Raw genomic sequence first — 133,522 nt, 5'->3', positions numbered from 1 at the left:
TCTTAAATTATACATGCTGTCCAAGAACTGGCCATCCACCCATTTCCAGAATAGCTGGGATTACCGGAGATCCCTGCCACACCCAATATGGTTACTAATTTTTTTCTTTTCCTTTTTGCCCCTTTCCTTCCAGCCCAGAAAGATGGCCCCAAGCCACGGGTCTCACGCTACACAGCTCTGGAGGGATGTTCATTCCTTCTACCTCCTGTCTCCACTGATGGGCTTCCTCAGCAAGGCCTGGAGCCGGCTGAGGCGCCCAGGATCATCAGAGCCGTGGCAAGTACGAGTAGTAGCAGGAGCAGATGAGGTAGAAGCCGGTCTGCAGGTAGATGCCTCAGCTGCTGTGGCATCCCCCCAGTGGGGCAGACACCCTCAAGAGGAGGCAAATGGTAGTGAAGCCCCTGAAGATGGAGAAAAAGCAGCCTGGATGCCCCCTGTTGACCTAGAATCCAGTCATAGCTCCCCTCCTGAAACCTGGGGACTTTCAGATGGGAACGATAAAGAAAACGTCCAGAAAGAAGGAAGCAGGGTCCCTGGAGATGAAGAAAGGAAATCTATGGATGGCCAGCCTGCACCCTGGTCCCCTGGCCTATTGATAAGGGGCCTGCAAGGTTCTGATAGCAAGTGTGGGGAGGAGGCAGCTGAAGAGGAGGGAGGGACTGAACTCTCTTATCCTTCATCACACTGGGATGATTGTCCAGCCGTGGAGGACAACAACGATGGAGAAGCTGTTGAAGAAGCTCCTGGAGCTACTTCCCCAGTATCTCCACAAGCCAAGCCTAGCACTTGGGTGCATTGCCCGGGAGAGGAAGAGGATCGAACCACGGAGGAGGAAAAAAGAACAGAAGTCAGGGAGACTTCCATTTCTCCCACATCTTCCTACCCCAAGTCCTGGGAGTGTTGCCCAGGTGAGGCACCAGAGGAGACTGGAGAAGCTAAGCCAGAACTAGCTCCAGCTCCGAGACAGCTGCTTAGGGGCTGGGAGTGTCCCTCTAATGACTCAGAGGAAGAGGAGGAGGAAGAAGAGGACACTGCTTTAGGAGCAGCATCCATCCTTCTCTTGGGGGCCTCTGTGGGGACCTGGGTGTGTTTGCCAGGAGAAGACACAGAAGATGAAGACAGCGAGCTGGAGTCAGCTGAGGAGGGGGGAGACACTGAGGCTTCCTCACTCACCCCCCCTACCAGTGCTTTCTTGAAAGCCTGGGTATATCGGCCTGGGGAGGACACAGAGGAGGAAGAGGAGGAAGACAATGAGGACAGTGAGTTGGAATCAGCTGCGGAGGAGGGAGAAGCTGAGGCTTCCTCATCCAAACTCCCTACAAATGTCTTCTTGAAGACCTGGGTATATCGGCCTGGGGAGGACACAGAGGAGGAGGAGGAAGAGGAGGAGGAGGATCAATTTGATGATTCAGAAGCTGCTGAGGGAGGAGAAGCTGCTGAGTCAAGCCCTAGATCCACCCAGATCAGAAGCTGGGCCTGTCAGCCCAAAGAGACTGAAGAAGAGAAAGCACCTGAGCCCCGCCCCTTCCAAGTGGCCATCTATTTACCTGGAGAGAGGCCGCCAGCCCCCTGGGCTGCTCCCCAGCTGCCCATCCGACTCCAAAAGCGACTTAGGTTGAAAGAAACTCCCACCCAGGAGCCGAACGATGAGATTCCTCTAAACACCAGAAAGGTGAGCCCTTGGCACCTAGGACTCTTGATTCCATATGTAGGTCGCTGAGCTTGAAGTCTGAGGCAGGGAGGGGTTGGGGGAAGACATGGGCCAGACGCCAGGCTCCTGTGTCCCTGTGTTACAGAAGATTGCACGTGCACTCTACTGGGAAGATTGTGTACACTGTCACACAATCCTCTGAAACAGAGACCGAGTCCCCGTGGGAGGGGTGGCTCATGATAGCTCCTGGAAACTCTGTTGTCATGAGTCACAAGGGCCTTTCCCGTGGTAGGCAGGTGACCAGCTTAATAGGCAGCATGCATGTGTAGCTAATTCTTCCATTCTCTTCCCCTGCCTTCTCTGAATACCTCTAGCCCTGTGCCTTTAGTGTCTAAATTCCGGTGTGTGTGTCTGTCCATCCCCAGGTGCGGTTTTCTGAGAAGGTCACTGTCCATTTCTTGGTTGTCTGGGCGGGAGCTGCTCAGGCTGCCCGCCGAGGCCCTTGGGAACAATTTGCCCGCGATCGAAGCCGCTTTGCCCGCCGCATCGCCCAGGCCCAGGAGGAGCTGGGCCCCTGCCTCACCCCCAGCTGGCGGGCCAGAGCCTGGGCACGACTGGGGAACCCACTCCCATTTCTGGCCCCCATACCTGCCCCTACCCAGACCTTGCCTTCCTCCCTCTCTTCTGAGGTCCCAGCCCAGGCCACGCCCCTTCCCTCTTCCCCCCTTCTGTGAAACTCCAGCTCCTGGCCTGTGTATGTCAGAAACAAGGTAGGGGGAATTGGTGGCTTATGCCCATAATCAAGAGGCTGGGATCTGGGATTCGTGGTTTGAAGCCAGCCTGGGCTGGAAACTCCACGAGACTCTTTATCTCCAATAAACCACTCAGAAAAAAGCCAGAAGTGGAGCTGTGGTTCAAGTGGTAAAGTGCTAGCCTTGAGCACAAAGAGGCTTGGGGACAGCACTCAGGCCCTGAATTCAAGCCCCAGGATCGGCAAAAAAAAAAAAAAAAAAAAAAAAAAAAATTATTTATTACAGTGTTGGTTTACATGTGAAATAAAACCTTTTGTAAGTGAACAACTTTTCTGTGTGTATCCTGTTTGTTTCCTATATTTGAGAGGATTACACAAAGGTTAAGGCCTGAGTAGATTTCTCATCAACTCTCCAATTAAGGCTGTTTTTTTCTTCTGTTATCTGCTTAAATCTAAATTTTATTTTCTGAAGTGGGGGTTGGAATTCTCACTCATCCCTAAAGAGAGAATTAAGGCTGGGCACTGGTAGCTCACTCCTGTAATCCTAGTTATTCACAAGGTTGAGATCTGAAGATCTTGGTTTGAAGCCAGCCTAGGCAGACAAATCCAAGAGTCAAATCCAGTTAATCAGCGAAAAGTCTGAGCTGGAGGCAATACTCAAGTGGGTGGAGTACTTTTTTTTTTTTTTTGGTCAGTCTTGGGGCTTGAACTCTGGGCTTAGGCAGTGCCCCTCAGCTCTTCAGCTTGAGCCACAGCGCCATTTCCCGTTTTCAAGTGGTTTATTGGAGATGAGTGGTTTATTGGAGATGAGAGTCTCACGGACTTTCCTGCCCAGGCTGGCTTTGAACCACTAGGATTCAAAGTAGCTAGGATTACAGGTGTGAGCCACTGGTGCCCTGCTTATGGAGTAGCAGTCTTGAGTGGAAAAAGCTAAGTTCAAGCTCAGTACCCAGCTAGTGCCTTAGGCCTGTGGACCTAGCTACATGAGAAGCATGAGGTCCTGAGTTCAGGCCCCAACATTGTCTCACAATTTTATGTTCCCCAGTTTCACTTTTTTTTTTTTCTCTAGTTCTGGGGCTGAACATAGGGCCTGGGCACTGTCCCTGAGCTTTTGCTAAAGCTATAGCACTGAAAAACTTCTTTTTCTGTCTATGTAGTAGAGTTGAACCCAGGGCTTCATGCACGCTAGGCAAGGCCCACTGAGCCCAGTTTCACATGTCACATGTTTAAACCCTACACCCATATTCAAGTTCACAGGGAAAAGTTAACAATCTTCTGAGCTCAGCATCCATCCAGTTCAAAGTGAGCCTCATACCTTGTCTGTCTCCACTGGATAGCTAGATTCCTGCCATGCTACCTCTTCATTTCCCCAAGCTCACCTCTGGTACTGGAGTTCTGTCTCACTCTTGCTCAGCTGGTACTTTTCTTTTTTTTTGGGGGGGGGGTCCAGTCGTGGGGCCTGAACTCTGGGCCTGGGCGCTGTCCCTCAGCTCTTCAGCTCAAGGCTAGCACTCTACCACTTGAGCCACAGTGCCACTTCCGGCTTTTTGCTTATGTAGTGCTGAGGAATCGAACCCAGGGCCTCATGCATGCAAGGCAAGCACTCTACCACTGAACCACCTTCCCAGCCCCGCAGCTGGTACTTTTCCACTTGAGCCATGCCTCAAACCTGATTTGAATTCAGGTCCTGGACTTTTTTTTTTTTTTTTGGGGGGGGGGTCCGGTCATGGGGCCTGAACTCGGCCTGGGCGCTGTCCCTCAGCTCTTCAGCTCAAGGCTAGCACTTTACCACTTGAGCCACAGCGCCACTTCCAGCTTTTTTTTTTTTTTTTCTGCTTATGTGGTGCTGAGGAATCGAACCCAGGGCCTCAAGCATGCAAGGCAAGCACTCTACCACTGAGCCACCTTCCCAGCCCAAGGGCCTGGCTTTTTGTGCTTAAGGCTAGCACTCTACCACTTGAGCCACCGTTCCACTTCCCACTTTTTGGTAGTTCACTGGAGATAAGTCACAGACTTTCCTGATTGGACTGGCTTTGAATTTCCACCCTTAGATCTCAACCTCCTGAGTAACTGGGATTACAGGTGTGAACCACTGATGACGAGCCAACCTGGCTTTTTGTTATTTTGAAGATGAATCTCTCAGACTTTTCCTGCCCTGGGCTGGCTTTGAGCATCCGTTTTCCAGATCTGTCTCCCGAATAGCTGGGATTATAATTTAAGCCACTAGGGCTCCAACTCTCTTCACATACAGTATGATACATTTTTAGACTTACACTGCTTTGACCTAACAGACAACCTGTGTGCTTTTCCAAATGTTTTGTCTACAGTGCCTGTGAGCTCCATGACACCCAGCACAGGACTACTGTACATGCACGTGACATAATAAGTGTTGGTGATTAGTAATCACCAAGTAGTGCAAAAGAAGGGAGTTGGTGAGCTATGGTGGTTTATTGAATTACTCACAAGCCAGCTTCCCATCGAAACTGGATAAGCAGATAGCAAAAGCTTGGAGGGGGCAAAGTGGGTAGCGGAAATCCATAGTGAATGTGTCTGAGGCCACACGGCCAAACTGGAGCACCAGGTAGTCCGCTGAGGAGGAAATCAGAACTACGCATTAGCCAGACCCTATTCAAGGGCCCTAAGTAGCTGCCAGCCCCAGCTAGGAAAGACTTTAAGGGTTGTATAAACTACATTTCCCAAGAGGCTTTGCAACAGCAAGGTGCCTTGCAGCCTTGGAAAATGCTCAAGGGCTGATGGGAAATGTAGTTTTATATACTCAACTCCTTTTCCCCTCCCCAACCCCCGGTAGGCCCAGGTAAACGGGTGGGTTCCCAGGAGCTCACGGTCATTCGGAAGTATGATTTGGAAGTTCTTTATGGAAGCCTGAGTAACCCGACCATGAAAATCGAGCACGTAGGCACCATCATTTTCGTTCCACATAGGGGGTTTGTTTTGCAGCAGAATCAGCCCTTCGTTGTCCCCCTGTTGCACGCGACTCAGGAGAGTCTCTTGTTCCTGGAAAAGTTCAGTAGATGGCATAGCTTGCTAGCTGCCCCCGCCCCCTGTTTTTTCCAGATGCATGTTTTTTGTTTTTGTTTTGGCTGGTCGTGGGGCTTGAACTCTGGGCCTGGGCGCTATCCCTCAGCTCTTCAGCTCAAGGTGAGCACTCTACCGCTTGAGCCACAGCGCCACTTCTGGTTTTCAAGTGGTTTATTGGAGATAAGAGTCTCACAGAGTTTCCTGCCTGGGCTGGCTTTGAACCGTGATCCTCAGATCTCAGCTTCCTGAGTAGCTAGGATTATAGGTGTGAGCCACTGGTGCCCGGCCAGATACATCACTTTTTGGTCTCTAATCTTTACCTCCTGAAAACCAGAGTATACTAAAGTCCTGTAAGCTTTACTTGGCCTCCTCCCCTGGGAGTCTCCCCAACTCCTCTTCCTGCCTTGGCCCAGGAATCCCAGCTCCCCAGCCTTGAAGACTCACATTTTGTGGCTGGACCTTAATTCTCTGGTTCCGCCTGTCTATTCCTGGGAGGATTACTGCCATTTTCCGAGGCCCTCGGAATCCCAAGACGTTGGTCTCCTTGGAAGAATCATAATCGACATTTCCTGTCTCTTCCTACCATCTGGCCCCATATTCATTGTCTCCTTCCGCCCCCCCCCCCCAAGCCCTCAGTATCCCTCTACGATGGGGCTTACATAACACACAGCCCCCAGCTCCTCTCTAATCTGTGACATTGAGGGGATAAAATGCTTCCGGTCCGGATTCACTCCATTGTTAAAGATGGTGAACTTAGTACCCAAGACATTAGATCTGCAGGAGGGCAGTAGAGACAATGACAGTAGAAGTCACAGTGTAGTAGTTGTTACTCTAGCTGTACTTTAAGTGCTTTCTCTAAAAAATCAATCATATATGTATAAAGAATTGTTGTCTGTACCCATGGTCCCAGGCTTTCTCTTAGATGAGCCATGATAGTTTTGATTTCTTTTTCTTTTTCCAGTTCTGGGGCTTGAACTCAGGGCCTAGGCACTATCCCTCAGCTTCTCTGGCTTATGGCTAGCACTCTACCACTTGAGCCACAGTGCCAATTCTGGCTTTTTCTGTTTATGTGGCACTCAGAATCAAATCCAGGTCTTTATGCATGCAAGGCAAGCACTCTACCACTAAGCCACATGCCCAGTCCTGATAGTTTTGATTTCTATTTGGCCCCATTTTCCTTCCCTCTAGACACAAGAATAAACATAAAGCAGACCTTTTGTCCCACTGGAACTTAGAAATATCAGTCCCTAGCCTCTGAAGAAGTCACCTATCTTAAATCACAGCCAAAAGCTTTTACCTTTTCTCTTCCCCAATTTCTTTGATAAAGAACCAGCAGAACTACAAACCTATCATTTAATACAGCCTGCAGAACTACAAATCCCATCAGTCATTACAACCTACAGAACTACAAAACCCATCAATCATCTAGGACCATCAGAAGGAACCTGTGTTCTGTGGCCCCTTGGGAAATGTAGTCCATTTGTCACTTTTCTAGGTTTTCACCTGTGATTCATTATACATACTTTGGCTGTGCCTTACCTGACTTTGCCCACAAAGTTGACCCCATCTCGGGACATGTCAGTGGGGTCCATGGAGATGAGATAATTCGAAGTTTTACTCCTTTTCCTCTTTCTCCCAGCCAAGAGGAAGCGCTGTCATGGAAGGAACAGTTTGTGAAAATGAATTTCAGGTATTTGGCTAGAGCTGGAAGAGTCTAAGGACAAATGTCATGTCTTAGGACAGAGGAGATGGCAGAATGGCTTGAGTCACCAAATTTACTGGGTGATTGATCTATCTATCTATACATACATATATATATATATATATATATATATATATATATATATATATATTTTTTTTTTTTTTTTTTTTTTTTTTTTTTTTTTTTTTTTGGTCGTGGGGCCTGAACTCTGGGCATGAGTGCTGTCCCTCAGCTCTTCAACTCAAGGCTAGTGCTCTACCACTGAAGCCACAGCGCCTCTTCCAGCTTTTTCTGCTGGGTGATATTCTTACAGAAGGAAACTATCAGTTTGAGTCCTGAAGGGGAGGCTTTAAGTCCTAATGTTGCCCCCTTTCCTTCTGCCCATGGGTCCCAGAACTGGTCATGGCCCAGGCAGTGCCCTGCTGCAGAGAATGAAGAACCTTGCTTGGAACATTACAAGGGTCTCTGGTAGACATTTCATCCAAGCAAACTGGGTCTGATCCCAAGTAGGGAAAGAAGCCTCTCTAGGAGAGGGAGACTACCCAGAGAGAAGACTACCACACTGGAAGGGGATTACCCAGCTGGAGAAAGGCATGGCTTGCCCCAGGATTAGGGAGGATCTGACACCCAAGGCTCAAGGAGGGACTAATGCATCTCTAAAGAGACATGGTGGGGCTAGGCACCTATGGCTCACACCTGTAATCCTAGCTACTCAGGAGGCTGAGATCTGAAGATCCAGGTTCAAAGCCAGACCGGGCAGGAAAGTCTGTGAGACTCTTATCTCCAATAAACCACCAGAATACTGGAAGTGATACAGTGGCTCAAGTGGTAGAGCACTAGCCTTGAGCTGAAGGGCTGAGGGACAGCGCCCAGGTCCAGAGTTCAAGCCCCAAAACAAAAACAAACAAGACCAAAAACAAACAAGAGAGGGGAGAAGGGCTGGGAATGTGGCTCAGTCAGTGGTAGAGTGCTTGCCTTGCATGCATGAGGCCCTGGGTTTGATTCCTCAGCACCACATAAGCAGAAAAAAGTCGGAAGTGGCACTGTGGCTCAAGTGGTAGGGTGCTAGCATTGAGCCCAGAGTACAGCCTCCACAACAGACAAAAAAAAAAAAAAAAAAAAAAAAAAAACAAAGAGAGGGAAGGGGGGGGGAACAAGGCCTGATTTTTAAAGGTGGAGTCCAACCCTGGGAAGGACATAACTTGATTATGGGAAGGGAAGGCCTATGCCACTGGGCTGTATAAGTAAGACTCCTGGGATGGGACTGGGGCTTAGTGGTGGAGTGCTTGCCTAGCATACATGAAGCACTGGGTCGAACGCCAGAAATGGCGGGGTGGCTCAAATGCTACAGTGCTAACCTTGAGCTGAAGAAGCTCAGGGACAGTGCCTAGGCCCATGAGTTCAAGCCCTAGAACTGGGACAAAAACCTAAGTGTGGAAGTTGACAAGACCTAGATATAAGCCAAGCCAGGCCTGTATTTGTCAATTGGCTTGACTTTGTCCTCTGGGAGCCATACACCCCAAGGAGCTGCATCGCACCTTGCCGCCATCAGCCGCCTCCAGGTACACCTGGTAGGTGGGGTATAAGGTCTTGTCCATGCCATGCTTGTTGCGATGGATGAGACACTGCACGATGTGACCGACCATGGCCGGCCGAAGGACATATGCCATCATGTCCTCTCCCAGCTGAGGGCCAGGGGCACAGGGTGGCAGGTCTTTGGTGCTGCCCAGGTTGAAACCGTCCTTGCCATCCTCGACTTTGGGGGCGCTGGGCTCCTCTTTGTTGATGGTTTCTGGGAAGTTTGTCTCTGCAGGCTCAAATTCGTTCTCTTCCAGGTTTTCTCCCTAGTGCATAGGCCAAATCCAAAGTTGGAAGACTGTCAGGGACAGCTCTACCATCTGATTGGACATTTTCCCTTTTATTACCATGCCTTCTGCTTATTGGTCAAGTATCTCAATCAACCCACCCAGCTGAATCCTGACCAGACATCAGTTGATTGGCTTCTTCCCTGTAACCTGGGTTCTCTCCACCAACTGATTGGATACTCTGGTTTGAGAGCCTTATTCTACTAAAACCAATGTTTATCTAGATAATAAAACAGCCCAGTTCTACTCAAGTGAGATCGTTAATTACGTCTTACAACGGTCCATGTGTCTGCTGCCTTACTCTCACCAACCTCGCTGCCTTTCCATGGCTGCAGTTTTTTGTTTTGTTTTGTTTTAGAGAGGGTCTCACTGTGTAGCTGGTTCTGGCTTCTAACTCACAATCCTCCTGTCTCAGCCTCTCGAGTTCTGGGATTACAAGTGGGCACCCCCATATACCCAGCCATAGGCTGCGTCTTCATGGCCATACACTCATTCACATTTTGATAAATTACATACACACACACCACATGTTAGCAAAATGAGTCTCTTGCCATAGCTTAGTTCACTCCTTCCCTTCTCCACAGCTTAGCATATACCAGGTCCATGTAGTAAAGGCAGTAATTAATCAACTTCCAGCCCCCTTTACCTTGGGATGGTACTTCTCTGGGGCAGCTACCACTATAGAAGGCAACAAGAGCCCCTTAGAGTGACCTTCAGGTCTGGGCAGCTGCAGGGGCCCTTATCTACTACTTGAACAGCAGCCATAAGTCCTAGTCAGCCATGTGAAGCCCCTGGCACACATCCATACTGGGGTCTCTGCTTCCTAGCCCCTTGTAGCCCCTCCTAAACCCCCTAGGTTATATAGGTCACCCCAGACAATAGGCAGTGCTTCTTCTCACTTCTCCCTTGTGAGGAGGAGTCTTTGCCAGCCCCCTTTCCTGGCAATAAACCTTTCTTTGTTCTCTGTACCTGGATGTCTGCGTGGTTCTCTGGCAAAGTCTAAGCTTATTTAAGCTAAGACCACACACACACGCACACACACACACACACACACACACACACACACACACACACACACACACACACACACACACACACAGCCTCCATTACCCTATTACCATAGACTTGTGGATACTTTGGTCTATTAGGGTCAACACTGACAAAGGCTCTGATTAGGCAGCAGGATTTTAGCTGATGTCAGAGGTTAGCCTTTTGTTATTGCTTGGTGGTGGCTGTGTCTTCTCTCACCTGGCAGAATGACATGTCTCCTTGTCCTCCATCTGTATCCATTCCAAGGGCTGGTTTCAGACTGGGCACCTTGGATTCATCTCCAATATCCTGGGATTCACTCTCCTCTTCGCTGACTCCTAATGGATAGAAGCAGCCGGGGACAAAGTTCAGCAGAGCTAGTTAAGAATGGAACCCCTTTGGGGCTGGGAAGGTGGCTCAGTGATAGAGCGCTCGCCTTGCATGCCTGAGGCCCTGGGTTCGATTCCTCAGCACCACATAAGCAAAAAGAAAAATGCTGGAAGTGGCGTTGTGGCTCTAGTGGTAGAGTGCTAGCCTTGAGCTGAAGAGCTGAGGGACAGCGCCCAGGCCCAGGTTCAGGCCCCATGACTAGACCCCCCCCACCCAAAAAAAAGAATGGAACCCCTGGGGTTCTCAGCCCTTTTAGTGCTGGTCCTGGGCCTTGAACTCAGGGCCTGAGTCTTATATCTTGGAGCTTTGTTGCTCTAGGCTAGCACTCTGCCACTTGAGCCCACAGCTGCACTTCTGGTCTTCTGGAGGCTAACTGGAAATAAGAGTCTCAGAGGCGGGGCTGGGAAGGTGGCTCAGTGGTAGAGCGCTTGCCTTGCATGCATGAGGCCCTGGGTTCGATTCCTCAGCACCACATAAGCAAAAAGGAAAAAAAAAAGCAGGAAGTGGCGCTGTGGCTCAAGTGGTAGAGCGCTAGCCCTGAGCTGAAGAGCTGAGGGACAGTGCCCAGGCCCAGAGTTCAGGCCCCACAACCGGACCCCAAGAGTCTCAGAGGCTGTCCTGCCTGGGTTGGCTTTGAACTGTGATCCTTAGATTTCAGTCTCCTGAGTGGTTAAGATGACAGTGTGCCCAGCTATGAGCCCCCTACTAGTGACTCTCATTTATTGCCTCGTCTGTCCCCCCAATGAACAGGGGAATCCTCAGTCCTCTCTTTTGTCCCAGAGAAAACAACAAAGACTATGTGGTGGTGATGTATTTGGGGGTTCCAGTTAGTGTGTTCTTGTCATTGAAATTATTGCCTTGGTAATTAGAATAAAAGAAATGAAGTGTTGGGCTGGGAAGGTGGCTCAGTGGTAGAGTGCTTGCCTTGCATGCATAAGGCCCTGGGTTCGATTCCTCAGCACCACATATGCAAAAAGAAAAAATCCAGAAGTGGTGCTGTGGCTCAAGTGGTAGAGCGCTAGCCTTGAGCTGAAGAGCTGAGGGACAGTGCCCAGGCCCAGAGTTCAGGCCCCACAACCGGACCCAAAAAAATATAAATAAATAAAAATAAATAAATAAAAAAAAAGAAAAAGAAATGAAGTGTTTTGAATGTTTTTTTCTTTTTTTCCTTCTGCTTATGTGGTGCTGAAGAATCGAATCCAGGGCCTCATGCATGCAAGGCAAGCACTCTACCTCTGGGCTACCTTCCCAGCCCTGTCTTTTTTTTTTTTTATTTTAGTCAATCATGGGGCTTGAACTCAGGGCCTGCACATTTCTGTTTCCCAGTGGTTAATTAGAGATAAGAGTCTCATGGACTTTCCTGCCCAGGCTGGCTTCAAACCTTGATCCTTAGACTGCAGCCTCCTGAGTAGCTAGGATTACAGGCATGAGACACCAGCAGCAGACTTGGATGTTTTTTCTTTGTTGGGTATGGTACTTAGGTTTGAAATTAGGACTTCACACTTGCTGGGCTGGCACTCAACCACTTGAGCCACTTTTCCCAGCCCCCAAACAAAGTTTTGGTAGTGTTCTAACATGGATGGTTGATCAGAAGCTAGGCGTTGTTCTACTATAATCCCTGTGGGAAAGGTAAGGCAATTAAGTTTGAGGCCAACTTGAACTAGAAGGAGACCCTATCTCAAAAACAAACCACTATGAACAAACACGCTAAAATAGGCATATTAACACCTGCCTGGAGTCCCAGTTGCTCCAGAGTCTAAGATGAGAGGATCACTCGAGCCAAGAAATTCGAGATCATCCTGGTCAACATAGTGAGAACCTGTCTCAAAAACAAAGTAATTCAAAAAGAGAGCTTGCTAAGTGAAAGAAACCAGACACAAAGACCACATATTTTATTATTCTATTTACATTAAACAGACACAATGTTCAAATCTAAAGAGGGGTTACTTAGGGGGGTAAAAGAGGGTGACTGCTTCAAGATTTCTTTTTTTCAGGGCAAGTGTGAGCATGTGCACTTGTGCGAGCACATCCTTGGCCTTGAACTTTTTTATTTTTGTGCCGGTCCTGGGCCTTGAACTTAGGGCCTGGTCTCTGTCCCTGAGCCTCTCTATGCTCAAGACTAGAGCTCTACCAATTGAGCCACAGCACCACTTCTGGCTTTTTTCTGTGTATGTGGTACTGAGGAATCCAACTCAGGGCTTCATGCTAGGCAAGCACTCTACCACTAAGCCACATTCCCAGCCTTGGCCTTGAACTCTTGTCTGTTTCCTTTTTATTTTTTATTTTTTGTTGGTCGTGGGGCTTGAACTCTGGGCCTAGGCGCCATCCTTCAGCTCCTCAGCTCAAGGCAAGGACTCTACCACTTGAGGCACAGCACCACTTTCGGTTTTCTGAGTGGTTTATTGGAGATAAGAGTCTCATGGATTTTCCTGCCCTAGCTGGCTTTGAACCATGATTCTCAGATCTCAGCCCCCTGAGTAGCTAGGATTACAGGCGTGAGCCACCAGTGCCCAGCCTAGCTTATTCCTTCAAGTCTGGCACTCTCACAGAAAAAGTGAGTGCCCAAGCCCTGAGTTCAAACCCCAGGACTGGCAAAAAGAACAAAAACCCTTTGCGGCTGGTTCAAAGCCAGCCTGGGCAGGAAAGTCCACGAGACTCTTACCTCCAATGAACCACTCAAAAACCAGAAGTGGCACTATGGTTCAAAATAGTAGAGCAGTAGCCTTTAGCAAAAGAGCTCAGGGACAGCTCCAGGCTCTGAGTTCAAGCCCCACAACTGAAAAAAAATAATAATAATAAAAAAAAGGTCTATGGACTCTCCTGCCTGGGCTGGCTTCAAACCTCAATTCTCAGATCTCAGCCTCCTGAGTAGCTAGGATTACAGGTGTGAGCTACCAGTGCTTGACCTCAACTCTGAATATTCTAATTCTAACTTGACAGAGGTGAACTGTTTTGTTTATAAAGCAAACCAGGGGGTCAATTTGCCATATGGCGCGTGCGCGCGCACACACACACACACACACACACACACACAAACACACACACACACACCCCTCTCCCTCATGAGTGTGCGAATATTACCACGTCGTTGGCGGGCTAGCCAGCCCCTTCGGCGAGTTCTGGGTGGTTGCTTATAAGGCAGGGGGAACACAGGAATGTCCTCCACGTAGACTTCCTCCAGCTCGGAATCTGTACTGTCTGGGAGCCAGAACATGGAGGAATGGAAAGAGGCCTTTGGAGTGCCCCTGGGGAAAGAAAGACTGGAGACTGGAATTACTGGGAGAGGTGGGGATTCAGGATCTAAACTCCTTGGTGTTAGAGAGGAAGAGCTGGGATCCTCAACTCCTGAGTCCTCTGGAGAGCAAGGATCTGGGGCTCTGCCTCCTGGGTTCAAAAGGCCCAGGATCTCGAGGTTACCTGTATGTGTCTGGGATGCCAGAAGGCCACCATCTCCGCTGCAATCTCCACCACCACTCACGGTGCCAGGGGCACGGTGGGCACCAGAGGCCAGATGCGCCTCTGGCACGCTCTCCTGAAGAAAAGGGTTTCCAAAACCTGGGAGATGGTGTGGCAAAACCCATTAAAATGATCTCCAGGTTGGAGCACCACTCCCTCCCCCTTCACCGCAGCCCAAAGAACTCTATCCTAATGCTCAAATCGGCACAGTTTGGCTGCTACCCTGCTGAGAATCCCCTGTCTGCAGGACCCTGAGATCTCATGCCAGGGCTAGGAATGGAGCTCAGCAGAAGAGCATGCTTAAGGCCCCGGGTTCACTCCCCAGCACTGCATATAATCCCAGGGCGGGTTCTTGTGGTCGGTCACTCTAGGACTTCATCTCTTAAATTACTAAAGGTGGAAATCTTGTTACCTAACTGCCAGGGGGACTAGCCTGCTTACTTTCAGGGCTCTCAAGGCTCTCCCAGGCTCCGCCCTCTTGCCCGTGGAGCCCAATCACCAGATGCCTTTGCCCTTGTTACAAACCATGTCCCCCCCCATGCCCTGGGAGTCTACACATCTCACATGCCTGGCTTTTTTTTTTTTTTTTTTTTTTTGGCCAATCCTGGGGCTTGAACTCAGGGCCTGGGCGCTGTCCCTGAGCTAGTGCTATGCCACTTGAGCCACAGCGCCACGTCAGGCTTTTTCTGAATAGTTTATTGGAGATAAGAGTCTCTAGGCCTTTTGTGCCCGGGCTGGCTCCTCAGATCTCAGCCTCCAGAGTAGCTAGCATTACAGGCTGAGCCACTTGCCCTCACAGTTTGTAGTAGTAGTTGTTGTTTTTGTCAGTGCTGCCTGGGGCTTGAACTCAGGGCCTGGGCGCTGTCCCTGTGCCTCTCTGTGCTCAAGGCTAGTACTCTACCACTTAAGTCACAGAGCCACTTCTGGCTTTTTCTGTGTATGTGGTAACTGAGGAATTGAACTCAGGGCTTTATGCACTCTACCACTAAGCCACATTCCCAGTCCTGTTTTTTGGTTTTGTTTTTAATCTTTTCTCTTTTTTTTGTACTGGGGACGGAACCCAGGAGGCTGCACTTGCTAGACAAGCGCTTTGCCGCAGACAGCTCTCAGTCCTTGTCTCAGACCCTGCCCCATCCTCTATGGACTCCATCAGGCCCCACCCCCTTCCACTCCGCTAGGCCCCGCCCCATCATTTACAAGACCCCGCCCAGGCTCCACCAGACCCCGCCCCTACCCCATAAGACCCCGCCCTCGTCCCGCCAGGCCCCACCCCCCTCGACTCCAGTAGGTCCCGCCCCCGGCTGGTCCAAATCCCCCAGGCTGGGAGATTTTCCACACCGCTGTCACCCTGGAAACGCTCCTCCCATCGCCGCAGCCGCGGGTGCCGCAGCAAAGAATCAGGATTGGCCTGAACCATGAGAGGTTCCTGGCGCTTCCGTCGTCGCTTCTTCTCAAATAGAAGCCGCTGTAGGAGCAGGAAAGGGAGTGTGTGGGGGCCAGGAACCGGAGGGGAAGACAGGGGTGAAGTGGGAGAGTCCGTGAGGCCCTTTTTCACCGAGTCCCCGCTGGTGCTTAGGCCCTCGTGTCCTTCTCCTGCCTCAGACCCATGAGCCCTAGAGCCCAGCCACCTGCTCCCCCAGAAACTAAGGTCCTACCCAGTTCTAAGGATTCCCCATTCATTAAAATTTTGAGGGTCTCATCATGAGGATTTCTCCTTAATAGCTCAAATTCCTGTTGGTCATCTCTGCGTTTGAGAACTTGAAGTCCAGAGAGAAGAAACAACAGCACTGGAGACCCTGCGCCAGTCCTGGGGATGGGTTTTCTGGGTAGGTTTGAAAGATATGAAAGGATCGGGAAGGCAAGATTCCTGGGCATGGTACCTACCTGCTGTTCTAGCTTCTGTAGCCTCATGGCAGCGATCTCATCGCCCAAGGTCCTGGGACAAAGACAGGCCGGTAGTGACAGCAAGAAGGACATCTTGCTAGCCCAAGAGCTTTCTCCTCCCCTCCTGTCTCTGCCCAACTTGGTTTCTTAGACCAAGTGAGGTCACAGAGGGGAAGAACCCTCTCTGGTTTTGATGTCACTGCCCCAACACTGGCCATTCTAGAATCTAAGTAGAGGTCGGTGGGGCAGTGGTTCATGCCTGTAGTTTCAAACACAGAGATTGGAGATTAGGAAAATTAAGATTGGGGGCCAGGCTGGACAAAAATTGATCAAGGCCTCATCTTAATAAACATGCCCAGCATGGTAGGGTGTGTACCAGTCATCCCAATAGAGTGGGAGGCATAAGTAGGAGGATCAAATTCTAAGGTTGGCTGTGAGCAAAACGCCATGACTGTACCTGAAAAAAAAAATACCTAAAGCAAAAAGGGATGGAAATAGAGCTCAAGTGGTAGAAACTGTCTAGCAAGCAGGAGACCTTGAATTCAAACCTCAGTACTGACAAAAGAAAAAAGGAATCCAAGTAGAGATCACAGGTCCTTGTCTGACAGCCAGTCACCAATCAAACACCCCTCCCTGTAGGGTCCAGAAGTTGGGGTCCCCCAGCATTTTCCTGCAAAGCTGAAGTTGCTGAGCCTATAAGCGTTCATGATATCAATGCTAAGTGTAGCCAGGCCCTGGTGGCTCACACCTGTAATCCTAGCTATTCGGGAGGCTGAGAACTGAGGATCGTGTTTCACAACCAACCTTGGCAGGAAAGTCTGTGAGGACTCATCTCCAATTAACCACTAAAATCCCATAAGTGGAGGTGTGGTTTAAATGGTAGAGCAGGCCCTGAGTTCAAGCTCCAAGACCAGCACACACACACACACACACACACACACACACACACACACACACACACACACACAGAGCTAAGGGGTCATAACACCATCAAGTTTTAAGTTCTCCCAATCCTCCCCCCTGCCACTGCCCATTTGACTTTCCCACTCACTCTTTCTTCAATGCGTCATTCTCCTGAGACATTCTGGAAAACCAAGAGAGTAGTCAGGATCCAGACCTAATGTCCCCATTACAGCTGCCCTCCAACACCGAATCCCAAATATTCATTGTTCCCCTGCACCAAAGCAGCCCAAACACTCTGCCCACTTTCTGGATTTTATCACTAGTAGTAAGGCCAGAAATGTCCACCCTAACCAAGTCCCTGTATCTCTCCTGCATCCATACTGAAACTCAGGGCTCTTGGCTCCAAACCCCAGACCCCCTCCCCGCATCCTCCTGCCTGGGATCCTGGAGATGCCCTTCCCTCCCCTTGAAGGGTTACTAATGCTCAACCCTCTGTGGCCAAACTCTAAACATACCTGACCCTCTCTTCTGGACCTGAGGACCAAATCTCTGGGTCTGAAAAGTAGGCTGGAAAAGATAAGGGCTGGGAGAGAAGTGGGAGTCCCACTAGGGGCTTGCCCTAGTCCAGGCCCTACTGGCCTTTCAAGATTCCTCTTCCAGCAAACAATGCTGGCCACCAAGGCGAGGTGGCCTGGCAACAGCTTCCCAGGGGTTCCAAATTGGAATTGGAAATGCCTGTGGATGTTTCTTAAAGGGACCCACAAGAGGGCAGCTGGGTATTTGTGACTATCTACATTTTTATTTATTTATTTATTTTTGTCAGTCTGGGGCTTGAACTCTGGGCTTGGGTGCTGTTCCTGCACTCTTCAGCTCAAGGCGAGCGCTCTACCATTTGAGCCACAGCGCCACTTCTGGTTTTCTAATGGTTTATTGCAGATAAGAGTCTCATGGAGTTTCCTGCCTGGGCTGGCTTTTTTTTTTTTTTTTAATCTCCTACATGCTTTATTGGACTTCAAAGGGTCTTATGAAATAACACGGAAAAACCCAAGTGAGGGTGTCCAGTGGGCACAAGGCAGTCTGCAGCCTGGCACGCTCCTAAGACCAGTCCCAGTTGTACCCACAATAGGGTTCAGCATGGCAGAGTGGGGCAGAGGAAAAATACCTTTACAGCCATAGCAAAAATAGGTAAAGGAGAGAGTTGTCTAGAAGATGAGAAGGGTAGAGGGAAGTGGTCATACAGCAGCTTTCATATATACCATCTTCCTTCACCACCTCTTTTCCAAACCAGTTGTGTCCTTTTTGAGCCTCTGGCCCAGACTACGTGTACACGAAAATCAGCGGAATCTGACAAGGGGAGTACACTGTGCAGGCACTTGGGAAATTCAGGAGATTTCCTTTTGTTCACGTTTAAGCTTGTATCTTTTGGTTCAAATACAACAACATTCTTGCCAAACGACTCCAGGGTTTCACAAGAGCCCTGAGTCATGACTGGTGGCTCACACAGCCAGGGGAGCCAATTGTCCTGAGCCTGGGCTGGTTTTGAACCATGATCCTCAGATCTCAGCCTCCTGGGTAGCTAGGATTACAGGCCTGAGTCACCAGTGCCCAACTACATTTTGGGAGGGGGAGGGGGGGTTAGGAGGTGGGTCCTGAACTATGGCCTGGGTGCTGTCCCTTAGCTCTTCAGCTTAAGGCTAGCCTTCTACCACTTCAGCCACAGCACCACTTCCAGCTTTTTCTGCTTATGTGATATTGAGGAATAGAACCCAGGGCCTCATGCATGCAAGGTAAGCACTCTACCACTGAGCCACCTTGCCACCCCACCCCCTTTTTTTTGTCAGTTGTGGGGCTTGAACTCTAGGCCTGGGCGCTATCTCTCAACTCTTCATCAAAGCTAGCCCTCATCCACTTGAGCCACAGTGCCACTTCTGGTTTTCTGGTGGTTAATTGAAGATAAGAGTCTTACAGACTTTCCAGCCTGGGATGACTTCAAACTGCAATCCTCAGATCTCAGCCTCTTGAGTAGTTAGGATTACAAGCATGAGCCACCGGCGCCTGGTGCTGTCTACATTTCGCTTAGAAGAAATTTATAAGGAATCACCCTTGTACAGTTAAGATATGCTAATAAAAAGATTTGAATTTAAAAAAGAAAGATGTGGCTGGGAATGTGGCTTGCCTTGCATGCATGAAGCTCTGGGTTCAATTCCTCAGTACCACATACACAGAAAAAGTCAAAAGTGGTGCTGTGGCTCAAATGGTAGAGCACTAGCCTTGAGCACTGAGAGTGCCCAAGGCAAGAGCCCAGGACAGGCAAAAAAGAAAAAGAAAAAAAAAGAAAAGAAAAGAAAAAGAAGGCTAGGTGACAGTGGCTCACACAACAATCCTACTTACTCAAGGAGGTTGAAATCTGAGATCACCGTTCAAAGCCAGCCCTGGCAGGAAAGTCCATGAGGGTCTTATCTCCAATTAACCACCAAAAAGCCAGAAGTGGAAGTGGTAGGACACTAGCCCTGGGGAGGGGGGGGGAGAAGGCAAATAAATAAAAATCTCAAGGACAACACTCAGGCCCTGAGTTCAAGCCAGACAGGCACAAAACAAAAAAAAAAGAGACACACAGACACACAGACACACAGACACACACACACACACACACACACACACACACACACACACACACACACACGATGGGCAATGTCTATTGGGCAATTAGTCACTTTAAGGTTTAGTTGCACGAAAATGAATGGGAAAACTACATCTCCCAGAGGGCAAAGGGGCCAAGAGGTTGGGGTGGAACGGGGGAAGTTTGCTGTTTTAGAGTTAGGGTGTGTTTTTTTAAAATTTTCGCCCCCCTTCCCCTATCTGCAGGGACCATGCTCTGTTTTGGCCTATGACACAGGAAATACTGCAATGAGGCGTGATCTCTGAGAAAGGAGGCGGGAGGGATGGAGGAAGAAGGGAACAGAGGCCTGGGAAAACAGGCAAGCGCCTATTTGTAACGCGCGCAGCCGCTGGCCCGTCCCGCGGAGCCCGGCGCCATCGTGGACCAATCAGGCTCTCGGGGCGTGGTCTGTCCGGGAAGTAGGCGTGGCCTGGGAGGGAACTCACCAGAAACTGGCCCGGAGATCCTTGCCCGGGAAAACGCCCACTGCGGTGCTGGGGGGGGAAAGGTGAGGGGCTCAGGGTCCCAGGCTTGGGGTGCTTGGTGTGTGTGGGTGGAGGGGAGGGGGTTGTATGGAGAGCTGAGAAGTGGGGGTACACTCTTGGGGAGGGGGCGGTCAGGACTTTGTGGGCATGGGGAAAGAGGAGGTTGGGGGCCTGGATTGTTGGGTCCGGGCCAGGACAGGGCAGGCGGGGGGGTCCGCGTTCCGGAGCCTCAGCAGAGACCCGAGATGGCTGGCCAGGAAGAAGCCAGGACCGTGAATCCGGGGGCCGGGGTACCTGTCAGGGCAAGGGAAGGCTAAAAAGGCCTGCAATTCTGGGTCCCAGGTAACGAAATGCCTTGGGGTTTTAGCCCTGATCAGTGGGGATGGCCCTGGGAACCCCAGATTTGTAGCTTCCAGGGGGACAGAGACTTGGCACCAACAACCATCATCCACCTCCCTGACTGCCCTAGGCCACGCCGCCATGCCTGGCTCCGGGCCCCACCGAGCCCTCTTCCTGTTGCTGCTGCTGCCGGCTGCACTGGCCGTTCCCCTGGAGCGTGGGGCGCCCAGGAAGGAGGAGAACCCCGCCACCGAGAGCCCGGTGAGTAGCCCTGGGCAGGTGTTCGCATGGTGTCTCCTGGGTAGGCCCTTCCATGGACTCCCTGCCTGGCGATCGTGACTTGTCCTTTACCTGACACTCTTTGGCAGTACCAGGGAATGGGACTTCGTATCAAACGGTGGTGGCGGAGAGGATGTCTCTGCTTCTAAGATATGGAAAATCGAGTCAGATTTTAAGTGGGAAGGTTTGCATTACTCTCCCAGGAAAACTTCTCTGTTCTTTTCACATTGCTCTTGATCCGGTGTTGGTGATGCATGCCTGTTAATCCTAGTTACTTGGTAGGTGGGAAATCTAAGGATCTGAGTTCAAGACCAGCCTGAGTAAAAAATGATTGAGCCAGGTGCAGGTAGCTCACACTATCAAGGAAGCATAGCTAGAAGGATTTCTGTCAAAGGCCAGCCCAGGGCCAAAAAAAAAAAAAAGGATCTACCCTGAAAAATAAAGCAAACTGGGCCTAACTCAAGTGGTAGAATACCTAGCACGCATGAGACCTTGAGTTCAATCCCCAACACATAAACATAAAAAGATGAGGTAGCTCAGGCTGGTAATCCTAGTTACTCAGAAGGCTGAGATCTGAGGATCATGGTTCAAAGCTAGAAAGCTAGACTGGCCAGGAAAGTCCGTGAGATATTTTTTTTTTGGGGGGGGGGGTAGTGGGGCCTGAACTCTGGGCCTGGTGCTGTCTGTCACTCAGCTCTTCAGCTCAAGGCTAGTGCTCTACCACTGAAGCAAAGCGCCACTTCTGGCTTTTTCTGCTTATGTGGTGCTGAGGAATTGAACCCAGGGCCTCATGCATGCAAGCAAGCACTTTAGCACTGAGCCACCTTCCCAGCCCAAGTATTTTCTTTCTTTCTTTCTTTTTTTGTTGGTTGTGGGGCTTGAACTCTGGGCCTGGGCGCTGTCCCTCAGCTCTTCAGCTCAAGGCTAGCATTCTTCCACTTGAGCCACAGCGCCACTTCCGGCTTTTTCTGTTTATGTGGTGCTGAGGAATCGAACCCAGGACCTCAATCATGTGAGGCAAGCAATCTACCACTGAGCCACATTCCCAGCCAGGAAAGATCTTTTTTTTTTTCTTTTTCTGGGTCCGGTTGTGGGGCTTGAACTCTGGGCCTGGGTGCTGTCCCTCAGCTCTTCAGCTCAAGGCTAGCGCTCTACCACTTGAGCCACAGAGCCACTTCCAGCTTTTTTCTTTTTGCTTATGTGGTGCTGAGGAATTGAACCCAGAGACTCATGCATGCAAGGCAAGCGCTCTACCACTGAGCCACCTTCCCAGCCCAGGAAGGATCTTTTAAGCCACAGTAGAAATTGTTCCTTCTTCTCTCTCTCTGTCTCAGCACAGGGATGGAACTCAGAGCCTTATACTTGCTGGGATCATGCTCCAAGCCTGAAAATGCATTTTTTCATTACAAAGCTAATAAAATGAACAGAAACTTACCAACCTCACTAATGTGGAGTAGAGCATAGCTCAGTGGTAGAACTTGTGTAGTATGCTAGAGGCCCTGGCTTCCATCCCCATCATCATCATCATCATCATCATCATTATCATCATCATCATAAGTAACAGCAATTACACATACAGGAGGATTTGCATGCATTAAATGCAAACATGATGCTGCTTTCTACAGGAGACTTGAACACTGTGGTGTCTCTAGGGTAACTAGGAGCAGTCCCCTGTGCATGGCAAGTGACAGTGTATCTATTATCCATTTTACAGACAGGAAGACTGAGGTCCAGGACTAAGACAGGAGGATCTTGGTGATATTGCTTGCTTGACCCCTGTAGGGCTCTGTGGATACTTGTTGGAAATTGAATGGGTGGACAGAAGATGATGTGTTTTACTGCTTCCCAATCAGCTGTGGGGTTGGGCCAGGTGCACATCCATATGATATTTTTTTCTTGGTCGTACTAAAATTTGAACTCAGGACCTTGTGTTTGCTAGACAGGTGCTCTACTAATTGAATAAGGCCTGCTCAGGGGGAGGGAGTGCTCCCCTCCCCAGTCATGTGTGTGTGTGTGTGTGTGTGTGTGTGTGTGTGTGGTGTGTGTGTTTGTGTGTGTGTGGTGTGTGTGGTGCTTTTGCCCTGGGAATCAAACCCAGGGTCTTTGGATGGGAGGCTACAATACTTCCTAGCTCTGTCCCTAGTCCTTGTGGCTGTTGTTATTATTATTGTACAAAGTTTGAACTCACCGTCTTAACTCTCAAGGTAAGCATTCTACTGCTTGAACCACACCTTGCAGCAGCTCTTAATTTGTGTTGTTTTGTTTTATTTATTTATTTTGGTTGGTCGTGGGGCTTGAACTCTGGGCCTGGGCACTGTCCCTCAGCTCTTCAGCTCAAGGTGAGCGCTCTACCACTTAAGCCACAGCACCACTTCCTGCTTTTTCTGCTTATGTGGTGCTAAGGAATGGAACCCAGGGCCTCATGAATGCAAGGCAAGCACTCTACTACTGAACCACCTTCCCAGCCCTATTTTATTTTATTTATTTGGTCAGTTGTGGGGCTTGAACTCTGGACCTGGGCGCTGTCCCTACGCTCTTCAGCTCAAGGCAAGCGCTCTACCGCTTGAGCCACAGCACCACTTCCTGCCCAGGCTGGCTTTGAACTGCGATCCTCAGATCTCAGCCTCCTAAGTAGCTAGGATTACAGGCGTAAGCCACCAGCGCCTGGCTCTTATTTATTTATTTATTATCTCAGTCTCACTGTGTAGCTGGCATAGAACTGGTGTAGCCAGGCTATATTCTACAACCTGAAATCCTCCTGCCTCAACTTCCAGAGTGCTGGGATTACAGGCCTGCCCACCATGCCTAGTGCCTCTGTATGATTTTCACAGACAAAAAAAAAAATGGGGGGCTGGGAAGGTGGCTCAGTGGTAGAGCGCTTGCCTTGCATGCCTGAGGCCCTGAGTTCGATTCCTCAGCAACACGTAAGCAAAAAGAAAAAAGCCAGAAGTGGCGCTGTGGCTCAAGTGGTAGAGTGCTAGCCTTGAGCTGAAGAGCTGAGGGACAACACCCAGGCCCAGAGTTCAGGGCCCACGACCGGACCCAAAAAAAAAAAAAAAAAAATGGGAACTGTGGCAGAGGCCCACGTGACTCTCCTGGGCTTACACACCAGGTGGGGTTGGAACCTGGGTCCGCTGGCTTGGTCTCTTTGTCCTGTTGAAGCAGGCCTGTGGGACATGAGGCTCTGGGTGGTGCCAGGATCTGGCCACAGGAGGGTGAGGCAGAGCTGCTATATTGACCCTTGACCCTCAGGACACGGGCCTGTACTACCACCGCTACCTCCAAGAGGTCATCAACGTGCTGGAGACGGATGGGCACTTCCGGGAGAAGCTGCAGGCAGCCAATGCTGAGGACATCAAGGTAAGGCTGCAATGCAGAGTCAGGGTGCCAGCACTGCCAGGCTGTGAACTCTAAAGTGAGAATCAGGGAGGTGGGAGGGCGGGCGGGGAACCCAGGTTATCCAGTTAATCATGGAGGCAGATGGACAGGCCTGAGAGAAAATGACAGAAGACTAGGAAGGGCAGAGACTACCTAATATCCTCTCCCTCCAGGCGCCCCCCCCTTCCTACTCCCTCTCTCCCAGCCTGATCACTGTTCCCTCATCCTCCTGGCAGAGTGGTAAGCTGAGCCGAGAGCTGGACTTTGTCAGCCACCATGTCCGCACCAAGCTGGACGAACTGAAGCGACAGGAGGTGTCCCGGCTGCGCATGCTGCTGAAGGCCAAGATGGACGCAGAGCAGGAGCCCAGTGAGCCTGGGCAGGGGAAGCCTGGAGTCTGGGCTTCTGGGTGGTTTGTGGAATCCCACTATCCCCTGGGAAGGTCCTGCCACAGAGTTCTACTGCTTTGTGGATGGAGGTGTGCATTGTCTGTTCCTTTTGGCTACCGTGAGTCATCTTTTTTCATCAGTCTGAGCTATGGTGTGAGATCCCATCTCAAAAGAGTCAAAGCCAGGTGCAGTGACTCATGCCTGTAACCCTAACTGCTCAGCAGCCTGAGATCGGAGGATCACAGTTTGAAGCCAGCCTGGGCAGGAAAGTCCAAGAGACTTTTTTTTTTTTTGGGGGGGGGGTGAGGGGTCCGGTTGTGGGGCCTGAACTCTGGGCCTGGGCGCTGTCCCTCAGCTCTTCAGCTCAAGGCTAGCGCTCTACCACTTGAGCCACAGCGCCACTTAAGGCTTTTTTTCTTTTTGCTTATGTGGTGCTGAGGAATCAAACCCAGGTCCTCATGCACGCAAGGCAAGCGCTCTACCACTGAGCCACCTTCCCAGCCCTGTCCATGAGACTTTCTAATCTCCAATAAACTAGTCAGAAAAAGCCAGAAGTGGCAATATGGCTCAAGTGGTAGAGTGCTAGCCTTGAGCAAAAGCAGCTCAAGGACAGCGCCCAGGCCCTGAGTTCAAGCCCCAGGAGGGACCTGCACAAAAAAGAAAACATAAAGCCAAACCCCAACCCGTCTTGCTTGCTTTCTTTTTCAAGTAGAGTGTCAGCTTTTACTCTAGCTGGCCCAGATCATGATTCTGTAATTTCTGTTTCCCTTCAGTAGCTAAGATGACTGCCATATACTATCACACCTAGCTTTTTGTTGGTTGAGATGAATCTCATGGGCTTATCACTCAAGCTGGTTTAAAACTCCCATCCTTCTCCAGATTGTAGCTTATGAAATAGCTTGGATTATAGGTATTAGCCACCATTGCCCACCTCATTGTTATTATTATTACTATTATTATTATTATTATTATTTTGCCAGTCCTGGAGCTTGTACTCGGACCTGGGCACTGTCCCTGAGTCTCTCTGTGCTCAAGGCTAGCGCTCTACCACTTGAGCCACAGCGTCACTGGCTTTTTCTATATATGTGGTACTGAGGAATAGACCCCAGGGCTTCATGCATGCTAGGCGAGCACTCTACCACTAAACCACATTCCCAGCCCCTTATTGTTATTATTTCAAACATCAGACTCACTGGTGGAAGACTGGGACTCTAAAAGAAGGAAAGAAAGAATGCCCCATGCATAGTTTGATTTGACCCTCCCCTCATCCAGATGTGCAGTTGGATCACTTGAATCTCCTGAAGCAGTTTGAACACCTGGACCCCCAGAACCAACACACGTTTGAGGCCCGCGACCTGGAGCTGCTGATCCAGACGGTAAGGAGGGGGTCCCAACTGTAGGGGACCCAGGACTCTTTATTTTTTTTGGGGGGGTCCAGTTGTGGGGCCTGTTCTGTGGGCCTGGGCGCTGTCCCTCAGCTCTTCAGCTCAAGGCTAGTGTTCTACCACTTGGGCCACAGCATCACTTCTGGCTTTTTTCTTTTTGCTTATGTGGTGCTGAGGAATCGAACCCAGGGCCTCATGCATGCAAGGCAAGCGCTCTACCACTGAGCCACCTTCCCAGCCTGACCCAGGACTCTTGACAGAGGGTGGAAGAAGAGCCAAGTTTTACATGGAAACCTCTTGCCTTTTGTGGGCAAAGCTGGCAGAGGGCAGGTTTTTCCAAAAGTCCTTCCAGGTCTGGGAAGGTGGCTTAGTGGTAGAGCGCTTGCCTTGCATGCATGAGGCCTTGGGTTCAATTCCTCAGCACCTCATAAGCAGAAAAAAAAAGGCCGGAAGTGGCGCTGTGGCTCAAGTGGTAGAGCGCTCGCCTTGAGCTAAAAAGCTGAGGGATAGTGCCCAGGCCCAGAGTTCAGGCCCCACAACCGGACCAAAAAAAAACTAAAAACAAAAACAAAAGTCCTTCCAGACCTGGGGTCCGTCAGCCTATACCTAGAACCATAGCTACTAGGTAGTTATGATTGGGTATGGCAGCTCAAGGCCAGTCCAGACAGAAAAGCTGATGAGACCCCCTTCTCAACTCCTACCTGGACATAATGGCATACACCTGCCATTCTCCCTCAGTAAGAAACACAAATAGCCCAGGTCACAATCCAGGAAAATGCCCAGGAAGGAAATGAGAACCTATCTGAAAATAACCAGTATAGCTGGGTGCCAGAGACTCACCTCTGTAATCCTAGCTACTCAGGAGGCTGAGATCTGAGAATCTTAAGACATCATCTTAACTAGCCTTTCCATAGGCAACCAGGGACCTCGCACAGTATGATGCTGCCCACCACGAGGAGTTCAAACGCTATGAGATGCTCAAAGAGCACGAGAGGCGCCGTTACTTGGAGTCACTGGGAGAAGAGCAGAGGAAGGAGGCTGAGAGGAAGTTGGAAGAGCAGCAGCGCCGGCACAGGGAGCACCCCAAAGTTAATGTGCCTGTGAGGATCCCCATTTGTCCAACTCCCAAAGTGCCAGACTGAAGTAGTTGAAGAATTACAATTCCCAGCAGCCTCTTAGGCAGTAATTCCTTGATACTAAAAAATATGTCTGCCCCAGTAGCTGATGGGAATTGTAGTTTTCTGGTTTCTTGCTTGACAAGTGTGAAGTTTCTTGGATGGAGGCAAAGGGTTAATCCCAAGGCACACAGATATCTTGCTCATGAGCTCCTGTCTCTCCATAGGGCAGCCAAGCCCAGTTAAAGGAGGTCTGGGAAGAGCTGGATGGATTGGATCCCAACAGATTTAACCCCAAGACATTCTTCATATTGCATGGTAAGATGGGATGGGTGTCCCAGACCTGGACAGAACTTGGAAGCTCTGATCATTATGCAGCCCAAATGTCAACAGGAATCACCTTATCCTCACCATAAAATACCTAAACCTATTTCCCCTGCGCAGTCTTCTTGGTAGGCTTAGGATCCATTGCAAGTTGGGTACAATTGAAAAATAACCATTAGGTCTGGGAAGGTAGCTCAGTGGTAGAGTGCTTGCCTTGCATGCATGAAGCCCTGGGTTCGATTCCTCAGTACCACATACACAGAAAAAGCCAGAAATGGTGGTGTGGCTCAAGTGGTAGAGTGCTAGCCTTAAGCAAAAGAAGCCCAGGGACAGTAGTCTGGCCCTGAGTTCAAACCCCAGGACTTCATATAAAAAATTAAATAAAAATAACTTGCTTTTGCAAGATCAAGGTTCTGGCTACCAGGACACAAACAAGGTGGGTACTTTCTTAGGGTATTTACTCACTTAGAAGTAAGCAGAGGGCCAGGCGCCAGTGGCTCACACCTGTAAGCCTAGCTACTCAGGAGGCTGAGATCTGAGGGTTGCAGTTCAAAACCAGCACGGGAAGGAAAGTCCATCAGACTTTTTTTTTTTGGGGGGGAAGGGTCCAGTCATGGGGCCTGAACTCTGGGCCTGCGCACTGTCCCTCAGCTCTTCAGCTCAAGGCTAGTGCTCTACCATTTGAGCCACAGCACCACTTCCGGCTTTTTTCTTTTTGCTTATGTGGTGCTGAGGAATCAAATCCAGGGCCTCATGCACGCAAGGCAAGTGCTCTACCACTGAGCCACCTTCCCAGCCCTCCATCAGACTCTTATCTCCAGTTAGCCACAAGAAAACTAGAAGTGGCACTATGGCTCAAGTGGTAGAACGCTTGCTTTGAGCTGAAGTGCTGAGAGACAGCGCCCAGGCCCAGAGTTCAAGCCCTATGACTGACAAGAGAAAAAAAAAGTAAGTAGAGGTAGGGGAGAGCTTCTGAGACAAGGGGGTCTAGAGCACTGCAACTATGCCAGTTCCCCAAGCAAGTGGAGTTGGCACTGGCCTGGTTATCTGGGAGGCAGAGGTCCCAATACCCCTGTATCCTAGGAAGATCCTGGTGATCCAGGTACCAGGCACAGAGATAGTCCCACATGACAGTCCACTTCATCTGCCGCTCTTCTCAGCACCCTGGTTGCTAGGGAACGGTCCATCCTGGCAATGGCTGAGCATTTAGTTGATGTAGGCCTCAAACCTTAGCCTTACCTGTCTACTGATATAGACCCTTCCCCCCAATACACACACACACACACACACAAAGGCTTAAAATTCCTTCACCAGCTGATCCCTTGGGGTTGGGACTCACACAATCTTCAGAGATAGCTTGTGGTTTCCCCTTGTTTCAGATATCAACAGTGATGGTATCCTGGATGAGCAGGAGCTGGAGGCCCTCTTCACCAAGGAGGTGAGTATCTTAGAAGCCATGGGAACAGGGCACTCTCAAATCAGCTACCTGTACCCTCAGGGATTCAACCGGTCCCCTTCAGTAACCCCTAAGTGAAGGTTCAGCACAAACTACAATTCCCAGAAGCTCCTGGGGCAGAAAGCAAATGATAGTGGCTGCAAGCCCCAAGGCCTGCTGGGAGTTGAAGTCCAGTGTGTTTTTTCAGACCTAAGTAAGGCTACTATCCTGGATCTCTCACTCCTTTCCCACTTCTCTCTTGATCCTGCAGCTGGAAAAGGTGTATGACCCTAAGAATGAGGAAGATGACATGCGGGAGATGGAGGAGGAGCGGCTGCGCATGCGGGAGCACGTGATGAAGAATGTAAGAAGTGAACTGGGCATGGGAAGGGCCCTGGCCTCTGCTCTGTCTCTTACCCTCATCTGGCTCTCCAGGTGGACACAAACCAGGACCGTCTTGTGACTCTGGAGGAGTTCCTTGCATCCACACAGAGGAAGGAGTTTGGGGACACCGGGGAGGGTTGGGAGGTAAGGACATGAGCAATCCCCAGGCCGCAGTCTCTATCTTCCAGTTATTCCTGGCTTTCAGGGTCCTTTTCTATCTGTTCTCTTTCTGACTCTGGTTCCCACTCTCTCTGAGTGTCTATTCCCCTTCCCTTCTACTTGAGTCTCTATCTCCTTCTTTCTGGGTCTGATCTGTCCTATATAGGTCTCTCTGTCTGTCTCTATCCCTGAGCTTCTGTCCTATTACTGATTCTCTGACCCGCCCCCCCCCTCATTGGTTGTGGGGCTTGAACTCTGGGCTTGGGCACTGCCCCTGAGCTCTTCACCTCAAGGTGAGTGCTCTACCACTTGAGCCACAGCGCCACTTCCGGTTTTCTGGTAGTTGATTGGTGATACAAGTCTCCTGGACTTTCATGCTCAGGCTGGCTTTAAGCCGTAATCCTCAGATCTCAGCCTTCTGAGTAACTAGGATTATAGGCATGAGCCACCAGTGCCCAGCTCCCCTTTCTCTCTGGGGGTCTCTGGCCCCCCTCCCTCATTTCTTTTTTTTTGGGGGGGTCTGCTCGTGGGGCCTGAACCCTGGGCCTGGGCGCTGTCCCTCAGCTCTTCAGCTCAAGGCTAGCGCTCTACCACTTGAGCCACAGCGCCACTTCCGGCTTTTTTTTCTTTTTGCTTATGTGGTGCTGGGTAATTGAACCCAGGGCCTCAGGCATGCAAGGCAGGCGCTCTACCACTGAGCCACCTTCCCAGCCCCCCCCCTCATTTCTGTCCCCCTTTCTCTGAGTCTCTTTCTCCTCCCTCTCTCAGTTCTCTTCTCTCTCCCTTTTTTCCATTCACTTCTCTGGATCTTTGTCCCCTTTTCGCTGTCTCTATTTCCTGTCTGGGTCTATTTCCTCCTAGCCCTGTGTCAGCTCACTGTCCTTAAGCCCTCTTTAAGCCCTCTTAGCCTCCAGCACAGGGGGAAGTGGGAAGCATGGCTACCCATGATGTCCCAACTGATTGCCATGTTCCTGGGCCCTGCAGACAGTGGAGATGCACCCAGCTTATACAGAGGAGGAGCTGAGGCGGTTTGAAGAGGAGCTGGCTGCCCGCGAGGCAGAACTGAATGCTAAGGCCCAGCGCCTCAGCTTGGAGACCGAGGCCCTCGGGCGATCCCAGGACCGCCTGGAGGCCCAGAGGAGAGAGCTGCAGCAGGTGACCAACCAGGGAAGCGGAGGTCCATCCCTGCATCTCTGAGGACCTTTGCTCTTGTCCACATGCGTGTCTAAATTAGTCTCTGGTAGATCTTCTGGTGGTTGGCGCCATCTTGAGTAAGGGCAGGGGTTTTTCCTTGGATCACAGCAGCCATGTTTGATGAGGGCAGTACGTGGTGATGGAAGGACTCAGTGAGGGCATTTTGGTTCTATAACCTCTTGCCACCTCTCATGCAGGCTGTCTTACATATGGAACAGAGGAAGCAGCAGCAGCAGCAGCAGGAAGGTCATAACGCTCCACCCGCCAACCCTGAGGGACAGCTCAAGTTCCACTCCGACACAGGTGCTGATCCTGGGCCCAGGGAGAAAGGCTAGGTTCCTTCCTCCTCCTTTCGAGGGAGGAGATATGGGGGTCTGGACTCCTGGGTTTGAAGGAGACCAGATGGTTCCTCCATCATTTCCAGATGATGTTCCTGTCCCAGCTCCGGCCGGTGACCAGAAGGGTGTAGAGGCTGCAGAACAGAAGGTTCCAGAGCAGTCCCCGGAGCTGCCCCAGCTGGATTCCCAGCATCCATGATCCTTTGGAGCTGAGGGGCCATGAGTTCCCACTGACAACAGCCGATGGCACATCACAAGGCTTCTCTGTGGACCAGCCCGGGGAGGGGACCCGAGGCATTTCAGGCATCGCTGCTTAGGCCCAGTGTCTGTCTTTATCTGCTAGCAGCTTTTATATCTTCAAGTCTGCGGTCCCTTCTTTCTGTCCCTCTCCAAGGGACCTGCCTCTTCTTGTGTCCAGTCAGGGATTTGCTGTACCAGATGGGATTCAGGACCCTTCTCCCCCCACACACCCGTAAACCCCAGGGAGCATGAACTATAGGTCTGTCCTTCCCTGCTGGTTGGCACTCAGCTTCCCAGCCTGGGGGCTCATCCTGTACCAGTCACAGGCTGCTGGGCCCGGTTCCTGGAGCCTTATGGTCCCTCCAGGCCTCCTCTGTGGGCCCAGAGAAGTCTCTATCTTGTGCAGAGGGATGCTAAGAGACACTACGCAACCTCAGCAGAACCACAATGCTGCTTTCCAAGGCCATACTCTCCCTGGGACCTTCACTTCCAGTTACCTCAGCTTCAGCCTCCTCCCTGACTTCCTGGCCCTGTTTGGCCCTGTCCCAGGTTCGGCTCCTAGGCTAGGAGTCAGGTCTGTCCACCTTTCTGTCTGCCTCTCCTTGCTGTTAGCTGCTATGTTCTATTCCATCCAAATACACAATTCAGAACAAATGTGTGCTCCTGTGTCTGTGTATACACACACAGTCCTGTTCTATTGCTTTGACCATGCTAAGCAAGTACTCTCACCATGAGCTGTAGTCCAGCCTCTTCTGCCCAAGTGGAAATTTGGCAAGCTCCACAGTGAAGTATATACTAGATCCAGGCATGATAGCTCAGACCTCTAATCTTAGCTACTTAGGAGGCTAAGATCTGAGGATTACGGTTCGAAGCCAGCTCAGAAAGGAAAGTTCCTGTGAGACTCATCTCTGGTAAGCTACTCAGAAAAAGCTGGAAGTGCTGCTGTGGCTCAAGCAGTAGAGCTGTAGTCTTGAGCACAAAGAGACTCAGCAATAGCACCCAGGCCCTGAGTTCAAGCCCCAGGACCAGCAAAAAAATAAAATCACTAACAACACTAAAAAGCTGGAGGGGCTGGGAAGGTGGCTCAGTGGTAGAGCGCTTGCCTTGCATGCTCGAGGCCCTGGGTTCGATTCCTCAGCACCACATAAGCAAAAAGAAAAAAGCCAGAAGTGGCGCTGTGGCTCAAGTGGTAGAGCACTAGCCTTGAGTTGAAGAGCTGAGGGACAGCGCCCAGGCCCAGAGTTCAGGCCCCACGACCGGACCCAAAAAAATAAAAATAAATAAATAAAAAGCTGGAAGCAGTGTTGTGGCTCTAGTGGTAGAACACAAGTCTTTAGCTGAAAAGCTCAGGGACAGTGTTCAGGCTTTCAGTTCAAGCCCCAGGACTAGCACACACACACACACAATGGAGCTGTGGCTCAAATGGTAGAGTACCAGCCTTGAGGAGGGAAAAGCTAAGAGCATGGAGGCTCTGAGTTCAAGTGGCAATACTGTCACAAAAACAAAAATACTAGGCCTGGGTTGGAGGTGTGCTTAAGGAAGACATAGCTCCTGTATAGCAGGCCGAGTTCAAACCCCAGAACTACCAAAAGTAAACCGTGGCCCTGGATCTTCACTGTCCTATGGTAACACTGGTTCATGCCTGCTTTCAAGAGACAGTTGATCTTTACAAGCTGTTAAGTCTGGTACCAAAGGCAACAAAAACTGGCACTTGAGTTTTATTGAGCCAATCTGTCAAACTCATAAAATGGCAGCAGTTCCTGGAATGCATCTGATAAGACTGCATAGGAGTCGGGCACCGGTTGCTCTTCCTTGTAATCCTAGCTACTCCGGAGGCTGAGGTCTGAGGATCATGGTTCAAAGCCAGCCGGAGCATGAGACTTACCTCCAATGAACCACCAGAAAACTGGAAGTGGCGATGTGGCTCAAGTGGTAGAGCACTTGCCTTGAGATCAGGGACAGCACCAAGGCCCAGAGTTCAAGCCCCACAACGGACAAAAAAAAATAGTAAGGATGTGGCTTCTGTCCTTAAGCTTGAGTCACCCAGCAGCAGTCATTGGTATTTGAGAACTTTGGCTTAGAGGTCTCAGGTGTGACCATTCCTGACCTTTATCTAAGGTACCAGAAAATAAAACCTGCCAGGTGCTGGTGACTCATGCCTATAGTCCTAGCAACTCAGGAGGCTGAGATCTGAGGATGGAGGTTCTAAACCAGCCTGGGCAAAAAAGTTCCCATGAGACTCCTGTCTCCACTGAACCACTCAAAAACTGGACAAGTGGTACTGTGGCTCAAGTGGTAGAGCACCTAGCCTTGAGAGCACAAAAGGCTCAGAGACAGCACCCAGGCCCTGAGTTCAAGCCCCACAATCAACCAAAAAATAAAAATAAAACTTACAGCCGGGCGCTGGTGGCTCACGCCTGTAATCCTAGCTACTCAGGAGGCTGAGATCTGAGGATCGCGGTTCAAAGCCAGCCCAGGCAGGAGAGACCGTGAGACTTCTATCTCCAATAAACCACCAGAAAACCGGAAGTGGCACTGTAGCTCAAGTGGTAGAGCGCTCGCCTTGAGCTGAAGAGCTGAGGGACAGTGCCCAGGCCCAGAGTTCAAGCCCCATGACCGACAAAAATAAATAAATAAATAAATAAAATAAAACTTACAATTTAAATTTCCCTTTCTGAAATAAGTAGAATAATGGCTTTCCATTTCTTTCTTTTTTTTTTTTTTTTTTTTGGGGGGGGGGTCTGTTGTAGGCCGTAAACTCTGGGCCTGGGAGCTGTCCCTCAACTCTTCAGCTCAAGGCTACCACTCTACCACTTGCGCCACAGTGCCACTTCTGGTTCTCTGGTGGTTTATTGGAGATAAGAATCTCACAGACTTTCCTGCCCAGGCTGGCTTTGAACCGTGATTCTCAGATCTCAGCCTCCTGAGTAGCTAGAATTACAGGCATGAGCGACCAGCACCTGGTTCCATTTTGTTTTGTTTCGTTCTGGGCCTGGGTATTGTCCCTGAGCTCTTAACAGCTCAAAGGTAGTACTCTACCACTTTGAACCACAGCACTACTTCGAGTTTAATTGGAGATAAGAGTCTCACAGACTTTACTGCCCAGGCTGGCTTTGAATCCCTCAATCCTCAGATCTCAGCCTCCTGAGTAGCTAGGATTACCTACGCCTGGCTGCACACTCTCTTTCTGATTGTATAAATGGGCTCCTCAGCTAGCTTTGTGTTTTGTTTTGTTTTTTGACAATCCTGAGCTAGAACTCGGGGCCTAGGCACTGTCCCTGAGCTTCTATTTTTGCGCAAAGCTAGCACTCTACCACTTAAGCTACAGCTTTTTCTGTGTATGTGGTACTGAGGAATCAAACACAGTGCTTCATGAATGCTAGGCAAGCACTCTACCACTAAGCCACATTCCCAGTCCCAGCTTTGTGATTTTTTTTTTTTTTTGGGTCCAGTTGTGGGGCCTGAACTCTGGCCCTGAGTGCTGCCCCTCAGCTCTTCAGCTCTACTACTTGAGCCACAGCGCCACTTTTTCTTTTTGCTTATGTGGTGCTGAGGAATCGAACCCAGGACCTCAGGCATGCAAGGCAAGCGCTCTACCACTGAGCCAACTTCCCAGCCCCCAGCTTTGTGATTTTTGCAGCTATTAGTGTTCGAACTGGGAGCCTAACAAGGGCAATCCTCTAGCTTTCTTGCTTATAGGTGATGCTCTACCACTTGAGCCAAGATTTTTTTCTGCCATTTGGCATTGAACTGTGTGATCTTCTGCATCATAAATTCCTGAGTAATTGAGATTGACCATCTGCTTTTCTTTTTTTTTTTTTTTTTTTTTTGGGTCCGGTCATGGGGCCTGAACTCTGGGCCTGGGCACTATCCCTCAGCTCTTCAGCTCAAGGCTAGCGCTCTACCACTTGAGCCACAGTGCCACTTCCGGCTGTTTTCTTTTTGCTTATGTGGTGCTGAGGAATCGAACCCAGGGCCTTGAGCATGCAAGGCAAGCGCTCTACCACTGAGCCACCTTCCCAGCCCCCCCCCATCTGCTTTTCTTAATTGGGTAAAAAAAAAAATGGTTTTTTTGCCCAGTTTGATTGTAATCATTAGGAGTGGCAGTGAGATTAAACTCCTGGTAATGCCCACCACTATCTACCAAGGTTGGCTTTCAACCATAATCTCAGGATTGTTGCCTCTGCCCTTCTATTTCCCTGCAACATTTTTGGGGCTGGGAGATACAGTGTGAGTGCTACAGTGCCTATCTAAGTGAATGTGAAACCTTGAGTTCAAATCCCAATACTGCCAAAAGGAAAACTTTTGGTTTCTCTTTTTTTTTGGTGGGGGTGGGGGGTCGGTCATGGGGCTTTTGCTCTGGGCTTGGGCACTGTCCCTGTGCTCTTCAGCTCAAGGCGAGTGCTCTACCGCTTGAGCCACAGCGCCACTTCTGGTTTTCTAGTGGTTTATTGGAGTTAAGAGTTCCACAGACTTTGCTGCCTGGGCTGGCTTTGAACCGCAATCCTCAGATCTCAGACTCTTGAGTAGCTAGGATTACAGGGATGAGCCACCGGCACCCAGCTTTTTGGTCTCTCTTTCTTCCCGGCAGTGATGCTGTGTTCTAAAGATCATTTCCCTGTTCCTCCTGTGTGAACCTGGGAGCGATGACTCCCAGGATGACACCAAGGTGACACCAGGGTCTTAATTAAATGTCTGCAAGTTAAAGGAAATTGACTACTGATCTGTTGTGGGTGAATTTGGCCAGCCAGATGATAATTATAGTTTCTTATATTTTGCGTAATAGACCCCAGGGTGCTGACACAAGAAGATTAAGAGTTGCAAAACAGAGTTAAGAACTGGTAGTTCAGCCGGGTGCTGGTGGTTCAGGCCTGTAATCCTAGCAACTCAGGAGGCTGAAATCTGAGGATCTTGGTTCAAAGCCAGCCCAGGCAGGAAAGACCATGAGACTCTTATCTCCAATAAACCAACAGAAAACCGAAAGTGGTGTTGTTACTCAAATGGTAGAGTACTGGCCTTGAACTGAAAAGCTCAAGGACAGGGTCCAGGCCCAGAGTTCAAGACCCATGACTGAGAGGTTGGGGGGAGAGAAAGAAACAAAAAGAAAAGAAAAAGTAAAAAAGGACCCGGGCTGTCAGATCTGTTACACCTTTTTTAGAAATTAGGAAAAGTGGGGCTGGGAAGATGGCTCAGTGATAGAGCGCTTGCCTTACATGCCTGAGGCCCTGGGTTCGATTCCTCAGCACCACATAAGCAAAAGGAAAAAAGCTGGAAGTGGCGCTGTGGCTCAAGTGGTAGAGTGCTAGCATTGAGCTGAAGAGCTGAGGGACAGCGCCCAGGCCCAGAGTTCAGGCCCTACCACCGGACCCCCCCCCCCCAAAAAAAAAAAAAAAGAAAAAAGAAAAAAATTAGGAAAAGTCAAGCCCTTAACTGGAAGCATTGTTACAGCAGACCCTCTATAAATATTAGTAATTATTATTATTTTTTGTTGGTTGTGGGGTCTGAACTGTTGACCTGGGCTATCCCTCAGGTCTTCAGCTCAATGTGAGCACTCTACCACTTGAGCTACAGTGTCCCTTCCGGCTTTTTCTGCTTATGAGGTGCTGAGGAATCCAACCCAGGACCTCCAGCATGCAAGTCAAGCACTCTACCACTGAGCCACCTTCCCAGCCTTTAATAATTATTTCTTTTTTTTTTGTGTGTGTGTGTGGGGTCCGGTTGTGGGGCCTGAACTCTGGGCCTGGGCGCTGTCCCTCAGCTCTTCAGCTCAAGACTAGGGCTCTACCACTTGAGCCACAGCGCCACTTCTAGCTTTTTCTGTTTATGTTGTGCTGAGGATTCAAACCTAGGGCTTCATGCATGCAAGGCAAGCACTCTTCCACAGAGCCACCTTCCCAGCCCTTAATAATTATTTCAATCATTTTTGGTATTTCTTCTTCCTTTCTCCTAAGGCTGTGATTAACCTCCTTCCCCAACGTTAGTAGAGCCGTACTCTCCGCCCTTTGGACTTGTTTTGTTTTTTTAAGATAAGCCTCACTGCGCCCAGTGGCCTTCCTCTAACTGATAAATAGTAATCTGTAACTTTGCTGTTAATGCTTCTGTCTTCAGCGGACAGCGCCAAGTCCCGTCGTTCTCACTCGGGTGGATGGAGTTGATAAACAAGACAACCACGCCCACAGCAGGCGGGACCAAGTAGCGTGTTTATCCAATGGGACACTGGACCCCAATTTCGTCCCTTTGCTTTCAGCCAATGAGAAGCGTCTATGGAGTCCTAGGGGGCGTGGCCTTTCGCGTCCAAGTACCCTCCCACCATGGCGCTGCGCTGGGGCATCGTGTCAGCCGGCCTCATCGCCAGCGATTTCACCACCGTGCTGGGCACGCTTCCTCGCTCCGACCACCAGGTCCGCCATCCAAGCCCTTGTCTCCTGGGGGGGAGCCCGAGGTCGGGGCGACCTCCAGGGACTGATGAGGGAGGAGAGGAGGAGAGGACCCCTAAGGTTTCCCTGCCGGCTTCTCTACCTCTGTCTTGTGAGATCTGGGGCCTTAAAAGTTGGGAGGGTCAGGGGGGCGCTGGTGGTTCATTCTGTAATCCCAGCTACTCAGGAGGATGAGATCTGAAGAAAGTCCCTGAGACTTTTATCTCTAACCAACAAAAAGCTGGAAGTGGAGCTGTGGCACAAGTGGTAGAACCCCAGCCTTGAGAAAGAAAGAAAGAAAGAAAGAAAGAAAGAGAGAGTAAGAAAGAAAGAAAGAAAGAAAGAAAGAAAGAAAGAAAGAAAGAAAGAAAGAGAGAGAAGAAAGAAAGAGAGAAAGAGAGAAGAAAGAAAGAGAAGAAAAGAAAGGTAAGGGACAGTGCGAAAGAAAGAAAGAAAGAAAGAAAGAAAAGAAAGGTAAGGGACAGTGCCAAAGAAAGAAAGAAAGAAGCCGGGCGCTGGTGGCTCACGCCTGTAATCCTAGCTTACTCAGGAGGCTGAGATCTGAGGATCGAGGTTCAAAGCCAGCCCGGGCAGGAAAGTCCGTGAGACTCTTATCTCCAATAAACCACCTGAAAACTGGAAGTGGTGCTGTGGCTTAAGGGGGTAGAGCACTTGCCTTGAGCTGAAGAGTGCAGGGACAGTGCCCAAGCCCAGAGTTCAAGCCCCACGACCGACCAAAAAAAAAAAAAAAAAAAAGAAAGAAAGAAAGAAAGAAAGAAAGGAAGGAAGGAAGGAAGGAAGAAGCAAGCAAGCTAAGGGACAGTGCCCAGGCCCTGAGTTCAAACCCCAGGAACAGCACACAAAACATAAATTGATCAGGGGAGGGTCTTGGTTTAAGTGCTAAGGTGACAAGAAAAACCATCCTAGAGAGCTTAGGGGATTTAGGCCATCTTTCCCAGGCCACTCCCCTGAGCCAAGTATCCAGGGGAAACGTCCCCCATAGCTGCACCCTCTCACCTTGAAGGTCCTCACTCCTGGGCCTCCCCTCTCACCTGCCTCCCACCCATTTGTCTTCTGCACCTGCCCGAGCTTCTGAGTCTGACCCTGGTTTCCCTCCAGGTGGTGGCAGTGGCCGCGCGTGATCTGAGCCGGGCAAAGGAGTTTGCCAGAAAACACGACATCCCCAAAGCCTACGGCTCCTATGCGGAACTGGCCAAGGACCCCAACGTGGGTGAGCGGGGAACTCATATGTACGCTGAGCAGACCTCAAGAGAGGCCTTAGATTTTCCATTGCCAGGATTACAAGTATGAACTGTCATACCTGTCTGAAGTAATAACATTAGCTTAGTCTTTCCACTCTTTTTCTTTTTGGCAAAGGGTCTCACTATATAGTAATCAAGTTGGCTTTGACTGGTTCTCTTCCTGTGAAAGTCTAGGGATGCTGGAGCAAGACCCCTAATGACTTGGGTCCTGTGCAGGGTCTTTGGTGGAGAGGGCTGCTGACCTCCAGACTTCCTTCCATTCTAGAGGTAGTCTACGTTGGTACTCAGCACCCCCAGCACAAGGATACTGTGCTACTTTGCCTGGCAGCCGGCAAGGCTGTCCTGTGTGAGAAGCCCATGGGTGTGACTGCGGCAGAAGTCCGGGAGATGGTTGCCGAGGCTCGATCCCGAGGCCTCTTCCTTATGGAGGTGAGGTTGGAAGGCCCTACTTAATGCCTAGCACAACACTGCTTGCCATTACTAAAGATTATTGCCACTGATCATTTCTTTGGAGGAATGCAGGAATTTGCCAATGGTTAAGATAGCTGCAGACACCAAGCCAGGTCAGCATGTTTGACCGGATGTAGCCTAATCTCCTTGGCAGCATGTATTGAAAGTTGGGCCCCAAATCCCTTCCTCTCCACTTGGAGCAGACCATTGGCTTCAGGATGAATTGTTTGGCAAGGAAAAAGCTTTGGAAAGTTGGCGAACCTAAGAAGACAGGGACAATTGCCAACAAGACCTAAGGGTTTTGGGCTGGGAAGTTGGCTCAGTGGTTAGAGCGCATGCCTTGCATGCCTGAGGCCCTGGGTTCAATTCCTCAGCACCACATAAACAAAAAGAAAAAAAGCCAGAAGTGGCGCTGTGGCTCAAGTGGTAGAGCACTAGCCTTGAGCTGAAGAGTTGAGGGACAGCGCTCAGGCCCAGAGTTCAGGCCCCACAATCGGACCCCCCCCCAAAAAAAAAAAAGACCTAAGGGTTTCAGGAAAAAAGACTTAAAAAAAATAAATGTTGGGGCTGGGAAGGTGGCTCAGTGGTAGAGCACTTGCCTTGCATGCCTGAGGCCCTGGGTCTGATTCCTCAGCACCACATAAGAAAAAAGCCGGAAGTGGCGCTGTGGCTCAAGTGGTAGAGCACTAGCCTTGAGCTGAAGAGTTGAGGGACAGCGCTCAGGCCCAGAGTTCAGGCCCCATGACCGGACCAAAAAAAAATAAAAAATAAAAAATAAATGTTAGTACTGGAGTTTGAACTCAGGGTTCAAATGGGACCTACCAGGCTCTGGAAGAAAGGAGGACCCCTTTTGGAGTTTGGGGAGTAGTGAGTACCCCACCAAGACTTGGACCCCAGTTGGGCACTGGTTGCTCATATCTGGAATCCTGGCGGCTCAAGAGGCTGAGATCTGAGGTTCATGGTTCCAAGCCAGCCTGGACAGCAAGGTCCACAAGTCTCTTTTCTCCAATGAACTCCTAAACAAGCCAGAAGTGGAACTGTGGTTCAAGCGCTAGCTAGCCTTAAGCAAAAGTAGTAGCTCAGGGGTAGTCTCTAGGCCCTGAGTTCAAGCCTCAGGACTGCCATGTATGCATGTGCACATGCACGCACGTGCATGCGTGCATGCTCACACACACACACACACACACACACACACACACACACACACACAAGACTGAGACCCTAGCGAGGTGGACTGCTTAATTAATCTGAGTCTTTTTTGTTGGTTGTGGGGCTTGAACTCTGGGCCTGGGCACTGTCTCTCAGCTCTTCAGCTCAAGGCTAGTGCTCTACCATTTGAGTCACAGCACCACTCTCAGTTTTCTGAGTGGTTTATTGGAGATAAGAATCTCTTGTGGCTCAGTGGTAGATCGTTTGCCTTGCATGCCTGAGGCCCTGGGTTTGATTCCTCAGCACCACAAAAGGAAAAAGCCGGAGCCGGGCGCTGGTGGCTCACGCCTGTAATCCTAGCTACTCAGGAGGCTGAGATCTGAGGATCGCGGTTCAAAGCAAGCCCGGGCAAGAAAGACCATGAGACTCCTATCTCCAATAAACCACCAGAAAACCGGAAGTGGCGCTGTAGCTCAAGTGGTAGAGCGCTCGCCTTGAGCTGAAGAGCTGAGGGACAGCGCCCAGGCCCAGAGTTCAGGCCCCACGAACGGACCAAAAAAAAAAAAAAGAAGAATCTCATGGACTTTCCTGCTCAAGCTAGCTTTGAATCATGATCCTCAGATCTCAGACTCCTGAGTAGCTAGGATGACAGGTGTGAGCCACCAGTGCCCAGCTCATCTGAGTCTTTTTTTTTTTGCTGGTCGTGGGGCCTGAACTCTGGGCCTGGGCACTGTCCCTCAGGTCTTCAGCTCCAGGCTAGCACTCTACCACTTGAGCCACAGTGCCACTTCCGGCTTTTTCTGATTATGTGGTGCTGAGGAATTGAACCCAGGGCCTCATGCATACAAGGCAAGCACTCTACCACTGAGCCACCTTCCCAGACTCATCTGAGTCTTGACCCTTTCCCTGTCCTTTCTTCTTCCCTCTATGGTCTGCAGGCCATTTGGACCCGATTCTTTCCTGCTGTGGATGCTCTGAAGTCTGCTTTGGCCCAGGGAATTGTGGGAGACCTTCGAGTGGCTCGGGCAGAATTTGGGTTTAATCTAACCCATGTACCTCGGGCCATAGATGCAGCCCAGGCTGGTGGCAGCCTGCTGGACCTGGGTATCTACTGTGTCCAGTTTATCTCCATGGTCTTCAATGGGCAGAAGCCTGAGAAGATTTCAGCTGTGGGACGGTTGTATGAGACAGGTACCATTGGTACTGGACTATTTGATGGAGGGAATGTAGACATGAACTTCTCTTTGAGATTCCCAAGGCAGAAACAATTCTCCCCCCCTCCCATCTAAAAACATCAGATTAGTAGGTATTTTCTTTTTTCTTTTTTCTTTTTTTTTTTTGGTCGGCCGTGGGGCTTGAACTCTGGGCCTGGGCTCTGTCCTTCAGCTCTTCAGCTCAAGGCGAGCACTCTACCACTTGAGCTACAGCGCCACTTCCGGTTTTCTGGTGGTTTATTGGAGATAGGAGTCTCACGGTCTCTCCTGCCTGGGCTGGCTTTGAACCTCGATCCTCAGATCTCAGCCTCCTGAGTAGCTAGGATTACAGGCATGAGCCACCAGTGCCCGGCTCTCTTTTTTTTTTTTTTTTAACTGTATTTTTTTTTTTTTTTGTCTTTTCTTTTTTGGTACTGGGGATCGAACCCAGGATGTTGCACTTGCTAGGCAAGCGCTTTGCCACTGAGCTACATCCCAGCCCAAGATTAGTAGGTATTTTCAAAAGCCTTTCTCATGGTGTTTTTTTTTGTCAGTCATAGGGCTTGAACTCTGAGCCTGCGCTCTACTACTTGAGCCACAGCACCACTTCTGGTTTTTTGATGGTTAATTGGAGATACGAGTCTAATGGACTTTCCTGCTCAGGCTGGCTTTGAACTGCAATCCTCAGATCTCAGCCTCCTGAGTGGCTAAGATTACAGGCGTGAGCCATCAGTGCCCAGCAATTGTGGCCTTTTATTCTTTTTCATTTCCACTTAAGAGGTGTAGTTTCCAGCCCAAAGTTCCACAGGTAAGATTTGAGGCCTGGATGGCATACCCTTAGCAAGCCAACCCTGCCCTATTGGCGACTTCCTTCCACTTAGGTGTGGATGACACTGTCAGTGTGCTGCTTCAGTACCCAGGAGGGGTCCACGCTAGCTTCACCTGTAGCATCACTGCTGAGCTCTCCAACACAGCATCCGTGAGCGGGACCAAGGGCATGGCTCAGGTGAGGCACCACAGGTAATATTGTGGGGCATCGTGGAGGAAGATCAATCAGAGAGTGATTATGGCTACTGGAGTTGGATATGAGCTGAAGCTGTCAGTTTTCAACCCATGGCTATAGATTCTATGTTTGTTTGTTTGTTTTATGGGGGGGGTCCAGTCGTGGGGGCTGAACTCTGGGCCTGGGCGCTGTCCCTCAGCTCTTCATCTCAAGGCTAGTGTGTTCTACCACTTGAGCCACAGCACCACTCCCGGCTTTTTCTGCTTATGTGGTGCTGAGGAATTGAACCCAGGGCCTCATGCATGCGAGGCAAGCACTCTACTACTGAGCCACCTTCCCAGCCCAGATTCTGTTTTTGACAGCTGTGATGTTCATACTTGGGAGGGGGGATTGCCTGAGCATTAATGTATTGGTAGATCAAGTATCCTTAGGCCTGAGAATAAACTGCTGTGTCTGTGTATGCATGTGCATGCCAGTCCTGAGGCTTGAACTCGACTAGGGTGAAGCTTTTGCATTCAAGGCTGGCGCTCTACCACCTGAGCCACAGCTCCACTTCTTGCTTTTTTGGTAGCTTATTGGAGATAAGAGTCTGTGAGGGGGCTGGGAAGGTGGCTCAGTGGTAGAGCACTTGCCTTGCATGCATGAGGCCCTGGGTTCGATTCCTCAGCACCACATAAGCAAAAAGAAAAAAGCCGGAAGTGGTGCTGTGGCTTAAGTGGTAGAGTGCTAGCCTTGAGCTGAAGAGCTCAGAGACAGCGCCCAGGCCCAGAGTTCAGGCCCCATGACTGGACCCCCAAAAAAAAAAAAAAAAGAGTCTGTGACTTTCCTGCCTGGGCAGGTTTCAAACCATGATCCTTAGATCTGAGTGTCTTGAGTCGCTAGGATTACAGGCATGAGCCCCTGGCACAAGGCAGCAGAGCTATGTCTTAATCCTTCCAGATTCAGAAAAGCTGGTGCCCAACAGAGCTGGTGTTGAATGGTGTGCGTAAGGAGTTCCCACTGCCAGAGGTCCCAAACAAGGTGTACAACTTTATAAATGGGACAGGCATGACTTATGAGGCGGAACATATCCGAGAGTGTCTGCGCAAGGGTAAGGATCTGGTGGATATCATTGGAGGGCGGGAAGAGCAAGCATAGCCAGATGACGTTGGGTCCCACCCAAGTCCCCTAAATACTCCCAGTTCCCCTAGCTATGTAGAACTACATCTCCCACAATGCCACAGGACAACCATCTACCTAAACCCTAGTGTATGCCTATGCCACGGGGCTCTGGGAATCCAGAATCCCACAGTTCTTTTGGTCTCAATGTATGGTTAGGAGCATTCCCTAATCTCTCTCTCCCCTCCCACTCTCTGTCTCTGTTTCTTTTTTTTTTTTTTTTTTTTTGTCGGTTGTGGGGCTTGAACTCTGGGCTTGGGCGCTGTCCCACAGTTCTTCCGCTCAAGGCCAGCGCTCTACTGCTTGAGCCACAGCACCACTTCCCGTTTTCTGAGTGGTTTATTGGAGATAAGAGTTTCATGGACTTTCCTGCTTGGGCTGGCTTTGAATTGCAATCCTCAGTTCTCAGCCTCCTGAGTAGCTAGGATTACAGGCATGAGCCACCAGGGCTAGCTTCTGTTTTTTTCTTCTCAGTCCTCTTGCTCTCTCTTTCCTGCCTCTAGGTCTGAAGGAAAGTCCTGTGATTCCTCTAGCAGAAAGTGAGCTGCTGGCTGACATCCTTGAAGAGGTGAGAAAGGCCATTGGAATCACTTTCCCCCAAGACAAATACTGAGACATGCCCTCCATAAATAAAAACATGGTTTCTGTAGAGATTGTCTATGTTGGTGGTGTTTGGGGAGGAGCTTACTTTTTTTCAAATGATGTTGGAAGAGAAGAGAGGGGTGAGGACAACCCTCCTGCAGACACCTGCAGGAGACAAAGGACTGCAAAGCCTTGAGTTCAAGCCATTTACTGACATACACACACAAAATAGACCCCTTCTCAACATGTAGTTGTGTGCAGTTGTGTGCAGTTGCTATAATAGGAAGCCTAAAATAAGTGGATCAGTGTCCAGGCACTCAATACAGGTAGGAAGTGAGACCCTGGTACACATTAGAGCCCTGCATGCTGATCTAAGGCTTGATTTTATTGTATTTTTTAAAGGTTGTGCAAAACTTGTATTTACAAAAATGGCACAAAAGTGAATGCAACACAGTCATTGCACATGCATGCTTCATTCACATCTTCCACCATGAAAGGGTTGTAATGTAAGGCTTGATTTTAACATCAGTACTGACAAAAGCAAGGAAGCAAGCCAACAAAAGCCAAACAGGAAACACAATTTCTTTCCTTGGCTTGCTTTCTTCTTCACTGAGAAACTTTCTTCTCTCAAATCATAAATTGTTGGAAATTCTATCCATACAAATGAAACATTTCAGCTGGGCGCTGGTGGCTCATGCCTGTCATCCTTGCTACTCAGGAGGCTGAGATCTGAGGATCATGGTTGGAATCCAGCCCAGGCAGGATATTCCATGAGACTATTTTTTGGTTGTGGAGCCTAAAGTCTGGGCCTGGGTGGTGTCCCTCAGCTCTTCAGCTCAAAGTTAGCACTCTACCACTTGAGCCACAGCGCCACTTCCGGCTTTTTCTGCTTATGTGGGGCTGAGGAATCGAACCCAGGGCCTCATGCATGCGAGGCAAGCACTCTACCACTGAGCCACCTTCCCAGCTCCATCATGAGACTCTTATCTCCAATAAACTATCCAGAAAAAGTGAGAAGTGGCACTATGGCTCAGGTGATAGGGTGCTGGCCTTGAGAGGCTCAGGGACAGCCCCCAGGCCTTTAGTTCAAGCCCCAAGACTGGAAAAAAAACAAAAACACATATCCTTGTTGCCCTAAGGCTGGAAATCACTTAATACCTCCATTGTTTTCCCACAAAAGCATAGAACATCACATAACAGTACACACACAAACACACACACAGTAATTTCAGTAAACTTCCCATTTTATGTGTACCGCTGAATGAATTTTACACATTTGTACACCCAAACCACCATAGTTTAAGACTTTCCTTCCCCAGGCTGGCGTTAAACTGCAATCCTCTTTTCTCAGCCTCTTGAGTAGGTAAGCTTATTGAGTAGCTAGCCATAGGTACCCACCTTCCCCCACAACCTTCAGTTTTCTTTTTGAGGCAAGGGCTTGCTGGGTTGTCCATGCTGGATGAAAACTCACTATATAGCCCACGTTAGTCTGGAATTCACAGCCCTCTTGATACTGGGATTGCAGGAGTGAACCACCACTCCTGAGCTAGTTCTACACCTTTTGCTCTACATTTTCTGTTCATTTTGCTGCTAACACATAGAACCACTCAGAAGTTTCTTGTGATTGTCTTGGCTGAATGCTGAGTGTCCCAGCTGTGGCACACGCTTGTACAGATTGTGAACAAACACATGCATGAGTTAACGAAGGAATGAAGGACTGACCGGGTCAGTGAAAGCCTGAGTCCAGATAAAGGGGCAATTGACAGTAAAGGGTGGGAGTCGATGGGCGGAGCCCGGCATGGGTAACGCCCAGCTTTCCTATGGAAGGCGTTGATTGGACAGTGCAGTGACAGCGGCCACACCCCCTCCCGAGGGCCGGCCGGCTGACGCGGTCACGTGACCCCCGCTCTACTGGGCAGCGGCCATTTTGCGGGGCGCCCACGTGTGGGGCGCACGTTCAGCGGGTCGTCACGTGACCGGGGCGCGCTGCAGCCGCCCGGGCGGACCCGGCGAGAGGCGGTGGCGGCAGTGGCGGTGATGGACGGATCCGGGGAGCAGCCCAGAGGAGGCGGTGAGGCGGGAGGCGGGAGGTGCAGGGCGGGGGTGGGGCGGGGGGCCGGGGGGCGGGGGCAGGGCGAGGCCCGTCGCCAGCCATCGCTGGAACCCCCGGCTGTGGGGTCGGGGGCCGTGCGATCCCCCCCAGATCTCCGGGACAGAAACTCTCTGACCGCGTTCTGCCCGCCTCCCGGGCCCTCCCTCCTTCGCTTCCTCCTTCACCGGCCTCCGGCGCCCCTACCCTTTTCTGCCTGGAGCCCCCGGGTCCCCAGCCAGCTGGGGATCCCACGATCCAGGCCCACCCCGGGCAGGCCCGGGCTTGTCGCCGGCACTTCCTGCCTGTGGCCCTGGTGGGAGGGGCTGGTCTCACCTCTGCCCCTCTGCTAAGTGTCCCCTAGCTTCATCCCCTGGAAGAATCTAGGATACTGGCCTAGGCTCCCGCCCCGGACCCCATCCATCAGGGACTCACTAGCCTGGGTTCCCAGGCCCCACAGCCTGTCCTCCTCCAGGAACCATGAGTCGTCCCCCTCCTTCCCCGCACCCCCTTGCCCCAGGACCCCCGAGTCCAGCCACCTCTTCTCCTTTCTCCTCTAGGGCCCACCAGCTCTGAGCAGATCATGAAGACAGGGGCCCATTTGCTTCAGGGGTGAGTTTGAGGTGTGATTCTTGGGCAGATTTCCGGGGTGACTCCCTATTCTGATTCCCCCTCCCCTTCCCATCCCCCGACTCCATTCCCAACCTAGTTTCATCCAGGATCGAGCAGGGCGGATGGGTGGGGAGACACCGGAGCTGGCCTTGGAGCAGGTGCCTCAAGATGCGTCCACCAAGAAGCTAAGCGAGTGTCTCAAGCGCATCGGGGACGAACTGGACAGTAACATGGAACTACAGAGGTGTGGATCCCCAGCCTCTGGAACCCAGGGTCCCCTCCCACTTCAGAACCCAAGAACCCCGCCCCAACATCCTTGTCTTGCCGCAAGAGCTAGGAGTCTAGGCCCCACCAGTCAACTCATTCTGGACTCAGTTCTTCCCTCCCTTAGGGGCTGTGGTTGATTGTGTGCCTAGCACTAAGAGTGCTGCTCATTAGCTTTTTTCCCTATGAGGCTGGTAGCTGTACCACTTGAGCCACATCTCCACTTCTAGTTTTTTTGCTTCTTGGCTCTGAGCTGCCATCTTCGGATCTCAGCATCCTGTGAGCCATCCTGAATTGATGGGGTTTTTGTTCTGTTGTGGTTGTTTTTGGTCGATTGTGGAGCTTGAACTCTGGGCCTGGGCGCCGTGTCTCAGCCCTTCAGCTCAAGGCAAGCGCTCTACCACTTGAGCCACAGCGCCACTTCTGGCTTTTTCTGCTTATGTGGTGCTGAGGAATCGAACCCAGGGCCTCATGCATGCAAGGCAAGCACTCTACCACTGACCCACCTTCCCAGCCCCTCTCTGCTTTTTTTTGTTGTTGTTGTTGTTGGTAATGAGGCTTGAACTCTGGGCCTGGGCGCTGCCCCTCAGCTCTCAGCTCAAGGCAATCGCTCTACCACTTGAGCCACAGTGCCACTTCCAGTCTTCTGGTGGTTAATTGGAGATAAGAGGCTCACAGACTTTCCTGTTCTGGCTGGCTTTGAACTATGATCCTCAGATCTCAGCCTCCTGAGTAGCTAGGCTTACAGGCATGAGCCACCAGCACCCAGCATGTCCCAGAGCTTCTTTTGCCAAGGCTAGTACTATACCACTTGAGCCACAGTGCTACTTCTGGCCTTTTCTGTGTATGTGGTACTGAGGAATCAAACCCAGGCTTTGTGCATGCTAGGCAAGCACTCTATCACTAAGCCACATTCCCAACCCTCTCTACTTTTCTAAAGGTCCCATTGGCAGAGTCTGGGTCCTACCTCAGTTTCCTTCACTATTTTTTTTTTTTTTTTTTTTTTTTGGGTCCGGTCGTGGGGCCTGAACTCTGGGCCTGGGCGCTGTCCCTCAGCTCTTCAGCTCAAGGCTAGCGCTCTACCATTTGAGCCACAGCGCCACTTCCGGCTTTTTTCTTTTTACTTATGTGGTGCTGAGGAATTGAACCCAGGGCCTCAGGCGTGCAAGGCAAGCGCTCTACCACTGAGCCACCTTCCCAGCCCTTCACTATTTTTTTTTTTTGCCAGTCCTGGGGCTTGAACTCGGGACTGGGCACTGTCCCTGAGTTTCTTTTTGCTCAAGGCTAGCACTCTGCCACTTGAACCATGGCGCCACTTCCATCTTTCTGTTTATGTGGTACTGAGGAATCGAACCCAGGGATTTGTGCATGCTAGGCAAGCACTCTACCATTAAGCCACATTCCTAGTCCTTCCTTCACTTATGAATAGAGAGGATGCTGGAAGTCCTACCCCACACCTGACCCACCCTTCCCCAGCATCCATCCTCTTTCCTGCAGGATGATTGCCGCTGTGGACACAGACTCCCCCCGCGAAGTCTTTTTCCGAGTTGCAGCTGAAATGTTTGCTGATGGCAACTTCAACTGGGGCCGAGTTGTCGCTCTTTTCTACTTTGCCAGCAAACTGGTGCTCAAGGTGGGCAGTGGGCTCAGGGGTGCCCTCCTCAGACCCTGGGGTCACCTCTTACTGCAGCCAGTGACCTTGAAGGGAATGGAGACACCACTGTGGACTGTTTGGCTTCGCTTATTCATTCTGTGCTGGGCAAACTGTGTGGGCCTGTACTTGGCACCAGATACAACACAGAACCATGAAGTGTGGGTCCCTTATCACTTGGAGCTCAGATCCTAAGATAGGGGATGAGGTGAAGTAACACAGACTGAGGTGATAGAGTAAACTGGTCAGAAAAGATTTCTTTTTTTTTTTTTTTGGATCTGGTCGTGGGGCCTGAACTCTGGGCCTGGGTGCTGTCCCTGCACTCTTCAGCTCAAGGTGAATGCTCTACCATTTGAGCCACAACGCCACTTCCGGTTTTCTGAGTGGTTCGTTGGAGATAACAGTCTCACAGAGTGTCTTGCCTGGGCTGGCTTTGAACCTTGATTCTCAGATCTCAGCCTCCTGAGTAGTAGGATTACAGGCGTGAGCCACCAGCACCTAGCTTCAGAAAAGATTTCTAAGAATGGGTGACATGAAAACTGGTGGAAACAGCAAGAAGGATGCTCTGAGGTGCGGGCATCAGGAAGAAAAGGCATCTGGTGAAGGAAAGGACCACATCTGGAGTGTTATAGAGGAAGCCATCGAGGTTAGCGTGCAGTTGAGGAGAATGGTGGATTGAGCAGGGGCAGGTTGTAAGGTGTTGGGTCACTATAAAGGCCTTAATTTTATTGAGAGTGAGTTAGGAATGATTGTTGGGTTTTTAATTTTTGGAGTGCTCGAACTCAGGGCCTGGACTCTGTTTTTTAATCAAGGCTGGTGCTCTACCACATGGGCCACATCCGTACTTTTAGCTTTTTGCTAGTTAAGTGGTAATCAGACCCTTAAGGACTTTTCTGTCCGGGCTGTCTTCTGATTACCTAGCTCTTTTTTTTTTTTTTGGTTGGTTGGTTGGTTGTGGGGCTTAAACTCTGGGCCTGGGCGCTGTTTCTCAGCTCTTCAGCTCAAGGCTAGTGCTCTACCACTTGAGCCACAGCAACACTTCCGGCTTTTTCTGCTTATGTGGTGCTGAGGAATCAAACCCAAGGCCTTATGCATGCAAGGCAAGCACTCTGCCACTGAGCTACCTTCCCAGCCCCCTGAATGCCTAGTTGTAAATAAAGGAATGAAGTGACTATATTTAAGAGATTAGTCTGGCAGTGGTGGCTATTATACCAGCTATTCTGGAGACTGAGATCTGAGGATGAGGGTTCCTAGCAGAGACTTTTCTTCTCTTAAGCAGCAAAAAGCCTGGAGTGGGTATAGTATAGAGGGCCGAAGTCAACTGTCCCCGATGCACACCCAATAAATTCTACTTTTTTTTGTACTTTTTCTTTTGGTCGGTCGTGGGACTTGAACTCTGGGCGTGGGCATTGTCCCTCAGCTCTTCAGCTCAAGACTAGTACTCTACTATTTTGAGCCACAGTACTTGTGGTTTTCTGGTCATTAATTGGAGATAAGTGTCTCATGGACTTTCCTGCCTGGGCTGGCTTTGAACTGTGATCCTCAGATCTCAGCCTCCTGAGTAGGTAGGATGATAGTCGTGAGCCACCGGGGCTCAGCTTTTTTATTTTTATTTTTGGCAGGTCCTGGGGTTTGAACTCAGGGCCTGGACACAGTCTCTGAGCCTGACTGTGCTCAAGGCTAGTGGTCTACCACTTGAGCCACAGCACCACTTCCACTTTTTTTCTGTTTATGTGGTACTGAGGAATCGAACCTAGGGCTTCATATATGTTAGGCAGGCACTCTACCACTGAGCCACATTCCCAGCCTAAAAATTATTTTTGCTGGTCCTGGGGCCTGAACTCATGTCCTGGGCATTGTCCCTGAGCTTTTTTTTTTTTTTTTTTTGGTCCAGTTGTGGGGCCTGAACTCTGGGCCTGGCCACTGTCCCTCAGCTCTTCAGCTCAAGGATAGCGCTCTACCACTTGAGCCACAGCGCCACTTCCGGCTTTTTTTTTCTTTTTGCTTATGTGGTGCTGAGGAATCGAACCCAGGGCCTCATGCATGCAAGGCAAGCGCTCTACCACTGAGCCACCTTCCCAGCCCTGTTCCTGAGCTTTTGTGCACAAGGTCAGCATTCTACTTTGATCCACAGCTCTTCTGGTTTGGGGGTGGTTAATTGAAGATAAAGAGTCTCACAGATTTTTCTGCCTGGCTGGCTTTGAACTGTGATCTTCAGATCTCAGTCTTCTGAATAGCTAGAATTATGCCTAAAAAAACCACCAGTCGGGCTGGGAAGGTGGCTCAGTGGTAGAGCGCTTGCCTTGCATGCCTGAGGCCCTGGGTCCGATTCCTCAGTACCACATAAACAAAAAAGAAAAGAAAAGCTGGAAGTGGCGCTGTGGCTCAAGTGGTAGAGCACTAGCCTTGAGCTGAAGAGCTGAGGGACAGCGCCCAGGCCCAGAGTTCAGGCCCCACAACCGGACCAAAAAAAACCCAAAAACCACCAGTCCCCCGACCTTGCTTTTGATTTTTTTTTTTTATCAGTCGTGGGGCTTGAACTCGGCCTGGGTGCTGTCCCTCAGCTATTCAGCTCAAGGCGAGTGCTCTACCGCTTGAGCCACAGCGCCACTTCTGGTTTTCTAGTGGTTTTATTGGAGATAAGAGTCTCACTGACTTTTCTACTGAGGCTGGCTTTGAACTGTGTTCCTCAGATGTCAGCCTCCTGAGTAGCTAGGATTTACAGGAGTGAGCCACCAGTACCTGGCTTGCTTTTGATTTTGAGAGAAGATCTTACCCTGTAACTCAGCAGCCAGGACAGAAGTCTTCAAGATTCTATATGCAACTAACCAGCAAAAGAAATGAAAATAAATAAGCTGGAATGCAGGTGTAGTTCAAGTGACAGCATACCATCCTTGAAATTGGGGGGAGGTGTGAGGGGCAGTAGCACCCAGAATAGTCTCATCATGTGTGAGGCCCTGGAATCGACCTAGCAAAATACAAAATATTCTACTAAGTACAGCAAAAATGGTAATTGTAGAGTCTTGGTTACAAATATCTGGCTAGTCTCTGGAATTCTTTTATTAGCTTTTCTCTGTGCTGGTTTGTATAGTAAAATATTGGCCCAACCAATTACCCTGGCCATTATGGGTCCAGAAAGGAATTATGAGCCAGGTGTGGTGGTACATGCATGCCTATAATCTACTTGGGAGGTGGAGGCAGAAGGATCCAGAGTTCAAGGCCAGGTAGGGTCTCAAAAACAAACTAAACAGATGAGTTGGGAGCATAGTTCAAGTGGTAAGCACTTGCCTAGAATGCTGAGGGCCCTGAGTTCCATCCCAGCACGGTGTGTGTGTGTGTGCGTGTGTGTGTGTGTGTGTGTGTGTGTGTGTGTGTGTGTGTGTGTGCTGAGGGCCCTGAGTTCCATCCCAGCACGGGGTGTGTGTGTGTGTGTGTGTGTGTGTGTGTGTGTGTGTGTGTGTGTGTGTGTGTGTGTGTGTGTGTGTGTGTGTGTGTGTGTGTGTGTGTGTGTGTGTGTGTGTGTGTGTGTGTGTGTGTGTGTAAACATTTATGCTTAGTTTGTTCAGGAGGGCCCTGAGTTCCATCCCAGCACTGTGTGTGTGTGTGTGTGTGTGTGTGTGTGTGTAAACATTTACGCTTAGTTTGTTCAGGACCCTGGATTTGATCTCCAGCATTGAGGGGGGGAAAAGCAGAATCAGTCACTAATGGCTCACGCCTGTAGTCCTAGCTACTTAGAAGGCTGAGTTTTGAGGATTAGGATACGAAACCAGCCCAGACAGAAAAGTGTGAGACTCTTATTTCCACTAATCTACCAGCAAGAAAAAACATAACAGAGCAGAAGACTGGCTAGGCAGCATAACTGTATTCCTTGATGTGTTTTATGTAGTTTTTTGTTGGTTGTGGGGCTTGAACTCAGTTCTGTGTGCTGTTCCTAGGCTCTTTTGCTCAAGGCTAGCTAAGTGCTTGACCACTTTGAGCCATAGCACCACTTCCTGTTTTCTGGTGGTTATTTGAAAATAAAGAGTCTTTGAACCATGATCTCAGCCTCTGAGTAGCTAGGATTCCCAGCGCCTGGCCCTTGTCTTTAAGAACTGTGACAGCCAGGTGCCAGTGGCTCACACCTGTCATCCTACCTACTCAGGAGACTGAGATCTGAGGATCATGGTTCAAAGCCAGCCCGGGCAGAAAAGTCTGTGAGACTCTGATTTCCAGTGAACCACCAGAAAACCAGAAGTGGCACTGTAGCTCAAGTGGTAGAGCACATGCTGAGGGACAGCGCCCAGGCCCAGAGTTCAAGCCCCCAGGACTGGCCAAAAAAAAAAAAAAAAAAAGCTGTGACAGGGTTTGGATATTGGAGGGAGGTGAAGGATCCAGGTTCACCATGGCTGTGGGATTGCATACAGAACTGGGGACTCGGGAGAAAGCAAGCAAATAAGCACTTGAGGGAGGAATTCTGGTGATTGAGAGTACATAGTCCAGAAAATCTCTGGGAAAGTGACATTTTACCTGAGGGTTTGGGGGGTGAGGGGAGGGGGGTCTTGGGACTAGAATTTCCTGAGCTTCCTTTACTCCAAGGCTAGAGCCATTTGAGACCCAGCTCCATGTCTGGCTTTTTCCTGGTTAATCCGATATAAAAAGTCTCCTGGATTTACTACCTAGGCTGACTTCAAACCTTTATCTTCAGATCTCAGCCCACTGAGTAGGCATCTACTTAGGATTACCAGTGCCTGGCTAGACCAAAGATTTGATGACTGAGAGGATGGGCTTGTTCGAAGCCTGTTTACAAGGATCAGCATGTACAAAGGTCCCCAGTCAAGGAAGAGTGATAGAATGAGGTTAAAAAAACAAAAAACAATGGACCATCAAGCCTGGTTGTATACAGTTGTAGTCCCAGCTTTCCTGGACACTGAAGATTGGTTGGAAGATGAGTTAGAGTCAAAATGAAGACACAGGAAGCAAGCTGAAAACCAGAAATAGGGAAATAGATCAAATCAACTAGTGCTTCAAGGTCAAGGCCTTGTGGGCTGGGCTGTCCCTTTGAGTTTATGTCCTGAGGCCACTGAGGAGCTGAGGAATGCTCTTAAGTCAGTCTAGTGACCAGGAAGTGTTTACAACTTCTGAAGCCTAGTTGCTGAGGCTTGAAGAAACAGCCAGCTCGGAGCCAGGAAACCGAAGGCTTGGCATGACTCTGTCCAAGCAGTGGGATCCAGGCTCAGTCAACACCTAACCCACTCCACTCCCTGCAGGCCCTGTGCACAAAGGTGCCTGAACTTATCAGAACCATCATGGGCTGGACACTGGAGTTCCTCCGAGATCGGCTGCTGGGCTGGATCCAAGAACAGGGTGGTTGGGTGAGACCCCTGCCCCCCACACCCCTGGGACCCCTTGGCTCCAGACATTTACCATTTTCAGATGCTCGGCTCTGTTCCACAGTGCTTGCATCATGCTGGTTCATCTGATCCCCACTGACCTTGATTAGTGCCATCTACCCCTCCCTGAGCTCTTCTTCCTTTGTACCCCAAGTTAATTGATTATTTTATTTTATTTTTTGGCCAGTCCTGGGACTTGAACTCAGTGCCTGGGCGCTGTCCCTGAGCTTCTTTTGCTCAAGGCTAGCGCTCTACCACTTGAGCCACAGCGCCACTTCTGACTTTTTCTGTGTATGTGGTGTTGAGGAATCGAACCCAGGGGGCTTCATGCATGCAAGGCAAGCACTCTACCACTGAGCCACCTTCCCAACCCTTGATATGTTTTGTTTTTAAAAACCCCACATTCACCCTAGGCCTCACTCCTACCCTCTCCCACTTGCTGGCCTACTGGCTGACACCTGCTGACTTGCTGAAGTGACCTCTCTGTCCCCAGGATGACCTCCTCTCCTACTTTGGGACCCCCACGTGGCAGACAGTGACCATCTTTGTGGCTGGGGTGCTTACCGCCTCGCTCACCATCTGGAAGAAGATGGGCTGAGGCCCCCAGCTGCCTTGTGGACTGTGTCTTTTCTGCATAAATTATGGCTTTTTTCTGGGTGGAATGGGGGGTGGGGGAAAATGGGCATTTTTCTTACTTTTGTAATTATTGGGGAGGGGAAACAATGGCCTGTGGGGAGGGTAATAAACCTTTGGTCTACATTTTGGAGTCTGAGTCTCTGGTCCCATGTCCTATACACACTAGCATCAGGAGAGCGAGGGAAGGGGGGGGCTCCCCGCTTCATTGCTTCCCCCATTCTCGCCCAGTGTCTGCAGCTCTGAGCTTGGAGGGCTTTGCTCATTTTTCTTTTTTTGGATTAGGGATGAGTCAGCCCCCAGCCCTGCCCTCCCAGGAGCCCACAATCCATTAGGAATGAAGGGTACCTGGGCCAGGTGTGAGCCCACAGAGGCCTTGAACGCAAACCTGGGGCTGTGGGGGTGTGAGCCTCCCACACCACACCCACGGGGGCCAGGACCTGGGAGCTCCAGTTGGGGTCCTGTCCAGACCTTTGAGTGTCCTGGAAGGGTGGATGGGAACAGATGAGGCCTAGGAAAATTACTGGGTGCTGGGGGACAAGAAGGTTCTCCAGGAGAGAGGACCAGACCTGAAGCAGGGCTGAGTGGACTGCAGCCCCAGTGACCTGGGTAGGCACCCCAGAACCCTCTGAAATCTAGACAGGAAAAGCAAGTGGATCCTAATTTTTACATATTTTGGGGCAGGGTACTGGCTGCAAAACCCACGTTCTCCAGCCACACCTCAGCCCTTTCGTATTTTGCATTTGAGGGCTCCCCAAAACTGCCCCGGCTGGCCAACTCCAAGATCTCCTGTGTAAGTGGGGTACCAAGGGTGCACCCCAGCGCCTGGGTCCCTGTCCCCTGCCTCCCTGGCCAGGCTTTCCTCCCTGGGCCCTCGAGGCCTCTGGTCCTCCCACCTGTAGGGCCCCAGGGAGTTCTCCCCAGCCCTGGGCTGCTGGAGGATAAAGGTCGGAAGGCAGTCAATGAGTAACTCCCTCCCCGCGGTCCACAGAGCTCCCCGCAGACAGACACCAGGTCAGGGAAAGGATCAGGGCGCAGACAGCCGCCACCCACAGAGACAGGCCCGTGCGCCCACAAACAGGAGCCCCGGGGAACCAGAAAATAAACAAGGTTGTGGGAGATGGAAGCCGCCCACCACCACCACTCGCGCCCTGCCCGCGGCCGCACACCGCCCAGGAGAAATCAGACTTGGGGTCACGAAGGGGGGGGGGTCCCAGCCGCCATCATCCCCCAGGGGGTGAGGTCAGCGGGCAGCTCCGCCCCCGTCTGGCGCTGAGCTCACCGTGACTCAGCACCGAGCCGCCTGGCTAGGCGCCCAGACACCCCCTAGGACCCCCAGATACGCTGGGGAGGGTGCGGGAGGGGGCACACATCCGGGAACCTGCCAGCCAGCACCTGGGCTGCTTCCATTGGCTCCTGGGCCGAGCGGCCTCAACTGCTCACCCAGTGGGGGGGGGAGAGGGGAGGCTTCTTTGGCCAGGCTGCCTCGGCTAGGGTACAGAAAGTGGGAGTAAAGCCTTGCCCCCCCCTCACCCTGGCCTTTGTCCTCCTTCCTGCCAAGATCTTGGGGTCCAAGAAGCTCAAGATCCAGCACAGGGCCAGCCTGGCCTCCCAGACAGAGCCATGGACCTGGCACCCTTAAATTGTCTGCCTGATCCATGACGGATCGGTCCCCGGGCCTGGTTCCCCCAGCAGGATCAGAGCCTCGTGGCATGACTGTAGGAGGTGTCCTGTTTGGGGATGGGATAGGGGGGGATTGATTCAGGGTCCAGGAGAGCCTGTTACCTTCAAAAAGCCCCTAGAAAATGCAGCCCCAGGGAGGCACCCCCGAATTGCAAGTCCTGTCCTTGCTCCTTCCCTCCCGACTCTCAGAAAAGCCCACGTTCTCTAGACAGCTCGAGGAAAACCCCCAAAGTTTTTCCCAGGGCTCCAAAAGGGCTGCCCAGAATTCCACATACCTGCCCCCTACCTCTAAAAATGTTCAAGCTCGGCTTCCAAGGGTGTGCACACCCACGAACCCCAAAGCTCCAGGGCAACGCTTTTCTATCTTGAAGATTCCTGAAGAGGCTGAAAGACCTCTCCTGGAAGCTTCCACACAAATCTGGAACTTCCCTTGGTGACACCCCATACACAACATCCCCAGACCTGGAGCTCCAGGACGCCTCCTCCCACCTTTCCCCAGAGCTCTCCAAAAGTCTCAAGGGCCCTTATCATCCAGGGCAAACCCCAGACAACTGGTAATACTCTTGGTTCCCTTGAAGCACCCCCTCGTCCAGACCCTGGACACCTTTGAGAAAAGTCCAGGTCCTCAAAACTCAGCCCAGAAGCCTACGAGTTGTTTGTTTTGCCAGTCCTGGGGCTCAACTCAGGGCCTGGGCACTGTCCCTGAGCTTCTTTTGCTTAAGGCGAGCCCTCTTCCACTTGAGCCACAGCACCACTTATGGCTTTTTCTGTGTTTGTGGTGTGGAGGAATCGAACCCAGGGCTTCGTGCACGCTAGGCAAAGCACTCTCACCACTGAGCCACCTTCCCAGCCCCCCATGGGCTTCCTTGAGGGCCTCAGGATCCATATATCTCTCAGCTCCCAAAGAGACCCCCCCCAAGAATCCTAAGACATTGCAGAGCCAGCTCCAAAACCCCAACCACCGCCCCCCCACCTAACGCCCCACACCCCAATTCTTTTCACATTTTCACAATCGCTAGAGGCGCGTGATTTCCTACGTAGAGGAGGAGTGTACGCTGAGACGCCTATCGGCAACGGATTGGTCCGGCATAGGTTTCAGTCCCGCCTCTCTTCAGCGCTGATTGGCTGAAGGCGTTTTTTCTGAACGGCCCGCCTTCGGCGAGCAGCGCACTATAAAAGGAGCGGCCCGGGCCACCCCCTCCAGCAGAAGCACGCGCCAGTCCCGCGGATCTGTGTCTTGCTTCAACAGTGTTTGGACGGAGCAGACCCGGGGACTCCTCCTTTCCACCACCAACTGCCTCTCCACTCACCACCTCTGACCCTTATCTTCTCGCCCGTCGCCTGCTTCCAGGACCAACCAACGCCGGTTTTTTTTTCTGTGGTTAGCTCTGTATTGACGACCAGCCATGACCTCCCAGATTCGTCAGAATTATTCCACCGAGGTGGAGGCTGCCGTCAACCGCCTGGTCAACTTGCACCTGCGGGCCTCCTACACCTACCTCTCTCTGGTAAGTCCCCCCCCCCCCCCCCCCCGTCCCCGTCCCTGCAACTGGGCCCAGTTTCCCCGTGGCGCTCTGCGGCTCTGTGCGCATGCGCGGGCCTTCTTTGTTTGGCGGGGTAATCCGAGGGTGGAGTCGACACGCCCGGCTTCTCCCTCCGGCTAACCTTTGTTGCCTCCATTTCTTTCCTCAGGGCTACTATTTCGATCGCGACGATGTGGCTCTGGAGGGCGTGGGCCATTTCTTCCGCGAGTTGGCGGAGGAGAAGCGTGAGGGCGCCCAGCGCCTCCTGAAGATGCAGAACCAGCGCGGCGGCCGCGCGCTGTTCCAGGATGTGCAGGTAAGGGCGGCTGGGTAGCTTGGGCCATATTTCCCAGCGAGCCTTGCACGCGGGGCAACATGTTTTTAAAACCGTCGAGGTGCTGCGTGGGCTTCTGGGAATTGTAGTTTTTTTGGGGGGGGGTCCTTTGAGGACGGACTGCCCGGTTCTGAGCCACTTTTCTGCCTTTTGTTTAGAAACCTTCTCAGGATGAGTGGGGTAAAACCGTGGAAGCCATGGAAGCTGCCCTGGCCCTGGAGAAGAACCTGAACCAAGCCATTTTGGATCTTCATGCCTTGGGTTCTGCTCGCACAGACCCCCATGTAAGTGCCCTGTCTGCCCGCGCAATTCTACAGCTTCATCTACTTCTATTCTTTGTTGGCAAGACATAGCTGTTGTTAGCACCTTTCCCAGGGATTGTATTCCTAATTTCTGCTCTCTACCCTTTCAGCTCTGTGACTTCCTAGAGAACCACTTCCTGGATGAAGAGGTGAAGCTCATCAAGAAGATGGGCGACCACTTAACCAACCTTCGCAGGCTGGGGGCGGCCCCTCAGGCCCAGCTGGGCGAGTATCTTTTCGAACGCCTCACCCTCAAACACGACTAGGAAATTCCAGAGTCCAGCAGCCTTTGAGGGGCCATCTCTGCCTCACCAGATATCAGGGTTTCCGCCCGAGCTTCTGCCTCTAGCCATTGGGAAACTTCCTAACTAACCATCCTGGAGCCCTTCCCAAGCCTTGGACCAAATGAAAATAAAGCTTTTTGCAGCAGCTGGTGGTTCTGTGTTTGTTTGGGGTGCAGGATTGAAAGTGGAGCCCCCTGGGGCGGAAGGGTTGCAGATGGTGACAGGGAGAGGCAATTTGGTCCTACTCCTATTTTCTTGCCTGTTCTACAGGAGGCTCCTATTGTGAGGTGTGTTGCTGAGATTTCTCTGCTTGCCTGCTGGCTGTTAATTGCCCCTCCAAATTGGTAGACCCCAGTTGGGGTGCAGAGTCCGAATATAGCCAGACCTGAGTGGTGGCAGCAGTCTGCTAGATGTAAGGAACCCTGAAATGCCTGAAGGGCATAGGAACTTGGCTCCAATGGTAAGAGTGCCTATCACCAGATAAGCTCAAAACCTACTGCTGCCAAAAAAAAAAAAAAAGGGTTAGGTGCTGGTGGTGTCTTTAGTCTGCAGTCCTAGCTACTGTGTTGCTGAGATTTCTCTGCTTGCCTGCTGGCTGTTAATTGCCCCTCCAAATTGGTAGACCCCAGTTGGGGTGCAGAGTCCGAATATAGCCAGACCTGAGTGGTGGCAGCAGTCTGCTAGATGTAAGGAACCCTGAAATGCCTGAAGGGCATAGGAACTTGGCTCCAATGGTAAGAGTGCCTATCACCAGATAAGCTCAAAACCTACTGCTGCCAAAAAAAAAAAAAAAGGGTTAGGTGCTGGTGGTGTCTTTAGTCTGCAGTCCTAGCTACTCAGGAGGCTGAGATCTGAGGATCCCACTTCCAAGCCAGTTTGGGCAGGAAAGTATTTGAGACTCATCATATGCAGCTAACCATCAAAAAGCCAGAATTGGAGTTGTGGTTTTAAGTGGTAGAGCACTCACTAGCCTTGAGCAAAAATACAAACACAAAACCTGTCAGGGATGTTTCCAGGCCCAAAGTAAGTTCTGGGGACTGAACTTTGTGGGCTTGAACCCACTTAGCTACACCATCCAATCCCTGAAATAGCCCTGCTCAAATAATTATGAGGTCTTTAAGTACTAGGCCAAGCAGACAAGACAAATAGAACCCCTTTGAGCAAAGGTAGGATAAACTTTGTGGCAACTAGCTTTCATACCTGCCTGCAATTCATTCCAAAAACTGGTTATGTTGGGCTAGAAAGATACAAGCCCAAACCAGTGCAATTCCAGTGCTAGAAACGCCATACATTGCCATGTGGATCTGAGCCGCCAGGGTCACAGGATGCCTATGCCTGGGAGGGGGCTAAGCTGGATCCCGGAGTCCAGCACAGAACAAGGATGTGAAACTTGGGGCCAAATTCTCCAAACAGGAACTGGACACACCCACAGGGCCATAGAGGGCCTCCTTAGGTCCAAACTACAAAAAAACTGCTGTGTCACTTTTGACCCTTCTGCCCACTTTATGGTAGAAGACAACTTTTTTGTTTGCATGTGGTCAGTTATTACCAAGGACCTGCATTTACCTATTTAAATAACTACCCAGGGCATGTGACTGCCCTGTCAAACATCACTTAACTTTCTGACTCTTGCAAACAAGTCCCAACTAAGGGATGAGACCTGTCTTCAATGACCCTGGAATCTTGCAGCAGAAATCCAAACTTTCCGGATGACAACAGATAAAAAAAGACCAGGGAGGAAACCAGGGTATTGGAGGAACCAGAAGTAATGCCCACCAAGTGTTCCCGTCCAACCACACTTGGCATTCTTATAGATGTATTTTTTTTTCCATCTCTGGACACAACTCGAATTATACGGATCTGCCTTTCCCCCCTCCCAATAGCAAACCAAGCATTTCTTCAGATAGCACAGCACACATGAGGGGCCCCTCCCTTCCATGGAAGCTGGGGGATGGAAAAGATTTGAGGTAATTGTGGGGTTTCACCAACCCAGTAGACTCAGTTCAAGGTCAGGGGAAAGGGAACCGGCGGGTGCACAGTGGTAAGGTTCTAGATCCAACCGCAGGAAGTGAGGATCCAGTGGTTTCATGGTGGGTTGAGGGGTCTGAGGTGGGGCCAGGCAGCCACCTCTGTCCTCAGCAGGAGTCTCTGGTGGGTACAAGAAGACTCTCAAGACACAAGAGAGCTCAGACTCAGAGTAGAATCTGGCCCAGAAAACGCCAGAAAAAATGTCTACACCGAGACTGTGTGCTCTACAGAAGGGAGTGTGTGTGTGTGTGTGTGTGTGTGTGTGTGTGTGTGTGTGTGTGTGTGTGTGCGTGTGTGTGTGTGTGTGTGTGTGTGTGTGTGTGTGTGTGTGTGTCCACATGGTTTGGCCACCCCCCCCCCAGCTTAGATAAAATGTTGGGGAGAAGAGCAAGACTTGGGAGTCTTCCAGAAAGACTTGGACCCCCAGGAAGGCCAGCCTATGGGATCCTGAGTTCTGAGTTGAAATGGAAGACCACCTGCATTCCCTTCAGTCCCTGAAATAGTCCTAGCTCTGGAGTTAGCTGTTCCAGGAAAGGATGGTTTCCAACTCCTGGTGGTCCCCAGGCCTGAGCCCTGCATATTCTGTATGCTGTGGAGTTTGCGAGTCCCCAAAGGGCTCTAGGACCCTCCAACCTGGAAAGCAACAGGTCAGGGGTACTAAGCACTCTGGCTCCAGGCAGAATGGCAGATTCCTGGCGAGGCGACTAGGATCCAGGCCAAGCCTGGCAGGGGGGACTCCAGGGCACAGGTAATGAATGCATTCTGAAGTCCAAGAAAGGCACAGCGTTGTGGACTGTGGAGTTGGGGGGAGGGAGGGGACTGGAGTGTATGGCAGAAGGGACTGGGCTGTGTGTGGCCCTACACAAATGAGGGTCCCCTACTCTGGATTTGGAGTGGGGTTCACCACGCATGCGCCCCCTGAAGACGAAGGGATGTGGTGGGAGCAGGTGGGGAGAGCGGGGCAGAGGGCTTAGTTGCGCTCCTCGCCCAGGGAGCTGGCGGGGCTCAGGGGTTCACTGGGCGTGCTGACCAAACTGGAGGGCGCCGTGTCCACGGAGTTACTGCGCTTGCTCGCACCCGTGGACGAGGCGCAGGAGCTGCGGCGCGGCCACTCCGGCGCGCGGATGTTCCGCCGGTCCTTGGCGGCCTCCTCCTCTTCATCATAACGCTCACCATCTTCCAGTAGCCCATCCCGAGGCTCTTCCTCATCCTCACTCTGGTGCGGGCTCGAGTGTCGTGACAGCGAGGGCGATGGAGGCACTGAGGCCGGCCGTGGGTAGCGGTACCCCTGGGTCTGCATCCCCATGGGGGGGGGGGGCACAAACCACAGAACAGTGAACCGAGGTGCCTGAAATCCTGAGAGCTGTATCCAGCCCCCCTTACGGCAGCCCGGGAGAGCCCCAAATTCCTGCCCAGCCCTTTAGGTCCTGCTCCAGCAGAGATCTCGGGTGCACTCACCGCTTCGGCCTCGTGGGGCTCATACGTGAAGTGATCCGGAAAAGCCTTGGCCAGCGCCATATGACGCGCAGACATGTAGTACTGAGGGGGAACGGAAGGGGGAGGAGTCAAGACTTGCCAGGCCCTGCACCCTGTCCAATCAAAGATGGGAGATCCTGGCCACACCTCCTAATGCAAATGAGCACATTCAGCCACATCTTCCCAATCTCCCCTATTCAAATATCCATCTTCGTGGCTCCACCTCTTATGAAGATAAGTCAAGCTGTGACTGGACAATTCCCCATGCCACACCTCCCTAATAAGGACCCTTCTTCAGTCAGGTCCGGCTTTAGCCATACACTTAGGCAAATGAGATCAAACAGACCCAAGTTCTCCCTGGAGAGGGAGAGAGGGAGAGAGAAGGAGAGAGAGGGAGAGAGAGGAAGAGAGAGACAGAGAGAGAGAGAGAAAGCGAGTATGAGTGTGAGTGTGAGTGTGTGTGTGTGTGTGTGTGTGATGAGCTCAGGGTCAGGGCACTGCCCCTTAGTGTTTTTGCTCAAGGCTGGAGTTCTACCATTGCATCACTTCCTGCTTCTTCATGGTTAATTGGAGTTACTTTCCTGCCTGGGCTGACTTTGAACCAGGATCTTCAGATCTCAGCCTCCACAGTAGCTAGGATTACAGGTGTGAGCCATCACCAGCTTGGTTTTGAAACAGAGTCTCCCTAATGCAGCTCAGGCTGGCCTTAAACTCTTCTTTCTCCTGCCTTGGTCCTCCTAATAGCTGGGGTTACAGAAGTGCACCATCCCTCTTGGCAGAGATGAATTTCTGAAAAGCACAAGCCACTGTTCTTTGAAGATCCTGCCACATGCCCCTGCCTCCTGAGGCTACAAAACCAGAGCTAGAGGTAGCTGAGAGAGGGTCATACCCGGCCTAGATATTTCCAATCCAAAAGGTCGGAGAGGCGCTCCGTGCGGTTCCGCTGGATGATGCGCTGTCGCCTGCTCTGCTGGCAGAAGCTGTAGAGAAAGGACGTGAGCTGCGAGCAAGAATCATCCAGGCTGCGGAAACGCCGGTCCAGGATATAGATGCCTGCAAGAGGCCAGGACCAAGGACAGGGGTGAGGGGGTCAGAAATAGGTCTGGAGAGACCTTCATCCTTCCAGACCTTCTGCACCAGGACTCCTTATTTAGCTCCCATCCAGCAACTCAAGAGGCCACATTCCTCCTGGCTCAGGATCCTGGTGTACCAGATCTTTGGGAACCCCAGGCCACTGACCGTAAGCTGAGGGGTCTGCAATATGCTCTTCCATGAAACAGCCGAAACCGGAGAGGTTGGTGGAGATGCTGGGGATCCCCATAACAGTGCATTCAGCTGTGGGAAGGCCAGAGAAAGGCCAGTTTAGCATTCATTCATTCATTCATTCCCTGCTTTAGTATGCCTGCTTCCAAACTGGTGACAAAGCCTCAACAGTGCCACCTACTGGCCAGACAACCAACCAGTCACTGAGCTGGCACAAAACCCTGCCAGGACTTTGGCTACATACATTCTATTTCACAAAGTAGAATGGAAATTTTGTCAGAAAAAGCAACTTACCTGCCTTTCCCACTTTTTCATGGTTAATTGGAGTTACTTTCCTGCCTGGGCTGGCTTTGAACCAGGATCTTCAGATCTCAGCTTCCACAGTAGCTTACTTTTACTTAGCTCTCATAATCTCATGGTATTTTATGTTTGTTTGTTTGTGTTTTGATGCCTGTACTGGGGCCTACGCTCAGGGCCTCATGTTATCACTTGTTTGTTTGTTTGTTTGTTTTTTGGGTCCAGTCATGGGGCCTGAACTCTGGGCCTGGGCACTGTCCCTCAGCATTTCAGCTCAAGGATAGCGCTCTACCACTTGAGCCACAGCGCCACTTCCGGCTTTTTTCTTTTTGTTTATGTGGTGCTGAGGAATCGAACCCAGGGCCTCAGGCATGCAAGGCAAGTGCTCTACCACTGAGCCACCTTCTCAGCCCTGTTTGGTTTTTTTTCTCAAGGCTGGTGCTCTACCACTTGAGCCATACTTTCACTTAAAGATTTTGGGTAGTTTTTTGTTTTGTTTTGTCGGTGGTGGGGCCTGTATTCTGGGCCTGGGTGCTGTCCCTCAGCTCTTCAGCTCAATGGTAGTGCTCTACCACTTGAGCCACAGCGCCACTTCCAGCTTTTTCTGCTTATGTGGTGCTGAGGAATCTAACACTCAGGGCCTTATGCATGCAAGGCAAGCACTCTACCACTGAACCACCTTCCCATCTCCTGATTTGGGGTAGTAAATTGGAGATAAATCTCACAGACTTTTCTGCCTGCACTGTTTTCAAACCATGGTCCACAGATCTCAGCCTCCTAAGTAGCTAGGATTACAGATATAAGCCATCCGCACTTGGCTTTATTATATATTTTTGGTGGTACAAGGGGTTGAACTCCAGGCCTTGTGATTACTAGAAAAACACTCTACCACTAAACTACATTCTCGGCTAAGACCTAGATTTGATCCCCAGCATCCCCCTCAAAACAGAAAACAATAAAGCAGCTTGATTAAAAACAGCATGAAGAAGAGATATGTTTGTGGGTGAGAAAGATCACAGCAAAGTATTCTCAAAATGAGGGAGGACTATAAATAAGCACTTCCAACTCAGACCATGGGGCTAAAGTGTACTACAAGGCAGGCATGATGATGCCCACCTGTAATCCCAGCTACTTGAGGGACAGAGGCAGGAGGAACATAGGTTCCAAGCTAGTTTTGGCAAAGTTAGCAAGAGCCTTTTTTTTTGGGGGGGGGGTGGCGAGGGGGTGGTCATGGGGCTTGAACTATGGTTCTGGGCACTGTCCCTGAGCTCTTCAGCTCAAGGCAAATGATCTACCACTTGAGCCACAGCGCCACTTCCAGTTTTCTGGTGGTTCATTGGAGATGTCTACTGACTTTCTTTTTGGGTTGGCTTTGAACTGTGATCCTCAGATCTCAGCCTCCTGAGTAGCTAGCATTACAGGCATGAGCCACTGGCACCCAGCAGCAAGATCCTGTCTTAAAAACAAAACAACAACAACAAAAAAGAGCTCAGGCTGTAGCTGAGGTGGTAAAGCGCTTGCTTAGCATGCACTAGGCCTGGTGTTTCATTCTAGCAGGGAAGCAAAAGAAAAACAAAACAGCCATTAAGAGGCAGGTGCAAGTGGCTCATGTCTATGAGAATCCTAGCTACTCAGGAGGCTGAGATCTGAAAATCATGGTTCAAAGCTAGCCCAGGTAGGAAAGTCCATGAGATTCTTACCTCCAATTAAGCACCAGAAAACCCGGAAGTGGTGCTGTGGCTCAAAGTGGAAGAGCATTAGCTTTGACCAAAAGAGCTTAGGCACAATGCCCAGGCCCTGAGTTCAAGCCCCATGACTGATTTAAAAAAATAATAAACTATTAAAAAAAAAAAAGAAGAAGGAAAGGTCGAAGGGTCGACCCCCAGATGCTCTACTTACCTGGTGTGTAACCCCAAGGTTCATAGTAGGATGGGAAAACCCCAAGGTGGCAGCCACGGACAAACTCCTCATAGTCCACAGGGAGCAGTGGGCTGGTGGAGGAGAGGAACTCAGGGTGGAAAATTACCTGGTAGTGAAAAAGCAGAGCTTACTTCATCCAAACACTTTATTTATTTTTGGTCAGTCATGGGGCTTGAATTCTGGGCTTAGGCGCTGTCCCTGTGCTCTACAGATCAAAGTGAGCGCTCTACCACTTGAGCCACAGTGCCACTTCCAGTTTTCTAGTGGTTTATTGGAGATATGAGTCTCACGGACTTTCCTGCCTGGGCTGGCTTTGAACCGTGATCCTCAGATCTCAGCCTCTGGAGTAGCTAGGATTACAGGCGTGAGCCACCGGTATCGGGCCCAAGCACCTTATTGTAGCCATATCCTGAGAGACCAGAGTGGCCCAAGAGGGTGAACCACTTAACTAAAGTCAAACCACATAGGAGTGGAGTGACAAGAGAAAGATACAACTCAATTCTGTTTGACTCAGAAGCCAGAAGGCTTTCTAAATACAGGAATGCCTTTGATAGACTAGAAGCCTGGGGAGTATTGACAACCAGGTATGACCTCCGCCCCCTGCTGGCCAGGCCCCTCACCTTCACCCTGTCAGCACTACTGTTGAAGAGGCCGATCCGGCGGATGGTGGTCAGGATGGGGTCCGAGGAGTCGTCCAGCATATTGTGGGTGCACACAGGGGGGAAAGACTGCCGCTGTAGAGGCCACAAGTGGGGTTGGGATCATCAGGGAAGGGACAGGGGACTTCCTGCTTCCCCCATGGGGCCATGCTAACCCAAGGATCCAAGAAAAGCGTAATTCCCACCAGGCTACAGAGAAGGGTACCAGGAGTTGTAAGGCCTTACTAGGCCACATCATTAAAAGTTGCCCCACCCATCATGATCCTAAAAGAATTACAATTCTCAGCTATCTTTGAGGCAAAGTCCATGATGACATATCCCATGATATTTTGGGAAGTATCACTACGTTGTCCATTACTCTTGACTTTGGTATTAAAAGAACTCCAAAGAATCTAAATTACCTAGTCAATAGAGGTAGACATTGCCCACATGATAGACAGCTCCAGGGGCTGCTGGGAATTATAGTTTTCTTATGACCCAGCCTTCCTATCTCTCCCAGCCCAAAGAAACTACAATTCCAGAAGTCACAATAGCAAGACAAAAACTAAAGCGACAGGAAGCCACACAGGCTGCTAGAAGGGATAGTTCAGAAACTATCATTGCTCATTAAATACTCTTGTAACATTCGGTGGGCTAATACAGAAGCCTAAGAAACTACAGTTCCCAGAACCCTAGGTTTGCATAGATCATGAGTAAAGCCTTAGTGACTTTGAAAATGATTGTCTGGCCAAAATGGACTTCTTTGTGTACTTTAGTGACTAAATTGTCGTCCTTCAGGCTCACTGACTCCAATCACAGGTACCAAATTCTCCAGATCCTCCCAAAGAATGAGGAACACCAATTCCCAGAAGCCTTTGTGGAAAGGGAAACCCAAAGAAGGCTGAAGGGGCTGCTGGGAGTTGTAGTTCTATTTTGTAGCTACCATTCTGTTTGCTAGCCCTGTAATTTCATCAACCTGAGGAATCAAGCTGTAACTTCCAAGAATATTGAGTAAGGTACAGGCAATGGGATAAGAAACTGGTTTCTGAGTTTTCAATGCTTACCAGGGAATGCTAAGTATGTTAGCTCACTTGGCTTCATCCCCCAAAGAGGCTCAAGAAAACTACCATTCCCACAAGTCCCTGGGAGCAGAGGCAGATCCAGTACTAGGCAAAGCCCAAGGCAGATCTGATCATTGAAATTCTCTAAGTATGTTGACTCAATACTCCTTTGAATCTTTGTCCATCCACAGGCTACTCAGGGGAACTACAACTCCCAGTAGAACTTGCAACTTTTTTTTGGGGGGGGGGGTGTCCAGTCGTGGGGCCTGAACTCTGGTTCTGGACGCTGTCCCTCAGCTCTTCAGCTCAAGGCTAGCACCTTACCACTTGAGCCACAGCGCCACTTACGGCTTTTTTCTTTTTGCTTATGTGGTACTGAGGAATCGAACCCAGGGCCTCATGCATGCAAGGCAAGCGCTCTACCACTGAGCCACCTTCCCAGCCCCATGACCTTGCAACTTTTAAGTCACACACAAAAAAATGATCCTGCCATAAGATAGTTTTCTTGGGTATTAAAGTTGAAAAGTATCACTCTAGGAAAAACTCCCAGCAGTCTCTGGGGCTAGCATGGCCGGCATCTCTGAGATTGGTAACTGCCACCTCTTTGCTAAGGGATCTAAACCATACCTGTGTGGCAAAGATGGCCCTCTTCATGATAGTGAAGTCTTCTTTGTCCAGCATTTTATTCATGTCTGGGAGGCTCCCCCTGGAAGGAGGGTGGGAGCAGGTGTGTGGGAATGGGGTGCTGAGAGGAGCTAGGGTCCATCAGGGTACAGAGCTGGGGTGGGTACTCACACCAGTAGTGATTCATAGAGTTTCCTCCCGAATTTCTCCTTCACTGTGTTGGCGGTATCCCTGGAAAGAGCATACGAGTGTCACATACAGCTGCCATTTACTGACACATTTAGCAGGGAAACTGAGGTGTGAGCAGAGTAGCCAAGGCTCTGGAAGGCTTGGTGTTCTGGTACTGTGCATCAGTGGGAAGCCAAGGACAGACAGACAGCCTTTCCTCTGGATTTGAGTGAGTCATTCACCACAGGAGAATAAAAATAGAACCAAGCTCAGGGACTTGTGGTGAGAACTCAGGAAAGCCACGAGAGAACCTGGCACAGGGCAAGCCTTCCAGAAATGTCAGTTATTATTAGGCCTGGAGTGGCTGTGGAGATGGCCATACTAAGATCCATTTGATTAAACAAGAAGATGGAGTCTGAGAAAGGACAATTTGGGACCAGGGGAGGGGGGGGTAGTTCACACCTGTAATCTTAGCTACTTAGGAGGCTGACCTGAGGATCACAGTTTGCAGCCAGCCGAGGCAGGAAAGTCCATAAGACTCTTATCTCCAATTAACCAGAAAAAAGCTGGAAGTGAAGCTGTGGCTCAAGTGGCAGAGCACCAGCCTTGAGTGTAAAAGCCCAAAGAGAGTAGGAGGCCCAGAATTCAAGCTTCAGGACCAGCACAGACATTCATACTCTCTTTCTCTCTTTCTCTCTCTCTCCCCCTCTCCCTTTTTCTCTCCCTCCCTCCCCTTTCTCATTGCCCTACAACCCCACTGCTAACAATCTTTGCATGGCTCTGGTCTCATTTTCTACCCCACTCCCCTTGGATAGGCTACTTTAGACACGGTGGGATGCGATGTCATTCCTCAAAAATACCTCAGGACCTTTGCACTTGCTGTTACTTATGCTTGAAATCACACACACACACACACACATACACACACACACACACACACACACACACACACGCGCACGGAGAGAAACAGACAGGGGTTTGCCAGTTGCTGGCACGAGGTTGGAGATCAGAGCTCTGGTCATGTGGTCACCTTTCTCTAGGCCATGACTCCACCTTGCCCGAGGTGGAGGTGTGCTAAGCCAATGACATCACTGGGAACCGGTGGGGTAGGGCAGTTGTGTTGCAAGGGACCACTGAGACTCTGGGAGAAACATTAAGTGCCCATTTTGGAAAGATGCCTGCGGGAGAACCAGATGTGTGCTACTGACCAAAGCTGCTTGCGCACCGCTTGACCCTTCAGGGTCTCCACGTTGAAATTGTTGGTCCGAGCCGGCATGATGAAGAAGGCCACCACTGTCTGTTCACTGCCGTTCACCTGGAACCAGGAAAAGGGGAAGGTGAGGCAAAGGGAGTGGAGTCTCTGGACCCTTTTGCTATTCTAGGACCAGTAGGACACAGCCATCCCCCTTTCTGCCAAGAGGAATTGTGGGATCAATTGCCACCCCTCTAAACCTCTGACCTTTCTTTTCTTTCTTTGCCTGTTTGGCTGGTGTTCTACCACTTGAGTCATAACTCTAGCCTGCCCGTTTTTTTTTGTTTTAGGTCAGAGACCAGGATTCAAACTGGGTTATCTGCTGCTTTTTCACGCTGGCTAGCATTCTACCAACTTGAGCCAGACCTCCAACATCCAGCCTGGCTTTTTGTTGGTTATTCTATTTTTATTTTAGGGGCTTGGGTGATAAGCCTGAGCTTTTTCACTCAAGGCTAGTGCTCTACCACTTTGGGTCCCAGCTCCAATTCTGGTTTTCAGGTGATAAAAATCTCAAGGACTTTGCTGCTGGGCCTGGTTTTGCTGTGATCCTCAAATCTCAAGCCTTCTGAGTAGCTAGATCACAGGTGCCAATCAGGCACACAGCTTGTTGATTATTTTAGAGATGGAGTTTCATAAAGTTTTCTATCTAGACTTGCTTCAAACCTCAATCCTCTGGATCTCAGCCTACTGAGTAGTTAGGATTGGTGACATGAACCCCCAATACCAGGCTATCATTTTTTCAAGACACAGCATCACTAGCTACTCAAGAGGCTGAGATCTGAGGATCAAGATTCAAACAGCCCAGGCAGGAATGTCTGTGAGACTCTAATCTCTAATAAAACCCCCAGAAAAGTGGAAGTGGTGATATGGCTCAAGTGATAGACCACTTGCCTTGAACTGAAGAGCTGAGGGACAGTGCCCAGGCCCAGAGTTTAAGCGAAAGAAAGAAAGAAAGAGAGAAAGAAAGAGAGAAAGAAAGAGAGAAAGAAAGAGAGAAAGAAAGAGAGAAAGAAAGAGAGAAAGAAAGAGAGAGAGAAAGAAAGAGAGAAAGAAAGAAAGAAAGAAAGAAAGAAAGAAAGAAAGAAAGAGAAAGAAAGAAAGAGAAAGAAAGAAAGAGAAAGAAAGGAAGGAAGGAAGGAAGGAAGAAAGGAAGGAAGGAAGGAAGGAAAGGGCTGGGAAGGTGGCTCAGTGGTAGAGCGCTTGCCTTGCATGCCTGAGGCCCTGGGTTCAATTCCCCAGCACCACATAAGCAAAAAGAAAAAAAGCCAGAAGTGGCGCTGTGGCTCAAGTGATAGAGCACTAGCCTTGAGCTGAAGAGCTGAGGGACAGTGCCCAGGCCCAGAGTTCAGGCCCCATGACTGGACCCCCCCCCCCCCAAAAAAAAAAAAGCAAGCAAGCAAGCAAGCAAGCAAGCAAGACAGGCCAGTGCTGGTGGCTCACGTCTGTAATCCTAGCTACTCAGGAGGCTGAGATTTGAGGATCACAGTTCTAAGCAAGCCCTAGCAGGAAAGTCCAAGAGACTCTTATCTTCAATAAATCACAGAAAAAGCCCAAAATAGTGCAGTAGCCAAAGCGGTAGAGTATTAGGCTTGAGCAAAAGCTTAGGGGCAGTGCCCAGGCCTAGAGTTCAAGCCCTAGAACCAGAAGAACAAAATTGAGAAGAGGATCTCCCTCTATAGCACTAGCTGGCCTCAAACTCCCAACCTTCTTGCTTTTTAGCCTTCTAAGAGGCTGGGTGACTGGTGTGTTGGACTACATCTGGCCTCTGCCCCACTTTCTGGGACAATACAACCTGCACCAAACCCTGGGGTTTCCTAACTTCACATCCCAAGTTCTCTTTCTCCCCAGGGCTCTTGACTGCCCTTTGCCCCTGACCACCCTTGCCCCAGGCCTCACTCTGAGCAGATAGTTGAGCCGAGCCAAGGCCTCCAGGAAGACGTCAGCCCCCTTGTTGGAGAACTCATAGCGGCCAGCAATGAAGAAATACAAGGTCTTGTCCAAGTTGAAATCAAGGTGCCTAAAGAAGCCACATGGCATGGTGAAGCCCAACACCTTCACACTCTACTGTTGTGCTCAAAACTACAAATCCCAGAAGCTACAGGGACAGAGTGTTTCAGACAATGCAAAGCATCATGGGGCCTCCTGGAAGTTATGGGCTCTTTTCTCCTCTGATGGAAGGCTGCTTTATCAGCCAGTCCATTGTTTCAGGAGATGAACGCCTAGGTGTCCCAGGATTCAAACACAGGAGCCCAGACCCCACTCTTCCTCCCTTAGATTCAGGAGTCCAGACCCCAGCCTCCTCCCTCCAGATCCCAGTCTAGGCTCCAATCCTCCTCCCTCAGACCCAAGAGTCTGAGCTCTGCTCTTCTCTTTCAGACCTAGGTGCTTAATCCACATACCCATAAAAGTGGCCCCGCACAAACTCCTGGATCCTAGCTTTGCTCTGTGCATGGAGGTTCTGGAACTCATGCATAGCAGAGAACTTCTTCACGTTCAGTCCATTGGGGGTCACAATGTCTGGGAGGGTGAACAAGGTCTCATGTCACTCAGATGCATGTGGTAGAATGACTACATGAAAGGGAGACTCCTGGACTTCTACAACTTTTGTTTCAATGGCTCTTCTGTGAGCTTGCTAGTGACTCATGTACCTGCCACCCAGATGTCTTACTTGCTTATGTTGGAAAGCAGTCAGGTCTCCCCAACTCCTGGAAAAGACTGACCAGACAGGACTTTCTTTCTTTTTTTTTTATGATTAAATATCCCCAACATATCCCCTGCTTCTCCTAAGACATACTCTAGCCCTTCAGTCCTCCTTCAGGAACTTGATTGTTTCCTTTTCTCATAGAAATTAAAGGCTGTCAATGAAAAACTACAATTCCCATCAGCTCCTAGGGCAATGAGCTGAGACCACAGGTATTCGGGTGCCCAAGGCCTTCTGGGAGTTTGGATTTTCACCTTATGTTCACTGAAAATGGTGGGAGACTCAATTCCAACCTGATTTGTTTTTTCCTCAGCCAAGTCTAATCTACTTGCATTCCTTTTTTTTTGGTCCAGTCGTGGGGCCTGAACTCTGGGCCTGGGCGTTGTCCCTCAGCTCTTCAGCTCAAGACTAGCGCTCTACCACTTGAGCCACAGTGCCACTTCCAGCTTTTTTTCTTTTTGCTTATGTGGTACTGAAGAATCGAACCCAGGGCCTCAGGCATGCAAGGCAAGCGCTCTACAACTGAGCCACCTTCCTAGCCCTTGCATTCCTTTCAAAAGACCACATTAGCTTTAGTATTTTACCATTTCTAAAAGTAAAACCTAGGAAACTACAACTCCCATCAGCCTTGAGCAGCCAGGCTCTGGAATGCAAGTCTCATTTATAAGGTTACCACCAAGGCCTTCTGGGAGTTGTAGTTCTTTGCTGTCTAGAGTTAAACAGACTTGGTATTGGCCTTGGCATACACAGTTGCCCCCCACCCACCTGGTTTCCTCTTGAGCAGGTGTTGAGCCTCAATGGCAGTGATCTGGGAGACGGTAGTGAAGACATGAGCACAGTGGGCTGCTGCTCGCTCCATGCAGTAGCGATGATAGATTTGCCTCTCACCTGCTTCCTTGTCCACGTTGAACTGGGCAGGAATGTGGAGGGCAGCCAAGTTAGGAGGATGGGAGAGAAGACAGGAAGTCTAGACTCCAGGGTGCTGGGAAGGTTAAGACTGGGGTCTGACTTCTGGGAGAGTTTGGTTTCCACAGCCTCGGGCTATCCTGCCCTGGTCACTCACGTTCTCCAGGTTGTTGTAGAAGTCCACGGCTCCGGCACATAAGTACCTCCCCAGCAGTGTAGCGTGAGTGGTAAAGATGGTGGCCACGGGCAGCCGCCGGGCACGGCAAAGACACAGCCCGATGCCTGCCAGCCACTCGTGGAAGTGGGCGACCACATGGGGCTTGTCTTCGCTCTGGGCCAGGAACTATGGGGCAACAGGCACGGGGTCATTGTGTCTCCAGTGTGTGCTGGGAAAGGAATCAGGAACCTGCCACGTGGACAGGGAAGCAGGGGAGAGGTGATACCACCAGCACCACAGCACCATCACTGCACACACACAGGTACCAGTTCTGTGAGATGGGGGGCGGGGGGGGGAGGGAGGGGTTCCCCACTGGGCCTTACCTCGCCCAGAAACCAGGTGGTGAGGAAGCCAAACAGGACGGCATCGTTGGCCTCCCGGTCATACCAGGGCACCCCAATATTACAGGTGTCCCAGAGCTCTCCTTTCCAGCGCTCCAGGGCCCACGCAGAGGCACCCACATCCAGGAGTACCACCAGGGGGCCCCCTTCGATCAGCCAGCGCCCAAAATACACCTAGGAAGAGGGGTACAGACAAAGCTCAGAGCTGGCACTGTTCTGGGGACTCAGGACTTGAAGTCTAGTGCTCACTGCAGGACCTTAGTTTCCTGCTGCCTTATTTGCCAACCTGGGAAATCATTTCTCCCGTCCGCCACTGCCTCATTGCTGAATCTGCTATCAGACTTCTCTTTGCTGTTACTTGATTACACTGGGAACTCCGTCTATCTGTCTGTCTGTCTGTTTGGTAAAGGTCTTGTTATTTAGCCCAGCTGGCCTCAAACTCTCAATCCTCCTGCCTTAACCTCCCAAGTGCTAGGACTGACTATAGGTGTGCACCACCTTACCTGGCTAAGAAATCAGTTCCTGGCCAGGCACCAGTGGCTCACACCTATAACCCTAGCTACTCAGGAGGCTGAGATCTGAGGACCACGGTTCAAAGCCAGCCTGGCAGAAAAGTCCATGAGAATCTTTTTTTTTTTTTTTTTTGTCGGTCGTGGGGCTTGAACTCTGGGCCTGGGCGCTGTCCCTCAGCTCTTCAGCTCAAGGCGAGCACTCTACCACTTGAGCTACAGCGCCACTTCCAGTTTTCTGGTGGTTTATTGGAGATAGGAGTCTCATGGTCTTTCCTGCCCGGGCTGGCTTTGAACCGGGATCCTCAGATCTCAGCCTCCTGAGTAGCTAGGATTACAGGCGTGAGCCACCAGCGCCCGGCTCATGAGAATCTTATCTAGAATAAACCACTAGAAAACCAGAAGTGGCACTGTGGCTCAAGCGGTAGAGTGCTGGCCTTGAGCTAAACAGTGCAAGGACTGCACCCAAGCCCAGAGTTCAAGCCCCATGACTGACAAATAAATAAATAAATAAATAAATAAAATCAGTTCCTTTCTTCCCCCTCTCCTCCCAGTGTCCCTTTCACTATATAGTTATCACCTGCTACCCCTACCCCTTTGCCTATGTTATGTGATATGATTTTTTTGCTGTTGTTTGAATTCAGGGCCTGGGTTCTGTCCCTGAGCTTCTTTTGCTCAAAGCTAGTGCTCTACCACTTGAGCCACAGCGCCACTTTGAGTTCTTTTGAGTTGTTTATTGGAGATAAGCGTCATATGGACTTTCCTACCTGGTCTGGCTTTGAACTACCATCCTCAGATCTGTCTCCTGAGTAGCTAGGATTACAGGTGTGCGCCCAGCCTGTGGTATGATTTTTAACCCTCACCCCCATCCTCTTTCTATGCCTTAGGTATTCATTTTTCTGTCCAGCACCATGTTCCTAAGACTTGCTGTCTCATTTTGGTCCCCACCACATTTCTCCACTGGCCACTTTTCTCCTAAGACTAAGGCCTTGGTTCTGGGCTGACTGCCACAGCTCTAACCAGCTCTAGCATCCTCTACCCCAACCTAGCGTTCCCCAGCCAGAACCTCACTTAATCCTCCTCCCCCTCCCAGCTGTTGTCTGCCCTTTAGCTGGGGGGCTATTCTTAGGAGCAGCTGTCATGAGGGAGGGACGAAGCTGCTCTGGGGTCTCTTCGGGACAAAGTCCCACCTGACTAGACTCCCAGGACACCCCCTCACCCTGAAACTGAGGCTAAGAATGAATGATATCAGCTTGTACCTTTTATCTTCAGCCTTGGGCTGCAATCAGCAGCCAATTACCCACCCCTGTTTAAGCCTCCACCTTGAGGCCCAGACTCTCCCCTCCTGTCTTTAGTCTTGTCTCCCGGCTTTGTGCCTTCCTCTCTCCCACTCCTTTCATCAATAGTCTTTCTTTCTCCTTCTAGGTCTTTCTCTCTGGGGCATTTGGAGCCTCTGTGCTGTATCTAAAAGAGGTACATTCCATTCCTTTGACGAGTGGGCCTCCTCGCTCCAGGCTACACTGTTTATAGTAATGATGATGGGGGGGAAATGACAATAACACACCTCATAGCAATAACTGCATGCACAAACTGTGCCACAGGATTCTGATTCTTAACTACGTCACCCCCACCCCAATAACAAGCACACCAACACAGTGGACGCCAAGGGTGTGTTTGTGAGCCAAGCTTACGAAGCAGCAGGCAGAGAGAGGCTGAGTTTGAACTTCAGACTCCCTGAGTCCTGATCCCATCTGCCTGGCTCAGTCTGGCACAATCGCTTCACATCTTGTTTGTTCTTTTCTTTTTGTGCATGTGGGGTGGGGGAAGCAAGGCTGGGATTTGAACCCAGGGCTTTGTGCTGGCTCCGTAGGTGCTCTCATCACTCAAGCCATGTCTCCAGCCCTTTTCTGCTTTAGTTATTTCTCCATTTTTTTCCCTTACTTTGGCCAGCTGGGATCTTCCTATCTACGGTCTTCTGTGTAACTGAGATGACACACGCCTAGTTTGTTAGTTGAGATGAGGGCTACGTTTTTGCCTGGGCTGGCCTCAAACTGAGATTTTCCTGATCTCGACCTCTCAAGTAGCTGGGATTACAGGTATGCACTACTGTGCCAGCTCTGTGTTTCTCTCTGTGTCTGTGGATCTTGATACATTTCTTAGTCATTAACAACGGCTCGTGTCATGGGAGGGAGTTGGGGGGGCACCTACATGGGTCTGCCTGGGACAGTGTCACCTGTGATTGTCCATGCCATGCTGTCCTTTGGGCTGGCCACCCTCACCTTGCAGCCTTTGCTATTCATGGAGTCCAGCGTCCTCTTCAGGGCGGGGGTCGGGGGTTCAATCAGCTCCACCTGTGTCCTCACACCCTGCTCCGTGTACGGTCCCACCAGATAGTAGTTGTCGCCCCACTCATCTCCTGTCACCTTTGCCTTCGTCTGCAGCACCGTGTAGATGCCACCCACTGCGAGACCAAGTGCATGAGGACAGGCCCCAGCCACGGTTCATAGGCCAGGGACCTGGGAGGAGGGGGGTGGAGGGGGGTGTGGTGGTGAGGGGTGCTGGGGGGCATGGGAGAAGGCCTGGGAACCCATGAATCAAAGGGGGGGGTCAGGGGCTGGGAGCTGGGGAGGGAAAGAGGATGGCAGACATTGCAGATTATTGGATTCCAGGTTCTGAACTTCTCAGCTGTAGGGAGCTGGGTTTTTAATGAGCAGTCAGGATCCACCTAAATTGTTATTTCCTGCTCACCTTCCCTCCCCCACTTCCAACATCCTAATGACTCTGCCAGCCTGTTTCCTAGTTTCCTCTCCCCAATTGCGGCCACGGGCCTATAAGGCCTCTGTCCTGGTGGCAAAGCCCAAATCATACTGAGAAACCCAGTAAAGCGAACCCTAAGATCTCAGCTCTTCTGAAGATGGAGACTGAGACAGCCCAGCTCCTCCCAGACAAGAAGCTCAGGCTCCCAGAGGCCTGGCCCACAGAAATGCAGCCCTGCCAGCCACTCCCATAGCAGGGCCCAGCCCCTGCCCAACTTAGGACTTCCCAACCTGCTCCATTCCAATCTACCCTGCATATAACAGAGGCCACAGACTCCTCTGTTCTTAGGAATTCATGGTTCAGGCTTTGAGTTCCTTCAAAATGAGCCACTTGGGCCCCCAAGGCTCTTCTATACTAGGATCTAAGAAAAAAGTCTCCAGTGCCCTTCAGTTTTTAACTTTCAAAGGGAGCAGTTCCTCAGAAGTGCCCATCCCCACCTATGCATCCCACCCCCAACTACTCTGTCCCCCACAAGCCAGGGGAACACCCAGGGACCAAGGTCTGAAACACTAGCCACTCCCCCAGATTTGTGGCATCAGCCCTCACCTCCCCCTACCTCCACTCCAGCTCCTTCCCAGTCAGGACCTAAATCTCTGGTCTCTCTCTCTCTCTCTCTCTCTCTCTCTCTCTCTCTCTCTCTCTCTCTCTCTCCCTCTCCCTCTCCCTCTCCCTCTCCCTCTCCCTCTCCCTCTCCCTCTCCCTCTCCCTCTCTCTCTGTCTCTCTGTCTCTCTGTCTCTCTGTCTCTCTGTCTCTCTGTCTCTCTGTCTCTTTCTCTCTTTCTCTCTCTCTCTCTCTCTCTCTCTCTCTCTCTCTCTCTCTCTCTCTCTCTCTCTCTCTCTCTCTCTCTCTCTCTCTCTCTCTCTCTCTCTCTCTCTCTCTCTCTCTCTCTCTCTCTCTCTCTCTCTCTCTCTCTCTCTCTCTCTCTCTCTCGGCCTGGGGCTTGAACTCAGGGCCTGAGCACTACCCCTGAGCTTCTTTTGCTCAAGGCTAGCACTATACAACTTGAGCCACAGAGCTACTTCCAGCTTTTTCTGTGTCTGTGGCGCTGAGGAATCGAACCCAGGGCTTCATGCATGCTAGGCAAGCCCTCCACCACTACGCCACCTTCCCAGCCTCTCTGGTCTCTTGAAAGCCCCCTTCCCAGGACCTAGACATCTTTCAGCGTAGTATTGTTTCCCTAGGGGTACAGGGCCTGGGAACCTCCTTCCATCTTAAGTCTAGCCTCTCCCTTCCCTCCAAGGCCTAGGACATGTTCTCCAACCCCTCCTGAAGGACACAGAAGTCACAGGCGTCTTGCCCAAGACCCAAGATTCCCTCGGGTAGCTCGGTGTCCCTGCGTGTCAGAGTTCCGGACCCCCACCCCTCCCCCCTCCCGACCGTCCTCCTCCCCTCGCGGTTCCCCGCTCACCCTTGTTGGCCACCTCCCAGGCCACCTCGAAGAGCACCGCGTTCTCCAAGTCGAATTCATCCTCCCAGTCATCCAGCCCCGGCAGGGAGGACATGGACAGAGTGCGGCTTAAAGGCATGACTGGTGTGGGAAGGGGACTCCAAGGACCACAGGCGGCGACCCCAGAGGTGTTCGGGGAGGGCACCGGGCGGGGTGAGCGGTCGAGTAGCGGCTGTCGGAAGCGTGCAATCCGCTCCGCTTCCGATTGCACGACCGCACCCCCGCCAGGAGCGTTCAGACCTGGGCAGGAGGCGGCCCCGGGCGTCACTGAGCGTGTCGGTGCCCCTGCAATGGAACCCGGCGGCCGCCAGGAGGCGGTGCCCGACCTCGGCCGCCGTCCATTGGTCAGCGCTCGGGGGGCGGAGTCTTCTGCGTCTTCTCATTGGTGGAGAGGATCGAGTTCGCTGGGTCCCGCACTGCCCGAGCGACGGACGCTAGCTCTAGGGGGCGGGGCTTGCGGCTGCGCCGAAAGGAACGGATTGCTTTTTAGATCTGTCAATCTTGAAGCTAGAGGCCCTAAAGTGGGGAGGGAAAAAATGGGTGGGGCAAAGAGGAAAGGGAGCGTGGAGGACGTGTGGTTGTTGAAACAAGTGTCAAGAGTTTTGCAATCGGTCTCGGCAAAGGTGGGGGCGGGGTTAGAGGGAGGAGGAGCCTGGAGGCAGGGTCAGGTGGGCGTGGCCTTGGCGGTCCGCCGCGCCCCCTAGATGTGATTTGCATATTCATGAACCAACGAGAATGTGGATGACCTGAGAGCCTAGAGGGACCAAAGGCCCCACTGAAGCACATTTCCGGTTCCGCTAGGACCTGGGCGGTTGGTGAGCATCATGGCAACCGTGGTAAGTGTCGGCGCGTGGAATCAGCCCGCACTATCAGATCTGAGGGCGGAGGGCTGCAGTCGGGACCCTTAGGTCTGAGGGAGGAGGAGGAGAATGGGCCTGGAGCCCTGCGTGTGAGGAGGAGGCTGGATCCCTGGGTCTGAGGGAGGAGGCTGGGGTCTGGACTCTTGGGTCTGAGGGAGGAGGGAACTGGACACCATCTGTCGTGGGTCTGAAGGAGCAGTGATTGCAGAGATATCTCTCTAGGGTCCCTTCTACTGGATACCACGGTGGCCTCTCCTTTTGCCCTTTCCTGCTCTCGTTCCTCGAGGGGCTTGAACTCGGGGCCTTGCCCTCTCGTGCAGCCTTTTCCCATTTGAGCACTTGAGACTTGCCTTGGTGATAGCGTCTAGCAGTCTTCCCCACCCGGCTTCAAACCATGATCCTCAGATCTTAACCTCTTGAGGATCTAATATAGATTACAAGTGTGAAACACCACTGGTTTAGTTTTTTGTTGTTTTGTTTTGCTTCCTTCATAGCCTGGGCTAACCTGGAACTCTAGATCTTTCAGCATCAGGTTCCCAAGTTCTGGGATTATAGGTGTCCACGTGCCACGTTTAGCTTCACTAATCTACATTATGTTTGTGGATTTGCTTTGTCTGGACATTTCATATAAATGAAATCATACAACATGTGTGTGTTTGTGTGGGTGGGCTTTTTTTTTTTAATAGGTGGTGGGGCTTGAACTCAGGGCCTGGGCGCTGTTCCTGGGCCTCTTTGTGCTCAAGGCTAGCACTCTGCCACTTGAGCCACAGCTCCACTTCTGGTTTTTGAGTGGTTAATTTGGAGATAAAGTCTCACCAGGACTTTGGTGGGGGCTGGCTTCAAACCGCAATCCTCAGATCTCAGCCTCCTGAGTAGCTAAGATTACCGGTGTGAGCCACTGGCACCTGGCTTGGATGGTTTTTGTTTAGCATGATCTGGTTCATTCACATAGTAGCAAGGCATCAGAACTTTTTTCCTTATTGATGGCTGAATAGTGCCCTAATGTCTGTATAAACCACATTTATTCACTCACCACTTTGTAGACATTTGGTTGTTCCTATCTCTTTGCTGATGTGAATAGTAACTATAAGCAATGATATATACTTTTTTTTTTTTTTTGGTACTAGGGTTTGGAGTCAGGACCTCATGTTTGCTAGCTAGGCAGGTGCTTTACTACTAAGTCATGCTTCCAACCCTTTTTTGTTGGTCATGGATCTTGAACTCTGGGCCTGGGCATTGTCCCTGAGTTCTTTAGCTCAAGGCTAGTGCTATACCACTTGAGCCACTTCCGGTTTTCTGGTGGTTTATTAGAGCTAAGCGTCTCATGGATTGTCCTGCCTGGGCTGGCTTTGACCCATGATCCTCAGATCTCAGCCTCCTGAGCAGCTAGGATTACAGGCAAGAGCCACCAGTGCCCTGCCCAGCCCTTTGTTGCACTGGTTCTTTGCCTGCTTCTTGCTATTGCTAGGATGACAGGTGCATACCACCAGACCAACTTCCTCCTTGGAAACAGGGGAGGAGGGTGCAGGGGTGTTTCCTGGTGAACTTTTTACTCATGCTGGCCTCAAAATGCAATCCTTTCAGTCTCATCCTCCTGAATAACTAGGATTACAGGCATGAACCACCCCACCTGGCTAAGTACTTGTTTTTCTGCAGAGCTCTAGGGGCTCTTGAATTGCCCCCAGGGTTGTTTGCTCGGGTCCCTCCCCATAAGAGAAGGGATGCTGTTGGCTACTCCTTAGGGAACTGGAGACAGGAAGCCTTGATCAATACCTGTCCCATGAGCTTGACCCTTCAGTCCAAAACATGAGGTCCCAAGGAGAGTGACAGAAGGCTATGCCCTTCATGAGACACACATTTATTAGGGCCTAGAACAAAAATCTCCTTGGTGAATGAGATTGCACAGTGAGATTGGTTTTCCAAGGAAATCCCTTCATCTCTCTGACCACCCCAAGTCCCTTGAACCAGCCTGTCAGGGACTGTGGTCAGGGCAGGCCTCCTTTAGAGGGTGATGTTTGATCTAATTTGGTGGGAGGCTGGGCCCAGTGGCTTCACATCTATAATTGTAGTTAGGAGACCTGAGGATCATGATTTGAAGCCAGCCCCCAGCAAAATCCCAGTGAGACTTTATTGCCAGTTAACCACTCAAAAACAGGAAGTGGCGCTGTGGCTCCAGTGGTAGAGCACTAGCCTTGAGCACAAACAGGGACAGTGCCCAGGCCGAAGGGCAGAGGGGGAAAGCTAATTTTGTGGGAGGTGAGGGGAAGAGAGCAGGTTGGACTGAGGATTGTATAAGGCCTTCAGACAGAGGGCTGGGGCAGTGTGGAGCAAAGGATGCTGGAATGTCAGCAGGGGTAGGCCGGGCCCAGTCTGCCCGCTCTGCGTCGCGCATAACCTTAACTCACAGAGATCGGAGATGGTTTGCCATATGGCACCTGGCCCTAGACTCTCTGCTAGGCCCTTAGGATGCAGCTGTGATATATCGTCCTTGTGTTCCTGGGCCTCAAAGTGTGGTAGTATCCGTCACACAGCCATAAGTGAAAACTAGGGTGGTGCAAGGGACAGGGACTTGATGTGTTGTCCACCTGAGGGGAAAGAAGGTGTTTGTCCTGGGAGGGGCAGGGACTGAAAGCTGGGACCACAAGGACCCCTCTTAACACATCTTCCTGCACCTCCAGACGGCCACGACCAAAGTCCCTGAGGTCCGTGATGTCACGAGGATCGAGCGAATTGGTGAGTGAACAGGAACAGGCTTCAGAGCTGAGCCCTGACAACCCAAGGCTGGCCACGCCCCCTGGGGCCAGCACACCCATGAGTGCCATAGCACCAAGTTCTTGGTTGGGCCGTTTTTTTTCTCCCTCTTGAGACAAGGTCCTTTCTATGTAGCCTAAGTTAGCTTTGAACTTGAGGTCCTTCTGCCTCAGACTCTGGGATGGCAGGTGTGCATTGCACCCAGCTGTCTCAGGCCAGGTGTGTGGTTCAGCAGCTGGCCAGTTTGCATTGCATCCTTGGATGGGCTCTGGTGTCCTCTCAGAGGTGCTGATTGGGGCCCTTTCTTGGCAGCTGAGATAACCCGGGCTTCCAGGGGAAGCCCTCCCCTTGGCCACGCACCGCCCTGAGCCAGCCAATAATCATTTCCCTCTCCAACAGGTGCACACTCCCACATCCGGGGCCTGGGCCTGGACGATGCCTTGGAGCCGAGACAGGTAGAGCCTCAGCCCGGGTAGCAGGGCCCTGGGGAGCGTGGGGACTGAACCCATCTTTCTATCCTCTGAAGACATATTCAGAACACAACCACACATGGGCTTTTCATTGGCATTTTTTTTTTTTAATGGGAGTGTGGCTTAGTGGAAGAGTGCTTGCCTAGCATGCAGGAAGCCCTGGGTTCGGTTGCTCAGGACCACATACACAGAAAAAGCCGGAAGTGGTGCTGTGGCCCAAGTGGTAGAGTGCTAGCCTTGAGCAAAAGAAGTTCAATGACAGTGCCCAGGCCCTGAGTTCAAATCCCAAGACTAGAAAAAGCATATATATATATATATATATATATATATATATATATATATATACACTTATGTATACATATATATATACACTTATGTATATATATATATGTATACATACACATACACTCACGCACATACACACGAAGTGAAACAAAGTCAAAGTCCCAGGCTACATTTGCCAGCTGTCCCGTGGGACGGTGGGAGGAAGTCACCTCACGACCTCTCGCCCTCCACCCTCCAGGCATCCCAGGGCATGGTAGGGCAGCTGGCAGCCCGGCGGGCAGCTGGGGTGGTGCTGGAGATGATCCGAGAAGGGAAGATTGCAGGGCGGGCGGTCCTCATCGCTGGTCAGCCGGGCACCGGGAAAACAGCCATCGCCATGGGTAAGAGGCTTCCCAGAACTGGGGTTCTCATCACTGCCAGATAATGTCTTCTGTGTAAATCAGAGTTGGGTTCAGCTCCATTTAATGTACAACCCGAAATGGCCATGATAAACACAGGCATCTCCCATTTAGGGCTCATTCAGAAGTTCCACAAAGTGTACTACTTTTCTGCCTCAACATCTTTTGTACTTGCATGTCAAGATGACCTTATGTTCCAAGAGGCTGCCTAAGCTCCAGCCTTCCCACCCACACTCCAGGTAGCAGGAAGACAGAGGAATGACAGTGAGAGTATAGCTTTGGTAGTCTGCTCCCTTGAAGTGCCTGACTTAGAAGTCCCACATACTTATGCACTTGCTTCTCATTTTGGCCAGAAATTGATCATGTGATTTCCCTGTGCTAGAGAGGACCCTAAGACATGAAAGAGTTGTTTTTTGTTTTTTTGGGTCCGGTTGTGGGGCCTGAACTCTGGGCCTGGGCACTGTCCCTCAGCTCTTCAGCTCAAGGCTAGTGCTCTACCACTTGAGCCACAGCGCCACTTCCTGCTTTTTCCTTTTTGCTTATGTGGTGCTGAGGAATCAAACCCAGGGCCTCGAGCATGCAAGGCAAGCGCTTTACCACTGAGCCATCTTCCCAGCCCCAAAAGAGTTATTTTTTGTTTTTTGTTTGTTAACATTTTAACCTCCATCAGCATCTCTCTCTCTGTGAGGCTTTCTCTAACCTGTTTCTTCCCAGTTACTCTCCCCTCTGCTTGAGGGCCAGGCAGTGAAAATCAAAGTTTAATGACTGGGTTTTCAGTTAAACAAAAGTCTTGGCCTGGACCCTGAAAACCAACTCAGTTGGACTGGCACCCCGACTTCAAGCAGCACCCAGTCTTGGGGAGGGAATCCTGGCCATGATACTTTGCAAGGACAGAAAGGGGTGGCTAACTCTAGCGGGATGAGAGGCAGGGCAGCGGCAGGGATGGCCATCTACTGCAAGGTGGTGTTGGGGACCTGGGACCAGAACCTGCCATCCTTCCTATACCCTTAGGCATGGCTCAGGCGCTGGGCCCCGATACCCCATTCACAGCCATCGCTGGCAGTGAGATCTTCTCCCTGGAGATGAGCAAGACAGAGGCACTGACCCAGGCCTTCCGCCGCTCCATCGGTGTCCGCATCAAGTGAGCACTGGGCAGGCTGGGGACCACCCTGGCCAGCAGCCCCTGAGGGCTCATGGGAGCGGCAGGGGGTGGGGCTGACCCTCCACTCTCTCTGGCCAGGGAGGAGACAGAGATCATCGAGGGCGAGGTGGTGGAGATCCAGATAGACCGGCCAGCCACGGGGACGGTGAGTGTATACCTGCACCTGGCCAGGCCAAGGGCAGAGTTCCAGAGGGAGTTCCAGCTGCAGATCACAGCCATTTGCATGCCTGTCTAGGGGAGGGTCAGCTTTGTGGTTGACCCTTCGTGTGGACAGAGTGATGAAGACCCGGACGGTGGGTGATGAGGAAGGTCTGGAAGTTTCTTCCAGCTCCATCCCACCTGTGAGGCTTCAGACCTGTTCTGCGGGATTTAGACAGCTCGAGGCCCAGGGCACCAACCCGGGGCTCACGGCTGCTGCTGTGGTCAGTACAGTTTGATTCGCTCCCTTCCCTCTCACCCAAAGGTTTTATGACCCTTTTTATTGTGAAATAAAACACTTGGGGGGCTGGGAAGGTGGCTCAGTGGTAGAGTGCTTGCCTTGCATGCCTGAGGCCCTGGGTTCGATTCCTCAGCACCACATAAGCAAAAAAAGAAAAAAAGCCGGAGGTGGCGCTGTGGCTCAAGTGGTAGAGCGCCAGCCTTGAGCTGAAGAGCTGAGGGACAGCGCCCAGGCCCAGAGTTCAGGCCCCACAACCGGACCCAAAAAAAAAAAAAAACACTTGGAAAGCAAGTGTATATTCTAATAAATTATAACAAAATGCATGCCCTCGTAGCCACCCTAAGAACTTGTTCTGGGGATTGAACTCAGGGCCTGGGTGCTCAGGTCCCTGAGCTTCTTTTTTTTTTTTTTTTTTTTTTTTTTTTTGGGTCCGGTCATGGGGCCTGAACTCTGGGCCTGGGCGCTCTCCCTCAGCTCTTCAGCTCAAGGCTGGCACTCTACCACTTGAGCCACAGCACCACTTCTGGCTTTTTTCTTTTTGCTTATGTGGTGCTGAATCGAACCCAGGGCCTCATGCATGCAAGGCAAGCGCTCTACCACTGAGCCACCTTCCCAGCCCGCTGAGCTTCTTTTTGCTTAAGGCTAACCCTCTACCACTTGAGCCACAGCTCTGCTTCTGGCTTTTTTTTGTGATTGATTATAGAGATGAGAGTCTCACGGATGTTGTGCCCTAACTGGCTTTGAAACTCTAGCCTCAGATCTCAGCCTCTTTTTTTTTTTTTTTTAATTAAATTTAATTTTTTTTTTAAACCAGTCCTGGGGCTTGAACTCAGGGCCTGGGCACTGTCCCTGAGCTTCTTTTGCTCAAGGCTAACACTCTACTTCTTCTTTTTTTTTTTGCCAGTCATGGGGCCAGAACTCGGACTGGGTGCTTTCCCTGAGCTCTTCAGCTTCAGGCTAGCGCTCTACCACTTGAGCCACAGCGCCACTTCCGGTTTTCTCTGCTTATGTGGTGCTGAGGAATCGAACCTAGGGCCTCATGCATGCAAGGCAAGCACTCTACCACTGAGCCACCTTCCCAGCCTAACACTCTACTTCTTGAGTCACAGCGCCACTTCCAACTTTTTCTGTGTATGTGGTACTGAGGAATCAAACCCAAGGCTTCATGTATGCTAGGCAAACACTCTACCACTAAGCCACCTTCCCAGCCCAGATCTCAGCCTCCTGAGTAGCTAGGATTACAGGTGTGAGCCACTGGTGCCCAGCTTGCACACTGTCTTCTAAGAGCAGCCTGGGGGGGAGGGAGAGGGTGGATAGCAAAGCAAGGCATCAATCTCAAAAATATAAACAAAGCACCTTTTATTTGGATATACAAAAGGAATGCCCCTCCCAAGCCATTTTGTGGGGCCCCTGTGTTCCTGTTTTAGCTGACTTAGTTGGGATGCATGTGTTTACTGTGGGTAAACAGCTTTATTGGGCTGTGATTGCCATTCAGAAGACCCTGGGAGCATCTGCGCATATGCCCCCACCAAGCCACCCCAGGTGGAGTTGTGGATACTGCTTTCCCCCAGCATTTCCAAACAGGCTGACACAGGGCTGGAGGCTTACAGGAGAGCTTCAGGATGACACTGGGGCTCTCTGAGTCCCTTCCCTACCGTGTCATCCTCCCAGGGCTCCAAGGTGGGCAAGCTGACCCTCAAGACCACAGAGATGGAGACCATCTATGACCTGGGCACGAAGATGATCGAGTCCCTGACCAAGGACAAGGTGCAGGCCGGGTGAGCAACTGGGCACCAGGCGGGCGGGGAGGGGGGAGGCAGTCAGGACCCCTCCTTTCCTCATGTGCCCTCCCTCCTTGAGCAGGGATGTGATCACCATCGACAAGGCCACTGGCAAGATCTCCAAGTTGGGGCGCTCCTTTACTCGGGCTCGTGACTACGATGCCATGGGCTCCCAGGTGTGTACAGGGCTTGGGGTCCCCTTAGCCCCAGGAGATGTTTCCCTCTCTCCGAGCCCATGGGGTCTGGGGTCCTTCTGTCGTCTCACATCTGTGTTCCCATGGTGCCCCTGGCTCTTCCTTGAAGCCCTGGGGCAGCTGGGGACCCTACCCCACCCCCAAACCTGGTACTGTAATTCTACATTATCCCTGCAGACTATGGTTTCTGGGCTCAGTCCATGTTCTGGGGACCCTATAGAACCCCCACTTAGCCTCTTAGCTCCATTCTAAGCAGCTCCTAGAGCCCCCGGGCAGAACTCTTGCTCCGTGCGCCTTCAGCCCTTCTCTGCCCTCACTCTCCACCCCTGGCCCTGCAGACCAAGTTCGTGCAGTGCCCAGATGGAGAGCTCCAGAAACGCAAGGAGGTGGTGCACACGGTGTCCCTGCATGAGATCGACGTCATCAACTCGCGCACCCAGGGCTTCCTGGCTCTCTTCTCAGGTGAGGCTGCCGTGCCGGGCGTCTGCCTGCTCCACCCTCTAGCTTGGTGTTCCCACCCCTGGGCCTTTTCTCTCCCTGATCTCTTGAGATAGGTTCCTCCCTCCTCTCAGGTGACAGTCGGGGTAGCGTCCTGCCTCTGTTCCTCTTCTCTGGGGCCTTTTCAGGTTCCCCAGCCCTCCTGTTGCTTTGCTTCCTGGTTTTAGTGTCTTTGCCTTTTCTCTGACCCTCGACTGCTGAATCCCGCAATGCCACCAACCCCACAGGTGACACAGGGGAGATCAAGTCAGAGGTCCGGGAGCAGATCAATGCCAAGGTGGCTGAGTGGCGTGAAGAGGGCAAGGCGGAGATCATCCCTGGGGTGAGTGTCTGGAGTAGGTGGCTGGGGGAGGAGTAGGCGGGGGAGGGAGGGGCAGGGGTGAGTGTGGCATGTGTCCCAATGGCTCCCAGGTGCTCTTCATCGATGAGGTTCACATGCTGGACATCGAGAGCTTCTCCTTCCTCAATCGGGCCCTGGAGAGTGACATGGCGCCTGTCCTCATCATGGCTACCAACCGCGGCATCACACGGTGAGGGCCGGCGGGGGAGAGGGGTGCTCGGGACAGCAGGGTGGGACAGACGCTCAGTACTGCAGGGGCTCAGGCAGGCGGGCCGGCAGCTGTGCCCCCAGTGAAGCTCCTTGTCCTCCATCATGTGGACTGCAGATCCCAAGCTATGCTAAGACATTCTAGGCTGTGCAAGGATGCTCTTTTAATTTTGAGAGAAGCACAATAAACTGCTCAGCATAATCATCAGATGGCTTAAAGATGCCGTGGAAAGATTCCTCAGACATAAAGGGTACTGTGTTTGATAAAGCATGGATTCCTCTGCCAGGTATGGTAGTTCACATCTGTAATCCAGCACTCAGGAAGCTGAGGCAGGAAGATTGAGAGCTAAAGACAAAGGGGTAAAAATGTAGCTCAGTGCTACAGTATGTGCCCAAATGGGTAAGGTCCTGGATCCAATCCCCAGCACTGCGACCTTCCCCCCCAAAATGTATAAGACAGAGAGTTACTCAACCCCATTGTACAGGCCAGCGATGCCTGAGGGCTTGTGTCTAGCCATTGGCAGAACTGTAGCAGCTGCAGACCAGGGTGTGGGCACTGCCCAGCTTACCTCCTAAATCTGCAGTGTGAGACTCCACGTTATCATCTGCCTGCCCTATGCCATTCATTTATAATCCTAGATCAGTATTTGGACTTTTTTTTTTCTGGTCTTGGAGCTTGAACTCTGTCCCTAAGCCTTGTTGTGCTTAAGGCTAGCGTTCTACCACTTGAGCCACAGCACCACTTCTGGGTTTTTCTGTGTAGTTTATTGGAGATAAGAGTCTCATGGACTTTTCTGACGGGGCTGGCTTTGAACCGCGATCATCAGATCTTAGCCTCCTGAGTAGCTAGGATTACAGGTGTGAGCCTCCAGCGCCCGGCTTGGACATTTTTTACTTTTGCTCACAGACATGGATGATGCAGATGTTGAAATTCCTCAAGGTCTACATTCCCAGCTCAGGTTAACCGGGCTCCGCCCTGCCTGCATGCTCAGCTCCTGCCTGTGCACAAGAGTTACTTTCCTGCTCAATTTTGTGCTTTTTCTTTTTTTTCCCTGGTGGCTCATGCCTATACTCCTAGCTACTCAGGAGGCTGAGAGCTTGAGGATCATGGTTCAAAGCCAGCCTGGGCAGAAAAGTCCATGAGACTTATCTCTAGTAAACCACCAGAAAACCAGAGGTGGTGCTGTGGCTCAAAGTAGTAGAACTGGATCCAGCCTTGATCAAAAGAGCTCAGTGATAGCCCCCAGGCTCTGAGTTCAAGCCCTACAACCAACCAAAAAAAAAACAAAAAAACAAAAAAAACTGTCTTGTGGGCTGGGAAGGTGGCTCTGTGGTAGAGTGCTTGCCTCGCATGCATGAGGCTGTGGGTTCGATTCCTCAGCACCACATAAGAAAAAAAGAAAAAAACTGGATGTGGTGCTGTGGCTCAAGTGGTAGAGCGCTAGCCTTGAGCTGAAGAGCTGAGGGACAGCGCCCAGGCCCAGAATTCAGGCCCCACGACCAGATCAAAACAAAAAAACTGTCTTGTGTCCCTAAGCAGAAAGGCTGAGCTAGAAATTGTAGCATAAGATGTTTCCTCCAGGGATGAACTGCAGGGCCACTGCCCCCTGTTCAGAGTGGGGTCAGTAAGGAGTCTCTGTGAAGCAAGCTGTTGCCATAGGAACCAGGGTGATGGATTAGTTGTCTGAGGCAGGCCTGCAGGAACCTATGCCTGTTTCCTCCATGTTTGCTATATTGAGTGTTCCTGGTGAGTGGAATGCAGCAGAGATGATGGCTCCCTGAGCCAGGCCTGGGCTTGCTTAGGGGCAGGCAGAGAACAGGACAGGCACTTGGTGTACCGCTGGGGGTGGGACCTTGAGCCAGTAAAAAAAAAAAAACACCTAGCTGACACCAGCCCTGATACCTTCAGGGCTTGGGGCACTGGGGAGGCGACCCAGAGGTGATGGGGGTGGGAGCTGAAGCTTGAGTGGGCTGCAGTAATGCTGGGAATGCAGAGCTGCATTCTGGGGCCATTGCCCTGATCAGCCCTGCACACCTCTATTCCCCAGCATCCGGGGCACCAGCTACAAGAGCCCCCACGGCATTCCCATTGACCTGCTGGACCGGCTGCTCATCGTCTCCACGTCTCCCTACAGCGAGAAGGACACAAAGCAGATCCTCCGCATCCGGTGCGGGCAGGCTGAGGCTGTGTGCCGAGGGGGGCTGGGGTCCCCCCGACTGACAAGTGGGGTCAGGGGTGACCTACCCCACCAGGAGCAGGGAAGGTTGGAACCACTGACCCCAGTGAGCCCAGAACCTCAGATGGGAGGAGAGGGGGACATCAGTAGGCCCAGGTCTGGGGATCTGCCCTGGCCTGTGCCCCAGTGGCTCCTCTAGCCTCAGCATCCTGTGGTTATGAAAGGCAGGTGGTCTCCCACACCAGGGGTGGGGTGGGGGACAGGGAGGGCCTGCAGCTTCAGCTGCTGTGGTCAGAGGTGCTTTGGCTGAGGCCCCACTCTTCCCCCCCCCCCCCCAGGTGTGAAGAGGAAGATGTAGAGATGAGTGAGGACGCCTACACAGTGCTGACCCGCATCGGGCTGGAGACATCCCTGCGCTATGCCATCCAGCTGATCACCGCTGCCAGCCTGGTGTGCCGGAAACGCAAGGTCAGCCCACTGAGCCAGCCCGAGGGGGCGGGGGGGGGTAGTGGGGTGGTACGAGGCGGGCAGCTTGAGGGTAAAGGGGCCTCCTCAAGTTCTGCGTGGGGTGCTCCTCGTTCCTTATATAGGTGAGGAAACACCGAAGTGAGATAGGAACCTAGATGTGGCCACAGTCGCCTCCCTTACCTGCCCCACCTGGGGTGGGAGGTGGCAGGAGCTGGGGTCTGCACCTGGGGTTCACTCTGAGGACTCGCCTGTCCCCCCACCAGGGCACCGAGGTGCAGGTGGATGACATCAAGCGGGTCTACTCACTCTTTCTGGATGAATCCCGCTCCACGCAGTACATGAAGGAGTACCAGGATGCCTTCCTCTTCAACGAGCTCAGTGAGTGCCCCCCCCCTCCATGTCGAAGTGCTTGGCCCCACCCTCTGGGCCAGCCTTACCCAATGACCTCCCTTCTCTCCACAGAGGGTGAAACCATGGATACCTCCTGAGCTGGACACCACGCCACCTCCACCCTACCCTGTTTTCTATGAGTTCTAACACTGTGACTTTGTATAAAATGGTTTTGAAACTGGACCCCTGGTATGGAAGCATCTCACTTAACCCAAGGATGGCCATTGAAACTGAACCTCTAGTGTATGTGGGGAGGGGGGAGTCCCCTGGATCCCCTGGTGTGGGGCATAGGTGTCCCTCTACTCCTGGTATGTGTAGGAGGTCCCTGCAAAACTAGTATGTGGGGGAATGTCCTTTGAAGCTTGGTGGAGGTATCCCTAGACCCCTGGTGCATGTGTGTGTGTGTGTGTGTAGTGTCCCTGGATTCCTGGTGTGGGTTGTATTCCTGGACTTAGGGTGTATGTGGGGTGTCTGTGGACCCCTCATGCATGGGGGTGTCCCTGGACCCAAAGGACAGCCAGAGCAGATGGAGAAGCCTTTATTCAGAGAGGAGGGTTGAGGCACCTGTAGGTGCTCATAAGGGGTGTCAGAGGAAGAGGAGGCTTGGGAGCTGGGGAAGGTCACAGGTCAGGGGTTGGGTCCTGGGGCCCCCACAGTCAGAGCTGCTGAGGCGGCAGGGCCCGCAGTGGCAGCTCAGAGCCACAGGGAAGTGGACCATGGGGTCCACTCCAGGCGGGCAGCCAGGAAGCCGGATGGAGGCAAAGCGCAGCTCTCGGTAGGTACACACAGGCTGAGGCACGGGGGGCAGGGCTGCGGGTAGCACTCGCACCTGGAGGAAGGGGCAGGGGAATGGCGGGCCTTACTGGGGACCCAGTCTCTCACCATCCCAGGAACCAGCCTCCTCATGTCCATAGAACTCTCGACAGCTTCCAGCCCACACAGCCAGCAATCGCCCCAGACCCCTGCCCAGAGTGCCAAGGCCCCCTCCACCCCACCACCACCCCTGCCTGTGCCAATCTGGTGCTGAAGTGACTGGCAGCTCACCATGCTGGGGCAGTAGCCGGCGCAGATGCTGGTGGTAAAGGTGATGCAGACAGGGCAGGCATCGTTCTCGGCAGCCAGGGTGGCGTTGATGGGCCGGCACAATGGCCGCAGTGGCCCCCTAGAGGCCCTTGCCCCACTTACACTCAGCAGCAGACACAGCAGCAGTCCCTGGGGCAGAGCCAGTGGCTCAGCTCCAGCCTGCAGCCTCCGCCTGAGCCCAAGCACACCCACCAACCCGGCCTTGGGGGGGGAGGGAACCCTTCACAGCTGGTGTGAAGATACCCACCACCCTGGGCTCTGGCCACCTGCTGCTCTCCTGCAGGAAGCCTGGGCTGTTACACCATGCCAGAAAGGTCTCTACATGCAAGCCCCCATGCTGTCCCCCTGGAGCCAGTCATGGCCTTGGTGTACGTGGCCAGGGGCCCTACAGTCTTACCTGGAGCATCTCCATTCTCGATGCTAGCCCTGCCCTGTCTACCTGACTTTATACCTGTGGGCTGTGGGGGCGGCAAGGCCACCCTGCAGCGGCAGCAAGCTGGGGTAACCTGGACACTAATCCCCCTGGGGGCGAAGAGTCGGGCAAGGTCAGGGAGGCGCCTGCAAGCGGGGTGGGGGAGGGGGAGGCCCCGCTCCCCTCTCAGCAGAGCGCCCAGACACTGCAGTGGGGTGACCTCCCAGACAGCTCAGATGCCAGAGCCCAGACTGGTAAAGCACAGGAGTGGGCTGCTGGGTCCCATGCTGGGCCCTGGCCTGTCCAAGAGTGTCTCCAAACTCTGGTGCTGGATGCGCCGGCCGGTGGGCCCGCAGATGCCCCCCCAACCAGAGACCCAACCGAAACGTCCTCTTCCCCAGCCCTCCCAGGTCAGGATGCTCGGAGCTGGCCCCAGAAATGGGCATCTTTTAAGCAATTTTAAACGGAGGTTGATGAGGGCAAACCCGGACCCCTCCCCTGCAGGAGGCGTGTCCCGCCAGCGGGCTGCGGGTTCTGGGTTCCAGTGGCTTCAAGGATTCCTAGATTCGGTTTCCCTTTAGCTGGGCCAGGAGCCAGCCGTAGACGCGGTGGGCGTGTCATAGTGGTTGTCCCGCCCCGAGGTGGGCGTGGTCATGGGCTTCCCGGGGGCGGGGCTGCCGGCAGGTTCAGACTAGCTCCGCCCTCCAGCTCCCATAGCGGGAGCTCTCGGTGCGGTAAGCTTTTGGCACGCTGTAGATGCTGGGCAGTGGCTTCCGGTGCAGGGTCCAGGGCGTCTCCACGGGGCAGAAGCGGTCAGATGAGACAAGTGGGTGCAGTGGGGGCTTGTAGGACTCCTGACTCAGTGACCTGAGCTCCCGGTAGGGCACTGAAGACGGCAGCGGGACTGTACAGTCTACATGGACCCTCGATGGCTGGGGCAAGCTCTCCTGGCTTTGGCTCCAGCCCAGAATCTTCTGTGAGTTGGTCAGCAGATTTTTAATGGCATATTTGGACCGCTCCTTCCTGTGAAGGAGAGGAAGGAGGGAGAGAGGGAGGACGAGGCTGAGGTTTGGACCAGTGATCATAGGAGACTGCACTGCCCAATGTCTGTATTTTTGAGGCCAGGACACATTTATAGAGACCCGGACCCCTGAGGAAGGAGAGATGAAGCATGGCTATCTGGGTCCTCAAGTACTTCCAGGTAACAAGTCTAACGTGAAATTACAGCTTTGTACCTTTGGGAAGAAGTAACTTGGGGGTTACACAGAAAGAGGTTCCATCCTAAACTCTCAGGGCAGTGCCCTCAAATCCAGACTACTTTCTCGGGCTCTACAGACTTGGCATCCTTTCCACAGACCTGAGAGTTGATATTAAGGACATATAGGTGCTGAAAGAGGTAGGGGTTGGGTTTTAAACTTTGGTTCTTTTTGTTTGGAAGTACCAGGGTTTGAATTGAGGGTCTTGAGCTTGCTGCGTAAGTGTTCTACCATTGGTTCTTGTGTGAGCAGGAGTTGATAGAACTGAATGAGAAAAGCAGGCTGGGCTAGCTGCAGGGCCCAGCACAGAGCGGGGACAATGGCTCACTTTGAATAGTAGCGGAAATCCTTGGCAGAAGTAGTCAGATACATCTGACGGCGGTCCAAGATGCCAGGTTCCAATACTATTAAAGGCAGGCCAGTCAGCTCCACCTTCTTCGTCCAGGGAGGTTGGGGCTGATGGAGATTGGGAGAGGACAGGTGGAGCAAGAAAGAAGTTGCATACCCAGGGTTTGAGCTCTGGGTCTCAGGTTCAGAATCCCTCATTTTTGGGCTTCAAGAAGGACCAAGTCAGGCTGGGCACCAGTGACTCATGCCTGTACTACTAGCTACTCAGGAGGCTGAGATCTGAGGATTGCAGTTCAAAGCCAGTTGGGCAAGGAAAGTCCATGAGACTCATCTCTAATAAGCCACCAGAAAACAGGAAGTGACTGTGGTTCAATTGGGAGAGAGCTCGCCTTGAGCTGAAGAGCTCAGGGACAGTGCCCAGACACAGAGTTCAAAAGGACCAAGACATCCCACTCCTCCCCCCCAAAATCATTCCTGTCCCACCAATCCCACACCAGGCTATTTGTACTTCACTCCTTAAAGGAGAACTATTACCATCAATGCCCCCCACCCCACCCCAATCCATATACTTCCTGCTGGGCTGGGAAGGTGGCCTAGTGGTAGAGTACTTGCCTAGCATGCATGAAGCCCTGGGTTCGATTCCTCAGTACCAAATAAACACAAAAAGCCAGATGTGGCGCTGTGACTCAAGTGGTAGAGTGCTAGCCTTGAACCAAAGAAGCCCAGAGACAGTGCCCACACCCTGAGTTCAAGCCCTGGGATTGGCAAAAACAAAAACAAAACAACACTTCCTGCTGATCAGTGAACTTACATCCACGCCCACAGCCTCAAGAAAAAGTCTTTCCAATTCTTTGTGTGTGTGTGTGTGTGTGTGTGTGCGCGTGTGCACGCGCGCGTGCGTGCACACACCAGTACTGAGGCTTGAACTCAGGGCCTCCAGCTCTCACTTAACTTCTTTGCTCAAGGGTGAGGCTCTACCACTTGAACCACACCTCCACTTTCAACTCTTTGCTGGTTACTTGGAGATTAGAATCTCAGACTTTTATGACTTGGCTTTGAACTGAGCTCCTCAGATCTCAGTCTCCTGAGTAGCTAGGATTATAGGCGTGAGCCTCGGGCGCCCGGCTGTCTCTGTCCTGGAGGCACAAGAAGAGGGATTCTGAGCCAGCAATGGGACTGGGCTGCACTTTGGGTAACCCAGTCTAACTTAATCCCACTTGCTCATACGTACCTGGGCTCAGAATATTCTGGTCTTGCCTTTGAGAAAAGAGTGCCACCAAGCCCCCGTTCTCCCTGCCCCCCTCCCCGTCCCACACATCACCCATTCCACAAGCCCCCTTCTACTAGCTCCCAATCTCACAGGAGAGCTTTAGGGATTTCCGAGAGACTTCCTTGCCCCGCCCAAGCCTTCCGGATCCTAGCCCCGCCCAGGCCATGGCCCCGCCCTGGGCCCTGGCCACGCCCCCGAAGCAGTACAGAGGGGCTTCCAGCCTCTCGCGGCCGGGTCCCTGATCTCCGCACTTTCCACCTAATCGCGGGCTCTCTAAGCTACCTCGGGAGGCAGCCCCTTGAGGCGACCCGGGAGCTCCGGGCCTGGGGGGCTCACGAAGACGGGCTCGTAGTCATCCAGGGAGGGCCAGCTCAGGTACTGCGCCTTGGTCTCGCTGCTGTGGTTGGCGGTGGTCAGGGGCCGGCGCCAGCCGCGGCGTCTGAGCTGCGGGGCCGCGCGGCGGGTGAGGGCCGCGCGGAGGCGGTGGCAATCCCAGCCCTGCGTCCCGCACCCCTCACAGGACCAGCCCCGCGTCCCACACCCCACCACAGTCCCAGCCCCGCATCCCGCACCCCGCGAAGTCCCAGCTCCTCGCACTCTAGGCACCGCACCTTTTCTCCTAGATCCTTGATCCCTAGCGTCCGCGTGGGATCCGTGGGCTCCGGGGCCCGGGGCTGCGCGTGGGGCCCGATGAGGGCTTTGAGCTGGTACGCCGCGCTGGAGGTGGTCTCCCACCTGCCGAGGACCTCGTCCAAGGACGGCAGGCGCGGGTCCCGCTGCCCGGCGGGGGGCAGAGGCGCCGCCATCCAGGGCTAGCCGGGGTGAAGGGAAGAGCGGCGTCCATCCTCCCGTCCAGCAGCCCCGCCCCCCACGGCGCCCGGACCCCCGGGCCCCGCCCCCCAGGCCCAGGGACACCCCCCCGGCCCCGCCCCCAGGAGCCCCGGGATCCAGGGGGCCCCCCAGGCCCCGCCCCTCACCTCTATGGTGACCGGCGGGAAGACCCCGGGTGGGATGTAGTGGTGGCCAATGCCGCTGCTGGTGAGCCACCAGTCGGGCCAGGTTCCAGGCAAATCCTTCTCTGTGATGGGGCAGTGAAGAGGGCCATAGCGCAACGCCAGGGTCCGACCCGCCATGGTCCAGCCCCTCCCGCTCGCCAAGCCCAGAGCCGGGGTTTGTTGTCCCTGTTGCCCTAGGTGACAGAACCCGCCCCCTGAGCCCAGCCCACAAAGGGCCTGAGGGCCTGAGGATGGGCAGAGCGAGGACTGGAAGGACAGGACGACAGAGTCGCAGGAGGCCGCAGGACAGCCCTACACAGAGGAAGGGTGGGAGGGGGACCGTAAAGAGAGGGGGCAGCAAAGGGGCAGGGGCGGGGGAGGAAGGAAGAGATCCCAGTTGCAGACGGAGAGGGGCAGGGAGACAGATCGAGGGCCAGACAGATGCTGAGTGTGTGTGTGTGTGGAGGGGGGGTAGCGCGCAGACACGCTCTCCCATTAGCCCATCATGGAATCCACGGGCAACACCGCTCTTTTCTAAAGGATCCGAACCTTCTACTGCCTCTGCTCACACGCACACTGCCAGGCCTGCCCACCTCGGGGGTAACGATTTCCAGACATTCCGGGGTTCCCCCACCCTCCTTGTGTGCGCAGCAGCCGGCGTCAGCGCCTGCCGTCTGGCCTGCCTTTGATTTGGCTGAAAACTTCCACCTGGGTATGGGGGGGAGGGGTGAAATATTTAGCAAAAAAAGAGGGGTGTGCATAACTAACCCAGAGACAAGAGACACAGGAAGTTAGGGAGACAGAGAAGCGGGGGGGAGGGGGGGAAGACTGGGAACAAGACCAGAGGCTGAGCCCCCACAGTGTATCAGGGTCCTGTTTGGGGGGCAGAGGCCGGGAGCAAGGGGCATGTCAGTGTCCTTAGCCCAAAGCTTGACCCAAAAGAGGTTGTGAGCTGGGTGCTGCTGGCTCATGCCTGTCATCCTAGCTACTCACTCAGGAGGCTGAGATCTGAGGATTGAGGTTCAAAGCCAGCCCGGGCAGGAAAGTCCTTGAGACTCTTATCTCCAATGAACCACCAGAAAACCAGAAGTAGCACTGTGGCTCAAGTGGTAGAGCGCTTGCCTTGAGCTGAAGAGCTGAGGAACAGTGCCCAGGACCAGAGTTCAAGTCCCATGACCCGTAGCCCCTGCCCCTCAAAAGAAAATAGAATGGGTGAAAGCCAGGTGGGTGAGCTCTGGCTACTCAAGGTTTGAAGATCAAGGTTTGAAGCCAGCCTGAACAGAAAAATCCATGAGGCTCTATCTCCAACTAACCAGCAAAAAGCTAGAAGTGGAGTTGTGGCTCAAGTGGTAGAGTGTCATCCTTAAGCAAAAAAGTTAAGGGACAGTATATCCAGACCCTGAGTTGAAGCCCCAGTATTGCATGTGCATGTGTGCGCGTGCCCACACGCATGCATGCGCGCGCGCACACACACACACACACAGAGCCATGAGGTGTAAGATGGGTAAAGTATGAAGGGTAATTCTGAGGGTCTAGGAGCTCCTTTTGATACCTCTTCAATATAAAGAAATTTGCTAAGTCTTCTTCCTCCCCAGAATTTCTTCATGCCAGCCCATTCTTCAGACAGGGGAAACTGAGGCCACCTTTCCCAGCCTGACCCAGGTCTCACCCACCCTATTCCATTCTGAACTGAGCACCTTGTATTGGTTTGGTTCCACCCCTTCTCAGAGCCTATAGGTGTTCATGACCTGTGTCAGGGCAGGCCCATTGGTCACAACCCATATCTTGGACAATTTTAAGATCTATTTAATTCCCAATGTGGGGTAAAGGTTGCAACAGGGGAGGAGTGCTGTCACCTGACTCCAGCTTCCTGCCTGGGCTTGAATTCTCCTCTATGTGACAGGCATCTTACTACCTCAAAAGACAATACTAGGGGCTGGGAAGGTGGCTTAGTGGTAGAGTGCTTGCCTAGCATGCATGAGCCCGGGGTTTGATTCCTCAGCACCACAAACACAGAAGAAGCCAGAAGTGATGCTGTGGCTCAAGTGGTAAAGCGCTAGCCTTGAGCAAAGCAGCTCAGGGAGAGCACCCAGCCTCCCCCCCCCCCAAAGGAAAAGACAATACTGTATTCCAAGAATATTGGTCATTCTGACCAAGCAGGATTTCTCTCTTTATTTTTTATTATTTTGTCAGTAGTGGGGCTTCAACCTGGGGCCTCAGTGTTGTCCTTGAGCTCTTCTGCTCAAGACTAGCCCTCTAATCCCTTTAAGCCACAGCACCACTTCTGGATTGCTGATGGTTCATTGGAGATAAGAGTCTCAGGGACTTTCCAACCCAGGCTGGCTTTGAACCGGGATCCTCAGATCTCAGCCTCCTGAGTAGCTAAGGATGACAGGTGTGAGCCATAAGCAACTGGCTAGGATTTCTCATTGAAACCGCCTGCTCTCAGACATGTCCAGGCTTTCTGCAGACCAGGTGCTCAGGTCCTCTGCAGACCAGGTGCCAGTTCCTTACATGGTCCTGCTTCTACACTACCCACCAGCTTCTTGACATATCACTCCTCCTTGTGGCTCTCTCCCAGAGTGGCCCAGGGCAGCTTCTTTTGCAATTAAAGGGTCATCATTAGAAGAGTGATGTGTTACCATGGATAAGTAGGAGGCACTCACCAAATATTCACTATTGTTATTGTCATGATCATTATTACCCTCCAGTTCCTCCAGGAGAACTCCTATTCATCCTTTGAACTCCATTTGGTTTCCTCACACGTCTTGCGGATGGAGCTCTCAAAATTGGAGCGGTTTGATTCCATGATCCTTTAAGGTTCCAAACAGAAGGCCACTCCTGAGGTGGTTTAGCATCCAGCTCTTTTTTTCTCTGCCTGTTCCGTTCCTGGACCTGAGCCTCAGGCCCGTCCTGTCCGACTGAGGAGGGTGCAGACGCACGCAGTGTCAATTCGAATCCATCTCCAGCCTACACGGCCCTGGGCATCAGAAGTCAAGGCCCGCACGTAGGACTGCTTGGCCTTGCATTCGGATACCCAGTGCCTGCGGTCCACTCCCCTGCAGCCCCCTCCGCCCGCACCCACGCCACCTTCCCCAGTGCTATTAGCTTTACAGCGAGTCTCGAAGAAATACTGTCGGAGGGGGCTGCCACCAGCTGCGGGCACCTCGCCCAGCACCTCCACCTCGCGTCCCCGCAGGTCCACGGCCGTCCGACGGTCTGTCACCCAGCCGCTCACTGCATCACAGACGGCCAGCTCGCCCCGGCGACTGGCCGGGGCCGACTCGCTCACCCCACGACGAGTGCGGTTGGCTGGGGCACCGGCAAGCTCCCCAAAGTCTCCAGTCTCCAGCAGAAAGAGCAGAGGGGGGCCAGCAGGGGCACCCCTGGACAGGGCTACTCGGGGGGACAGGAGGTCCCACTCAGGAGCCGGGAAGGGGGGTAGAGTTAAAGGTGGAGAGCGAGGCTCCATTGGGACACTGGGGAGGAGGAAGAGGAGGAGGATGGGGAAGGAACACAGGGGCTTGGGGAGCATCTCTTGACCACCTGGGGGGGGGTAGAAGACAGAGAAGCTGGGGTTAGGAGAGTGGAAATTTATGGCAAATAGGTGTGAATCCCAGAAGTATGGGGAAGCACTGTGTGTGGGGGGCACATTCTAGAACTTGATTGATGCTGAACTTCTAGACTAATAAATTACTTTAAAATGATTACTTAAAGCTGAGTGCTGTGGCTCACAATTGTCATCCCAGCTACTCAGGAGGCTGAGATCTGAGGACCACAGTTCGAAGCCAGCCCAGGCAGAAGAGTCCCTGTGAGACTTTTTTTTTTGTGGGGGGGTCTGGTCCTGGGGCCTGAACTCTGGGCCTGGGTGCTGTCCCTCAGCTCTTCAGCTCAAGGCTAGCACTCTACCACTTGAGCCACAGCACCACTTCCAGCTTTTTTCTTTTTGCTTATGTGGTGCTGAGGAATCGAACCCAGGGCCTCATGCATGCAAGGCAAGTGCTCTACCACTGAGCCACCTTCTCAGCCCTCCCTGTGAGACTCTTATCTCCAATAAACCACTCAAAAACTGGAAGTGGTGCTGTGGCCCAACTGGTAGAGCTAGCCTTGAGCCCAAAGAGCCTCAGGAACAACACCCAGGCCCAGAGTTCACGCCCCAGGACAGGCACAAAAATGAAAATGAAAGAAGGCCAGACAAAGACCCCTCTTCTCTGCAGCCTGTTTCCCAGTGTGTGAATGGGACCCCGGGCTGGGAGGTAATCTTGGCGTCTTCCTACCGCATTCTAGATGCCTGGAGAAGATTGGGAAGCAGGAGGTGATTACCAGACCTGTCAGCGCCTCCTCCACCTCCGAGCTCCTGGGATGGGGACCCTCAGACTCGGCTGGGTCCCTGTGGAGGACACAGGTAACCCCCTCCTTGCTGACATCTTAGGAGAGGGAGGGGAGGGCAGCCACCTGGGGGGGGGGAAGGAGAGGGAAGAGACAGACAGGTTATATAGACAGGTGGGAGAAAGGTCCAGGATCCCCCACTCCCAAACACCCCTATTCCTCCTACCTCGGAATTCCTTCTCCAAGTGTGGGGTACCCCAGCCAAGGCCCCGCCCCCCCAGGTGATGGCTCCTGGGCTGCGATGGATGGGAAGCAGATGCTGGGGTGGGGGGGAGAGGCTGGGAAAGATTACATCTCCCTGCTTTCTCTCTGCATCTCCCAGGCGGGGGAGGGGGCGGGGCCGGCCCGGACACCCGGCCCCCAGGAGCCCTGGGTCCCCGAGGCTCTTTTCTGGAATGTTCCCTGTGTGCAGGACAGGCCAGGGCCCGCCCAGGAACTCCACCGGCGCATACCTGGAGTGGCGGCCGGCCCCGCGCGGGGAGATGGAGAAGGAAGGGGGTGCCCAGGCTGACCGGGCCAGGTCGGGGGGGGGGAGCGGGGGTGCTGCCTCCTCCCTCAGACTAGGCGTCCCGATCCCCAAGATCTCTTCCTTCGGAGCCGGGCGTGGCGTTTCCCACGGCCCACACCCCAAACCTCGGAGCTCCCCCCTCCACGAGTTCAGGTGCCCCCCTCTCCCCCCAGCGCCCCTCCCCCTCCCCTTCCTCCCTCCCAGTTCTGGAGCCCAGACACCCCTGTACTTAGACATAACCCTCCTCCAGAGGGGGGCCGGGGCACCCCGATCTCTGAGTCCACGCCGGGGTGGGGGGGACACCCCGCTCCGCAGCGGGCGCGGCTCCCCCCCTGCCTCAGTTTACTCCGCCAAGCCCCGCCCCCGCCGGCCCCGCCCCGCCCCTCCCTGCCCAGGGGCAGGGCGACCCCGACGCTGCGGTCTCGGGGAGGCGCCCGCCGCTCCTACCTGGGGCTCCCGCCTCTGCGCCCGGCGCCCGGCGCCTCCTCCGCGGCTCCGGCTCCCGGGACCTGGGCGGCCGGCCGGCTGCGCGCCGCTCGCGCTCCGAGGGCCTGGGTCGGGGGCGGGGCGGCGCCCGACGGCGGAGGAGGGGCGGGGACCCCGCCTTACACTCGCGTGCCTAGACCTCGGAGGCCCGGCTGCCCGGCCCAGCCGGGTCCCGGCCCCAGCCTCCGCCCGCGGACCCTGGGGTCCGGGCCCCAGCCTCTGCCTTCAGACCCAGAGGTCATAGATCCCAGCCTCCTTCCTCAGACCCAGGGGTCCAAACCCCAGCCTCCTCCCTCAGACCTGGGGATCCAGACCCTAGCCTCCCCTCTCAGACCCAGGGGTCATAGATCCCAGCCTTTTCCCTTAGACCCAGGACTCTAGACCCCAGCCTCCTCCTTCAGACCCAGGGGTCCAGGCTCCAACTTCCTCCCTCAGAACCAAGAGTCGGGATCCTAATCTCGTTCCTCACACCTAGGGGTCCAGACCCTAGCTTCCTGCCTCAGACCTGGGGATCCAGACCCCAGCCTCCTTCCTCAGACCCAGAGGTCACATAGCCCAGCATCCTCCCTCAGACCCAGAGGTCATAGATCCCAGCTTCTTCCCTTGGACTCAGGACTCTAGACCACAGCCTCCTCCTTCAGACCTAGGGGTCCAGGCCCCAGCCTCCTCCCTCAGACCCAGGCGTCCAGACCCAACCTCTTCCCCAAGACCCAGGGGTCTAGGCTCCAATCTCCTCCCTGAGGCCCAGGAGTCCAAGCCCCAGCCCTCCTCCCTCAGACTGAGGACTCAGTCTGGGATTCCTGGGGTCTCTGCAAGTTCAGCGTGGACCCAGGGCAGATTCCCACCCTCTCCCAGGAGCTTCGGCAGACATTAACCAGCTGGGCCCGGGTAGCGATAAGGCTTGACGCCCAGAGACAGTGGATGTGGGGGGCTCTTGCACAGAGCCCTCTCTCCTGGAATTTCCTGGGTGGGGACTGGAGAAGGGTGTCTTGTCCTGGGCTTAGATAAGAGAAATCCAAGGTATTACAGGACTTAGAGACAATGCTATGCTTTTTTTTTTTTTCAAGTGATCTTGTGTTGAAATGACCTGCCTAGAGAAACAGAGTGAATCCTTAGTTACAGATGTGGGAGGATAGGGGACTGGGACCATGAAAAAGGGGCAAGAAAGACCTGGAGTCCAGGTGTGAGACAAGAACTGCAGAGAGGGAGGGACACTTGGAGAACGGCATAGAGCTGCAGGCACCCGCTGAAGAAGCCAGATGAGGAGAGACGTGGAGGCCATATTTTGGATGACGGGGGCCTTTACCCTAGCACACCTCCACCCTGGGACTCACAGTTCCCCTCCCCCTGAACTATATTTAGGGGGGAAAATGACACCTGCCTTGGAGGGGGGAGTCACCCAGCACCCCTCTCTCTGCCTAAATATAGCATGGCAAGGGGGCAGGAAGGGTGTCCCCGGATTAGGGTGTTCCCCACTTGTCCTCTGTGCCCTGCCAAGGAGACACAGAAGCCACTCCAGTTGTTTACTTCCTCTTCCTGAGTTTCTGCCCCCTCCCCTTTGATGTTTCTTTCTCTGTCATCTCTAGGTGTCTGTCCTCTCTCTCTCTCTGTCTCTTTTCCCACCATTTGTAGCTTTTCTGCTACTAGAGGGGAAAAGGTGGTCAGATGAGCAATCAGCTCATACCTTGCTATTCAGAAGGCTGAGGTGTAGATTTGGTTCCAGGCAAGTTGGGGCAGAAAAGTCCCAGAGACACTATTTCCAAACTAACCAGCAAAACCCCTGACTGGTGGCATGGCTCATGTGGTAGAGAACCAGCTATAAGCAATAAGCCAAAAAGATTGAGAGGCCTCAAGTTTCCCAGCAAAAAAAAAAAAAAAAAAGGTGTGGAGGAGGAAGGTGATTGGGTAAACTGAATTCCTTCCCTACGTTCTGTAGCTCTCTTCTTTTTGCTTCTTCTGTGTGTGTGTGTGTGTGTGTGTGTTGAAACTGGGGCTTGAACTAGGACCTTGTGCTCTTGCTTTGGCTTTCTTGCTCATGGCTGATACTCTACTGCCCAAGCCATGCCACTAACCCATTTTTTTTGTTTACTAATTGGAAACTGGAGTCTGGCCCATTTTTGGCCTGGGCTGACTTTTCACCATGATCCTCCAGGTCTCAGCCTCCTAAGTAGCAAGGATGTCTGGTATGAGCCACCCAGGCCAGGCTCCACGCAGGTTGAAAACTTAGGGCCTTCTACTCAATTAAGCAGGGACTTTCTGCCTGAGACACACCCCCAGGCCTCCTTTCCTGCATGATGATTGATTAGGGAGGTGTGCCCTCAAATCAGTTCCTCTCTGAGAACTCAGTGGTGCCTCTAAGAGTTTGTAGGACCAAAAAAAAAAAAAAGTGTGTGTGTGGGGGTGGGGACAACAATAATAACAGCACTCTGCAAACCACTGGATACGTTTTAATAAATTAATACAAGTACGTTCAATGACATTTGGCTTATAGGAAGCCCTATGTGTGTTAGTGACTACAATCCTCCTCCTCTTCCTCCTCCTCTTCCACCTCTTTATCCTCCTTTTCCTCCTCTTCTTGGCCTTTAGTCCTGAAAGACTGTTTGGCCTTGCCCTGTTGGGTCACAGCCTTCTCTGTAAGTATCAGCCTTCTGATTAATCAGGCCACTGGTCTTGGAGGTACCCGGTGCTCAGGCAGGCTGTGGGGGTGGTGGAGTCGGGCAGCCTGTCACAAATCCTCCCCAGGTGACCTTGGCAAGCCTTGGCCCTGCTGAGACTCAAGTTTCCCTCCTGGAAAACACACCAAGTCCCCCTGACGGCCTTCCTGAGGTAACAGAGGATGGGTGACGCACGCCAGTTTGGGCTCTGGTGATGACTGGGAAAACTGAGACTTCATGTGTCTCTTCCCACTCAGGGACACCGAGGGGTTTCTGCCTTTTTTTTGTTTTTGCTCTCTCTCTCTCTCTCTCTCTGAAACTCTAGTCTCCAGTGTTGATGTCTGTTCCCCACTCTTTCTGAGTGTCTGACCTCCCCTTCTCATTCTGGGTCTCAATCCCTTTCAGAGTGTCTGCCTTGTCTTCTCTCCGGGTCTCTGTCTCCTTCTCAATGGACCTCTGTTTCTGTCTCTCTCTCCGCCTCTGTCTCTGTCTCTCTGGGTCTGTAGTCTCCCAACCTGCTCCAAACATGGCTGGACAGTGTACAGGCCGTTCCCTGTTTTCTTGCCCCTAAGTTCCTTCCTCCATGTCTCCATACCAAACGAATAAAGTGGGAGTTTGTTTGACAGAGGTTGGATAAGCAGACAGAGATATCCAAATTCCTAGTTCATTTGGAGCCCCTCTGTCTTTCTTTTGTTTGTTTGTTTGTTTTGCCGTTCCTGAGCCTTGAACTCAGGGCCTGGGCTCTGTTCCTGAGCCTCTCTGTACTCAAGGCTAGCCCTCTACTACTTGAGCCACAGAGCCACTTCCAGCTTTTTCTGCTTATGTGGTACTGAGGAATCGAACCCAGGACATCCTGCATGCTAGGCAAGTACTCTACCACTAAGCCACCTTCCCAGTCCTGGGAACCTCTCTGAACAAACTGACTCCAGAGATAGAGGGTCCAGCCTGCCCCCTATGGTGAATAACACAGGACAGGCTGCTTCTGTCTCTTCGCCTGACCCATGACATACAAATGCTTTCTTACCCAAAGCTGTGATCCTTGCCACGAAATGCAACATGGGGTCTCTCTCACACAAAGCCCAAGTCAGCCCAATATTGGTGCCGGGTTCACTCAATGCTATGCTTCAGCCTGGCTCCATGAGCCATGACTGAGAGATAATTATGGGGCCAAACTGAATCTACTGATGGGATCACCCACATCAACTCCGGGTGGCCCTGAACAGCTTCTAGCCATGAAATTCAACACATCTCTACCCAACAGAACTCTGTGGTCTTCAAGAACCAATTCCAAGCCTACTGGGCATGATGTGGCACACTCTCATGCCATGATGATTATCTTTCTACACACACCCCCTCTCAGGAACACACAAAGGCAGGAAATCTTCAACATCTCAGTGCAACTCACCAACACCAGCCTGATCATACCATCAACACAGCCCCGCCCTGGTGACGGCTTGATTGGATCCAACATGGCCCTGGGGGATTCTAACTCACAGAATCCCCCCTAGAGCACAGGGACAAGACAAATACAAACCTGAGGAAAGTTACACCACGACAGGATCACTGCAGTCTCAGCATGTACCTCCAAAAGATGGCCACAAGATTTGTACAGCTCCATACAACACCCTTTGAATGCAAAGGGTGGCCATTCATTTGCTCCCACAGGAGTTAACCAAGTCCTACAACTCGACCCCATTCATTTTCATGTACCCTAGTTCTTCCTAAACAGGATCCCCCCTCCCTGCTGCCCTTCTTCCCTCCCTCCCTCCCTTCTGAGGTCTTGCACACCTCAGGCTGTCCCTCCTCACACCTCGGTGACCAGGTGTTTTCCAGGGGGGGCCCAGAGTGGAGGGGGGAGCTCAGGTACCTCTCCATCCACCAATCCCCCATTAGCTTTGCCCTCCAGTGTGCCACAGGGCTGCGTGTCCACGTGGCTGTACATTCCAGCCTCTTCACCTTCTGTCTCTCGGTGGTAAAAGTAGCTGAAGTTGGATACTATGACTGGCACAGGTAAGGAAATGGTCAGCACGCCAGCGATGGCGCACAGAGAGCCCACTATCTTGCCACCCACGGTGACGGGCGCCATGTCTCCATAGCCAACTGTAGTCATGGTAACCACTGCCCACCAGAAGGACTCAGGGATGCTGGTGAAATGGGTGTCCACCCGGTCAACTTCGGCAAAGTACACTGCACTGGAAAAGAGGACCACCCCGATGAAGAGGAAGAAGATGAGGAGACCCAGCTCGCGCATGGAAGCCCGAAGTGTCTGACCCAAAATCTGCAGGCCCTTTGAATGTCGAGATAGCTTGAAGATACGGAAGACACGCACCAATCGGATAACTCGCAGGATGGCCAGGGACATGGCCGGTTGACCCACCCCCCGCTGCCGGGCCAGCTCAGTGCCCAGTGCAACAAAGTAGGGCAGGATGGCCACAAAATCGATGAGATTCATCACGTTCTTGAAGAAGACTGCTTTGCTTGGGCAGGACAGCAGGCGTACGAGCAGCTCAAAGGAAAACCAACAGATGCACAGCGTCTCCACCACAAAAAATGGGTCACTGAAGGGCAAGCGAGATGGAGTTCCAGGCATGGGACTGGAGCCGTTCAGCCGAGCTGGGAACTGTAGGGGAGAAAGAGAGGTCAAGGTGGGCCAGGCCAGAGCAGGGACTCAGGGATAGCCTTATTCAGTGTTTACATTTCCCACAGACAGGTCAGTAGAGATCGAAGCCCAGAGACTTGCCTTTCTTCCTTTCTTCATGATTCGTTTTTCTTCCCAGGGCCTCAGCCCTCAGCCCCACCTCCACTCCAGCTCTCTGGCTTCACGTTTGGGCATGCATGCCTCCTGCCCATCCATCCTTTTTCCATTTGTCTCTGCCAGCTGAACAGACCCTGGAGTTTTCAGACTCTTTTGCCCCACAGCTTCTTAGTGTGTGTGTGTGTGTGTGTGTGTGTGTGTGTGTGTGTGTGTGTGTGTGTGTGTGTGTGTGTGTGTGTGTGTGTGTGTGTGTGTGTGTGTGTGTTCTGTAGTTAAACTCAGGGTTTGGAGGCTGTCTCTTAGCTTTTTTTTTCCTCTACCACTTGAGCCATACTTCTACTTGTGGCTTCTTGCTGGTGAATTGGGGGATAAGAATCTCATGGAGTTTCTTGTCTGGTTTGGCTTTGAACCGTGCTCCTCAGATCTCAACCTTCAGAGTAGCTAGGATTACAGGCATGAGCCATCATTGCCCAGCTAACATCAACATTTTTCGTAGTTATTTAAGATAAGGTCTTGCTATGGAGCATAGAGTGAGCTTGAACTCCAGGTCCTTCTGCCTCAGCCATCCAAGTGCTGGGACTATGGGCATGCATCACTACACACAGCTAAAGCTTCACTTTTTGCTGGTTTGCTTTCCTAATCCCTGCCCCAAAGACCCTCACTCTGCAGTTGGGGTTCTTACCTATTGCACCCCCACTTTCTGACAGGGCAGGTGGTCCTCTTTGGATCGTCAGGTACAGCCTTCTGCCCAGCTTTCGGGGGCAGAGTCCTAAGTCAGTACTCTGTCTTTGGGTTATCCACCCCTCTCAGCCCCTTGCCCTACTTTTTTTTTTTTTTTGCCCTACTTTTTGATAGGCCAGATCTTCTAGGAGACCGCCCCTCTCCATCCATGACACGCTCCTCCCCATCCAGCCCCACTTATCTCCATCCAGGCCCTGCCCATCTCCTTATAGGCCCCGCCCCCACTGGTCCAGGCTCTCCTCCACCCAAGGTTCCACCTCTAGTCAAACAGGGCCCACTCTCCCAGCATCCGGGTGCCATTCTTCTTCACCCAGATCCCGCTGCATCTCCATCCTGAGCCCTCCCCTTTGCTGCTCAGGCCCCGCCCAACTCTAGTCAGGCTCCGCCCCTCCCCGTCCAGGCGCCGCCCGCCTCCGTCCTGGCCCCGCCCCTCACCGGGCCAGCCGCTGCTGCCGCGGCCAGGGCAGCAAGCCCGGCGTCGTCGCGATCGTCGCGGAAGTCCGGCAGCGTCTCCAGGCAGAAGACAACGATGGAGACGAGGATGACCAACACGGAGACGACGGCCAGCACGCGCGCAGCCTGCGAGCTCTCGGGGAACTCGAAGAGCAGCCAGAGCTGTCGCGCGAAGGCGCGGCTGGGCAGGGGCCGCTCGGGCGGCACGGCGCAGCCCTCGTCCTCGCGCAGGCGCGCCAGGGCGGCGGCGCCCAGCCCGTAGAAGGCCACCTCCTCCAGGAAGACGTCGAGCGGCACGTGCGCCGGCCGCCGCAGCCGCCCGCCCGACTGGTAGTAGTACAACACCGCGTCGAAGCTGGGCCGGTGGCGATCGAAGAAGTACTCGCGGCGCGCGCCGTCGTAGAAGCGACTGCGCCGCGCCGGGTCCCCGAGCAGCGTGTCCGGGAAGCGGCCCAGCGTGCGCGCCCGCGTCTCGAAGCGCAGCCCGGCCACATTGAGCACCAGCCGCTCGCAGCAGCCGCACGGCGGCGGGCACCGCGGCTCCATAGCGCGCGCAGCCCCGGAGACCCACGGACGGACGTGTGGCCCCGACGTCCCCGGCCCGCCGCCGCCGCCGCCGCCGTCGTCCCAGCCCCAGCCCGGTGTCCGGTGTCCGCGCGTAAAAATAGCCCGGCCCCGTGCGGCCAGGGCGCGGGGGAGGGGGCGCCGTGACCCCGGCGGGGCGGAGGGCGGCCGGGCGCCCTCTGCCGGGACTCCGGTCTTCCCCCAGCCGCGCGGCGGCGCCGATCCCGGCCGGTCCTCATGGGAGTGCGGGCGGGCTTGGGGCCGGCGATCCCCAAGCCTGTCCACATTGAGGGGGTGCGGGCGAGCGTGAGGCAGGCGAGCCCCGCGCCGGTCCTCATGCGGGCGTGGGGCGGCGATTTCCGCGCCTGTCCTCACTGGGGGGACGCGGGCGGCGGTGGGGCGGGCGATCCCCTGCCTGTCTGCATTGAAGGGGTGGGGGTGCGGGTGGCGGTGGGACCGGCGATCCCCGCGCCTGTCCTCATAAGGGTGCGGGCTGGGGGTGGGCCGGCGATCCCCGCGCCTGTCTGCACTGAGGGCGCGCGGGTGGCGATGTGGCAGGCCCGGGTCTTTCTTTCCCTCTGTGGCCCCAGCTCTGCCTCTCCTGGGGTTCTCCGGGCTCAGGATGGCGAATCTGACCCTTCTGAGAGTCACTTACCTTTTTTGGTTCTGTTCTTTTGTTTTCGGAGCTGAGAACCGAACGCAGGTCTTCCACTTACCTGGAAAGTGTGGCCTTCTGCTGAGCTAAGTCCACAAGCCAGAGTCACCCCTCTCCCTACCCCTGATTCTGTCGCTGTCTGGCCACCCGGGTCTCTGTTGGGTTGGGGATGTATCTTTGTTTTTCTGGCCTTGAACTCGTCATTTTCCTGCTCAGGCTCTCTAGTGCTGAGATTACAGGTGTGTGCTATTACATGAAACCCGTTATTTGAGTACCGTTATGGGCTTGTGTTTCTGAATCCACTACCATCCTCCTACCCTGTGGCCTCCCAGATAGTTGGGATTACAGGTGTGTACCATCGTATGTACTCTGCTCAACAAATTTGTTTTACACTATTAAATTGTGCCAAATCTGTTACAGCAGCAACAGGAGAAAAAAAAAACGAATATATTAGATTCTCTTTTCCTTTTGCCTGGAGCTTGAACTCAGGGCCTGGGCACTGTCCCTGAGGTGCTTTTGCTGGAGGCTATAGCATTCTACTACTTGAGCTACAGCACCACTTCCAGATTTCTGCTGGCTAAATGGAGATAAGAGTCTCACAGACTTTCCTACTCAGGTTGGTTTTGAACTGTGATCCTCAGATCTCAGCCTCCTGAGTAGCTGGTATTACAGGCATGAGCCACAGGACCAGGCTGTAGAGAGGGCTTGAATATCACACCCTCTTCAGTTTCCCCTAATGAGAACACCTGGCCTGAGGTGCTACATATGTTAACTGAGAGAAACTAACATTAGTATAATAAGATCAGTATCCAAGTCCTCCCATTTCAGGAGCCAAATCCAGAATACCAGGTTGTATTTAATTTCCTCAGTTTTCTGCAGAGACAATTTCTTAGTTTTTCTTTCTTTTTCTTTTATTTTGCTTAGCCTACATTAGTTGTACAAAGGGTGTTTCATTCAGACATTTCTGCACATGTATACCATGTATCCTGAGCAAGCTCTCTTACCCCATGCCCATCTTAAAGCAATTAAAAGGTTCTGTTTCATGCTAAGAAAGTATCTGGACCAAGCTGGGTGTTGGTGGCTCAAGCCTGTCATTCTAGCTACTCAGGAGGCTGAGATCTATGGATCATAGTTCATTAGCCTTGAGCTGAAGAGCTGAGAGACAGCGCCCTGGCCCAGAGTTCAAGCCCCACAACCGACAAAAAAGAAAGAAAGAATGAATGAATGAAAGAAAGAAAAAGAAAGACAAAAAGAAGAAAGAATGAATCTGGACAATGATTACCCTCATTCGTCCTCTTCCTTAGCCTCCCCCCTCCTGTACTTCTCCTCCAAAAGAGCCTATTTTACTTTCTTGTCATTCTTTTTGTTGTTGTTGGCCGTAGGCCTTGAACTCAGGGACTGAGTGCTGTCCCTGAGCTCTTTTTGCTCAAGGATAGTACTCTATTACTTTGAGCCACAGCACCACCTCTGGTTTTCTGCTGGTTATCTGGAGGTAAGAATCTCACAGAGTTTCCTGCCTAGGCTGGCTTTGAACCATGATCTTCAGATCTCAGTTCAATGGAAAGTCTGTGAAACTTTTTTTTTTTTTGGGGGGGGTGGGTCTGGCCTGGGCTCTGTCTTCAGCTCTTCAGCTCAAGGTGAGCACTCTACCACTTGAGCCACAGCGCCACTTCCGGCTTTTTTCTTTTTTCTTATGTGGTGCTGAGGAATTGAACCCAAGGCCTCAGGCATGCAAGGCGAGCACTCTACCACTGAGCCACTTTCCCAGCCCCGAAATGTTTTTAAATACATTTTTTATTGTAAAAATACTGTACAGAAAGGTTACAGTTACATGAGTAAGGTAATGAGTACCTTTCCTGTCGAACATTGTTACTTCCTCCTTTAGTCTGTGAAACTTTTTTTTTTTTTTTGGGTCAGGTCGTGGGGCCTGAACTCTGGGCCTGGGCGCTGTCCCTCAGCTCTTCAGGTCAAGGCTAGCACTCTACCACTTGAGCCACAGCGCCACTTCTGGCTTTTTTCTTTTTGCTTATATGGTGCTGAGGAATCGAACCCAGGGCCTCATGCATGCAAGGCAAGCGCTCTACCACTGAGCCACCTTCCCAGCCCCAGTCTGTGAAACTCTTATCCCCAATAAACTACTCAGAAAAAGCTGGAAGCTGTGGCTCAAAGTGGTAGAACACTAACCTTGAGCATAAGAGCACAGGGACAGCCCGCAAGCCCGGCTTCAAGCCCCACAACAAACAACAAAAGTGTGTTTATTTCATATTAAACCAGCTAAACAGGACCAAATATGTGTGTATACATACTTATATGTGTATATTTTTATTTTTTTTGCCAGTCTTGGGGCTCAAACTCTGGGCCTGGGCACTATCCTTGAGCTCCTTTTGTTCGAGGCTAATACTCTACCATGGTGCCACTTCTGACTTTTTCTGTGGTACTGAAGAATCAAATTCAGGACTTAATTCATGTTAGGCAAGCACTCTACTAATAAGCCACTTTCTCAGCCTCTCTCTCTTTTTTGTAGGTTGTGGGTCTTGAGCTCTGGACCTGGGCGCTGTCCCTGAGCTCTTCAGCTTTAGGCTAATGCTCTACCACTTGAGCCACACACAACTTCTGGTTTTCTGGTAGTTTATTGGAGACAAGAGTCTCACTGAGGGGCTGGGAAGGTGGCTTAGTGGTAGAGCGCTTGCCTTGCATGCATGAGGACCTGGGTTCGATTCCTCAGCACCACATAAGAAAAAAGAAAAAAGCTGGAAGTGGCACTGTGGCTCAAGTGGTAGAGCGCTAGCCTTGGCCTGAAGAGCTCAGGCCCAGAGTTCAGGCCCCAGGACCGGACCCAAAAAAAAAAAAAAAAAGAGAGTCTCACTGACTTTCCTGCCCAAGTTGGCTTTGAACCATGATCCTCAGATCTCAGCCTCCTAAGTAGCTAGGATTACAGGCATGAGCCGTGGCACCTAGCTTGTACTTTATTTGCAGGATGAATTCCACTGTCTGCCTTTGAGCACTCCGTTTTTTCTTTTCTTTTCTTTTCTTTTTTTTTTTTTGCCAGTCCTGTAGTTTGTCCCTGAGCTCTTTAGCTCAAGGCAAGTGCTCTACCACTTGAGCCACAGCACCCCCTCCGGCTCTTTCTTTGTATGTGTTACTGAGGAATGGAACCTAGGGCTTCATACGTGCTAGGCAAGCATTCTGCCACTAAGCCACATTCCCATCCCTGACCAAATATATTAGACTAAATGCATTATGAGAATAATTTCTCCTCCTACTTCATCTTTTTAAGCCCAGAGGTGAGGCCTTGTCATTTCTTAGACTAGCTGGAATTTATCAGCTTCCAATCTTAGCCTCTGTAATAACCAGCGGGGAGCAGATAATCAGCGTGGCCCCGCCGGGCCGCGGAAGGGGGCGGGGCATCGAGAGGCTAACGTCACCGCCCATGGGGCGTGGTATGCCGCCGGAGGGTGGGGCATGCCGCCAAAAGGGGAGGGGCACAGCCTATATATAGGCTGAGCGTTCCCAGTCCTGAGGAGAGTTGGGGAAAGACTCAAGACTCCTGTTGGGAGCCAGAGATAAGAAGGAGAGAATGGAGGGAGGGGAGAGAGAGAGAGAGAGAACCTGCCGGAGTAGAGCAGAGCAGGCTATGGGGCCTCATTTGGAACCTCTAGAAAGGCCTGTGGAGAGTGGAGAGGCCTGCAGAGAAGGAGGAAGGAAGGAAAAGGAAAAGCCTTCCCCTTTGGAGCTTTGGAGGTCTGAGATTTGGGGGCTTGCAGACTAATTGGTGGTTTGCAGACCAACAAATAAAGGTCGGGCTGCCCATTGGAGGCTTGGCGGTTTGGTGGTTGAAGCTGCCCTTGGCTCTTGGTATCTAGCCCAGGACAAGGTAATCGCAGGCCCCCTTTCTGGTGAAAATAGTATAAACTTTTTTTTTTTTTTTGGTCACCTTTAACCGTGTCTCGCTCTTTTCAGGTCATAAGTCCTCCAAAGTACCTGGGATGACAGGTACAGGCAACCCCAGCCAGCTAGTGTGTGAAGCCTTAACTGAAATCTGGATCATATTTTTATTTTTTATTTTATTTATTTAGTTTTTTTTGGGTCCAGTAGTGGGGCCTGAACTCTGGGCCTGGGCACTGTCCCTCAGCTCTTCAGCTCAAGGCTAGCCCTCTACCATTTGAGCCACAGCGCCACTTCCGGCTTTTTTTCTTTTTGCTTATGTGGTGCTGGGGAATCGAACACAGGCCTCAGGCATGCAAGGCAAGTGCTCTACCACTGAACCACCTTCCCAGCCCTGGATCATATTTTTAAATATTGGGTTAATTAAATATTGGGTTTGTTGGGAAATGTGAATAAGGGTTGGGTAAACTTTCTTAGCAGTGTACATTTTTTGGTTGCACAGGAAAATGTCCATAGTACCTGTAATCCTAGCTACTCCAGAGGCTGGGATCTGAGGATTACAGTTTGAAGCCAACTCAGGCAGGAAAGTCTGTGAGACTTTTTTTTTTTTTTGGTGGTTGTGGGGCCAGAAATCTGGGCCTAGGCACTGTCCCTCAGCTCTTCAGTTTAAGGCTAGTGCTCTACCATTTGAGCCATAACACCACTTCCAGCTTTTTCTGTTTATGTGGTGCTAAGGAATCGAACCCAGGACCTCATGCATGCAAGGCAGGCATTCTACTACTGAGCCACTTTCCCAGCCCTGAAAACTGGAAGGGGCACTGTGGCTCAAGTGATAGAGCCCTTGCCTTGAGCTGAAGAGCTCAGGGACAGTGCCCAGGCTCTGAGTTCAAGCCCCACAGCTGACCAAAATAATAATAATAATAACAATAAATGTAGGAATATACACCATAGATCAGAAAACTAACTTCATCCCAACCCAGGCCATATACTGTTGCTGATAAGCCCAGCCAGGTTCTAATTTTTTTCCTACAGTAGTGGGGTTGAAGAGGATTGCTTAGCCAGGTGCTCTATCATTTAAAGTCATACTCCCAGCCCCAGATTCTCTTTTTTTTTGGGGGGGTTGACTGTGGGGCCTGGGTGCTGTCCCTCAGCTCAAGGCTAGCACTCTACCACTTGAGCCACAGCGCCAATTCTGGTTTTCTGGTGATTTATTGGAGATGAGTATCATGGGATTTCCTGCCTGGGTTGGCTTTGAACCACCATCCTCAGATCTCAGCCTATAGGCATGAGCCACCAGCTCATTTTATATTTTTATTCCCAGATTTTTTTTTTTTTTTTTTTTTTTTGCCAGTCTTGGGGCTTGAACTCAGGGACTGTCCCTGAGCTTCTTTTTTTTTTTTTTGGTCCGGTCGTGGGGCCTGAACTCTGGGCCTGGGCACTGTCCCTCAGCTCTTCAGCTCAAGGCTAGCGCTCTACCACTTGAGCCACAGTGGCACTTCCGGCTTTTTTCTTTTTGCTTATGTGGTGCTGAGGAATCGAACCCAGGGCCTCGAGCATGCAAGGCAAGCGCTCTACCACTGAGCCACTTTCCCAGCCCCTCCCTGAGCTTCTTTTGCTCAAGGCTAGCACTCTACCACTTGACCCACAGTGCCACTTCCAGCTTTTTCTGAGTATGTGGTGGTGAGGAATTGAACCCAGGGCTTCATGCATGCTAGGCAAGCACTCTACCACTAAGCCACATTCCCAGCCCCAAGATTTTCTTTCAAACCTTTATTCCAAAGTTTATTCTAGAGGCAACACTTTGTGTGTGAGTGTGTGTGTGAAGGTTCTGGGGCTTGAACTCAGGGCCTGGTTGCTGTTCCTGAGCTGTTTTGCTCAAGGCCAGCACTCCATTTCTGGCTTTTTGATGGTTAATTGGTGACAAATGTCTCATAGTTTTTATCACCGAGGCTGGCTTTGAACCAGGGTTCTCATATTTCAGCCTCCTGAGTAGCTAGGATTACAGGAGGGAAATACGGAGTCCAGCTTCCCCTGCACTTTTTCAGCTCCCATAGGAAGATTTTTGTCACGTGCTGTGTGTCCCGGAGCCTAAACAATGCCTAAACAGTCTGGCGCCGGTGCTCACACCTGTAATCCTAGCTACTCAGGAGGCTGAGCTCTGAGGATCGCGGTTCGAAGTCAGCCCAGACGGGAAAGTCTGTGAGAATTGTATCTCCAATTAATCGCAGAAAAAAGCCAGAAATGGCGCTGTGGCTCAAGCGGTGAGCGCCAGCATTGAGCAAGCCTAGACCCAGAGTTCAAGCCCCAGTACTGGCAAAAAAGAAAAAAAAATATTACTGATGGGCCAGCAAACGACTCTTCACGTAAGGACTCTTTGGCCGCGGAGGGATACACTCAGAATGCCACGAGCACATGCGCAAAAGATCCGGGAAGTGCTAAGATGAAGGGGCGGGGCATCGGGAAGAGAATCGCATACTGAGGCAGTTAGAGCCGAAAGCGCGAGGTGGAGGCCGGCGCTCGCTAGTGAATGCGCCTGCGTAGTGCGACCGCCGAGCAGCCGCGGCCGAGAAGTTGAAGACGCGGGAAGGCGGAGGTAGTAGGTTTCGCGCATGCGTCCTTCCTTTAGCGGGGGCTAGTTGGTTGTGTGGGCGGCACCTAACGGGAGTAGCGCGTGCGCAATGAGGCGGCGGAGGGATTTGAGTCCGGGACCCACCCCCTGTTCCCGTCGTGAGCGGAGGCCGCGCGGGCTGTGGAGTAGCGGCCTGGTGCGCGCGCTAGGCTGGAGACCGGAGAACAGCGACGCGGGCTCCGACCGAGTCGAAGCCGGAGTGGGAGTCCTGGTTGCTGAGGGGCCGCCGCAGCCGCCGCCGCGAGCCCCGGGACTAACGTCAGGCCAAGGAGGGCGCCGCGCGGCGGGTGAGTGACCGAGTGGCCTTACGGGGAACGGAACCGCTACCCACAAGGCCCCGCGGTGGGCCTCAGTCTCTTTCCCCGCGGCCCGACCCCCTTCCCGCGACCTCCCTCAGCACTCTTTGGAGCCCCTTACCCAGAGTCCTCTGGACACTCGCGCCCTCTTTCCTCAGCGACCCCCCGCCTTCGGCGTCCTCTACCCACAGGCCCTTGCGGTGTGTTGCCTTTTTACCTTATCGCCTTTCTGAGGCGGCCGGGACCCTTACCCATAATTCCTATCGCCGCCGGTAGCCCAGATCCATTACCCACAAACCTCTGGCTTGACGGGAGGGGGCATTCTGCTCCTCATGACTCCTCTTGCTCTGAGCCTTCCCGCCTTAAGTCCCGTGAGACCCCTGCGTCTTAATTTCCAAGGTGTGGGACCACTACTCTGGGTCTGCTCCGGATCCTTAGTTTCCCCATAAGCCTCTGGGGGAAGTTCTCACTCCCCCAGCTTGTCGCTTAGAACACAGAGACTTCATCCTCAGAAACCCTTTTAGTCTTTTTTTTTTTTTCATTAGCCTTTGTCTTCGTGCTCCCACCGTCGCTCGGTGTTCACATGCAGATTTGCCCTCACCGCCTCCCCCCCCTCCTGAAGTGGTAGGGTAGCACCCTATCTTTCCAGAGCCTGCTGTGGACCTAAGGCTTCCTTCTTACCCTTTTCCTCATCTTTTTGACCGAGAAGGAGCACTAGGGGACCTATGTGCCCCATCCACTCCCACCCTAACATAAGGCTGTCTTCCTTTTGCTCTCAGACTTGGCAAGATGACCCAGTTCCTGCCACCCAACCTCCTGGCTCTCTTTGCCCCCCGTGACCCCATCCCATATCTGCCACCCTTGGAGAAGCTGCCACATGAAAAACATCACAACCAACCTTATTGTGGCATTGCGCCATACATCAGAGAGTTTGAGGTGAGTTCTCTCAACAGCCTAGGAATGGGTTCTGGTGGGCAGTGGTGTGGATTGAGAAGGCCGGTTGCTGGTCCTTTCCAGCTGGGTGATTTCCGGGAGGTGACTTTTCTCATCCTAAGTGTCCCTAACTTTTAACAACAAAAAATTGTACAGTGGGGGATCCATCGTGATAGCCATACATATATCCTTTGATCAAATTCACACTCTATTTCCTTATTCACCATCCATCCCTTGTGTGGGTTTTTGGAAGTCAGTAGTGGTTAAAGATGGAGCTCTGTATCTTGCCCATGTAATTGTAACCCCTCTGTACAGTATTTTCACAATAAAAAAAAAAAAAGAGGGAGCCGTGCACTCAGTCCTTGGCCCATGCCATTTATCTGCTGTGTGACCTTGAGCCAGTGTTGTATCTTCTTGATGCATTGGTTTCTTTGTGTTTACCAAGAAGCTACAGTAACATGCTCATGATCCTGACAGAATTAATGTCAAAGAGTTTGACACAAAGCGGTGGGTACCTGTCAGCATTGGTTACTGTGTTTACTGTTTTCTAACTGAGAAGACAAGTGTTGATAGCAGTGGGCAATAAGAGTGCTAATAAGGCTGTGGGCTTGAGGGTAAACAAATAAACAAGTTGACCTCCTAGGCCTCTGTTCTTTTGTTTGAAAAATGAGAAAGGTCCACATCCACCATCAGAGCACACCTGAGAAATGCTGGCACACAGCCCAGCTGTCCCATGAGGAACATTCTGAAATTATGTAGGGAAGAAAGTTGGAGTTGACAAGCAGAATTTAGCTAACAGAAAGTTGTATTGCTAAACCTAGGTGAACCTGCCCTTGGGAAATGTTATTGGCCAAATGAATTAATTTAATGGGTATAGGCCAGTGGCACCCTTTGATGGTACAAGTCCTGTGCCAGTTCATATTTAATGAGACAATGAGATGCTGAGGAGATCTTTAAGCTGTTCTGGAACCTCAGAGTGGGTCTAGTTGTCTGCTCTCAGAGGACCTGTACTATCAGCTTCTGAGGTTGCTGGCTTCTTCCTGTTCTTGGCAGTTGTAGCCAGAGCCCCCTGTCACTGCTTCTATCACATCGTCAGGTTCTTTGTCTTCTGGAAACCATACTCGGGGCTGTGAGAAACAGCATGTGCTCTAAATGTGGGAGACACAAGCCTTATTGTGTTGTTAGGTGTTACCTGTTCCAATGCTACTCTGATTGTCTGTGGAGGGGGATATTTGCAGTCCATTGTAGATTGATATAAATGCAGTGTCCTTCTTCTGGTGTTTATTTTTAAAACCAGCAAAAAATACCACTAACTTCATATTATTAGGGCCAGTGCACATAAAGTTATAATGGAATTACTGTACAAGGTTGTGAATAATTCAGAATATTTATTTATTTATTATTTGTCAGTCATGGGTCTTGAACTCGGCCTGGGCGCTGTCCCTGCTCTCTTCAGCTCAAGGCTAGCACTCTACCTCTTGAGCTCCACTTCTGGTTTTCTTTTTTTTTTTTTATTTGTCGGTCTTCAGCTCAAGGTGAGCGCTCTACCACTTGAGCTATAGCGCCACTTCCCACTTCTGGTTTTCTGAGTGGTTTATTGGAGATAAGAGTCTCATGGACTTTCCTGCATAGGCTGGCTTTGAACCGTGATCCTCAGATCTCAGCCTCCTGAGTAGCTAGGATTACAGGTGTGAGCCGCTGGTGCCTGGCTAATAATTCAGATTTTTTATTTTATTTTATTTTACTTTTTTTGGTCGTGGGGCTTAAACTCTGGGCTTGGGACCTATCCCTCAGCTCTTCAGCTCAAGGCAAGCACTCTACCGCTTGAGCTACAGCGCCACTTCCAGTTTTCTAGTGGTTTATGAGAGATAAGAGTCTCACGGACTTTCCTGCCCGGGCTGGCTTTGAACCATGATCCTCAGATCTCAGCCTCCTAAGTAGCTAGGGTTACAGGTGTGAGCCACTGGTGCCCAGCTAATTCAGATTTTTGTATTTAGCTTGTCATAGACCAGTTTATGGTCAGTGCTGTTCCCTGCCTCTTCTGAGACCCAGGATCTGTGGTGTTGCATTTTTTTAGTTGGGCGTGGAGTATGCATAGAAAGGGGTTGATATTCTTATTTCCCTGTTGGGTGTTCCTTGATATATTCCTGAGTGCCCACACTTTTGTCACCTTTCTTCTTGTGTCCAGGACCCTCGAGATGCCCCACCTCCAACCCGTGCAGAAACCCGGGAAGAACGTATGGAGAGGAAGGTATGTCAATTTTTGTCTCCTAACCTTGGGTCTTTTTCGCTACTTTCTTCAAGTGGTCTCTCCCTCCTTGTGCCAATACCAAGGCTTGAGCTCTCTTACTCATGGCTTGCACGGTACCAATTTGAGCCATACCTCCAGCCTAGCTTTTTTTTTTTTTTGGTGCTGGTCCTGGGGCTTGAACTGAGGGCCTGAGTACCTCCCCAAGCTTTTGTGCTCAAAGCTAGTTCTGCCAGTTGAGCCACAGCTCCGTGTGTGTGTGTGTGTGTGTGTGTGTGTGTGTGTGTGTGTGTGTGTGTGTGTGTGTGTGTGTGTGTGTGTGTGTGTGTGTGTGTGTGTGTGTGTGTGTGTGTGTGTCCTGGTGTGTGTGTGTGTCCTGGTGTGTGTGTGTGTCCTGGTGTGTGTGTGTGTGTCCTGGTGTGTGTGTGTGTGTCCTGGGTGCTGTCCCTCAGCTCTTCACCTCAAGGCTAGCATTCTAACACTTAAGCCACAGCACCACTTCAGTTTTCTGGTAGTTAATTGGAGATAAGAGTCTCAAGGACTTTCCTGCCCAGGCTGGCTTTGAACCTCCTGAGTAGCTAGGATTACTGGCATTAGCTACCATCTCAGGCTTGGTTTTTTTTTTTTTTTGTTTTTTTTTTTTTTTGGCCTGACCTGGGGCTTGAATTCTGGCCTGGGCCTGGTCCTAGAGTTCCTTTTTGCTCAAGGATAGCATTCTACCACTTGAGCCACATTTCCATTTCAGCTTTTTCTGTGATTGGAGATGAGTCTCTTGGATTTTCCTGCCTTGACTGGTTTAGAACCATGATCCTAGGATTCAAACGTTTGTCACCAGCACCTTTTTTTTTTTTTTTTTTGGACTAGGCGTTATTGTTTAATTTCTACAAGGTTTCCCTTCCACCTTTTACAAGAAGTGGAGTTGATACAAAGGAGGCGTCTTCTGGTGAGCACAAAAGGCTTCTCTACATGTTTTGAACAAGACCGTGGTAGGCAGGAAAATAGGATGCTCACAAAATAAGTCCCCAAATTCACTTTCTCTTAGAGAAGCATACAGGACAGGATAGCTTCTTTCTTTCTTTCTTTCTTTCTTTCTTTCTTTCTTTCTTTCTTTCTTTCTTTCTTTCTCTCTTTCTCTCTCTCTCTTTCTCTCTCTCTCTCTTTCCTTCCTTTCTTTCTTCCTTCCTTTCTTCCTTCCTTTCTTTCTTTCTTTCTTTCTTTCTTTCTTTCTTTCTTTCTTTCTTTCTTTCTTTCTTTCTTTCTTTCTTTCTTTCTTTCTTTCTTTCTTTCTTTCCAGTCGTGGGACTTGAACTCTGGGCCCTGGGCGCTGTCCCTCAGCTCTTCAGCTCAAGGCTAGCCCTCTACCACGTGAGCTACAGCCCCACTTCCGGTTTTCTGATGGCTTACTGGAGATAAGAGTTTCATGGACTTTCCTGCCCAGGCTGGCTTTGAACCAGATCCTCAGATCTTAGTCTTCTGAGTAGCTAGGATTAAAGGCGTGAGCCACAGGTGCCTGGCTTATTATTATTTTTTTTAAAGAAGTCCAAAATAACGAACCCATTTTGGTAAGAAAAAGCAATTCCCATAGTGCACTTTAGCAAACACAAGGTGAGTGCTGTGACAGGTCACATTGATGAACCCCTTCACACTAGGAAGCTGGTTGTGGGGCCTGAACTCTGGATTTGAGCACTGTCCCTGAGCTCTTCAGCTCAAGGCTAGCGCTCTACCACTTGAGCCACAGCTCACCACTTCTGGCTTTTTCTGTTCATGTGGTGCTGAGGAATCAAACCCAGGGTCTCATGCATTACAAGGCAAGCACTCTACCACTGAGCCACCTTCCCAGTCCCAAGCCTGCCCCCCCTCCCCCCCCCCCCAGCACCTGGTTTTCAAGGCACTTTTGTTTCACTTTTCCTCTTTTCCCCTGACAGAGACGAGAAAAGATTGAGCGGAGGCAGCAGGAAGTGGAAACAGAGCTAAAAATGTGTAAGTGTCATCTTCCTTCAGATCCCCTTAAGTTTCTCTTCCCGGTCACATTTGGCTCCCAGATTTCCTAGAGTTTTCTTTTGGAAAAAGAGGTTCATTGATTTACCACTATGGGCCCACTTGCCTAGCTAGCACTGCTTTTGGGTTTAGGCTTTTAAGCAGGAAGGGAGAGGGCAGGGGTTGGCAGGAGGGAAAACCTCAGTAGTTCAGAGTCTGTGAAGGCTGGCTGGATCTTAACAGGCTGAGGTATTGATGTATTGGCCAGTGGGTCAGTCTAGACCCGGCTCCATCTCCCCATCCCCTGCACTGCCTGTGTCCCATCCCTTTTAGAAAGGAGAAACTTGAATAGAGTAGGGCCAGTACAGTGGAGTCATTAACCAAAAGCTAAGGATGGCCACATACTAACATCTGTTGGTCCTTTGTTAGAGTGAACACATCATGGTTGGAGGACATGGGCTTATAAGCACTGATGTGCTTTGTTGTCATTGTTGTTCATGGGGTGTGGACTCAGGGCCTGGACACTAATCCCTGAGCATTTTCACTCAAGGCTAATGCTCTACCACTTTGAGCCACAACTCCACTTTCAGTTTTTAGGTGGTTAATTGGAGTCTCACAGCCTTTTGTGCCTTGGCTGGCTTTGAACTGTGATCCTCAGATCTTAGCCTCCTGAGTAGCCAGGATTATAATGGGCATGAGCCACCAGCACCTGGACATTGATGTACTTTGTTATCTACCTCTCTTAGCTTCCCAAGTGCTGGGACTGAAGTATGCAAAATCACACCTGGTTGCTCCATTTTAATTTTCCTTGATGTTTTTTGTTTTGTTGGTTGTGGGGCTTGTACTTAGGGCCTGGGTACTGTCCCTGAGCTCTTGAACTCAAGCTGAGCACTCTACCTCTTGAGCCACAGCGCCACTTCCTGCTTTTCTGGTAGTTAACCGTAGATAAGAGCTTTAAGGATGTTCCTGTCTGGGCTGGCTTTGAACCACAGTCATCAGATCTCAGCCGCCTGAGTAGCTAGGGTTACAGATGTAAGCCACTGGTGCCTGGCTGCTTGATGTTTTTGTTTTCTTCTTTTGTGCTGATACTGGAACTTGAACTTCACCTGGATGCTATCCCTGAACTTTTGTGCTCAAATCTAGTGCTCTACCACTTAGCTATAGCACCACTTCTGACTCTTTGTGGTTAATTGGAGCTAAGAGTCTCACAGACATTCCTGCCCTGGCTGGCTTCGAATCATGAGCCTCAAATCTCAGCCTCTGCAGTTGCTAGTATTACAGATGTGAGCCACTGGTGCCTGACTCCCATTTTATTTTTAAGATAAAAAAAGAGGCTTATCAAGGCTGAGTACTCTACAAAAAGAGAGTTCTGAGGTATTACCTTACCTCTCTAAAAGCCTAGTGAGGTTTCCAACTTTATAATTAAGTCCAGTCCTTAGAGACTCAACCCTGGACTGATCCCTCCCCTTCCATACCTCCTCCTTTCCATATCTCAGGTTGTTTTATTTTGCTTTCATTTGCAAAATAGTGAAAAACAAATCTCAGTACCTAACACTGTCAGGACTAAAGTATGCACTCAATAAATTATTAATGTTTTTTTTCTCATATTCTCTCAGTGCTCTTAATGTAACACTATCCCATGGAACAGAGGCCTCCATTGTGCAGCCAGCAGTGTCTTTAGGGTCCTGGAGAGGCTTGTTGCCACTTTGTGGGCCAGGCCACTGTATTTGGTAAAAAGGACTTGCTTCCAGGCATTACCTAGCAAATCACTCAGAATTGTTCTTTTTTTTTTCCTTTGTGGGGCTGAACTCTGGGCCTGGGTGCCATCCCTCAGCTCTTCAACTCAAGGCGAGCACTCTACCATTTGAGCCACAGTGCCACTTCTGACCTTTTCTGCTTATGTGGTACTAAGGAATCAAACCCAGGACCTCATACACGCGAAGCAAGCACTCTACCACTAAGCCACCTTCCCAGCCCTCTTTTATTTTTGAGACAGGGCTTACTATGTAGCCAGGACTAGCCTTGAACTAGTGATCCTCTTGGTTTCAGCCCCTTAAGTGGTCCTATTACTGGCATGCCATCGCATGCAGGAGAGTTAGTTTTTCATAGACTCTTAGCTTTTGTCTTTGGAAATGGTCGGTCTCTTATGGCCAGATAGTACCATTCCTTGTCTTCAAGAGATGAGGCTGCAATAGAAATCTATTCTGGTACTCATCTGCTTTCTCATTTGCTCCAGCACCTGACCTATGCTCCTCCCAGAAGCTGCAGGACTAGCTTAGTCTATAGTGCTATAGCACTAGATGGCTTTCATTCTCAACCTTGAGACTGCTTGGTCACAGGTTTTCCCATGGCTGTAGTTTCTATTCGTATCCAGTGGATGGCAGTGTGGCTCCATATGGTAAAGAGGAGGAGGAAGTCAACCCTTGAGATGGGGCTGTCTCCAGAGAAGCCCTAGTGGGCTTAGTTACTGCTCAGATTACCTTGCACCTGAGTGATGGGGTCTGGTGGGTATGTAGGTTTGAAGTGACTAAATTTAGTACTACCTTACCCTGCTTCCTTAAGTCATCCTTAACCCTATTGTCCTTACTTGTTTATCAGTCACGTAAAGGCCACCATGATTCAGGAAATTTAGACAAGGATGTGTCCAAAGTTGCTAGGTTACCAACTATTCCTCCAGTTGGGGGATTCTTTGGTTCTCTTTTTTCTCTTCTTTTTTTTTTTTTTTTTGTCGGTCATGGGGCCTGAACTCTGGGCCTGGGCACTGTCCCTCAACTCTTCAGCTCAAGGCTAGCGCTCTACTACCTGAGCCACAGTGCCACTTCTGGCTTTTTCTGCTTATGTGGTGCTGAGGAATCGAACCCAGGGCCTCATGCATACAGGGCAAGCACTCTACCACTGAGCTACCTTCCCAGCCCTTTGTTTCTTTTTTTTTTTTTTTAACTTTTTTATTATTGTTATCTTTAAGTAGTTGTACAAAGAAGTTCCCATTCTACAAAACAGTATATGAATACAAGGTGTCTGGCAACATTGGTCAGTTGTGGAGCTTATACTCAGGGTCTGGGTGCTGTCCCTGAGCTTTTTTCTCTGAAGACTAGCACTTTGAGCCATGGTGCTACTTTCAGTTTCCAGGTGGTTAATTGGAAATGAGTCTCACAGACTCTTGCCCCAGCTGCCCTGACTCAGATGTTGTCCTGAGTGGTTAGGACTAGGGGTGTGAGCCACTAGCACCTGGTTTCCCAGTTCCGTCTTTTTGTTTTCTTGGCTTCTGTCCATCCATATCTACTTGCCCTGCTACCTGAGACTGCAGACACAATCTACTTGCAGATTCTCTTCTTCCTACACAGGGGACCCTCACAATGATCCCAATGCTCAGGGTGATGCCTTCAAGACTCTCTTCGTGGCTAGAGTGGTGAGTCCCCAGCCCCCAGTCCTGGGAACCCTGAGCTGCTGAAAGCCTGCATGTGGACGGAGGATGTCAAGTCATCCTCAACTGTTAAAGAGTTCTTTGTCTCCCTTTTTCCATCTTTGTCTCCCTTTTTCCATCTAACTTCTATCTATCTCCTTGTAGAACTATGACACAACAGAGTCTAAACTTCGGAGAGAGTTTGAAGTGTATGGACCCATCAAAAGAGTAAGTTGGGGGCTGGGAATATGGCTTGGTGGTAGAGAGTTTGCCTAGCATGCATGAAGCCCTGGGTTCAATTCCTCAGTACCACATAAATAGAAAAAGCTGGAAGTGGCGCTATGGCTCAAGTGGTAAAGTGCTAGTCTTGAGCAAAAGAAACTCAGGGGCACTGCCCAGGCCCTGAGTTCAAATCCCAGGATTGGCAAAAAAAAAAAAAAAAAGAGTAAGTTGGTTGGGGCAGAGGGCTTGAGTTAGAAGTTTATGGGGTATGGGTATAGGTTAGTCTGAATGGGAGGGAGACTACTGGGTTCCCCCAGCCCAAGGGGCAGTGTCATTTAGGGCCTTGATTTATGTCCTTCTATGCAGCTGAGTAGTACAAATAAAATGGGGGAGGTATGACTCCTTGTTGATTTAACTCAGAAACAAGTGAGCCATGCTTGTGTATGTAAGTAGTTTTGTTAGTACATAGCTAAGCAGGCGCATTAGTTTCCCTATTTTTTTGTTACTACTGGGGTGCAGAACTGAGAAGTTATAATAGGTTCTGTGGCCCTTAAGAGCTGGACATGTCTGTTGTTTGACCTTTTATCAAAAACAGCCTCTGACTACAGTTCTAGAGCAAAGCTCTGAGGCTTCTTTACTACATTTGAAAGTTGTTTAACTGTCCCAGGCCTGCCTCCCTGTCCCTGGGGGCTGTGGTGTGCTTGAGGCCATCATGCACATGGGCATGTGTGTTGTTTGGGCTGGGACTGGTTTGAGGCGCTCAGGGAAATAGTGCCATATTGTGTTTCCTCTTTGTTTTTTGTTTTCCATTATAATTTACTTACTCATTTTGACTTAAGGTCTCAAAAATGTAGCTTAGGCTACATTCATGACTTGAACTAATGATTCTATTGCTTCAGCTTCCTGAGTGCTTAGGTTACAGGTGTCTATTCCTAGGCATTGGGAAATGACTTTCAGTTTTGTTTTTATTTGTTGCAATCCTGTGAATGGAACCCAGGCTTTGCTATACAAGTGTTCTATGGCTGGGCTTCTTGCCCAGCTCAGGTCTGGTGTTTAAGGCCTCAAATGGAGCCTTTACTCTGACCTCGTTCCTCTGGTTCCACTTGTGGTCAGTTTGGAATATCCATTGAAGTTCAGAGGCTTCAGGGTCCTAGAGTTCAAATCCTAAGACCAGATGAGCTCAGGACCATACCCATCCATGGTGTGGCCCCACTGAGTTAGTGATGCAGATGGAGAATTTATAAATTCTCCTTTATAAATCAGTTCAAGTGGTTTCATCTCATAGAAGTTTTCCCTCATTCATCCAGGCCCCGTCTGTCCCAATAGCTATACTTAATAGCCTACTTAGTCTGTCCCCCACGGAGTCCCAGAGCAGGCCAGGGCCCTCCAGTGGCTCCCTCATATGTCTGGTCAGAGGTCCAGAAGCTAGAGAGAGACTAGCTTTCCAGAGGTTTTTTCTGGTGGCCCTTCATTCCTCATGTGGCTACACGCCTTCCCCCATCTCTGTCCCTTGCTGCCCTCTTCGTAGTAAGTTCTTACAGTTACACTACATGCCCTCTGGTCTCCCTGGCTTTGCTTGTGTTGGGTTGTGTGTCTGCATCCCCCCTCCCCCCCCCCCCCCCCCCGCTTTTTTCTAGCATTCCCCTGATCTCTCAGCATTCAGAATGCCTGTTCCCAAATCTGTAGAGTGTATATCTCTTGGCCCTTTTCTCAGCATGTTTTCTTAGTTCCTTGGAGGCTTTGCCTGGGCTGGCTTCAAGGGCATTTGGTGAACCCCAGCGTCTGCCTCTCCATTGGCCTCTGTGCCCTCATCTGCATCCATGTGGAGCTGTGGTCTGCATCCCTTCAGGCTGCCTCTCCTGAGCCCTCTTGTCCTTCGTTCCCACTGCTCCAGTTAACAGGCTAAGGGCTTGATTGCAAGTTCCTCTCTCTGGAAAGCTGCCTCTGCCCAGAGCTCTGCTTTTTACCCTTTGCGCTGGTCAGTACAATTGAAGTCTCTCGAGGCTCTTGAAAGGTATCATAGGCCTGAAGATGTTACTGGCCTCCTGGGACCAGGGCTTGGCCTGGGGGTTCAGCAATGGTGGGGGTGTCCCAGTGGCAGGACTGACTGGCCTGACCTCCTTGCAGATACACATGGTCTACAGTAAGCGGTCAGGAAAGCCCCGAGGCTACGCCTTCATTGAGTATGAACACGAGCGAGACATGCACTGTGAGTACTGCGCGCCTCCGCCTTCCCTGAGCCTCTCACCTCTGCTGCCCGGCCCGCTCCGTCTGTCCCTCCCCTCGCCACACCTGACATTAGCAATGTCTCTCCTCCCTCTGTTTCTGATATATCTTTTTTTTTTTATATATGTGTTTTTTAAAAAAAACCAAATCCCCCACAACGTGTGTGTGTGTGTGAGCCCGGGGAGGTAAGTGTCACACGTTGAACCTCAGGGGCCAGGAGGGAATCGGGTGGGGGCTGGGGCCAGCTGGAGGTGGGGGGATGGGTCGGATGTTTGGGGAGCCTCTCCCCATGGTTTCCCCACTGGCATGGGGACAGCCAAGTTGGAATGAGGACTGGCCTTTGAACCTGCCCTCTCTTCCCCCTCCCCAGTAGATCTGGGGCTGGGCCACCCGACCCTCCGCCTCCCCACCCCTGACCCCACCCTGTTCCCCAGTGGGCAGTGGGCTGGTGGGCGTTTTTAGCGCCTGTCCCCACAGCTCCAAAGCCCCTTTGAGGCTGCGCGGCGTCCACATGGGCAGGGCTGGATGGGTGGGGGCGGGCAGGGCTGCGGCGTGTCCAGGGGCCGCCGTATTAATTGACTGTTCTTATTGTCACTGCAGCCACCACGCAGCTGGCTTGCAGCTGATGCTTACGCTCCCCTTACAACACCTCAGTGTATGGTTGGTATAAGGGTTTGTATCATGGGTAAGATCACTCAGCACCGCACACCAGCCCAGATTAGCCAGGCAGCTCAGGAGCAGCGAGGCACCCCTCCTCCCGCCCCGGCCACCCCTCAGCCTCCCCGCACCCACAGCCCTTTCCTTGTTGGGGTGCCCTTTGCTCCTCCTGTCCCATCCATATGCTCTCCGACAGTCTTGCTGATTCCACAAGGGAAAGGTGGGCCTTGATGGGAAAGACAGCAGGCCTCTGGTCAGGTCCACCCTGCCCTTGACTTACCCAGCTTGGAGACGTTAGCAGCAAGGTGGCAGAAACACTGGGGCCGGGGTATGCTCGGGCCAGGGCTCTGTGTGGAACCCTTCAGCCTGTCACTCCCTGTCCCCCAGTGCTTCCAGGGGGCAGTCAACTGTGGTGGCCCTGGAGGGTCTTTGGCTGCTAGTTTCAGGGTACTCTGCCCCCTCCTCTACCTGCCTTAGCATAGTTGTGGTCTCCCGAGGGGCTTGGCCGCACTGCCTCGCTGCAATCCAGAAGTGTTCAGGAGCCCCCCAAGATGCATGGAATTGGGCCTGTGTGGGAGGGGCTGAGAGGCAGCTGCCAGCAGCCTCGTCCGCCTGAAGGTGTAGGAGGTCTTCACTCCGCACCTGCCACTGTGCCACCGAGCCAGGTGTAGAGAGCGGGAGAGAGAGAAGTCTAGATGACACAATCACATTTTCACTCTTCCTCCTGGGTTGGGTCTCCTGGGGTTTGGGACACTGAACCCTCACTTTCAGGCTTCCTGTGATTGACTCCGACCCCCCGTCCTTAAGTTCCTTCCTCCCCCTCCTCTGGGTTCAGGGGCCAAGTGGCCCCTCCTCGGAGCGCGGACAGCACTCCATCTCCTGGACCCCAGTGTGCATCCCCTGCGTGCCAGCCTTGGAGCTGCAGCGGGTGCTGGGGAGGAGCTGGGGGGAGGGCGTGTGGAGCTGGTGGTGGTACTGTGGGTGGCGGGCCTGTGCCTAGTTGAGTGTGTGTCCAGAATTGGGCGTTGGTGAGAGTGGCAGGCATTCCGAGGCCTCCTGGCCTCCTTGTTCAGTCCAAGCAAGTCAGAACTCCCACATTCCATGTCAGCCCCCCCTTGGTGAGCTATGGGGTCCACCACTTTGTTCCTCCACCTGTCTCCAGGTGGTGCAGGAGATGTGGTTCCTCCCTCTAGGGGCTCCCTGAGCCCCTACTTCCCTTCCCTGTAGCTTTAGCAGACCCGGTGGGGGTGGGGGTGGGGTCTGTGCGCGTGTTCAGGTAAGCTTGGGGGCTCCAGGTAAGCGGTCCCGTGTCCCCCCTCCCCGGGAAGCCCGCCTCCTCGCCAGGCCCCCAGGAGTTGCCGAGCCCCCCCCATCCCGCTCGGTTTGGACACCCGCAAGGTCGGCATCGGTAAATGGCACCTTTTTCTCTTCCTCTGGTTGTTATTGGGGGGGGCGTGGGCTGGGGTGGGGCAGGGTATTGTGGTTGACTGAGGAGAGTCCCCTAGGCCAAGGCTGGGGAGGGGGATAGGGACTTTGTGGCCTTCCCTCTAGCCCAGGTGATCAGAGGCTGGGGGCTCTGGGCCTCTCCCTGCTCTCTGCCCCTCCCCCTTTCCTGGTGGGTCCAGGCAAGGGCTAGACTCCCAGCACTGTTAGCGGGGCTTTGAGGGGAGAGAGGACAGGGCTGGGTAGTGGCAGGGTCAGTCATCTCAGGTAAGGCAAGGCAGGGAATTTCAGTAGCACCGCACGTGTCCCTCAACTTCCCCTGCTCAGGGGACCCCCTCCAGACTCCCTGGGAGAGTAATAACCCGTCTTTCTGCTCCCTGCCATTTCCTGAAGATTTCTCCCACCCCTTCTGGTTCATTTTCTGTTCTGATGTCTGTTTCCTCACACTCAACTCCTCCTCCCCAAAAAACATACAGAAAAAGAAAACTGGTGTGAACTGGGGCGTGGGGTGGCCCAGTCGGGCCTCCTGCCCCAGCATGCAGTCCCCGGGTGCATGCCTGCAGTCGTGGAGGAGCCCGCTCCCCACAGCAGAGTCCAGCATTAACCTCCAGTTTCTTTGCAGCAACTTTGGCCACCCTGATGGGAGGGGGCTGCTCCATCACATTGGTTGGAAGGGGGAGGGGGGCAACCCAGAGGTCTACAGGGTGGTGATTGGAGTGGACATACTGTCCCTGATGGTGATTGGGGTGTTGAGGAGGGAGCAGGCACCGAGATGGAGCAGGCCTCTCGCAGGGTCGGGAGAGGGTTGGTCTGGCTGTCAGTTGCCTGGCTGTCTGGTTGGGTGTGTGTGTGTGCGTGACGATGGTGGTGGTGATGATGATGAGGGTCTCTGTGGGGTGGGGATGTGGCAGCACCGGTCCCTGTCCTGACTAGAGGATCTTCTGGGGACTCCTCTCCCCTCCCCCTCCCGAATCTGTTGCAGCCGCTTACAAGCACGCAGATGGCAAGAAGATAGATGGCAGGAGGGTCCTTGTGGACGTGGAGAGGGGCCGTACTGTGAAGGGCTGGAGGCCCCGGCGGCTAGGTGAGCATGTGCAGCCTCTTCTCCTCCCCCCACCCCCTTGCACCTGCATTCCATCTTCTTGGCACCTCTCACCGGTTCACCATCTCAGCTCCTCTCCCACTGGAGTGTCTCTGGTCTAGGGCTAATCATGACCAGCCACTGGCTGTTGCATTGTTTCTCCTGCTCTCCTGGACAGTGTTAGAATGCTCAGTTCACTGAGCTTGGACATGTGACGCTACACATGGCCTGTGACACATGATAGGACTTGTATATGCCCTGGTCTGCTCCCACTGTGCTTTTCCCATTTGTGGTTCATTCATCAACTTAGCCAGTGTCTTCTGGGTACCAGCTGTGTAGCAGCAGCAGCCTCTGGCACTTGGTTCTCTGTCTTAATTGTCCTAGGCTATCTCAGTCAAGGTCAACTCAAGGTTGGTGGTGAGGCTCTGAAATGTATCATGAGCTATCTGAAATGGGCAAGGGCCTGTTGATTCAGCACTGTGGATGTCCCTTGGGAGTCCAGAGGCTTGCCCTGCCAGTGGACTTCCTGAGCTGGGAAAGCTGAGCTGCGTCTGTGGTATGTCTCGTGGTCCTGGCCCATTGTGACCAGCCACAAGCTCTACGTAATGCCTGGCCCTGCAGCAGTGTGTTTGTGTTCTCTGTGGGGTTGCCTGCCTGGTGGCATGGTGTTGGTCCTGGAGGCCCTTGTGGAAGCTGCCTGGTGGCAGTTGTCAGAGAAGGTGCTCTTCCCTGTGCAGTGGCTGCTGAGTACAGTACCTGCCTGAGCTGGGTATAGGTGCTTGAGCTGAGTAAGTGTCCATGGGCTGGAGGGCTGAGCCTCTGAGCTGGGTGCTCTCCTCTCAGAATGGGTGGGCCCCTCCCACAGGGGCAGGGCTTCATTCAGCCACCAGCCTTTACTCATGGAACCCAAAGGCAAGGTTTTACAAGTGGTAATTGTCTCTTTTAAATTTAGTTATTAAAAAGAATAGTTGTATAAAGGGATTTTATTTCTCTTTAAGGAGGAAAGGTTACTTTTTGGCTCACGGCTTGGAGTGTCAGACGTGTCTGGTTGGTTTTGTTGCTTGTAGGCCTGCAGCTAGGGAGAAATGGTAGTGTGTGCTGGAGAGCCGCTTACCTGGTGGTCAGGAAACAAAGAGGATCCACGGAAGGCTGTTTGTATCCCAGCATTGATGGTGTCACCAAAGCTGGGTTGTGACCCGTGGAAACCTGGCCACTCACCTTGCCCTGCTGAATGTCCTGGCATCCAGTCAGCCTTTTCCTTTTTCTCTGGTCATGAAAAGTGATTCCTTGGAACTCAGCCCTGCTTCACTGAAGCTGCCTTCCTGGCAGGGAGTGTAGAAGTGTGCTGACAGAGGCAGGCTCAGGCCCGTGGGGGCTGGTACCACATGCTGTCCTGGGGACCCGGCAGGGCAAGTGGCCAAAAGGAGAGGCTGTCAGTGGGAACTGATTGTTCAGGTGACAGGTGCTGTGTGCCTGCTGCCTGGCACCTCCTTTCCTGGTGCATCTGTTTGGATGGACAGGACCTGGCACCTGGCTACCAGGTGTGGTGGGCATGGAAAGTTGCATGGGGGGGGGGTCCAGGCAAGAGCCATCAGGGTAGTTGGTGATGGGAAGGAAAAGCTCTTGCAGGCTACTTGGCATGAAGTTTGGGCCTCAGGGAGGCCTAGGAGAGGGGATACTTCCACTTGAGGCCCAGGGCCTTGGGTGTGAGGAGGCTGGAAGGGCTGCGGGAGGCCCTGTGGCAGGCGGAGTCGGGCGGTACCTGGTGTCCACCAGCACCGGTGGTGTGTGGGCAGAAGGTGGCTGTCGATGAGTGCACAGGACCTGGCTTCTAGGCCTACAGAAGTACTTGCTTTCCTGCCTGTTTACCTTCTGCCCCGCCCCTGAGCGCCTCTCCCCCTCCTTCTGCCCCGCCCCTGAGTGCCTCTCCCCCCCCTTATGCCCCGCCCCTGAGCGCCTCTGCCCGCCTGCTCGCAGGAGGCGGCCTGGGTGGAACCCGAAGAGGCGGGGCCGACGTGAACATCCGGCATTCGGGCCGGGACGACACATCCCGCTACGACGAGAGGTAGGATTGGGGGTCTGTGTCCTGGACCGGGTGGTTTCCTGGGGGGCTAGGCCGCAGGTCACTACCCATCTCATCCAGGCCCGGGCCCTCCCCGCTTCCGCACAGGGACCGGGACCGGGACCGCGAGCGGGAGCGCAGGGAGCGGAGCCGCGAGCGGGACAAGGAGAGAGAGCGGCGGCGCTCCCGCTCCCGGGACCGGCGGCGGCGCTCGCGGAGTCGAGACAAGGACGAGCGGAGGCGCTCCAGGGAACGGAGCAAGGACAAGGACCGGGAACGCAAGCGGCGCAGCAGCCGGAGCCGGGAGCGGGCGCGACGGGAGAGGGAGCGCAAGGAGGAGCTGCGGGGTGGAGGAGGCGGTGGCGGAGGCGGCGACATGGCTGAGCCCTCCGAGGCCGGGGACGCCCCTCCTGATGACGGGCCTCCGGGAGAGCTTGGTCCCGATGGCCCTGATGGCCCGGAGGAAAAGGGCCGCGATCGAGACCGGGAGCGCCGGCGAAGCCACCGGAGCGAGCGGGAGCGGCGCCGGGACCGCGAGAGGGATCGCGAGCGCGAGCACAAGCGGGGGGAGCGGGGCGGGGAGCGCGGCCGGGATGAGGCCCGAGGTGGGGGCGGTGGCGGGGGTCAGGACAACGGGCTGGAGGGCCTGGGCGGCGATGGCCGAGACCTGTACCTGGAGTCCGAGGGCGGCGACGGGTACCTCGCTCCGGAGAACGGGTATTTGATGGAGGCGGCGCCCGAGTGAAGATGTGTTCCTCCCCAGCCATCGCTGTCCTCCCCGCCCCGGGCCGCCTCAGTTTGCTCTCCAAGGCTAGAAGTTTCTTTGTTCTGGCCCCTTGGATTTAAAATAAAATTAATTTCCTGTTCATAGTGGGTCCCTTGGTTTCTTGCTCACTGCTTGAGAACGCCTCCCCCGGTGTGTGGTCTAAGGCCGTTCCCCACCGGGACTGCGGCCCAGCTTTACTCCCCTCCTCCCCCAGCCTTGCACACACCTTCGTGCTGGGGTGCCTGAAAGGGGAGATGATGGGGTGGCTGGGAAGCAGATGACACGGCAGAGGCTGCGGGGCCGTTTCCT

General features: G+C 52.1%; 13 protein-coding genes across 16 annotated transcripts in view; 7 read left to right on the top strand and 6 right to left on the bottom strand.

Moving 5' to 3' along the window:
- The window catches only part of Ppp1r15a (protein phosphatase 1 regulatory subunit 15A), a 3,616-nt gene extending 894 nt beyond the window's left edge, over positions 1 to 2,722 (top strand). The window contains exons 2-3 of the mRNA XM_070001021.1: positions 134 to 1,672; positions 2,077 to 2,722. Coding sequence (XP_069857122.1) covers positions 143 to 1,672; positions 2,077 to 2,385 — 1,839 coding nt within the window. The 5' untranslated portion in view covers positions 134 to 142 and the 3' untranslated portion in view covers positions 2,386 to 2,722. The remainder of the gene's footprint in view (positions 1 to 133; positions 1,673 to 2,076) is intronic.
- A 2,118-nt stretch (positions 2,723 to 4,840) lies between these two features.
- On the bottom strand, positions 4,841 to 17,316 carry Tulp2 (TUB like protein 2). Of its 2 annotated transcripts, XM_070001019.1 has the most exons (14): positions 17,186 to 17,316; positions 16,819 to 16,851; positions 15,768 to 15,819; positions 15,222 to 15,348; positions 13,845 to 13,982; positions 13,509 to 13,625; positions 12,160 to 12,246; positions 10,257 to 10,375; positions 8,682 to 8,987; positions 6,981 to 7,093; positions 6,101 to 6,215; positions 5,886 to 5,984; positions 5,246 to 5,417; positions 4,841 to 4,991 (listed from the first exon to the last, which is right to left on the bottom strand). In XM_070001019.1, the coding sequence occupies exons 2-14, from the start codon at positions 16,848 to 16,850 to the stop codon at positions 4,858 to 4,860; spliced, it is 1,611 nt and encodes a 536-aa protein (XP_069857120.1). In that variant the 5' UTR covers position 16,851; positions 17,186 to 17,316; the 3' UTR covers positions 4,841 to 4,857. The 2 variants fall into 2 exon arrangements, with proteins under 2 accessions (XP_069857120.1, XP_069857119.1); XM_070001018.1 differs by lacking the exons at positions 16,819 to 16,851; positions 17,186 to 17,316 and having other exon boundaries at positions 15,768 to 15,915.
- Positions 17,317 to 19,730: 2,414 nt separating this feature from the next.
- Nucb1 (nucleobindin 1) lies at positions 19,731 to 31,427 on the top strand. The gene is made up of 13 exons (XM_070001017.1): positions 19,731 to 19,837; positions 20,284 to 20,414; positions 23,685 to 23,792; positions 24,047 to 24,179; positions 25,472 to 25,575; positions 26,499 to 26,684; positions 26,927 to 27,017; positions 28,403 to 28,461; positions 28,730 to 28,822; positions 28,894 to 28,986; positions 29,986 to 30,156; positions 30,393 to 30,498; positions 30,620 to 31,427. Exons 2-13 carry the CDS (start codon positions 20,295 to 20,297, stop codon positions 30,730 to 30,732), a joined length of 1,377 nt encoding a protein of 458 aa, XP_069857118.1. The 5' UTR covers positions 19,731 to 19,837; positions 20,284 to 20,294; the 3' UTR covers positions 30,733 to 31,427.
- A 5,640-nt stretch (positions 31,428 to 37,067) lies between these two features.
- Dhdh (dihydrodiol dehydrogenase) lies at positions 37,068 to 44,055 on the top strand. Of its 2 annotated transcripts, none has more exons than XM_070001015.1 (7): positions 37,068 to 37,174; positions 38,309 to 38,420; positions 38,717 to 38,880; positions 40,989 to 41,241; positions 42,125 to 42,249; positions 43,186 to 43,336; positions 43,908 to 44,055. In XM_070001015.1, exons 1-7 carry the CDS (start codon positions 37,085 to 37,087, stop codon positions 44,015 to 44,017), a joined length of 1,005 nt encoding a protein of 334 aa, XP_069857116.1. In that variant the 5' UTR covers positions 37,068 to 37,084; the 3' UTR covers positions 44,018 to 44,055. The 2 variants fall into 2 exon arrangements, with proteins under 2 accessions (XP_069857116.1, XP_069857117.1); XM_070001016.1 differs by lacking the exon at positions 37,068 to 37,174 and adding an exon at positions 37,183 to 37,301.
- A 1,891-nt stretch (positions 44,056 to 45,946) lies between these two features.
- Bax (BCL2 associated X, apoptosis regulator) lies at positions 45,947 to 54,732 on the top strand. The gene is made up of 6 exons (XM_070001014.1): positions 45,947 to 46,057; positions 46,636 to 46,687; positions 46,785 to 46,931; positions 48,449 to 48,584; positions 53,849 to 53,953; positions 54,465 to 54,732. Exons 1-6 carry the CDS (start codon positions 46,024 to 46,026, stop codon positions 54,567 to 54,569), a joined length of 579 nt encoding a protein of 192 aa, XP_069857115.1. The 5' UTR covers positions 45,947 to 46,023; the 3' UTR covers positions 54,570 to 54,732.
- A 2,749-nt stretch (positions 54,733 to 57,481) lies between these two features.
- Positions 57,482 to 58,862, top strand: Ftl (ferritin light chain). The gene is made up of 4 exons (XM_070001013.1): positions 57,482 to 57,795; positions 57,980 to 58,126; positions 58,303 to 58,428; positions 58,557 to 58,862. Exons 1-4 carry the CDS (start codon positions 57,694 to 57,696, stop codon positions 58,710 to 58,712), a joined length of 531 nt encoding a protein of 176 aa, XP_069857114.1. The 5' UTR covers positions 57,482 to 57,693; the 3' UTR covers positions 58,713 to 58,862.
- Positions 58,863 to 61,067: 2,205 nt separating this feature from the next.
- On the bottom strand, positions 61,068 to 78,669 carry Gys1 (glycogen synthase 1). The gene is made up of 16 exons (XM_070001012.1): positions 78,358 to 78,669; positions 76,411 to 76,592; positions 73,605 to 73,796; positions 73,222 to 73,407; positions 72,924 to 73,068; positions 71,857 to 71,974; positions 71,354 to 71,474; positions 69,414 to 69,520; positions 68,209 to 68,268; positions 68,041 to 68,119; positions 66,335 to 66,448; positions 65,694 to 65,820; positions 63,474 to 63,569; positions 63,124 to 63,287; positions 62,217 to 62,297; positions 61,068 to 62,052 (listed from the first exon to the last, which is right to left on the bottom strand). The coding sequence occupies exons 1-16, from the start codon at positions 78,473 to 78,475 to the stop codon at positions 61,729 to 61,731; spliced, it is 2,214 nt and encodes a 737-aa protein (XP_069857113.1). The 5' UTR covers positions 78,476 to 78,669; the 3' UTR covers positions 61,068 to 61,728.
- A 498-nt stretch (positions 78,670 to 79,167) lies between these two features.
- Ruvbl2 (RuvB like AAA ATPase 2) lies at positions 79,168 to 90,997 on the top strand. Its single transcript, XM_070000499.1, has 15 exons — positions 79,168 to 79,232; positions 81,935 to 81,989; positions 82,407 to 82,462; positions 83,001 to 83,142; positions 84,172 to 84,301; positions 84,401 to 84,467; positions 86,433 to 86,539; positions 86,625 to 86,718; positions 87,075 to 87,198; positions 87,462 to 87,556; positions 87,646 to 87,764; positions 89,830 to 89,949; positions 90,297 to 90,426; positions 90,690 to 90,804; positions 90,889 to 90,997. Exons 1-15 carry the CDS (start codon positions 79,221 to 79,223, stop codon positions 90,912 to 90,914), a joined length of 1,392 nt encoding a protein of 463 aa, XP_069856600.1. The 5' UTR covers positions 79,168 to 79,220; the 3' UTR covers positions 90,915 to 90,997.
- A 361-nt stretch (positions 90,998 to 91,358) lies between these two features.
- On the bottom strand, positions 91,359 to 92,374 carry Lhb (luteinizing hormone subunit beta). The gene is made up of 3 exons (XM_070001011.1): positions 92,297 to 92,374; positions 91,861 to 92,028; positions 91,359 to 91,645 (listed from the first exon to the last, which is right to left on the bottom strand). The coding sequence occupies exons 1-3, from the start codon at positions 92,309 to 92,311 to the stop codon at positions 91,403 to 91,405; spliced, it is 426 nt and encodes a 141-aa protein (XP_069857112.1). The 5' UTR covers positions 92,312 to 92,374; the 3' UTR covers positions 91,359 to 91,402.
- A 605-nt stretch (positions 92,375 to 92,979) lies between these two features.
- Positions 92,980 to 96,320, bottom strand: Saxo3 (stabilizer of axonemal microtubules 3). The gene is made up of 5 exons (XM_070001007.1): positions 96,163 to 96,320; positions 95,797 to 95,997; positions 95,468 to 95,629; positions 93,896 to 94,023; positions 92,980 to 93,334 (listed from the first exon to the last, which is right to left on the bottom strand). Exons 1-5 carry the CDS (start codon positions 96,316 to 96,318, stop codon positions 92,998 to 93,000), a joined length of 984 nt encoding a protein of 327 aa, XP_069857108.1. The 5' UTR covers positions 96,319 to 96,320; the 3' UTR covers positions 92,980 to 92,997.
- A 2,039-nt stretch (positions 96,321 to 98,359) lies between these two features.
- On the bottom strand, positions 98,360 to 100,566 carry Ntf4 (neurotrophin 4). Of its 2 annotated transcripts, none has more exons than XM_070001009.1 (2): positions 100,509 to 100,566; positions 98,360 to 99,726 (listed from the first exon to the last, which is right to left on the bottom strand). In XM_070001009.1, the coding sequence occupies exon 2, from the start codon at positions 99,713 to 99,715 to the stop codon at positions 99,083 to 99,085; it is 633 nt and encodes a 210-aa protein (XP_069857110.1). In that variant the 5' UTR covers positions 99,716 to 99,726; positions 100,509 to 100,566; the 3' UTR covers positions 98,360 to 99,082. The 2 variants fall into 2 exon arrangements, with proteins under 2 accessions (XP_069857110.1, XP_069857111.1); XM_070001010.1 differs by lacking the exon at positions 100,509 to 100,566 and adding an exon at positions 100,458 to 100,478.
- Positions 100,567 to 106,020: 5,454 nt separating this feature from the next.
- Kcna7 (potassium voltage-gated channel subfamily A member 7) lies at positions 106,021 to 108,751 on the bottom strand. Its single transcript, XM_070000498.1, has 2 exons — positions 108,149 to 108,751; positions 106,021 to 106,837 (listed from the first exon to the last, which is right to left on the bottom strand). Exons 1-2 carry the CDS (start codon positions 108,710 to 108,712, stop codon positions 106,022 to 106,024), a joined length of 1,380 nt encoding a protein of 459 aa, XP_069856599.1. The 5' UTR covers positions 108,713 to 108,751; the 3' UTR covers position 106,021.
- Positions 108,752 to 115,969: 7,218 nt separating this feature from the next.
- On the top strand, positions 115,970 to 133,315 carry Snrnp70 (small nuclear ribonucleoprotein U1 subunit 70). The gene is made up of 10 exons (XM_070001006.1): positions 115,970 to 116,186; positions 116,975 to 117,131; positions 119,317 to 119,379; positions 121,302 to 121,356; positions 124,698 to 124,762; positions 124,922 to 124,984; positions 127,106 to 127,187; positions 130,287 to 130,388; positions 132,363 to 132,450; positions 132,529 to 133,315. The coding sequence occupies exons 2-10, from the start codon at positions 116,985 to 116,987 to the stop codon at positions 133,190 to 133,192; spliced, it is 1,329 nt and encodes a 442-aa protein (XP_069857107.1). The 5' UTR covers positions 115,970 to 116,186; positions 116,975 to 116,984; the 3' UTR covers positions 133,193 to 133,315.
- Positions 133,316 to 133,522: the final 207 nt, after the last annotated feature.

Source organism: Dipodomys merriami, unplaced genomic scaffold (assembly GCF_024711535.1).
Source record: "Dipodomys merriami isolate MVZ:Mamm:240054 unplaced genomic scaffold, mDipMer1.0.p SCAF_57, whole genome shotgun sequence".
In the NCBI taxonomy this organism is placed as follows: domain Eukaryota; kingdom Metazoa; phylum Chordata; class Mammalia; order Rodentia; family Heteromyidae; genus Dipodomys; species Dipodomys merriami.
The sequence above is the reverse complement of the archived record's forward strand: the minus strand, read 5'-3'. Positions and strand labels throughout refer to the sequence as shown.

Excerpts from the sequence above, each read along its gene's own strand:
- Lhb (XM_070001011.1), bottom strand. Across the intron at positions 91,646-91,860 it reads CCGGCTACTGCCCCAGCATG|GTGCGAGTGCTACCCGCAGC; the intron begins GTGAGCTGCCAG and ends CCCTTCCTCCAG.
- Dhdh (XM_070001015.1), top strand. The coding sequence starts at position 37,085 with ATGGCGCTGCGCTGGGGCATCGTGTCAGCCGGCCTCATCGCCAGCGAT. Across the intron at positions 38,421-38,716 it reads GGCCAAGGACCCCAACGTGG|AGGTAGTCTACGTTGGTACT; the intron begins GTGAGCGGGGAA and ends CTTCCATTCTAG. Across the intron at positions 42,250-43,185 it reads GGACCAAGGGCATGGCTCAG|ATTCAGAAAAGCTGGTGCCC; the intron begins GTGAGGCACCAC and ends TAATCCTTCCAG.
- Bax (XM_070001014.1), top strand. The coding sequence starts at position 46,024 with ATGGACGGATCCGGGGAGCAGCCCAGAGGAGGCG. Across the intron at positions 46,058-46,635 it reads GGAGCAGCCCAGAGGAGGCG|GGCCCACCAGCTCTGAGCAG; the intron begins GTGAGGCGGGAG and ends TTTCTCCTCTAG. Across the intron at positions 48,585-53,848 it reads CCAGCAAACTGGTGCTCAAG|GCCCTGTGCACAAAGGTGCC; the intron begins GTGGGCAGTGGG and ends CACTCCCTGCAG.
- Snrnp70 (XM_070001006.1), top strand. The coding sequence starts at position 116,985 with ATGACCCAGTTCCTGCCACCCAACCTCCTGGCTCTCTTTGCCCCCCGT. Across the intron at positions 124,985-127,105 it reads TGTATGGACCCATCAAAAGA|ATACACATGGTCTACAGTAA; the intron begins GTAAGTTGGGGG and ends ACCTCCTTGCAG. Across the intron at positions 127,188-130,286 it reads ACACGAGCGAGACATGCACT|CCGCTTACAAGCACGCAGAT; the intron begins GTGAGTACTGCG and ends AATCTGTTGCAG.
- Saxo3 (XM_070001007.1), bottom strand. The coding sequence starts at position 96,318 with ATGGCGGGTCGGACCCTGGCGTTGCGCTATGGCCCTCTTCACTGCCCC. Across the intron at positions 95,630-95,796 it reads TCAAGGATCTAGGAGAAAAG|CTCAGACGCCGCGGCTGGCG; the intron begins GTGCGGTGCCTA and ends GCGGCCCCGCAG. Across the intron at positions 94,024-95,467 it reads TCAAGGGGCTGCCTCCCGAG|CCCCAACCTCCCTGGACGAA; the intron begins GTAGCTTAGAGA and ends AATCTCCATCAG.
- Gys1 (XM_070001012.1), bottom strand. The coding sequence starts at position 78,475 with ATGCCTTTAAGCCGCACTCTGTCCATGTCCTCCCTGCCGGGGCTGGAT. Across the intron at positions 63,570-65,693 it reads ACCTTGGGGTTACACACCAG|CTGAATGCACTGTTATGGGG; the intron begins GTAAGTAGAGCA and ends GCCTTCCCACAG. Across the intron at positions 63,288-63,473 it reads TGCAGACCCCTCAGCTTACG|GCATCTATATCCTGGACCGG; the intron begins GTCAGTGGCCTG and ends GGCCTCTTGCAG.
- Ntf4 (XM_070001009.1), bottom strand. The coding sequence starts at position 99,715 with ATGCTCCCCAAGCCCCTGTGTTCCTTCCCCATCCTCCTCCTCTTCCTC.
- Ruvbl2 (XM_070000499.1), top strand. Across the intron at positions 84,468-86,432 it reads ACCGGCCAGCCACGGGGACG|GGCTCCAAGGTGGGCAAGCT; the intron begins GTGAGTGTATAC and ends TCATCCTCCCAG. Across the intron at positions 87,199-87,461 it reads CTTCCTGGCTCTCTTCTCAG|GTGACACAGGGGAGATCAAG; the intron begins GTGAGGCTGCCG and ends CCAACCCCACAG.
- Ftl (XM_070001013.1), top strand. The coding sequence starts at position 57,694 with ATGACCTCCCAGATTCGTCAGAATTATTCCACCGAGGTGGAGGCTGCC. Across the intron at positions 57,796-57,979 it reads CCTACACCTACCTCTCTCTG|GGCTACTATTTCGATCGCGA; the intron begins GTAAGTCCCCCC and ends TTCTTTCCTCAG. Across the intron at positions 58,429-58,556 it reads CTGCTCGCACAGACCCCCAT|CTCTGTGACTTCCTAGAGAA; the intron begins GTAAGTGCCCTG and ends CTACCCTTTCAG.
- Tulp2 (XM_070001018.1), bottom strand. The coding sequence starts at position 15,860 with ATGTCCTTCTTGCTGTCACTACCGGCCTGTCTTTGTCCCAGGACCTTG. Across the intron at positions 10,376-12,159 it reads TGGAGCAACTGGGACTCCAG|GAGTCAGCGAAGAGGAGAGT; the intron begins GCAGGTGTTAAT and ends TCTATCCATTAG. Across the intron at positions 8,988-10,256 it reads GAGACATGTCATTCTGCCAG|GGAGAAAACCTGGAAGAGAA; the intron begins GTGAGAGAAGAC and ends CCTATGCACTAG.
- Nucb1 (XM_070001017.1), top strand. The coding sequence starts at position 20,295 with ATGCCTGGCTCCGGGCCCCACCGAGCCCTCTTCCTGTTGCTGCTGCTG. Across the intron at positions 24,180-25,471 it reads GGACGCAGAGCAGGAGCCCA|ATGTGCAGTTGGATCACTTG; the intron begins GTGAGCCTGGGC and ends CCCCTCATCCAG. Across the intron at positions 30,157-30,392 it reads AGAGGAGAGAGCTGCAGCAG|GCTGTCTTACATATGGAACA; the intron begins GTGACCAACCAG and ends CCTCTCATGCAG.
- Kcna7 (XM_070000498.1), bottom strand. The coding sequence starts at position 108,712 with ATGGAGCCGCGGTGCCCGCCGCCGTGCGGCTGCTGCGAGCGGCTGGTG. Across the intron at positions 106,838-108,148 it reads CGGCAGCAGCGGCTGGCCCG|TTCCCAGCTCGGCTGAACGG; the intron begins GTGAGGGGCGGG and ends TCTCCCCTACAG.